At 36.9% G+C, this 144179-nt stretch overlaps 3 protein-coding genes and 4 long non-coding RNA genes across 8 annotated transcripts in view; 4 read left to right on the forward strand and 3 right to left on the reverse strand.

Moving 5' to 3' along the window:
* Positions 1-42076: 42076 nt before the first annotated feature.
* Positions 42077-44583, forward strand: LOC149707855 (uncharacterized). The gene is made up of 2 exons (XR_016380586.1): positions 42077-42962; positions 44275-44583. It is a non-coding gene; the product is annotated as an uncharacterized LOC149707855 (long non-coding RNA).
* Positions 44584-53822: 9239 nt separating this feature from the next.
* On the reverse strand, positions 53823-57242 carry LOC149707856 (uncharacterized). 2 transcript variants are annotated; one of them, XR_016380588.1, is made up of 4 exons: positions 57092-57242; positions 54372-57009; positions 54233-54283; positions 53823-54168 (listed from the first exon to the last, which is right to left on the reverse strand). It is a non-coding gene; the product is annotated as an uncharacterized LOC149707856 (long non-coding RNA). The 2 variants fall into 2 exon arrangements; XR_016380587.1 differs by having other exon boundaries at positions 54233-57009.
* Positions 57243-60405: 3163 nt separating this feature from the next.
* Positions 60406-87619, reverse strand: LOC149707857 (beta-ureidopropionase-like). The gene is made up of 12 exons (XM_089864123.1): positions 87463-87619; positions 87072-87331; positions 84829-84923; positions 84446-84607; positions 84273-84327; positions 84099-84213; positions 83955-84036; positions 83829-83871; positions 64133-64159; positions 62514-62554; positions 60684-60770; positions 60406-60592 (listed from the first exon to the last, which is right to left on the reverse strand). The coding sequence occupies exons 1-12, from the start codon at positions 87582-87584 to the stop codon at positions 60500-60502; spliced, it is 1182 nt and encodes a 393-aa protein (XP_089720249.1). The 5' UTR covers positions 87585-87619; the 3' UTR covers positions 60406-60499.
* Positions 80611-83806, reverse strand: LOC149707858 (uncharacterized). The gene is made up of 3 exons (XR_016380589.1): positions 82091-83806; positions 80844-81778; positions 80611-80745 (listed from the first exon to the last, which is right to left on the reverse strand). It is a non-coding gene; the product is annotated as an uncharacterized LOC149707858 (long non-coding RNA).
* Positions 87620-123425: 35806 nt separating the features above from the next.
* LOC149707859 (uncharacterized) lies at positions 123426-125899 on the forward strand. Its single transcript, XM_089862424.1, has 4 exons — positions 123426-123544; positions 124717-124938; positions 125513-125612; positions 125695-125899. The coding sequence occupies exons 1-4, from the start codon at positions 123458-123460 to the stop codon at positions 125844-125846; spliced, it is 561 nt and encodes a 186-aa protein (XP_089718550.1). The 5' UTR covers positions 123426-123457; the 3' UTR covers positions 125847-125899.
* An 11506-nt stretch (positions 125900-137405) lies between these two features.
* Positions 137406-139683, forward strand: LOC149707860 (uncharacterized). Its single transcript, XM_089862433.1, has 2 exons — positions 137406-137584; positions 139377-139683. The coding sequence occupies exons 1-2, from the start codon at positions 137429-137431 to the stop codon at positions 139665-139667; spliced, it is 447 nt and encodes a 148-aa protein (XP_089718559.1). The 5' UTR covers positions 137406-137428; the 3' UTR covers positions 139668-139683.
* A 3136-nt stretch (positions 139684-142819) lies between these two features.
* Positions 142820-144179, forward strand: part of LOC149707861 (uncharacterized) — a 1399-nt gene continuing 39 nt past the window's right edge. The window contains exons 1-3 of the long non-coding RNA XR_016379952.1: positions 142820-143205; positions 143266-143337; positions 143465-144179. The exon at positions 143465-144179 is cut by the window's right edge and continues 39 nt beyond it. This is a non-coding gene — a long non-coding RNA (uncharacterized LOC149707861). The remainder of the gene's footprint in view (positions 143206-143265; positions 143338-143464) is intronic.

A 144179-nucleotide genomic window follows, 5' to 3' on the forward strand; every position in this document is an offset into this window, starting at 1 on the left:
GTACAATTAAGTTAAATGCTTAAACTAACTATTAATATCCCCATCCATGTAAAAAAAGAACGAAAAATATCACCTCACCACAATCCTCTTTCATTCACCAAAATTTTTACAACACGACTACTACTACGAGAATGAAAACAGGTAGAGCCTCAGCGTAGATGTACATCATACGATGTGGCTAGAAATCAATAAGCGAGATTACTTTTCTGTCTTGTCAAAAACGTTTAAAACGAAAGTGTTAACCCATTTCTCATTTTGTACAATATTGTAAAAATCAGATGCCAAAAGGTTCATCATCCTTGTGAAACTTTGTCTAAAGTAAATTGCCTTGTAGGCCTAGATCAAAATATAGTAAAATGCTATTTTAATATTATGGGAACCAAATTTCGGGGCCCATGTGAAATTTTTGGGTAGGCTACAGCCTACCCAGCCTACCCCCTGGCGGCGCCACTGAATATTTTGGAAAAGGTGGCAGCTGATTAATAGGAAAATCTTTTGGAAAAGGTGGCAGCTAATTAATAGGAGAATGTTTTGGAAAAGGTGGTAGCTATTTAAAGGGAGTGTTTAGTCGTGAATTTTTAAGTTTTAACAATTTAACATTAAATCATGGCGTTGTGACAGTACTGAGACAAAAAAAATGCAGGAACTCAATGCAACCGAGGCCACTGATTGCACTGAGCGAAATTAGAGCTTGGCATTATCTATCCATTATCCACAAATTAGTGGATAACCGATTATTTATAAACAAAGTTGTGGATTATAATACGATTTAACATGTAAGTTCTGTGGATATTTTTCAAGTATAGATAAAGATAAAATAACGTGGATAATGGATAGATAATGCCGAGCTCTAAGCGAAATATTCGGCGGCTTAAATAGCTCCGATATCATTGGCTAGCTTCCACTACACGCGCTTCCGGGAAAAACCGGAAAGAAGAGTAAATACGATTTTCGTTCACGTGGCGGCCGCAGAGGGTCGTATGTAATTGGGAAGCCGGCGGCGCGGGAGAAAACACTGGAGTATAAAAATTAATTGCCCGAGTAACTTATAGGGAGCTAACATATTAACTCATGCCCAAATTAATTATTGAAAAAGCGTTATCAGCTTAAACAACTTTGTAATTAGTAATATGTGACTTTTCTAGTAATACTTTACATATTTAATTTATAGTTTAGAGTGGGATAGCTGCTTATAAAATCCCATTTTTTTTAATTCTTAGGCAGATTTTTTATGTAGCTATCTCCACCCTTATAAATTGACTTTTGACAGTTTTTACTGCGATTTATTTAAAAATGATAGAAAATATATAGAAAGAATGAGTTAATTTTTCGCAGCTTGGGGTAGATACCTTTTATCATTTCTCAGGGATTTATAGGTTAGAAAATTTCCTAGAACTTGTAAATTAAAGTACTGGGTAAGCCCACTAGCTTTCGTTGTGTGAACAAATAGTAGAAGCGTAAAGGTTCATTTTGATTAAAGACGGTAGAAAATCTTTTGAAAGGTCATTTCAATGGTGAACTCTGGTTTGAGAAGAAAATTGGCTAATGAAAAACTAAAGACAAACACAATAGTTGCTAACGCAACCTTCACGCATCTTTTGTTCGTATTTGTAAGCTTATTTAAACCTTAATTTATGCAATATTTCGAAAATTAATAACTTTGAAATATCCGAAACTACCTTAGTTTGCTATTACACACAGATAAACTTGCTCAAATTGAAACGGCAGTCGTTTTAAGAAATACCAACAAAGAAGTAATCGTAGAAGGAGCCAGTGTTTCCCAAATTCATATCTTATAGTTATGGTATTCAGGCTCCATATAGAGCAAAAGTCGAGCGTAGTGTCTGGTGTTTGCCCGCCTTGTTTTCTTAATGGAACATTGCTGGATATGTGGACAACAAAGACCTAAATTAAATAAAACTGTTTCGAACAAGACGGGTTAAATTTGAAGGTGGATTGGTAACTTTGAAGCTCGATCTAACGTCTTTGTGTGTTCAATCTTAACCCAATATCATTTTGCAGACATACTACGTCCCTTCGTTTTGAAAATGGTATATTAAATCTTTAATTTCTACTAAGATTAGTGTAGACTAACGCGTTTGTCTTTCATTACGTACTAAACGAATTTCTCAAATATTATCCCTAAATACCTAGCGTCACAAACTCTCCAATCCACGCTGAACACTTTCTTCCGCCACAAATTTGCTCCCTCTATCGGTGAGAGTCGCAATCAAACTGGGGGCATTAAAATTTTCTTAAAGCCTGTTGGACGTAAGAGGGTAGCGAGTTAAATTTTCTCCTCTATCAGTTTACTTTTAAAGACCCAATTTAGGCAACGTCTTCACTAGCAGTATAGTCTACCTTTCGATTTCTCGCTCTATTCTTTCGTCACCTCTCCGTATGCCGGCCGAGTTTAGGGTTTGTCGGCTGATTTGATGCCCAAATTCACCCTTTAGACCGTGATCAGGTCGTGATTTGGTAAAGTCTTTAAGTTGTCTAGCGTCGATAATATCTGAATCCAGTGACAACTATAACATTAAGTGACGTTTTGGGAGTCTGTTTAGCCATCGAAGTGTGTAGTGTGATTATTCCAAAATGGGAACAATTTAAAATAAATAGAGATAATCTATACACCGTTTAGTTTTAAAAAAATTGTGAAATTATGCAGGATTTACAAATTTTTTTACGTCTAAAATGAATTATCTTCAAAATGCTAGTGGCAGGTTTAGCCTTTAGTATCAAAACGGTACAATTTCGGTATGAGTGAATAAGGTCAAAAATCATTTTAGAGAAAAATCAAGCACACCATTCGATAGAGCGTAAAATTTAGATCTAAAATGGCCACCGCTTTTTTCAAATTTCCAAAAAAAAAAAAAAAAAAAAAAAAAAAAAGTCTTATCCCCCATAAGAAACCCCGGGTTCGTCAGTTTCATTTCGCGGCTTTTTTGAATACTAACCGGGTTCGTCAGTTTCGTTTCGCGGCTTTTTTGAATACTTAAAATGAATTTGTGTGCTGAAGAATTTGAGTATAAAAACGTCCTTTTTCAAAATGCTGAAACGTTTTTTAAATCAGTATCATTAAAAAAACTGGGGTGCATTTTTCCCTGCTATAAATGATGTGTTAAGAGAGCGATCTGAATTGGACGCCAAAACGTTTGCTTTAGAAATAGGCTTAGTGCCTAGTAAAAAAGCCGTGATTGATCGAAAAATGAGATGTACCTGTGGAGAATTGGATAGCTTTTTAGTCCCGTTTAATGATGAATCAAAATCCTTTGAGTTTTCAATTTATTGTCCTCGTTCTCAAACACGAAAAAATCAACGCAAAAAGTATTTGGCCGCTAAGCGAAAGGTTCCCGAAGCATTAATGACACCTTGCGTAAAAACATTTTCCCCAACAACAAACACGTGGTTTTGCAATGATAAATTATCAGCTCAAGACCAATTATTCCTTATGTTTTTATGGTGTTCCGGTATTTCAGTGTCTCAGGCTATCCACCACTCAGGCCATTTTTCTGAGACTGTCGTTAATTATTATTCAATGTGCAGAGAAGTAGCCGAAATTATCGTGTCAAACAGGGCTGATTTGATCAAAATTGGGGGAAAAGGACTTTACGTCGAAGTGGATGAAACCTACTTGACGAGGCGAAAATACAACAAGGGAAAGAAACTAGCCGGCGAATCAATTTGCATCTTTGGTATCTATTGTCGAGATACGAAAGAAGGGGTTTTCATGAAAGTCAAAGACAAGTCTCGTGCTGTCCTTTGGAAGCAAATGTCAAAATATATTGCCCCGGGTTCAATTATCGTTTCTGATGGCGCTCCGATGTATAAAAATTGCACTGAGCTGGGATTTTCCGAACATCTTCGAGTTATTCACGAAATTGAATATGTGAACAGATTGGACCCTAGAGCTCATACTAACAATGTCGAAAACCGCAATCGCCATGTAAAAGACGCTATTAAATCTTTCCGAAGTGATCGTTCATTGGCTTCTTACATGGCAACATATTGGTACAAGTGCCTCTTTTTTAAAAATCAGGACCAAAAATGGCTTTCACCTGGAGAAAATTTCAAGCGGTTTTTAGAAGATGTCAAATTGTGCTATCCGGGACCTTACAAAGAAGGACTATCTCTTATCGAAATTGGTGTTACTGAGGAAGAGTTGGATTCTTTAGAAGGGGATAACCAAGCGGCCTTTTTGATTAGGGGACCTAATGATGAAAACTTGGTAGTTGGGGATGATGAAGCGCTGGCTGAAATCGATAATGCCATTCTAGAAACTGAAATTCAAGTCTGAAGCCCAAACAGAAATAAGACGATGTTTTCTTTTTGTAAATAATAAACCAGAAGTAAAATGTTAAAATACCAAACAAATCGTTTTTGTGTCCAATACTTTATAAATAGATTTTAAGATGGTTAGATTTTAACATCATAGTTCGTTAAGGTTAGGTTTGGTTAGGTTGGAAAAGTTGGCAAATTATTGGGTGAGAACTAGGTACCTCCCAAATAATTTGCCTCCTTTTCCAAAATATTGATGCTTAACGTTAGGGCTCATTTTCACTTAAGAGGCCGAATAGGTTAGACAAAACGACGTGTGGCCACCTCTAAGTGGTGTTCCTCGGGTAACGCTAAGTGCCACATATTAAGCAAATTTTCTTTTAATTTTCCAAATAAGTGACCGCCTTTTCAAAATATGTTGTTTCATTTACTTCCGAAATAATGTTACGCCTTTTCCAAAATGTTGTGGTTTATCTTCATTTACTTTCCAAATAATGTTACACCTTTTCCAAGATATTGTTGCTCATCTTCATTTACTTCCCAAATAATGTTACACCTTTTTCAAGATATTGTTGCTAATCTTCACTTACTTCCCAAATAATGTCAAGAATTTTCCAAAATACTGTTTTTTAGCTTCATTTACTTCCCAAATAATGTTACGCCTTTTCCTAAATATCGTGGGTTATCTTAATTTACTTCCCAAATAATATTACGCCTTTTCCAAAATATTATTGTTCATCTTCATTTACTTCCCAAATAATATTACGCCTTTTCCAAAATATTATTGTTCATCTTCATTTACTTCCCAAATAATGTTACACCTTTTCCAAAATATTGTGGTTTATCTTCATTTGCTTCCCAAATAATATTACGCCTTTTCCAAAATATTGTGGTTTACCTGCATTTACTTCCCAAATAATGTTACGCCTTTTCCAAAATATTATTGTTTATCTTCATTTACTTCCGAAATAATCTACGCATTTTAGCACAATATCGTTGTTTATTTTTAAAATTGGAGCTTTTTTGAAATATTTTTCTCTCCTGGTATGAGAATTGTATGTTTCAGCGGGTGTTTAAAATTTCATAGCTATATTTCCGTCGCGAGTCCTTGTTATTATATTTACCCCCCCCCCCGAGTAGTTTTTCAAGATTGAGGGCAAAATGCGTTTAGGCGCGCAGCGGTCTTTATGGCTATTTTGAAATTTTCAAAAACATTTTTTTCGAACTCCCCGTGGTCTAATTAGTCAGAAACCAGTGTTGGTTGGGTTAGTTAGATAAAGAAAAATCCTACCCCTAGTTCTTACCCAATAACTTTTTTTTTTTTTTTTTTTTTTGGAAATTTGAAAAAAGCGGTGGCCATTTTAGATCTAAATTTTACGCTCTATCGAATGGTGTGCTTGATTTTTCTCTAAAATGATTTTTGACCTTATTCACTCATACCGAAATCCTACCATCAAAACCCTGGATTACATTTTAGTGCAATTACCTATGATTTTTAGGACTCTTAAAACAATTTTTATACTTCATGACGTAGTGCGCAAAAAAAAAGAATTTAACAGTTCAGGGATATTAGAGGGTTTACAATATCTTTCAGGGTAATCTAAAGTGCATGATGTTAGAAATTCCAACTCTCATTATAGTTATTGAATCATGGGATTTACTTCATTATATTATAGTTTCTACTATTTAAGCTTTGATGGAATAGAAATATTTTTAAATTGTTGTAGAGGTGAACTTTGAAATGCTGTGTTTTTTCTTCTATAACAAAAGAGACAATCGGCCTCTTACTGACTTTGTAATAAAATTATTGTTAAATTTGACGTCATGCATCGAAGAACCCCTCCCTCCCTACTAAGTATCATACTAAGGGAAACGCTGGGCCTTTTTGCTCTGTTGAATTCATTTACACTATTCATTTAATAAAATAATATTTCAATTGATTTAAAAGCGAAAATTTTTGAAAGTGTCTTTGAAGTGAAACTTTGTCCGTTCATGCTCTAAAGAATTTCGTGCCGCACAGAAAATCAAGTGCCTCAAGAAATTTCATAAATACAGACAAAATAAGGCCGTAAAACCAGATTCTAAAAACGGGTAGAAGAAAATCGAATGTCATGCTCTTGTATTCATTGACGACCATTCGCTCATAATTCTTCGCGTTTCTACTGAACCAGGCATCTCTTCGAACCCTAACTTCATCCAAGGCAATTTCTAAATATCTCGACGATCTTGAAAAATTAAGAAAGAAATATTAGCTAAAAAACTTATAAACTACCCTGTCTAATTCAATCTTACAGATAATTTATTTCCTCTCTGATTGAGAGCGGCAATTTCTTACTGAAATAGAAGTGAGTTGTCCCAAAATCGTACTTGCCGTTTCCTGTATAAACTACGCGGTCACTTGGAAATTTAGCCAAAAGTCCTGAGAATAAATTTCCTTCGTTCACAAAATACGCAATTTTTCCGCCATAAAACTTTTTTTCAATTTCACTCCAATGGGTAAAATAAATACCACCTTCGTCCATTCTTTGTTGGAGAAAATCATACTGATGACCGACATTATTCTGCAAAAGGTTGCATACTTAACACCTCTATAAAATAATATGGAGATCATTTAGAAAAATATCACCTGAATTTTCCAGAAAAATCCCGTTTCCGTACAAATTGCGGGCTGGACAGATGGTTGCCGCAGCAAATCTTTTATCGTGTCAATATAATCGGATTGCGATACCATCATTTCACTTTTCAAATTCCCAGAATACGATCGCATTAAAACGCTGCTTGATAGAATCCAAGAACCGAAGATGAATCTCGTTGGACTAGTTAATTGCAGATGAATGTTATCGGCTACGTGAGTGGACATAGATACGTTAAAAGGGTAGATACACAATTAAACGGGGTAGACGCGGATGGAACAGATAGCAGACAACCTATTTTTCTGGGTAGGTTAAAAAATATTAGTTATTAATGACCCAAAAAGTCACATGACTACGATTATTATTGTTGTTTTTTTGCTCCGTTTACTATGGCAGCCGATTGTTTAAAATTATAATTATTTCTATTCGTCTGGAATAAACAAAACTTGGTCTTAAATTGACACCAGAGTGGAATATAGACCAAACGGGGAATCGTATAGCTCCGCCCATTCACATACGCGGGAAGCACTATATGTTTTACAATTCAGAGAAAAATGATCCTTGAAACATTGTAGCTAATACAAAACTATTATTCTTTCATTGATGAAACAAGACATTACCTTGCAAAGACGCAAGTGCCTGTATTTTCTAATTACGGCATCATTGCTCGGTCTACCTATAAATTTAAATCATGTTTCCTAACGTCAGGATTATTAAAGGGAATCATATTTTACCACGAAAGTGGTATTACATTACACTTTCAAGTCTTAACTTTCAAAATATCAAGTTTTTAATATAATCGAACCAAAGTTTCTATTTTTAAAATCCATTGAAAAATCACGAAAACTCAGTTTTGATATATCAATAATTTTTTCTTGTCGAGCTTGTTCGCCTGCATATTGCCAAATAACCAGAAATCGGAGAACTAAAAGCTTGATATTTTTGAATTCACAGAAATTAATTCTATTTTTTGTTATATAAATCAGAGGTTTTTCAAACGAAGCTTATCATTCCCTTTAATTGCCTCATAATGTCCAACCCGTTCTATCAAGAACATTTATGCTCATTCCTTATGAATGCTAAGGTATGCGCGTAAAGATAGGTGGTCACATTTCATGGTCAACTTTGTGTTTTTTGAAAGGAGTAAAAGTATTATTTTAACAGCTGTAATTACTTGCACGCTTTAGTAAACCTTAAGCACCGTTTGCCATATTGAAGTTCAATTTCGTTTCCCAAGAAATCGTGACTGGAAATAAAATCACTCTTAGACTCAATCCGATTTTCACGGTTTACTACTTTTATCCATTTTTGATGTAATTCTGGTTTAGTTATAACAGAAGTTGATGACTTCTTATCCTGGGAAGTATTGGACACTAAGGCAGTATATAATATCCATCCCTGCAAGTCAAAATTGCCTATGCCAATCGTAAAAGAGGGTCGAAAGTTTCCTCCCCACTGTTGTATATGTTAGGTCTAAAGTCGGCTTAAAAAACTGTTAAGATAAGAAAATAGACATCCCGTTGATAACAGGATACGAGCTGACTTTAGACCTGGCAAACATGATTTAAATCAGAGGTTCTTTGATCGCGGGTATGAAAAGAATAGAATAAAGCTTGAGTTAAAATCTACATCGGTGTTTTCAATTTTAATACAAAACAACTACAACATGGTGTCAGAAGTGGGATCTGTGTGAGCGCATTAAAAGAAGACACAACATGACGACTGCATTTAAGAGCCCTGAGCCTTTCATACCGGGATCTAAACCAGCTGAAGCCTGGGCGGAATACAAAGAACGGTTCCAGCTCTACGCCGCTGCTGCAAAATTGACAAGTGAAGACAGAGTTCACCAAATTAACGTTTTCAAGCACGTGATAGGCACGGAAGGCCTCAGGATCTACAAAACCTTACCGTTCCCGGACCCAGAGGCGGATCGCACCCTAGATCAAATATACGCGGCATTTGACACGTTCTACAAGCCATATACAAGCACTACCATGTCTCGATACAACCTCATAACCTGCAAACAAGCTCCGCATCAGACGTTCGACTCCTTTCTCACGCAACTGCAGACAACAGCAATAGGATGCAATTTGGGCACACTGAAAGACTCTTTGATAGCCACACAGATAGCCGTCGGCACAAACAATCCAGAGGTACGGCGATTATTATTAAAAATCAACAACTTGACACTACCGGAAGCCATTGCAATTGCCCAATCAGAAGAGACGTCTACAGCACAGGCACAAGCCATGAATCCCACCAAATCCGCTTTCACCACAACCGACAATACCTGCTCGGCGATTGACGCCATAACAACGAACAACTACAGAGGGTCACGACGGGAGCAACACAACGCACGCCCATTTCAACGACAATACGTCTCAAACAACAGAGCACGTTCTCGAAGTACATACAGTCAAGCAGGGACTACACTTCGATCCAGAGCCCGATCGAGCTCCGTGATACCAACTCACCCTTCGTACACAAATCCAGCAACCACATGCAGTAGATGTGGCCACTCTCATCAGACAAGACCTTGCCCGGCACGAGGCACAACTTGTAGTGCCTGTGGAGGTCCTAATCATTGGGCCAAAGTATGTCGTTCCGTAAACACACTGGACACATACTTGCCGTATAACATGGAAAGTGAACAACTGAATGAGCCGCTGAACCCACCGCGATACAACCCAGACACAATGGAGGAATATGTCTAAGGTTTACATTTAGACTCACTCATACTATATTCGACCACACCAGACAAATGCACAACGGGGAAGGACGACAGCACATGGAAAGCTCATCTACGAATAAACGACCAAATACATACATTTAAGATCGATACAGGGTCTCAAGTAAATGTAATTCCGGAATATATATATCAGGAGATGGACAACCCGCCGGCACTAACAGCACCAATGCACACGATAAAAGCCTACTCAGGTCACTCGGTCTACACGAGAGGAATGATACGGATACCATGTTCCTCCTCCACGACAACGGCACTGTTAACTTTCTACGTAACGTCAAACTCCAGAATACCCATCATTGGGGGAGAGGCATCGTTACACCTGGGACTCATAACTCGCCTACCAAACAGTCTTTGCACGCAGCCAGCAGACACGCCGAGATATCCGCAAGAACCGCCTACACGCGAAGTCGCCACGGTATCAACACCCACAGAAAGACAACAGATGTCACCACAAGATCTCATTGCACGATATGCAGACGTATTCGACGACGTCGGAAAACTCCCAGGGCGCTATGAGATCAAATTGAAATCCAGCGCGGTTCCCACCATTGCCAACGCTCGCAAGATACCAATCCTACTGCGAAGCCAGGTACAGGCTGAATTGAAGAGGATGCAGGCCGCAGGAATAATAATACCCGTCACAGAGCCCACAGAGTGGGTCCACCCGATGGTCGTGGTTCGAAAACCAGAGGTCGCCTGGCCACAGACCACGCTGCATGACCCAAGGACAAAGGCCCAGCCTGGCGTGAGGATTTGTCTTGACCCACGAAATCTAAATCAGGCCATGAGGAGGGAACATTATCCAATGCCAACCGCACAGGAAATATTCGCAGATCTATCAGGTGCCCAGGTCTTTACTGTTCTGGACGTACAATCTGCTTTTTGGCAGATAGAACTCACCACGGCAAGCTCATATCTCTGCACATTTGCCACCCCGTTCGGCAAATACAGATTTACAAGACTCCCATTCGGCATAGCGACCGCGTCTGAGCACTGTCAGCGGATAATGAACGAAACCTTCGCAGGGATCAACAACAAGCACATCTCAACGGATGACTTCCTCATTTATGGAAAAAACATGCAGGAACATCAAATCACTCTCCACCAGATCCTCGAGCGCGCAAGACAAAAGGGTTTGAAGTTCAACTCCAAGAAAATGCAACTGGCAGTACAACGAATAACATATCTAGGCAATGTAATTACCCCCAGTGGAATTGGAACAGACCCAGCAAAAATTAGGGCAATCCGTGAGCTACCACCACCTCCCGACAAACCGGCTCTGCTTCGATTCCTCGGAATGATCAACTTCCTAGCAAAGTTTATACCAGCCTACGCTGAAAGATCAGCTCCATTACGAGCACTGATGAAACAAGATGTGGCATTCCAGTGGGACGCGACATTACAAACTGCGTATGATGACCTCAAGATAGCGATCTCAACGGCTCCAGTCTTGGCGTTTTATGATCCATCTGCACCGAATACCATATCAGTGGACGCCAGCCAGCGTGGCATAGGGGCGGTGTTGATACAGAATAACAAACCGGTGGAATATGCGTCCATGACATTTACGCCGACTCAAATGCGCTACGCGCAAATAGAAAAGGAACTGCTAGCAGTGTACTTCGCGTGCGAGCACTTTAGTTACTTTGTGGCTACCGGACCCATAACTGTGCAAATGATCACAAACCATTACTGGCAATAATCAAAAAGCCATTCAACTTACTATCACCACGGCTCCAAAGACTGACTCTTCGACTCGCCCGCTATGATCCAACACTGGTATATGTTCCAGGCAGCAAGTTATACATAGCGGACACCTTATCGCGCGCACCAAACAGAAACACAACAATGCCAACAGAATACTTGGAGGGTTCGACAGCCACAATATACTCCATGGTGACACTATCCACAGAGCGCATGACCAAAATGATAGAAGCTACAGCGACCGACAAAGACCTGCAGCAAGTTATGGAATACACGCGACACGGGTGGCCTAAACATCGCTCTGCCATAAAATTACCATCAGTTCAAGCATTCTGGCCATTACAAGAAGAAATCTGGGAGCAACAAGGCCTACTGTATAGGGGGGATCAACTCGTAATTCCCGCCACACAACGAATTAATACCATGGCTCAGATACACAGCATCCACCAAGGTATATCAGCATGTCTGTCCAAGGCTAGGCTCAACGTCTACTGGCCACAGATGTCAACCGACATAAAGAACTACATCAAAACCTGTACAATATGCAGACAGCGGGATGTTGCCAATACGAAAATGCCATTACAGCCGATAGAAGTTCCTTCGCTCCCATGGCAGACTTTGGGAATGGACTTATTCAAATGGAACGGGCAAAACTACATCTTGCTTATAGACTACTACTCCAAGTTTGTAGAGGCGCAGCAACTCCATACAACAAATGCGGAAGCTGTAATAAAATTTTTGAGTGCCCAATTCGCTCGCCATGGAATACCGCAACGTATAATCTCGGATAACGGTCCCCCGTTCACATCATATATGTATATAACCTTCCTACAGAACTGGGGAATAAAACATGTCACAGCAAGCCCATATCATCCTCAAAGTAACGGGCAAGCAGAAAGGATGGTCCAAACGCTCAAGATTTTCCTCACCAAGTCCCGAACAGAAGGAAAAGACCTTAGCCATGTGCTACTAGAATATCACGCAACACCGATATCAGATGGACTAACACCAGCAGAAATGCTAATGGGAAGGAGGCTTCGCACGCAATTGACGACCAACACGAAATCATTAAAACCAAACTACCCGACAAAACATATGACAGCGACACTACGGAGGAGACAACAACAGATGACAAACCAGGCGAACAACCGCCCGCACAAACCTCTAAGCAACCTCCAGAAAGGTGACAAGGTCTGGTATCAGACCGACACCCGGAAATGGGAAATGGCTGAAGTCATGCAACACGCAGATACACCAGACTCCTATTGGATACTAAATCAGAAAAATAAAACCCTCCGTCGAACGAGGATTCACTTAAGACCACGACACGTCCCTCTAGAGCAAGAACCACCAATTCCAAGCCGGTACTCCAACACAATAGCGCAATCTGATGTCCACACATCACAAAGAAGAAACAATAAACCCACTCGCATCACGACGTACGGCAGGCCACAAAACAAAACGCATGAGGAGGCACAGCAGGTACAAGAAGCTCAAGGGACGACCACTACCCTGGGAAATACTGATGATCCAACAAGGGGATCAATACCGACGACTCCCGCCACGAGACACCCGGACGATCCACCAAATATTACCATGGCGCCAACGAAACCAATAAGATCATCATATGGGCGCCTATTAGCCAAACCAGATCGATACGCAGCGCAATATTAAACAATAAAGAATAAATTATTAATAAATTATGTCTATAACTTAGAAATGCAATGTAAAAGAAAAAAAAAAAAAAAAAGTTGTTGTATATGTTAGGTCTAAAGTCGGCTTAAAAAACTGTTAAGATAAGAAAATAGACATCCCGTTGATAACAGGATACGAGCTGACTTTAGACCTGGCAAACATGATTTAAATCAGAGGTTCTTTGATCGCGGGTATGAAAAGAATAGAATAAAGCTTGAGTTAAAATCTACATCGGTGTTTTCAATTTTAATACAAAACAACTACAACACCCACTAGAAAAACTATCTAATCTACTGAAAAAAATCCCACGCCGAGAGGCTGTGGCACACAAACTGTGGGGCGTGTTCAAAACTTCTTCAGCGTCAATCGTTGAAAAGCCGTCTGGCTAGAACTCTATGAAAATCCATTACAATCAGTGGGCCTTGGACCCCACACTAGTTTGACCGGAATTTCTAGCAGTCAATTAAAACAGCTAGCTGTTCTTGTCACCGTTTCTGATTCGTTACCTCAAACCACAGGACACACCTTAAAGTTTCGTTTCTTGCCCGCTGCTGTCATGCAAATCAGCCTGCGAACTCAAAATGAGGGAAATGCCGTAGGTGGCGCGGTGATCGGACCTGATAAGAAGTTGGCTAACAGAGATGGTTCCGGATATGGTTAGAGTCCAAAACTTCAAAGGATAAGAAGTCATAAACTTCTGGTTATAAGAAACTTATTGTTCTGAAATTGTTAAGTTCATCAACTTTAAGGGAGAATTAAGCCTTACCTATGAAATTATATATCTTTGGCAGAAGTTGAATCATTACAATGACTGTGAACACCGTTTTTACCTCTCCGTGTGACTTAGTCCAGGAGAGGTTCTGTAACGGCCGTGTCTGTCTGTCGGGGTGTGTGTGTGGGGGTGGGTGTGTGTGTGTGTGTCTGTCCGTTGTTACACCCACGTGACCGCGTTCGCAGTTTGCGTATCGGAGCAAACGTGTCCGCCATTTCCGAACTGCTTTCACAGTCACGGAAATGGCTCCTCTACTTGAGTTCTCACACCACCACCTTCTGATCTTTGTCCATCCCACATGAACACCAGTCTGGTACTTTTCTGACTTCCAACACCATCATCTTCTGTTCTTTGTCAATCCCACATTGACACCAGTCTGCACTTACACTGGCTTCTAACACCACCATCCACTGGTCTTCCGTCTATTCCACATAGACACCAATCTGTATCATTGGCTTCTACTCCATTATCATCGTTTGGTTCTAGGATATACGCGGCGATCAGCTAGGGTTACGAGAAACGTCTAGCCTCCCTAAGGTGGGATCGCCACCAAAGGTTTTCGCAATTGCGCTTTTTCCTTACTATTATAATGGAATCGAATCGTATATATACCCCAAAATTTGAAGAAAGCGGGCAAGAGGGGTACCCTTCACTTTAAACGTCAATATTAGCAAAGTTTGAGATGATAATAGGTATAACTTTATTTTAAACGATTTAACTATTATTGATGTTAATTATTGAAGATTAAAATAATTAAAAATAATTATATTTATTTAAATATTAAAGATAAACCTCTCGTACAAAGAGAGATTATCACTGCCTCCTGTATCAACCAAGGCCCGTGCATGCGATATATTTCCTTCATTGCCTCCTATATCTACCAAGGCCCGTGCATGCGATATATTTCCTTCATTGCCTCCTATATCTATCAAGGCCCGTGAATTGTGATATATTTCATTCATTGCCTCCTATATATATAATTGGATAATTTTGTTTATATAATCTTCTCGACACGGAGAGGTAATATTTTGGTTTTCCCAACTTGTTAGCTATGTATTAGGCCTATACCTTATACTTATGAAAATTTAACTAAACACCTTAAAAATTTAAAAGACATATATTTATTACAAATGAACTACTTTCGCAGGTTGACAACCAAAATGTTGAGCCCAATTAAATCTTCCCGGTGTAGATTTTCCCACATGACAAATATCTTGTTATTACAAGTTTCACTCGACAGGTGGCGCTTTTAACCGTTAAACCCATAAAAAGCTGCTGTCTGCTAACAGTTCCCCAGCGAAGTGGATCTAGACCATTTATAGTTTTACTATATCTAAGGTCTGGGAAGACCGAGAATGGAGACTAAACCCTAGCGCAGTGGCGTCGCTTGGCCTTTTTTGAGGGGAATATAGCTCCCCCAAATTTCAAACTTAGCCCCCTAAAAATAATCCGTAAATGCTACCAAAAATTGTTTTTAGCTCTCTAAAATTCTGTTGCAATGTGTGAAAAATTATATTGATAGATTTGTTAAGTTTCATCTTTGTAGAGATGACTTTCAATATCAATTAGTACAATTTTGAGGAAAAAAAACGAAAAATTAATAAAAAAAAAAACAAAACAAATAGAGACCATTCAACAGATGGTTAGACGAAAAATGTTTCACATTCTTCGAAGGGAGTCCTAGTAGTGGTCACTAAAAGCAAACAAAAACTAAAACTAAATTTAAGATTAGTGTAATTCCTTCATCCACATTTTTCCCACAGTCAATAACTCTTTATCAATAGAAGTTTTTATATCTTCAAAATATGAATAATTTCACGTTGGCAAAAATTTTAGAACGGTTATTAAGGTCTACACATATTCCAATGAACCAATTATGCAAAATTTAGTTTTTAATTTCTTATAATATCTTTCAAATTGTTTGCCCAGATTTAGCAACCCCCCCCCCCCCCCAAATTTCAAACCCTACCGACGCTACTGCCCTAGCGCCAGTTAAACAATTTTACCATTACCACAACGTCAATTAATGAATTGCGTAGAAATCGAACTAATACGATGGCCACAAGAAAAAGAGAAATCGCTGTTGCAATCAAAACGAAGCCGTTTAAACCTAAGAGATTGTATTCCTCGGTCCCTGAGTTTTTGCGGCTGATTGAAGTAACGATGACGACGGAAGAAAACTTAACACTCGGGGACAAGTGAATCTCTTCAACTCTTCCATTTTCCGTTACTCCCATGGGATAAATAATGGCGTCCAAAAACTGAGAAAGGCTCGAATGTTTAAAAGTATGAAAATGAATTTGCCAACAAACAAATTGTAATAGAATAACAGAAAGTCAGGACTGAGGAAGTAGAGAATTAATACTACCGCGAGTACGCGGACCAGCCTTTTACATTTACTAGGTTTGCACTACGAAATCTATCGTAACCAAAATCTTTATTTTAACAAAGGCGAACTATTTTCGACGGTGTGTAGTAAATCTCTTTCTGGGCTTTTATCCACCCCAGAGCACCTCACTTTCCGATATTTGATTTTACTACAACATCAAGGGAAAGTTTTACTCCATTTCTAAGTGCTTCGTAGTTATTCCAATTTCCAACATCCATAACGCTAGCATTGTTTTTTCGAAGTATTTCTTCCACTGTCGTTTGGTTCACGCAAACGGGGCTAAATAATTATTAATCGACCCGTTTCAACAAAAACTGTAATAAACGCTAGCGAAATATTACATTTCAGTGTTCCTGAAAATAAAATTCTCTCTTACTTGGTTTTTTTCAAATTGCACACCACATACTGCCCGTAACTGAAAGTGAGTCCCGTGTATCGAAATAATCGAGAGGCATTACAGAGATTCGTAAATCCCTGTAACAATTAGCGCGATTAATAATCAAGAAAATTCTTTGTGAAATATTTAGTCGTTTCTTACGCTCGGTAATAGATAAGTGAAAGTTTTATTCATCATATTTTCAATGCAAATATTAAGAAGGACCGACTATTTGTTGTTAAAAGTTTCAAAATCGTGCTATAACCCAAGCTTTATCAACCCTCTTCGCATTTAATAAGACACTGGTATCTAGTTTCACATATTGAATAAGTTGCCATGTTAGCCACAAGGTTGTTTTTCTGTTTCCTAATAACAAGGTAGCGCGTCGAGTCACGCTATCAGTGAAGTTGTGAAACATAAAATCATAAACATATGGTAATAATATAAAGTAAGTGTCGAGAGGACATTTGCTGTGAAAACTCCTCCATTATAAAAGGTTAGAAAGGCCTTTCGTGGCGGTTAATGGGGTTACCTATCCCTTGGGGCTGTTTTGCCAAAAATCGAAACCAACGCCTCTTTTGGAAAGAAGAAGTTTGGTGGCGAAATTCATAAACGAAGATGGCGATGCAGTCTCTTTAATATTCTGGCACACACAATCCAATCCTACAAGAAACCCCATATTTATGCATTGTAGGGTTATGATAATGTATAATTAAGCCGACATGGATCTTTTTGGGAAATATGCATAAAAAATATACATTGTCGCTAGAATTCAATATAAACCGTACAGGGTTTTTCGGTTTCTATAGTAACATTGTTTTGACAATGCAGGTATTTCATATACCTATATTTTTCGTTCTACGGTTAAATATGGACCAAATTGCACATCCGATCGAAGTCGTAGTTGGTTTTCGTAAAACAAGCTACTTTTCCTAATATTACGTTCAGATGTTCGAAAAGCTGCAGTTAATGACATTGGACTTTTCCTAAAATGAATAAAAACATTGTTCTTACGGAAGTTATAACAATAGTTAGCGTGTTGGGAGTACACTCAAATGTATTTAATTTCAAATTTATTCTTATATTTGCCTTCCGACTTTATCGAAAATGATAATAATGGTATAAATATTGCTTTTAATTGCTCATTTATTTGTCAATGTTTTATCAAATTTATAGTTTAAACAAAAGTTCACATGAAAAACTAAAAACCTACCTAAATGAGTGACAAAAATATGAGGCCCAGCGGCCGTATTCTGCAGAAAGGTTAAGCTCCTCCTGCCCTAAGCTCGCTGGTTGGGCCGTCAACCAACCATTGTCCATGGCCTTCTAATTGGCTACGTCCACCTATGACGTTCACATTCCTAGGGTCAGTGATTGAAAGTTCAACTGGCAAAAATAAGCCTTACAATTCAGTTCAGTTTGCGTTTCAAGTTGAACTAAATTTCGGTGTAAGGTCAGTGTACAGTGTAAATTTCTCGTCAAAAGTCAGTGCTGCAACCTTTCACCCGAAACGTTTAACCTATTAACGCCACCTACGCCAGGACTTTTAGGGTTTGACCTAGAACATTTGAACATAAAGATGTAAATTAGTGCATGTTTTATTTTTGACCCATCAAAAATATACTAAAAGTCCCCTGCTGTAGAGCGGCCATCTCGGAAAATGGCTGGTGGGAATGCAGCTTCAATGTATTCCACATACTTCTTCAAAATTTATGAAACTTAGTACACATTATGATAGCAGCAACATGAAATTCATAGTAAAATTTTACAGCTCTGTGATTGATAGTTTGGTCGCCATATTGGAAAATGGCCGCCGTGAATGCTGGGTGCAATCTTTCACCATGTTGTTGGAAAATTATGAAAATCTATTTATATTATAACCCAAGCTCTGTGAAACTCATTGTAAAATATTAAAGCCATTCATGAGATAGTTTGGCCGCCATGTTGGAAAATGGCCGCTGGGAATGTCATTTAGATGCAGCATATTATTCAAAAATTATGAACATTGGTAATAATTATGTTGAAGACCGTCTAAACATCATTATTGAATATTGAAGACGTGCCACTGACAGTTTGGGCGCCATCTTGGAAAATGAATGCTGGAAATGCTAAATATATTTCAAATACATAAATCTTTTCGAAACTCCAATATTGAGTAGATTATTGTCATTAACGTAATAAACACAAAAAATGGCCATCCCAAGTCGAAATTATTGGCGCCATCTATAAAAATGGCCACTCAAAAATTATTACCCTAGATTATGAAAGAAAGTTATTCAAAGCTGTAATTCTCTACATATGGGAATACAATTTAATATGGGGTTTATACATTCTAGTGTTGTTAAATTTAAGACATAGGTCGAACATTTCGTTCATATTCATCGTCAGCCTGAAGATTTTTTCACAAAAATTATAATTCAGAGAACTTGATTAGGTGCTGCACCCAGCTGGTGGGGGGCCTTAATTGTGCCCCAGTTGTCGCTCATCATATTTCAAATTGAAACTGCGGAACAGCCGTCGAGGCACTTGCGATCGGCCAGCGGGTCCGACAAACGCCCCTTAAGCAGGTGACAGAAGCTGGACACCGTCAGCGGCGAGCCCAGCCAGAAGGAGGTGAAGGATTAAGGCAGCAGAATGCTCGAAGGTCCCTCCAAGCACAGTAGTGCCATACGGCCCAAACAATGTATCCACGACCCTCAAAGGGTTTGCGAATAGCAGGGAGAGCCAAATAAGGCAACACCTGCGCGGGGGCGAAGCGGCCGAGCAAAACCTTTAGGGAACGGGGCATGGAACGGTCTGAACAAATGGCGAACCCAAGGAACACCCGAACTGGCACCCCGATCTCAGCTTTCTCAGGCCACCTCAGCCACGACAAGCCCTTTTGCTCTGCTCCATAACAGCTAATACCGCGACAATGTCAACGCACTGCTAAGAAAACTAATTCGGATCGTCTCTATTCACAGTTCTTTACACAAGAGGTTAAGCACTTAAAGATAATGAGTACTAAAAGTTGTTCTTGGGTGGTGTGAATGGGTCTTAAGGTTCGGGATCACGAACCCATCCCCATTCTTCGGGGTTTAAATCTTTTCCTAGCCATTGTAGTAGTGGAATATCTTGGTTCTTTTGCTAGACTATCACACTCGAATTGGAACGTCTTCATTCTTAAATCTGAAACCAAAACCACGCCAAGAAGAGAATCTCAAATCGAGACATTTGAGAAAAAAGGTTCAGAGAACACTTCTTTCATTTACATGCTATAACTGGATGTGGGTATGATAAGGTGGGGTTTGAAGCAATGACAGATAATCAACATCATACATTTACGTTGAGAGTTTTTAATGACAATATTAAGTCAACAATAGCTAGGAAACAATTTAATCCCGAACAGTGGGGATGGGTTTGCGATGGCGAAAGTCGAAGACCCATTTACACCACTGTCCTTCCTGCATCAGATGAACTTATTATATAAAAAAGGACTTGGTTTGCCCAAGCCTAAAAAACAAAACGATAAGAGTTTTTTCCAGTTGACTGAATCGCGGATATTTTATTTTTTCTATATAATTTTAAAGACAAGCTGTATTTTACTACTCTTTAATTCAATCTCCTGATTTACTGGTAATGGATTTATTTCCTATAAATTAATTGAAATAAAATATTACTTATCTCAGATTTTTCAACAACAATTCCATTTTCGTAAAAATTTTATCATGAAAAATCTGAGATAAGTAATATTTTATTTCAATTAATTTATAGGAAATAAATCCATTACCAGTAAAATCAGGAGATTGAATTAAAGAGTAGTAAAATACAGATTGTCTTTAAAATTATATAGAAAAATAAAATATCCGCGCTTCAGTCAACTGGAAAAAACTCTTATCGTTTTGTTTTTTAGGCTTGGGCAAACCAAGTCCTTTTTTATATAATATCTGTTCCTTCAGTCTTTATTTGTATTAATCTATTATAAAATAATATTTGCCTGAAATGCGACATTTTTCACTTCTAGGACGAGGTTAAAAATGGTTCTACACTTCTACTAATTCTTATATGATACGGCTCACAATTCGTTTTAGAACCCGAGCTTTATAGTCAACTTCAAAACAAACCTGCCACGATTTTTAAACTATCAAAGCCGTATCTTTTACAGTCCACTTTACGATTGCAATTATCCATGACATTGCGTGCACTGCCCTTGTACGTTTACAGTGATTGGCACCGTGGACAGTTATTTTAATTAAAATACCTAGGCCACAGGTCCAGTTTTAAAAATATCCTTATTTCCAACACTGATCCATCTATCCTTCCAGCTTTTACAATCACCCATTGCATAGACTCACTCAATAGTCTGCCTAAGCATGGATTTATAATAGAAGCTTACGCTTCCTGGATATTTCACTCACCTTAAAACGCGCACAACATTTATTCCTCGTCTGAAATAGTACCAGCCTGGCACGCGCGTTTGTGACGTAGAATTTGAGGCAAATTGAGAGGGGGGTAGAAGTGTTTCACGTGATCGAGTTCTAATTTTGAATAGCGCGTGCGAAATTATTTTTAGAAAAGGGCGCGCGCGCGCCGAAAGAAAAATGTTTGCCTCAATTTCTACGTCATCAGCCCCCCCAGTCCCCACCCGCGCGAATTTTTGTGACATAAATGTGTTTAAAATCAAAATGCCTTACTAAAGGCTACAGGGAAATATCCATGAAGCGTAAGCTTCTATTATAAATCCATGGCCTAAGTAAGGCAACTTAAGCCTTAGTCGAAACTAACATCTAAAATATAAATTAAAAAGGTATCTTAAGTATAGAATTTCAACCGAGACACATAATTAAACGAAAATTAGACCCGCCAGAGAAGTTTTTAATAAATATAGTGTTATATTTATTGAAAAATATCAAGTTAAAGTTTCAAGGCGGTGAAATGGCAAATTTGCGTCGTCTACTGTAGAGTAACGAACAATTAGTGTCGTCTGCTGTAGAATAATCTTTTGAGGTACTTACATTTTTAATTAAATTAACATACTTAGACTTAATTAAATTTGATGAAACTTGAAAAAGGCACACCTTGAATAGTTACTTGTTAATTTAAAAGTATTCCGAAAGCTAACTTCCATGTAGTTTTTAAATGATTCGATGTACAGGAGCACCAAAAACCCCATGTTATTCCTATGGGAAAATCGGCGAAAATCTGTGAATTTTCATTTAACATTACGGGAGGGTGTGGGATCTTATCTAGAAGGGCCTACTGGCCCTCTAGAATAACACTTTCTACTTGTACCTGCAGTCTGCAGAACATCTTCTTGTGTAAAGAACTCTGAATGTAGACGATCGGGATTGGATTTCTCGGCAATGTTCGGTCATTGTCAAGGTATTAGTAAAAATAAAATATACGGGATGATGATAAATATGAACGAAATGTTCAAAACGTGTCTTAAATCTAACCCTTAACGACACTAGAAGTATAAACCCCATATTGAACGATATTCTCTTATCAACATCTGAGTTGCTTTGCTTTTCTGTGTTTCAGATTTTAGGATAGTAGTCTTTCAGCGACCATTTTTAAAAATGGGTTCGATAACTTTGACTTAGAAATAGTTATCTTTATGGTGTTTAATACGTTCATGAAAATTATCTACTCAATTAAGAAATATCGAAAAAATGTATATATCGGCAATATATTTGGCATTTCCCGCAGTTATTTTCCAAGTTGGCACCCAAAGTATCAGCATGACGTCTTCAATATTCAAGTTTGATGTTAAGACGGTGTACATCAATATATTTACCAATTTTCATAATCTTTGAAAAATAAGCTGTACCTAAATGACATTCACGGTGGCCATTTTCCAACATGGCGGCCAAACTATCACATGAATGGCTAATATTTTACAATGAGGTTCACACAGCTCTGATTATTATATCAATATATTTTCATAATTTTCCAACAACATGGTGAAAGATTGCACCCAGCATTCACTGCGGCCATTTTCCATTATGGCGACCAAATTATCAATCACAGAGCTGTAAAATTTTATTATGATATTTAGGTGGTTACAATCATAATATGTACCAATTTTCATATTTTTAGTAGGAGAATGTGGAATACATTGAAGCAGACATTCTCGGCGGCCATTTTCCAGATGGCGGTGAAAGCTCGCACTCTACAGCAGGGGACGTTTAGTATATTTTTTGTTGGGTCAAAACAACACAAGTACCAAATTTTCATCTTTATGTTCAAATATTCTAGGTCGAGCCCTTTTTTAGCCTATCTGTCCTGGCCTAACCTGTCACATGAACTGAATAATAATTTCGTGCCGTCTGCTCTTTACTAAATGACGTCAACGTCTTTGAGACAGCCGCTTGTTAAGGTAACATCGTTTAATGTTGATTAATTTAGATATTTCCATGTATATTATGAGCTTGACATATTGGTATAAAAACTAATTGTAATTGAATTAAGTATTAAACGTCAAATCTTTCCCTGTTTCCATGTTATTACTCACCTTGATAATATCGAACCACAACTACCTAAGCTTAATGAAGGCATAATTATTTCAGTATGTGAAGGGCACACAGATGTTTGTGTCAGTAGTTTTATTGGTATGGTGAAACAGTCATTTTCCTATTCCTGTGTAATTTATGTTCAACTTTACAAGTTGTAATTAAATGTGTATTAATATGTTCTAACATTGCTAAGATTTATTTGTAGTTACTGTATTGAATTATACGTAGTAAAGAAACATGGCTAAAAAAACTAAAAAAGGCGCCGCATTCCCTGTGCCCTTGTTGGTTATCAGTGACTTTGGTAACACACCGAAAGATAGGAGAAAAATGTGATAACCTATCACAAAGCAGGTAAGTGATGTCTACCGCCAACAGATAACTCATTCCCTAGGTGTCAATGAAAGACATTCCTCATTATTATTCTAATTGTTTTAGAAGAACATGAAGCTCTGCGTTTTGCAAATTTGTTAGTTCTCGTAATTTATTTACCATGTCATTAACATTATTATAAATAAACGTCTTGGTTTGGACCAAGCCCGAAAAAACAAACGATATGTGTGAGGTTTATCATTTGACTGAAGTTCAGATATTGCAATATTTTTAGTTATTTTCATCAGTTTAATACTTAATCAATATTAAATTCAATCAACTTATTTTACTGTCAATGGATACATTCCCTCTAAATTAATTAAAAAATTACATATCTACGCTTTTTCAATAACAATTACATTTTCCGAAAACATTTTATCATGAAATTAATTATTTTGAAGGGAGTATGTGTTGAGGGATCAATATTGAATATTTAAAATATTCTACTCACTTTTTAAAAAGAGCAAGCGAACTTTGACATAATTCGAAAGGAAAATGTAAATATTTAATAGTGGATGCCAAACAAGGGTGTTGCGCGAATTTATACATTTAATTTCGTTAAGCGAAACGCTACATTTCTATTGTCGCCTCTATGAAGAAAAGATTGCACTGCAATTTCCCTCTCCGTGCTTTGGAATTTCTTGGTCATAACTCAGTCTTCATTTGTTATATAGTACGAGACAAGTTGTTATATAGTACGAGGCAAGTTGTTATATACGTGGACTTATTTTTCCTAAAAATTGGGAGAAGTGAAGACAGTAATAGACAAAATAGCTACGGTAAGGAAAGAAATGTCATTTCCCTCGTGAGTTTGGAGGGGGAAAATAACGATAGAAGCCGGATTTAGGGGGACGAGAAGCAGCAGTATATATTGGTCAAATTTAATGGGTATTGTAGCAATGTAACTCATTTACACTCAAGTAAACAATTATCCGCAAAGACAAACTTGCGTTCTGCAGTTTATCTGTTTTTGTAAAAATACCAGACCACTAAAACTTAGTGTCGCGTTGTACAGTTTTTCTAATTATGTGCAAATGTTCGACCCCTAGAATATAGCGTTGGTATTATCAAAAACCTCGACGCACTCAAAGTTATTTACTCCTGAAGGGAAACTAAACTTTCTCAAAGTTATTTACTTCTGAAGGGAAACTAAACTTTCTCAAAATTATTTACTCCTGAAAGGAAACTAAACTCAAAAAAACTTTTTCCTGAAGAGAAATTAAACCTACTCAAGTTATTTCCCCATAAACGTATATGTTGTTCAGGACATGTACAAAATATATTTTTTAAAAAAGTAGCGAAATTAAAATCATAGTAAAAGCGAGGGGGGAAGGGTTGAAGGCCTACTAAATTCAGAGAAACTATGAAACAGCGTTCGCATTTTCCCAAACCAACTTCAACCCAATTCCCAGTTCTCCTATTCCAATTAACCCAATATTGCATACCCAAAAAGACTCAGGGTACGTTCAGTAACGAAAATCTCAAGGAAATCGCTGTTTTCTTGATGTTTACTTGATGGACTCGAGACGTCACAGTGATGTAAAAGGTAGTTGTACGGAAAAGTGACATTTTGAAGTTAGCGCTGTTTTCAAAAATGTAATTGGGGAACTTGGGGAAAAGTCTTACTGGCCCTCAAAACGTCACGAAGCGAAAATGCCGCTATTCAATCATTAAAACGACCTCGCAAAAAGTTTTTGTAAGAAAATTATGTCTATTTCAATGGTAGAAGTATTTTTGTATTCAAAACTAATACAATTTCTTTAGGAATAGCATTATTGGAATTTAATTTTTAAATCCCGAGCCAACTTTTCGTCTGTCAAATGTTCAACAGTCAAGCGCTACGTCACTCCATCAAAAAACCATATCGATTAGATGGTTTTTTTGATGGGCAAGCGCTGAGCATCATGACGTTAAAACCGGAAACACGAAAAAGCGTACAGTGGGGAAAATCTGGCATCGCTTACAAAGCGCTGTCATCAAAGAGGGTTACTGAACGTACCCTCAAATAGAGTAGAATTTGATGGTATTATTTATTTATTTTTTCATTCCATAAGGGATACACTTACTTGAAGTGTATAACCGCTCCAAGAAGAGACGTCCTAACCAAACCAAACCTAACATAACAGTAATGTTTTGGAAAAGGCGCATTATTATTAATACTGCTGAATTATAAATTCGCCTTCTAAATTCAGCACCTGCAAGGAAATTAAATTCGATTATTATCGATTATTCAGAATTATACTTATAATTCGATTTTAGTAAACTCACCTTCCTGATGGAGATTCGAACGAAGATTTTCTGCGTGACGATCCGACGGTTTACCACTAGACCACGGTGGGACGCAGACCACTTCGAAATCAAATAAACTAATATAATAGCTTGGAACTTTCGGTTGAAGGGAATTCGTTCCAATGGGATTCGATTGAATGGGAAAATATTCGCTTTTAATAGAAAACCGCCATTGGGCTAGATTTTAAAGTACTGGCTAGAAATTTTTGGACGAATGGGATTCGTTCCAATGGGATTTTGTTGAATGGGTAGACTGTCCCTCAATAAGTGGTTAAATATCTAAAAGATCCACCCAATAGTTTATTGTATAAAAAATAAAGTTGTTAAGGGTGGTTTTTTACCTCTCCGAGTGACGTATGTCACGGAGAGGTTCTAATTTCGACGTGTCTGTGTGTGTGTGTGTGTGGGGGGGGGTGTGTGGGTGTGTCTGTCTGTTGTTATACCCACGTGACCGCGTTCGCAGTTTGCAAATCGGAGCAAACGTGTTCTCAATTTCCGGAAATTTCGAAAATTGTATTACACTTACAGGCTATTACTCCATTGCCTGTCTAACATCACCAGTCTCTGGTCTTTGTCCATCCCACATGGACACCAGTCTGTACACACTGGCTTCTAATCACAATCGTCTGCTGCTCTTTGTCCATCCCACATGGACACCAGTCTGTACACACTGGCTTCTACTCCCCACCCTCTTGTGGTCTTTGTCCATCCCACAAGGACACCAGTCTGTACACACTGGCTTCTAATCACCACCGTCATCTGCTCTTTGTCCATCCCACATGGACACCAGTCTGTACACCTGGCTTCTAACACCACCATCTTCTGGTCTTTGTTTTTGTCCATCCCACATGGACACCAGTCTGTACACCTGGCTTCTACTCCATCATCATCGTTAAGGTTAAGACATACGCGGCGATCGGCCAGGGTTACGAGAAACGTCCGGCCTCCCTAAGGTGGGGCTTCCACCAAAGGTTCACGCAATTGCGCTGTTCTTATCCATAGCTGCGATTCGACACCCTTATATACTACCTATTTGAGTAAGGCGACGCAACCGGCGTATGCTTCATTTCAAACGCCAATATTAGTCAAGTCTCTCAAGAATGTTTAATTATTCTTTTTCAAAACGATGTAACGCTCAATAAGGCGAACAACTATCGAAGAAAATATTTAATATTAATTATATTTATTTTAATATTTAAGATAATCATGTCTCTAAACTCAAAATTAATACGGAAAGGGTAAAACAGTAGTCTATGTGTTTGTCTATATGTGTCCGTCCGTTGTTACACTAGTGCGCTGCGTTAGAAGTTCGTTTTTGTTTTGATGTGTAAAGAAATCCTTCAGAACCTTAATATTCCTGTTTTCAATAATATAAAATGAATATGTGGAAATATTTTTCGTAATTATGATGCATTTAGTACTTTTGTAGCTTTAAAGCTCTATTTCATTTTGATATTCCAAAGATTTTTTTTAATATTATTATTTAAAATGGATGTTTATATATTACTTAAGCTATACTACATCTGTTTATAGCATAATCCTTCCTAAAGTGAATACAAGCGCAACGCTACAATGTTGGTCAAATGAACTGTTATTTGTTAATAGGCCTAGTGAACCAAAAAGTAAACGCTTGGGTTTGGTTTTCGTTTCTGTAATGCAGAGACATTAACGGTTCAGAGTGAGCCGAAAGTTAAATACACTATTAAATAATTAGGCTTAGATTATATAATCATGGTGGAAATCTGGGCCGCGTTCAGCAGAGCCCAGCGCTGTTAGCAGTGTCCTACATAACGGGATTTTGTTTTTGAATTTTGACGTCACGGTGCTTAGCGCTGAGCTAGCGCGGTCTTCAAAGAAAATAGGCGGCCTTTTGGATAACGTGACGTAAAACGTGTAGTTCTCAGCTTGGCGAAAAAACCATGGATGAATCAATACAAATAGCTCTATGGGACTATAGCTATTTAATTGGCGTGAAACCAGTTGATCACGCGAGAATTTTAAGAGATATGTTAGTTTCTAATTTTAATTATAAAAGTTGTTATCTATCTCTATAAATATGTTATCATACAATTTTTGTTAAGCCTTGGTACCTTGCACGCTTTATTGCGCTAGCGTCATTTATAAAACGCCGATGACCGGAGAAAAGCTATGACGACAGAGCTCACCGGTAAACATTTCCAAAATCCGCTGTCTTTTTTGGTGAGCTCTGCTGAACGCAGCCCAGACCAGTGAAAGGTCTGATCGTAATCGGTTAATAGCTTCGTGTTTTCATGCTTTTCATGGTACGCATTTACTTTCAGTGTGTGTAGCCACAAATAAGCTTTGGTGTTATGTAACGTTAACAGTCATGTTGACAAACTAAGAAAATCGTTGAGGTGAAACGAGATGATAGTGTTTATATGGCAACCCTGTTGTGAATATGGCTTTGAACATAGAGGGCATACAGTTGAGGAGTAGAAAATTGGGCCTTTACAAACACGTAAAGGTAGTATCCCTCCAAAGTTTTATCTCTTCATTTCCCGTTTCTCCCCCATCGGATGATTTTAATGTGTACAAGTATATCATTATTGGATGTAAAATGTCGTCTGATTTACAGTATATTTGCTATGCTTTGTATACTGCTTTCATATTTCATAAATTTTAACTTAAGAAACATTTCCATATCTGGGTAAATAAGTTTGTAAGTAGTCGTCTTGACTCGGAGAGGTAATATTTTGGTTTTCCCAACTTGTATTTCCTTAAAATAAATCTGCCCTTTTGGTGAAAAAGTAAAATTTTTCCATTGAAATAATATGGAGTTTTTCTCAAATTTAGGCATTTTGTCGCCACCCTTTTGAAATGAAATATTCGTTTGTTACGTTTGGGAACAGTTTTATATCAAAATATAAACCTTTTTCTAGGAACAAATTTAAGGTTTTTGAGAAAAATTAAGTTTAAGTGCTAAATTCAATGGTTTTTTAATCATGCTTTGACTTACGTTGTTGCACCCAGAATGTCATTACTGCTATTCTAGCTATTTAGTATTTTGTCTATACTTGTGGCTACGTCATTTATGACGTAGGTTTGGAAACTAAAAAAATCAGATTGAGGAAATTGAGTTCGCCAACTTTTCTCAATAGAGGCGCGATTTTTCAACGCTTAGGTCACGTGCCATCTGTGATGTCAGCAGGTGATGTCAGAGAGCTTAAACATCTGACGACGGTTGGAGCATAGCCGACTTGTATGGTTGGAGCAACTGGTTGCCACTTGCCAGTGGCTGGAGATTTTTGTTTTAGTGGTCGACAATTATTTCAAGGTAAGAGTTTGTGATTCATTTCCAATTTTTAATTAATCTGCACAATATATTGAATACGTAGTAACAATTTTGAAACTTTAAAATATAGTAAACGTTGCTAAATAGTTGATTCCGCAGCTTAGGGCCTAAGCCTTTGCCTTATGTCTTTTGGAGTTTTTTAATTGCAATTTTTTTCCAAGTTTGATTGTTATTTTTTCTTTTTTTTGAATTTGTATTTTATTCACACCGTTGAATAATATAAAATAATCTGATGTGCCGTCCGTATTTTTCATAATGGTTATCTGTTCAGTTCCTAATTGTAAACAAATCGATGGAAAGGGGAAGAACCGTCTTCTTGAAAATGATTTACCCGTAACCTTTCACTCATTTCCTAAAGATGGAGAAGTGGGTTTCTCTACATTTTCACCAGAAAACTTTCAAGCGATGGGGTTGAGGAAACGTATTGTCATTTAAGGCGCTCTGGTGGATATAACGACCAAATGGATGTTCGGTCATGCTCTTTAAGCCTCGAACATCACCTGCGATTTGGAATTTTGAAAGCCACTGGGTACTCTAACTGCAGCTGTGCCTCTACGTCTAAAGCAGTTGTGGATCATGAAGGCGATACTACTCAAATTGCAACAAATGTCTCAGACAATAGTACAGATCTCAACTTGCCTAGTCATTTGAATATGATATTAAACAGAATGGAGAACTTAACCATTTCGGATAACTCACATGTTACTATTAGAAATTTATCAATTGCGATGATTGGAGGTTATCTAGTAAAAATTGCTGATGAAACAACTAATTGTTTAGATTGTATTGAAAAACTATTTCAACCTACTTCCAATGCACCACATTTAGTTCTAATTAGAGAACAAGATCGTGGTGGTTTGAATTCGCCTTCGCGATTATTACTAGCGTCGCTAGCGCTCCTAACAGATTTTGTACAAGGGTCTTTACATTTATTTCCACAAAACAAACCTCTTCAAAATTATATGCAAGCAATTTTACCACATTTTAGAAAGCCTTTCGAATGTCATTGCGGCAATACAGAATTATCAAAAAAACTACTTGAAAAATATTTGAGACCTCTTTTTACAAACTATGCTAACGATGCAACTGATAGAGTGCGAAGTTACAAGAAACTTAATAAAAAGCCTTTATCGCGAAAGGTACTTAAAGTTTAGAAAATATACCTGTTAAAGTACAAATCGAAATAACTTATGTAATTAATGTTTCAAATAAACTTTCTAAGTTCAATAACAACGCACTATTGCTTTTGCATAAATAGGAATATTACATATCAATTTAATTAGGTAAATACACAATTAATTCACCTTTAAATTATTTTTCGTTGAAATAGATAAAAATCTGTAAATTGCATACAAAATGAAATAACTATTTAGCCAATATTGGATATCTAGTCAAGATCAATTTCAATTGTGAGAACAAGACCACGAAAAGCTTTGAAAAATCGCGCCCGCTATTGAGGAAAAACGACAATCCTATACAAGCCAAAGTCCCCCCTAGTTTTAGAGGCGCGAACGGGCCTTTATACTCTAGGTGGCGGTGATAGAAGGAGAAACGAAATATTTTGGGCAATGGCCGCGCTTTGTCACCTTAAAGATTATTTTTGAACTATGCAGTGGCGTAGGAACGGGGGGGGGTACAAGGGTACATTGTACCCCCCTAAAATTCGACTAGGGCGCCTAAATAGGTCAGAAAGGGCGCCAAATTTATATTCAAAGGGCGCCAAAATGATACTGAAGTGAGAATATTTTAGAAAGTATCCCATTTTATCCTATAATTTCACTAATCTTCCTAAATTTTGGGGATTTTGGAATAATTATTTATAATCCCAGCTGAATGACGTTTGAAACGCAGAATTAGCGACATCTCATTTGGTTAGATAAAAAAATCGCGGAGCTCGCTTCGCTCGCTCAGGAGATTTTTGCCTTCCATTTTCGCATAATTAAATTTAAAGAATTTTTGTAGGTTTTATTTGAAATGATAGCAATTACTTAGAATTCTGAGCTGCACTTCATTTTAATTTTGCCTGAGATTTTTCATCTGAAATGTCAAAGACCTTTAAAATATCTTTAATTATAAAAATCGGTTTTCAGTGAAAAACCTCTCTTCCTACCTGACCCTTTTAAATAGTTTGATTTGGTAATTTTCAGTCACTTTAAGTCTTTTTTGTTTATGGTTTTTTAATTATTAGTCTTTTTGCCTTCTGCGTGAGCCCTTCAGTATTTAATTAGATCAAGGTGCGATGTAACGCACTTTAAGGAATCTTACATTCACACTGAAATAGAATCATCCACACTTCAGGTCTTATCACTTATGAGTCCTATCAGGGGGTTATTATGAACTCCTGGTCCTATAAAATCCTATAATTTTACAATGGGAATCATATTTTTCATACTAAAAATTCTCTTAAAGTGTTTGTGCCCTGACTACGGGCAACAATGACTTGAAAAAAACTAAATCAATTAGCAATTATCTAGATAAACATATACAGAGAGGATTGCTAAGATTGAATAAAATTTCATGTGCAGAAATGTTTCCACAACCAACACCTATCGGACACCGATTTTTGGAAAATCATAATAATTCACCATTTCATTGTGATTAAAGTACAATGTTTCAACCGTGTTCAATGTATTTTTCGACATTTTTCTTGTCTTTGGGGAGGGGGCGCCCAAATCCATGTTTAGACTGTACCCCCCTAAATTCGAAACGTTCCTACGCGCCTGGAACTATGAGAACGTTGTTGAGCTTTAAAAGATCTGATTTTAATATTTTTCGTAAGTAATTCTTTATTTTGATTCAATACAAAAAAAATTGAAGGGTACGATTTAGTCAATAATTTCTGAATTAAATTTCATTTATTGATTGCTAAGCCTCGGTCTTAGCAAGAGTAGTTTTCGGCTGTAGGTAGTACGGTAGCAGGCTTGGAAATAAGGTTTTTTTTCTGAACTAGTCCTCCGGACCAGTGACCCCAGATGTCTTAAATATGAAACTGGTCCCGGGACCAGTGACCCTTCCCCTATTTATTTTTCTATTGGTCCCAGGACTTGTGGTCGTTCTCTCTTCTAAAAAAATCTCTCTCGGCTTAGGGTTGTATACACAACTGGACTCATGGAGTGGAAATTTATGTTAAAATGAAAATAATTAAAGAGGTCCCCCATTTCAATTTTTGATAATAGTAGGAATTAATAAACTAGTCATTGGGACCAGTGACCCTCACGTTTTGAATAAAAAAAGTGGTCCAAGCTATTAATAAACTGGTTTTTGACCTGTAAACCTGTCTTTTTTCCTAGCCTGTGTAACGGTAGGTAGGAGATATTTACAGCTATATCCATTTTTTTGTTTAGACATTACGTCGTCCGCTCTGCCTATAGAGTAATTTCGGTTGAGAGGGGGAGTGAACTGTGTATCCCCTACGTTAGGGGCTACTTTGTACTAGAGAATACTATTTGCCCCCGGAAGGGAAGGGGAGGGGGGATATCACTAAGGTAAGAGATAGAGGGTTATGACGTTGCCGTATATGGGAAAGAAATTACTCTATGCTCTAGCTTAAGCCTGAAGGGAATTTTTTTCACTTTTCATATAAAAGAAGGGGCTAATTAGGTCTAATTTTATTTTTTTCGTAAGTATAACTTATTTATAATTTATTTCAAAAGAATTTAAAGTTAGGTTTTAGCCGATAATTTATAAATTCATTGATTTTAGTAAGTATCGGTCAAAAGTTCAAGACAGCTGTCAGTGTCAGCTGGTTGTTGTCTGGTTGTTGTAGTTAGAAGAGCAATTGGTCGTGTAGGGTTCGTTTTAGGTGTCTCACCCGGTGCCATCGGCCAACGATAACCGCTGATTAGTATTAATTTTTTGCTTAAATTAAATTAATTTTTGTTGTTTAAAGTAGATAGATGCAAACTCTACGCATAAGGGCTCGTTACCAGGTTTCTAAACTGGTGCCACCGGCAAATGATAACCACTACGTAGATCATTTTGTTCGTTTAAATTGCTTTTAAATTAATCGATAGATCACACGATCGATAAACCCTGCCAACAAACCAATTAAAAATTTTTATTCAGACTCTTCCAATCATTTTTGTTGGGTAACTATTAAACTTTTTCCTGTGAACTATCGGAAAATCACCACCTTTGGTTCCAGCGTTCGGAAGAAAAGGTCTACTGTAGGAGACGTGTAAAATCATTAGGTTTACACACAGAACCCTTTTAGTCTAGAGGATTGGGGTTTTGATTGTGCACTTTGTGACAAAAGAACGAAACTTTGCACAAAATATGTGTCTTTAGTAGTCGATTAGAGATTGGAGGCATTCTGTATCTGTCCTGTGACATTTGTGACAGGCGTAAAAGTACGACATAGTTTTGCAGAAGTGCACTCTGAACGCCCCCTCATTTCTCTCATACCGTCTCCTTTCTTGGGGGCGGGCGCCTCTACTCCAGATAGTATAAAGTCTCGAAGGGGTCGTTCACTATAATACCTTTCAACAAAAAAAGCTTAAATCTCTTTATAACATCAATACAAGGTGCTTCAATTCAGTATTTTTATAGGAAATAATTTTTAAATGTAAATATTGAAGTACTAACGATAATGTTTAATTTTAACTTTGGCAAAGTATAGAAATGAAAAAAATTTTAGTGTAAAAGTCATTGACAGGTACAATAGTTATTTCGATACATGTAAAAATTGTTATAAAACATACAGATATCAAAATTGACATTTAATACATAAAAACATATAAAACTTAAATGTACAGAATAATTAATTATGCCATAGCTCTATCGCAACCACCACATTTGCATAGCGCGGTGCAAGGTAGTTGTGCTTTAACACAAGAGCACTGTCCACGGCAACCTTTAGTACAACCACATTTTAATATTTCGCAACACAACTCAGCAGCAGGAGGAAATGTTATCCGTTTTATTTGCCAATTTTGCGAATCTTCTCTTTTGTACCACCCGTATTGGTTTGGATCTGGTAAATCAGGGACCCTTTTAAGGGCTTGGCCCCACACATGGCCCGATTGGTACGCTGCTCGCAATACATGTTGCATAAAAGCGTCTTTAGTTGGAGGAATATTTTCCAGTTCCCGATTTTTTTGAGTAAAAAGCAATTTTCTTGCATCATTTAAGTTTTCATCAGAACTACATCTGTCATACATTAAAATGACAAAACTTTCGAGGAATGGAATCACTTCGTGTAATTTTGAAGCAGATAGTCCTTTTGATAAAGCTTGAAACGCTGATGTCACGTCTGAAAACGCGGACCATACGGCCCAGGCCGTTCTTTTCCCTTTACCTCCAAAGGTAGACGTTGTATCACGCCCTGTGAGTGCGTGAAATGCGGGTAGTCCTTCACATTTCTCATTTCCGAGTTTTTCTGCTAGGCCCGTGGCATTCAAGTAACGGTAGGACTTCCCTGTTCCAATGGCGACTATCAACTGTTTGCAGTTTATTTTGGAAGCCAAACTAATTGCAAGAACAAGCACGTCAGTGTCTACAATTCTTATTAAAATCCTTCCAAAGCCCATTTTAGCTCCATGAGCCGCGTGAAGAAACAAGCGAGTGTCCGCTTCTTCCTGGGTACATGGAGATAGGTCATCTACATTGATTTCTGATGTGGTCAAGACCTTTTCGATACAGGTAATTAAAACAATTCCAGGAAAATTTGCACAAGAAATTTCCTGACTCAAAAAGACAAATAGTTCCTTTCTTGTTTTCGTCTATTCTCAAGAATTCAGGCCAATTTCGAGGTACTGCTTTTCTACCTTCAACTCGTACTCTAATTCCTTTTCCTCGTTTTCGCCTGGTGTTCGCATTTAAACTGTTTTCAATGTATGTGTCAAACACAACATCAACTCGACGAACGTTACCAGTGAGCTGTCTAGAAACGTATTTTCCGAACATCTCTGCGTAATCGAAGAACGAAGAAGCTGGAAGAGGCTTTATCATGTTAATGATGACTGCTCTATCAACTACCACCATGTCCACCTCTGGGGTCGAATTTATCTCTTCGTTGACCGTCATCATGTCTTCCAAGCAGTGAGCGAGGTCTGCTTTGTTTCCCATTCGCATGATTCCATTTTCGGACAAAGAGGGAGGAAATGGTTGGTTTTCGTGTTTAAAAAACTGGTCCAGATCACCAGTTCGATTTTGACATCCGATATAAAGTCGTGAAAATAGATTTCTGTCTCGTTTAATGGTGGTGACTGCTATTTTATGTTTCGATTTTTCCCTTTCTGGTGGTCTGCTGAACAAGGCAAATTTGTTTTTTTTTTTCAATACAAAGTCAATGTCTATATTTCGATGAACTAGACGTTCCTTAAAAAAAATCTCCAATTGGTTTCGACCGTTATTCTGTAAATTTTTCAAAGAAATTGAAATTCTTCTATCCACTATTTGCCTGCTATCCAGAATGAGCAGGTCTTCTGAAGGATCTGTAAAAGGGTTGCCCATGTCTTTCATGACGTTTATAAGCGATTTTACGTTTTGAACGAATTTGGCCTGCTTGCTCGGAGTGTCTTCATGATGTAAAGAACTGTTTGTTGTCTTGCTATTATTAAGAATACTGAAAAATTCGTTGACTATGCGAGCCATTTCAGGACCACCCACCATCCATCTTATTAGAGCTGATGGCTTTTCAGTAAGGCCAACTGCTCCTCCATCTCCTTTTACACAGGCATTGTTTTGTTCATGGCTCTCATCTAAAGACATTCTCGAAAACGGACGGTGTGACTTATTTATTGAGAATTTTCCTTTACAGAATTCTTTGTAAATTTCCGGATGTATTTCTTCAAGGGCAAGCATGTCGCGTACATGGACGGAAACGTATCGTGCGTAGTTAGTGTGATCCAAGGCAAAGAAAACCCATGCAATATTTCTTAAAGCTTCAACATAGAGAGGAAAATTTCCTTCATGAACGGCTCTATCCCAAATTAGCAGCTCCAATTCAATCTCAAAGATTAGCTGCCAGAACATGAATTGAGGACTTTCATTCGCTCTATTTTGGCACCATTTCTGAAATGTTTCAGTTGGACAGTCAGTGTTAGAATTTTCGTATTCAAATGCTTCCTTTCTTAACGCAAACAGTGCGCAAGCGGTCACTTGGTGCACTAGGGCTGTTTTCTTGACGTGGAAGGACTTTAAAAATGAATTTGCAGTTCCTGATGAGGCGACATTTGCTTGTTCTATGGCCGAGGTCCATCCAGTGCCTTCTAAAAGATCGCCCAAAGCCTTTTGTAACGTCATTTTTATGTGTAGGCCACCTAGCATTACCACAAATGAATTTTCACCGTGTGACTCGGGCCACTTCCATTGGATTTATTTTGCCATCTTATATAGTGGTTGATCGCAGGCAATAACCGCAACTTGTCCTGGGTTAAGAATAGAAGTTGCCTGTCTGACTACGTCCATCATAGCGATTGATTTTGATGCGTCTGGAAATAATGGTAACAAAGAAGACACAGCAAGTGGATATTTGGTCAGTTCATCTTCAAGATTAGATTTAGAGCTGTGGTACGCAGCCCAAGATACGTGAGGATCTCGGTCTTCGTCTAGAATACATTTTAATACACTTTCGCACCATTTTGATTCTAGTTCTAGCGCTTCAAGTACTAGAGAGCCATCAGATTTAGTTAAGTCTTCCAGCTTTTTTATTTCTGGAAGAGTCCAATTTTTTTAGAATCATTTACTGGAGGAACTTCCGTGTAACTTGTTGGAAGCGCGGCCATTTGTTTTCCAGTTCTTTGAAAATTCGACGTGTCTTGCTGAACTCCTAAATTGTCGTGCTCAGGGAGTTGAAACAATGATATCCCCGTTCCGTGAAATGACCCTTGAGCGATTGTTGCTGATGGGTTGTGATCAATATTGTCCACGGCGGAAGTTGTAAAGACACCAACCTTTAATGACGGCGGGCATACAGCCCCAAGGCTTTCAAAATGACGTATCGCCGCGTTTCCAAGATCAGCAGAGCATCCCAAGATTCTGTCATACGATACTGACAAACCAAGCCTGTTAAGAGTGTCTACAACTTCCTTAGATCGGGTTTTTGAGTGTATCATAGATCCAAGGAAAAGAGGAAGTGGCGTTTCTTGGTGCTCACTGTGCTTGTTACATGCGGAATAACTGCTGCGCCTTTTTACATATGTATTAAATGCTATTAGCTGTGCTATGGTCAAGCAAGCTTGTGACGAGTAGTTAGCTTGAGATTTGATATTTGAGCCTTGCAAAATCATGGTAACAAGTGTTTGAAGAGACTGTGGAACAGCTTTTTCTTGGCAATTTCTAGAAAATGATCCAGAGAAGGGCAAGCTGGTTCGATTAATCAATTGTCTCCTGACAATGTTTGCTGCTCGTGATAAGGTCACTGTATCGTCTTCTGCATCCATGGCTGTGAAAACTTTGATGGTTTTGCCTATGGTACCATTTTTGATCAGAAATATTTCTCTTCCATCTTTCTGGGGTTGAAGTTCTGGTATGTAGCTAAGTATTTTATTTTTTAGGCGAGTCGAATGTACACCAGAAGCATCTCCCCCTAATTGAGCTACTCTTGTGTCGAAAAGTTTTTTAAGTTCACTTAGTTGAAAGACAGGGTTTTCTTCATCCGTTAAGGTAGTTTGCATGTATGACAGTAGTTCAGCAAAGGAAGTTTGGCAGGACGTATCTGCGATTTCCTTTTTATTGGACGCTGTCCTACTGCTTCTATCTCGATTATACAGACTGGTGAGGCAGGTTTCGTGGTATTTGGCTTCTATAGCTATCATATCGCCCTCACTCAATTTAGCTAACAGTTTTTGGTCTTCTAAGTTCAATGCGCATAATTGGACTAGTTGGTCCACTCCAAAAGTTGTAACTTCGTGCAAAGGATTACCTTTCTTATCAGGGTGATCACAAAAGAAGCATTTTAAAGTTTCACGAGTTGTATTTGTTTGGTGAGACGTAGAACAGCTTCTGGTGAATTTTTTCTTTTTTTTTGCACAATCCTCGTCGCTTTCATCACTTGGTTTTCGTTTTAAATCTCTGTTTTTCCGTTCAGTTGACCGTTGAAGCGCGTTGTTGTTATAGTGCAATCTACAGGTTTTATGAAACTTGGCATTTTGAGCTTTCAGAGTTTGTTCAATACCACAACCATGGTCTATTAAATTAATATTTAGATTTGAAGGTACCTCTCCAATCTTGCTAAACTCGAGTAAATTTTCAGCAATAGATCGGTATCCGGCTGCTTGAAATCGGCTTTCAAATTTTGCAGGACACGTTAATTTTTCCGCTTTTATTTCTTGACAAATAAAACAAATATTCCAATTTATGGGTGGTGGCTCCTTCTCCATAACATACTAATTTAACTGTATTCATTTTAAAACATTTAAATAGGCCCTATATTGTAATCATTTTGAAAAAGACATGGGCCTAGCTATAAAACTTCACTAACGCGAAAAAACAAGTCTTTGCTCATTGATAGAATACTTGGGAAGAAAGTGGTGTTGAAAAATTCGAGCAAAAATATATTGAGCTTGCCAACCTATGTATCGTAAAAACCCATGAGTTGATTTCCAACGGCTTAGGGCGACAATGCGTCCACCGTCACACTTTAAAACCTAACTCCGGGTGGTACTAAACTTCGAAAAATATTTGTACGGAAAATTTTGAGACTCATTGAGCGGCTAGCTAGGCCTAACCCTTTTCTCTGGCGGTACTGGTGACTAATTTATTCATGCCCCTTTCTATAAAAAAATAGCCCTTTCCACACCAAAAATAAAATTAGGGTATACTAATCTCAACGAGCAAAATAAGTTAACTGAGGAGAGCGTGACCAACACTGAAAACGTTATTTCAAAATTTAATAAAAACAGAAATAATTTCTACCTAAATTACTATAGAACCCATTTAACAATACATTTAGGCATATTTTACCTCAAAAACTAGGGATTGTAAAATTACATCTAAATAACATATGACAATATTGCAACCAATATGTTAACAAAAAAACTCGTCGATTTTTAACTAAAGGACTTAAACAAAGAAAAATTTACTAATCATGGGCACCTAGCCTTAATAACAGTTTAAATAATGCGAGTGGTCCCAGGGAAAAAAGACGGACCCCCAAAATGAGACAGTTTTTATAAAATAATAATAGATATATAAAATAATTCTGAACTTACGAAATTAAACTTTTATTAAAGTGGTTCGTATTAACGTCTAGGGGAAATATTTTAAAAGAATAATAATAAAATGAAGCTAAATGCTTTTTATAAAATAAACTGTCATCATTGAAATAACATTACATTTCCATTTAAATACCTTAAAACTTATAGTATAAATAGTTAACGTTTCTTTGAGTATGTAAAACCCTTCCCAATAAATTTGCCAGTGCAAAAAAATGGTAAAATAGTATGATGAACGACCCCTTCGAGACTTTATACTATCTCGAGTAGAGGCGCCCGCCCCCAAGAAAGGAGACGGTATGAGAGAAATGAGGGGGCGTTCAGAGTGCACTTCTGCAAAACTATGTCGCATTTATACGCCTGTCACAAATGTAACAGGACAGATACAGAATGCCTCCAATCTTTAATCGACTACTTAAGACACATAGATACTTTGTGCAAAGTTTCGTCCTTTTGTCACCAAGTGTACGATTTTACTAAAAAGCAGCACGAATCCTCTAGACTATATACCTTTTACTTCCATTTAGTTTTCAAAAAACTTAGAGAATGAACGCAAGCAAACCTTATCTCACTTTAGATAAGCCCAACTCTCACAATAATTTCATTTTTGGCGAAAAGCTAACGAAAACGAAAGACATATAGTAGTGTGATCCCATGTTAACTTGCCCAAAAGCCATAATAAAGGTAGAGGCAGGGTAGAGTCATCGCATGTTAACTACATATAAACCGTAATACAGGCAGAGCCAGAGCGGAGCCTCAGCCAGTCAAGGCCGGCGCCCGCGGGATGGGGAAATATAACGAGCTATAACTTTCTTTCCATTTAGCTTTAAAAAAATTTAGATTATTAATGGTTATTTTAAAAATTAAATTCGCCACTTCCATTTTAATGAAGTCTGGTGGAGTATAAGACCCCAAAGATACAAATTCAGAAGTATCCGACCCCAAAGATGCAAATTCAGAAGTATCCGACCCGAAAGATACAAATTCAGAAGTATCCGACCCGAAAGATACAAATTTAGAAGTATCCAACCCCAAAGATACAAGTTCAGAAGTATCCGACCCCAAAGATACAAATTCAGAAGTATCCGACCCGAAAGATACAAATTTAGAAGTATCCGACCCGAAAGATACAAATTTAGAAGTATCTGACTCGAAAGATACAAATTTAGAAGTATCCGACCTGAAAGATACAAGTTCAGAAGTATCTGACCCCAAAGATACAAGTTCAGAAGTATCGGACCCCAAAGATACAAGTTCAGAAGTATCCGACCCCAAAGATACAAGTTCAGAAGTATCCGACCCCAAAGATACAAGTTCAGAAGTATCCGACCCCAAAGATACAAGTTCAGAAGTATCCGACCCCAAAGATACAAGTTCAGAAGTATCCGACCCCAAAGATACAAGTTCAGAAGTATCCGACCCCAAAGATACAAATTCAGAAGTATCCGACCCCAAAGACACAAATTCAGAAGTATCCGACCCGAAAGATACAAAGTTAGAAGTATCCAACCCCAAAGATACAAGTTCAGAAGTATCCGACCCCAAAAATACAAATTCAGAAGTATCCGACCCGAAAGATACAAATTTAGAAGTATCCGACCCGAAAGATACAAATTTAGAAGTATCCGACCCGAAAGATACAAATTTAGAAGTATCCGACTCGAAAGATACAAATTTAGAAGTATCCGACCTGAAAGATACAAGTTCAGAAGTATCCGACCCCAAAGATACAAGTTCAGAAGTATCCGACCCCAAAGATACAAGTTCAGAAGTATCCGACCCCAAAGATTCAAGTTCAGAAGTATCCGACCCCAAAGATACAAGTTCAGAAGTATCCGACCCCAAAGATACAAGTTCAGAAGTATCCGACCCCAAAGATACAAATTTAGAAGTATCCGACCCCAAAGATACAAGTTCAGAAGTATCCGACCCCAAAGATACAAGTTCAGAAGTATCCGACCCCAAAGATACAAATTTAGAAGTATCCGACCCCAAAGATACAAGTTCAGAAGTATCCGACCCCAAAGATACAAGTTCAGAAGTATCCGACCCCATAGATACAAATTTAGAAGTATCCGACCCCAAAGATACAAGTTCAGAAGTATCCGACCCCAAAGATACAAGTTCAGAAGTATCCGACCCCAAAGATACAAGTTCAGAAGTATCCGACCCCAAAGATACAAGTTCAGAAGTATCCGACCCCAAAGATACAAGTTCAGAAGTATCCGACCCCAAAGATAAATGTTCATTTAAGAATTAAATACGCCACTTTCATTTTAATTAATGAAGTCTGGTGGAGACTAATTAGCTGCCACATTTTCCAAAATATTCTCCTTTTAATTAGCTACCACCTTTTCTAAAATATTCTCCTATTAATTAACTGCCACCTTTTCCAAAAGATTTTCCTATTAATTAGCTCCCACCTTTTCCAAAATATTCATCTATTAATTAGCTGCCATCTTTTCCAAAATATTCTCCAATTAATTATCTGACATATTTTCCAAAATAATTCTATTATTGCTAATAAATAGTTCGTGGTAAAAGGCGGGCTTTTAATACTCATATTAATAATCTTTTAACCTCCAAACAAGGTTGGGTTGGGTTAGGTTAGGTTACGTTTGGTTAGGTTAGGTTAGGTTAGGCTAAGTGAGGTTCGCCGTAATTAAAACGTAGTTAAAATAAGTGCAGTAATACATTTTCAACTGACATTTATTTTAACAATAATAAGTTGTGAAATTAAAAATATATTTAGAGCAAAACCACACAGTATGTCTTCTTCCAGTTTAATAGAATTTCGGTTCAATGGGACTTCAATAAAATCGCACCTTTTGGCTACGTTCGGTCGAATGGGACACCACAAGAAAGCCGTTCTGTCGAATGGGAATTCGGTTCACTGGGACCAAAGCCTATGGCTCAGTGGTAGAATGTCATTATCCAAGCTCACGAGGGAAATGACATTTCTTTCCTTACCGTAGCTATTTTCATATACAGGGTGTTTCTGAAAGGTCCATCACAAATTAAGGGGCGTGTTTATGGGACCAAACTGAGCGGAAAGTACCAAAGAACATGGGGTGTACAACATTTTGTTACGGAGATATGGCCTTCCAAACATTCGCCCCTAAAACAAGGAAATATCCAAAAATGAGGAGTAACACTTAAGACCGACTAACCAGCTTGTTTAAAATTACTAGACAATTTCAATAGCCTTTAATCGAACAATTGATTTCTACCTTACTAATCAGAAGCGTATAAATGAGTAGAAGTATGCCTACGGTGGTAATGTAAAATTAATCCCAAGTGACATGATGTTTCAAGATCTTCCCAGCACCAAGTAAAATGGTTCTGATTGAAGGGACTTTTATTAGCACAGCGTAAACAACGTTATTTTCAGGAATTAGTCCAAATGTCCACGGGCGGCATTACAAAAACGAGGCAGTCTTTCGAATGATACTTGGACATGTTGGAAGATCCCTGGCTTGTTCCTGTTATCTCAAACCGTAAAAAGCTACGCAAATCTTCATCATCACGGACAACACTCTTGTACGTTAGGTATGACCTTGAGAAAACCTAAAAGGACATCTCGAATGTATTTGAAAAACCCATCTCCAATTAAGGGGCGTGTTGTTTGTTTCCAACAGAGTAAACTCGCCCAGAGAACAATTACAATGCAGAGCCACGTTTCGGCGTTAATGGCCCACAAAGGTGGTCCCAAACAAAAGAACAAACTTTAATTTGTTTCGTTCAGTAAGTGTTTCATGTGTCATAGATAAAACGCCATGATTAATGCACAAAGAAAATGTTATTGACAAGTTTTCGGACCGCGATGCTGAAATGTGGTGGTGCACCATCGTGCATGAACCACATTCTGTTTATTAAACCTAAGGGTACGTCTTCGAGTAGTTCTGGTAAATCGTCCCGTAAGAACTACAAGTAAGCCACACCGTTTAACCTGGGCTCTAGGAAATATGGGCCAATTAAATTGTCACCCACAATACTACACCACACGTTTAAGCTGAATTGTACTTTGTGAATTCTAACGCAAGTTGCGTGTGGTTTTTTCTTAATCAGCAAACCAATTGGCGGCTGCTTGTTTTTGGATCGTCCTCGAAAATAGTGAGAACTTCGCCTATTCTTAAAAAACAGAGCACTAAAACAGAGCACTATGTTTTTTAAGAAAGGAATAAAAGAGGTTTCACGTACATGTGTTTGTTTTATTAAACTCATAATTCAACGAAGTCTGTTACAATGCCTTTCTTCACAAATGCCGAATATGCGGATATGCACCTAATGTATGGACTAGCCGAGGGGAATGCCGCTGCAGCTGTACGCTTGTATCAGGAAAGATTTCCGCATAGGCGACTACCAAATCGACTGACGTTCGAGGCTGTGGACAGACGTTTGAGGCAAGATGGACGAATCCAACCGGCTGGACCTCAACCTAGAGCGAGAGCCATCCCAGAGGCCGTAGAAGACGAAGTTCTCACCATTTTCGAGGACGAGCCTGAATCAAGTACCCGCCAAGTTGGTCGCCGATTAGGCGTAAACCACACGCTCGTGTGGAAAATCCTCAGAAGCCACCGGTTTCATCCTTTCCATGTTCAAAAAGTTCAAGGTTTGAATCCAGCGGACTACCCACGACGCACGGCGTTTTGTCAGTGGTTTCTGGCTAAAGTAAACGATATCGATTTCCCACGGGATTTGTTGGTTACTGACGAAGCTAACTTTTCACGGGATGGTATTATTAACTTACATAATAAACATCAATGGTCCCAGCTAAACCCCCACGCAACTTGCGTTAGAAGTCACCAAGTACAATTCAGTTTAAACGTGTGGTGTGGTATTGTGGGTGACAATTTAATTGGGCCATATTTCCTAGAGCCCAGGTTAAACGGTGTGGCTTACTTGCAGTTCTTACGGGACGATTTACCGGAACTACTCGAAGACGTACCCTTAGGTTTGGTAAACAGAATGTGGTTCATGCACGATGGTGCACCACCACATTTCAGCATCGCGGTCCGAAATTATCTTAACGCGACCTTCCCTTTGCGGTGGTTAGGTCGAGGTGGACCTGTGGAGTGGCCTGCTCGATCACCCGATCTGAACCCTTGTGATTTCTTTCTTTGGGGCCACCTGAAAGACTTAGTTTATCAGACTGAAGTGCCCGATGTTGAAGAGCTACGTCGACGAATAATTCACGGCTGTCAAACAATTCGCGAAACTCCAGGCATTTTTCAACGTGTAAGGGAATCATTTGTAAGACGTGCTAATGTGTGCCTTAACGCGGGTGGTGAACACTTTGAACAATTTTTGTAACTAGTTGCAATTAAATGTTAAAACTTGTCAATAAATTCATTTTCTTCGTGCATTAATCATGGCGTTTTATCTATGACACATGAAACACTTACTGAACGAAACAAATTAAAGTTTGTTCTTGTTTTTGGGACCACCTTTGTGGGCCATTAACGCCGAAACGTGGCTCTGCATTGTAATTGTTCTCTGGGCGAGTTTACTCTGTTGGAAACAAACAACACGCCCCTTAATTGGAGATGGGTTTTTCAAATACATTCGAGATGTCCTTTTAGGTTTTCTCAAGGTCATACCTAACGTACAAGAGTGTTGTCCGTGATGATGAAGATTTGCGTAGCTTTTTACGGTTTGAGATAACAGGAACAAGCCAGGGATCTTCCAACATGTCCAAGTATCATTCGAAAGACTGCCTCGTTTTTGTAATGCCGCCCGTGGACATTTGGACTAATTCCTGAAAATAACGTTGTTTACGCTGTGCTAATAAAAGTCCCTTCAATCAGAACCATTTTACTTGGTGCTGGGAAGATCTTGAAACATCATGTCACTTGGGATTAATTTTACATTACCACCGTAGGCATACTTCTACTCATTTATACGCTTCTGATTAGTAAAGGTAGAAATCAATTGTTCGATTAAAGGCTATTGAAATTGTCTAGTAATTTTAAACAAGCTGGTTAGTCGGTCTTAAGTGTTACTCCTCATTTTTGGATATTTCCTTGTTTTAGGGGCGAATGTTTGGAAGGCCATATCTCCGTAACAAAATGTTGTACACCCCATGTTCTTTGGTACTTTCCGCTCAGTTTGGTCCCATAAACACGCCCCTTAATTTGTGATGGACTTTTCAGAAACACCCTGTATATAGTGATGCCATTACTGTCTTCACCTCTCCCAATTTTTCGAAAAAATAAATCTAAGTCCACGTATATAACATCTTGCCTCGTACTATGTAACAACTTGCCTCGTACTATGTAACAACTTGCCTCGTACTATGTAACAACTTGCCTCGTACTATGTAACAACTTGCCTCGTACTATGTAACAACTTACCTCGTACTATGTAACAACTTACCTCGTACTATGTAACAACTTGCCTCGTTCTATGTAACAACTTGCCTCGTACTATGTAACAACTTGCCTCGTACTATGTAACAACTTGCCTAGTACTATGTAACAACTTGCCTCGTACTATGTAACAACTTGCCTCGTACTATGTCACAAACAGGCAAGTACTGTACATAATTTTGGCCGAAACGGCGTTCCACATAAGTGGACAAAGTGAATTGGCTGAGTTTTCATGGAAAAAATCATAAATCTTAGTTTTTTCTTCCAATATTACATTTAAATGTTTTTGACATACTTCCAAACTCCACGAAAGTAAAAAACTTTAATTGTTTGGTTTAAGCTCTGGAGCGGCTAATAGGCCTTTAGCAGATTCGATATATAAGCGTTCAGTGGGTTGGAAATCAGGTTTACTTGGGAGGTAATGGAAATAGCGCGGACACGGTTTAGGTAGCGCCTACGTATAAGACAAGATGGCCGATGTCTTTATTCCTCCAAAATTCGTCGGCCAGAAACTCGGTTTACAGGAATTCGGCACACTCCCGACGTTTTCGTTTAAAGCCTGGTTTTCACTGGCCCAAAACGCAGGAAAAACCGCGTTCCGCGCCGTTTTTTTAGAGGTATTTTGCCGCAAAGTTTCGCGTTTTCTGTGCGGCAAGCACGGATTTGGTTTTCTTTTTTCCGCAAATTTTTACGGAAAGGAAAGCGGTGGCCAATAGGAATCGACGAATGCGTGACGTCATAGGCTTGGTTTTGGTCAGCTCGCGAGGCTTTTTTTCGACGCCATTTTTTTATTTTCAAGTCGCTTCTGTTGTCGAGTTAAATGTCTAAAAATTTATAGTTAACGATTTGCTAAAGAAATTTGGCTTAATCGTTATTTATATGATAAAATTGAACGTTTTTACAAAGACAATTAAGTCTAAGAAAATAGATAGGTTGCTATTGGTGCATTTTCAACATAACAGATAAGCCTTGGTCTCCACGAACTCGCACTCTTTCATATTACAAGTGAAAACGTTTTGCCTCCGCTTTTTAAGGAATTATCCGCAAAATTTTGCGGATTTTTCTTTTCTGTTCCGTGAAAATTTCGGCAGTGAAAACTAGGCTTTAGTATTTCGTATTCTACAATTTCGAACTTTGGTATATTTGTTTTTTTTTGCGATTGGGCATTGTTTCGTTCCGAGACTTCGCCCGGTTTCCTTTGGGTGACACTTTGATCTAATTTCTGGTTACTCGGTCGAAGCAAACAAAATCCAATCCATAAATACCAATTACGAGATCATTAAGTGCGCCATTAACAAGTAATGCAATATAAATAATAGCTGAATATTATTAATGGAACAAATAAAAAGCTATTGTTTCACAAAATTAAAGATACGGCATAGAGTAAGGTAGTGCCCATTTCTATCGAACCCTATTGTGTTTCTAATGGAACCATTAGCGTCATTGCAAATCGTTAGAAATTACTACTGCAAAATGTTGTTCGTAAATAAATCTGACTCCTCGATTGAACGCTACTATTGTTAACAGACTCAGGAAGAAGAGGTCTCGTATTAAGGATATTTATATTTTGAAATATTTGTTTAATTTCACTATTAAAATGAGCTCGAAGAACGGACTTCCTGGTGAACTCACTATGACTCAAATATGTTCATGAAAGTCGTGATTAAATTAATGAGTATTACTTATGTTTGGATAAGCTGTTTTTCTTCTTCAAACCTCGATATTTAGTCTGGTCAGGTTTCTTCATTTGAAACTCAGTAGTATTAGGCCAGTTTAGCTTTGGTTTGGTTTTTTGAACCTCGGTATTATTAGTATAGTAAAAATTATGTGAGGTAAGTCAAGGTTAGGTAACGGTACGATGAATACTTAATAGTAAAAGGGGATGTACCTTGTATCAGCAGTTCCCAGAAGAGCAGTTAGCAACAGCGATTCCAAAAAGGCGGCGTTGTTAAAAACTGAAATTTTCGGGATTAGCAGTTTTTAACTCGAGTGTTGAGCAATTCTAAACCCTATACTTTAAAAATATTAACAAGGACAATTAGATCATGGTACGCTAAGTTAACCTAACCTTACCTGACCTGATACTATTGGGGTTCAAATAACGCCATTAAGGGAACCTCGGTTATGAGAACCGCTATTATGGGATCCACTTATAGGGTAAGCACTTAAAGGTAGGGTTAAGAATTGTTCAATATTATAGTTAAACATTGCTATTTCCGAAAACAGAACCTGTTTTTCTGAGACATCAGTTTTGAACTACGCTACTTTTTACCTCTCCGAGTGACGTATGTCACGGAGAGGTATTACACTGGACGTGTGTGTGTGTCTGTCTGTCACGCCCCACGTGACCGCGTTCGCAGTTTGCGTATCGGAGCAAACGTGTTCCCAATTTCCGGACTGCATTGACAGTTCACGGAAATTTGGAAAATTGTGTTCGTCTCCTCTGGCTATTCTACTTGAGTTCCAACACCTCCAGCTTTGGTTTTCGTCCACTCCACATGGACACTAGTCTGTACTTGCTAGTTTCCAAGCACCACCATCTTCTGTTCTTCGTCAATTCCACATAGACACCAGCTTCTATGCACCACCATCTTCAGGTCTTTGTCCATTTCACATGGACGCCAGTCAGTCCATTCTGGCTTCTTTTCCTTCGTCATCGTTTGGTTTCAAGATATACGCGGCGATCGGCTAGGGTTACGAGAAAATTATAGCCTCCCAATGGCAGGGCTTCCACCATCGGTTCACGCGAATGCGTTTTTATCTATTACTGGTTTCAAGATATACGCGGCGATCGGCTAGGGTTACGAGAAACGTCTAGCCTCCCAATGGCAGGGCTTCCACCATCGGTTCACGCGAATGCGTTTTTATCTATTATTATAATGGAAACGAATCGTATATATACCCCAAAATTTGAAGAAAGCGGGCAAGAGGGGTACCCTCCACTTTAAACGTCAATATTAGCAAAGTTTCGAAAGATAATAGGAACAACTTTATTTTAAACGATTTAACTATCTTTAAAGTTCTTTACTGGCGATTAAAATAATTAAAAATAATTATATTTATTTAAATATTAAAGATAAACCCAAGTACCGAAGTCGTTAAATCATTGCCTCCTATATCTATCAAGGCCCGTGCATTGCGTTATATTTCCTACATTGCCTCATATCTATTTAGGCCCGTGCATTGCGTTATATTTCCTACATTGCCTCCTGTATCTATCAAGGCCCAGGCATTGTGATAAATTTCCTTCATTGCCTCCTATATCCAACAAGGCCCGTGCGTTGTGATATATTTCCTTCATTGCCTCCTATATCTATCGAGGCCCGTGCATTGCGATATATTTTTGAGAACAACAACCAAAATGGGAAGCTCCTCTCAGAACCATAATAATTTGTTTTCTCTGTTATATGAAATGAAAATATGGATAATATTTTCGGCAATTCGATTTGAATGGCTCTTTCTGATGTATCATTCTCTCAGCACTGTTCATAATGGACAGGAACGTAGAGATTCGAGACACTAGGAATTACGATAGTGTTTCAAATCCTCTGTAATGAGGGCTTAAAGGCTTGGAGTGAGTCGAAAGATAAATACACATCCTATTTTTTAGTTGTACCATGCGTACCACAATGTTGCCAGGCGTTTATTGAAGGATGCTTGGGTACTGGTACAGACTGTTACGTCTACCTAGTTTCCTAGCATCCAACAATAAATAGGATTCATAAAAGCCAGTGTTACGCGCATGTCATGGGTCAAATCGTTAAATATATCGACGCAGTTAAATAGCTGATGGCATTATTTTATCCACTTTCTCATTGCGTTTCGAGAGGAAGTTCAACTTTGGCACGGACGACAGATGGCGCTCTTAACCTTCTACCCCCAAAAATCGCTGTTGTCTGCTCGTTTTCCCCTTCCGCGTTTTTTCGTTATAAACTTATGATTTAACGAACTGTTAAGATAAAATTTCATATTTCCTAAGACAGATAAGCTTCTACTCCTTTCATCTTACTCCCAGTTAGATTTAACCTTGTTAAAACCTAATCAGATGAATTTGAGTTACAATGTCGTAAAATCCTGTGCATTCAGTTACCTAGGAGTGATAGAGACATTTTTAACGATGCCTAGATATGATTAACTTAAGCGAAAATGTTTTACGTTTGAATAAAAATACCGCTTCCAGTAGTGGGTTTATAGTACTCCTTGTTTGTGTAAGATTAGTGAAGCTGTAGAGCGTAATCATGGTAAAGGCTTAAAAATATATATTTTCAATAAAAACACCGCTTCCACTAGTGGATTTATACTCCTTGTGTTTGTGTAAGATTAGTGTAGGTGTATAGAGTAATCATTATAAACGCTTAAAAATATATTTTCAAAAATGAAGAATATAGAACGTTTAATTTGTATCAAAAAATATTTTGGTGCTAAGATTGCTTTAGAAAAATCCAAACGGCTAGGTATTGGTAAAAAAGACATGCGTAAGCTATTTGTAGATGAGATAATGTTTTACATGTTTTAAATGAGGCTAAAACTTCCACTATTGTGTCTAAAAAAGTGTTGGCAATGTATATTTTTTAAATATGACGGAATTGCGGTTGATATGATAGCGCCCTATTTGCGAAAAAAACCTTTTTTTAAACCGTTGAATCACTCTTTGATAGAATTTCAAGAGAAGAAGTTAAGCGTTAAATTTGCTCGATTAATTTTGTTCGGAAAATAATATATTTAAGCGCTACGTATTACTGAAGGAGATTGATTTTGGCAATTTTTGTGAGTATTTAACTGTTTAATAATTATTTTGGTTAAGTGGGAGCCTAGCTTATGCGTGATTGGGTTGTGGCTTCCATGTTTTGGGGACATTTGCTTTTTGTGTGGCGAGGTATGATTCAGCTTTGATATGGACAAATGTTACAAATCATACTGGTAGACTAAGAATACGGTTGAGGTATAGCGAGAGAGTAGAGTTTCCACAGCAATTGAGAGATATTGAAAAGGCTTGAACAATTGACTATTTTAAAATTGAATTCCTGCACTTGCAAAGAACTAAAAAAAGCGATAGATGCATATATTTAGGTTGCTTAAGGGGTAGTGATAGTGATCTCCACTCGGAGAGGTAATATTTTGGCTTTCCCAACTTGTATTTTTTTGAAACCGCATTTGCTAATTTAGGAGCTCCTTTTACAAGGCACACCATAAATGGACCTCTCAGATGTTAATGAAAGTTCCTTATGTGGAGTTTGAGCATAAATGTTACATTTTGCCATCAAACGAGAAGGGTTTATTTTTGCAGAATCGCAAGAAATAAAGGGATCAAACATTAACGAAACCAACTTGGTTGATGGTGCAACAAATGAGTGATGAATAACGTTTTGTTATTTTAGGGAGTTCTACGTCTCTTTTGAGTAATAATACTAAAAAATAACGCATGGTGAATATCATTTAAAATGACGATTTTTTAGAATGATTTTGCGTGAGATGTTCAAAATCTAACTTGTAATATATTTTGATATCGGTAACAATTCTAGTTGGTGATATTCTATACTAACAGGCTCGTGACGAGCGAGCCGAGTTCGAGCGCTTTGGTCCCATTGAACCGAATTCCCATTCGACAGAAGGGGGTTTTTTTTGGGGTCCCATTCGACCGAACGTAGCCAAAGGTGCGATTTTATTATAGTCCCATTGGATCGAAATTCTATTGAACTGGAAGAAGACATACTGTGTGGTTTTGCATTAAATATATTTTTAATTTCACAACTTATTATTGTTAAAATAAATGTGAGTTGAAAATGTATTACTGCACTTATTTTAACTACGTTTTAATTACGGCGAACCTCACCTACCCTAGCCTAACCTAACCTAACCTAACCTAACCAAACGTAACCTAACCAAACGTAACCTAACCTAACCTAACCTAACCTAACCCAACCCAACCCAATTTTGTTTGGAGGTAAAAAGATTATTTATATGAGTATTAAAAGCCCGCCTCTTACCACGAACAATTTATTAGCAATAATAGAAATATTTTGGAAAAGATGTCAGATAATTAATAGGAAAATCTTTTGGAAAAGGTGGCAGCTAATTAATAGGAGAATATTTTAGAAAAGGTGGTAGCTAATTAAATGGAGAATATTTTGGAAAATGTGGCAGCTAATTAGTAGGAGAATGTTTTGGAAAAGGTTGCAGCTAATTAATAGGAGAATATTTTGGAAAAGGTGGCAGTTAATTAATAGGAGACTGTTTTGGAAAAGGTGGTAGCTAATTAAAAGGAGAATATTTTGGAAAAGGTGGTAGCTAGTTAAAAGGAGAATATTTTGGAAAAGGTGGTAGCTAGTTAAAAGGAGAATATTTTGGAAAAGGTGGTAGCTAGTTAAAAGGAGAATATTTTGGAAAATGTGGTAGCTAATTAGTAAGAGAATGTTTTGGAAAAGGTTGCAGCTAATTAATAGGAGAATATTTTGAAAAAGGTGGCAGCTAATTAATAGGAAAATCTTTTGGAAAAGGTGGCAGCTAATTAATAGGAGAATGTTTTGGAAAAGGTGGTAGCTATTTAAAGGGAGAATATTTTGGAAAAGGTGGTAGCTAATTAAAAGGAGCATATTTTGGAAAAGGTGTCAAAGAATTATTGGAACCAAACCTAACCTAACCTAACCTAACCTAACCTAACCTAACCTAAGCTAACCTAACCTAACCTAACCTAACCTAACCTAACCTAACCTAACTTAACCTAACCCACCCGAAACCAAAATATTAAAATTTTAATTTAAAATTTAAAGACATTGATGGAACTACCATTAAGACTGTACTTCATTTTAAGCACAATTTGTATATTAATTCTATATATCTCTTGCCTTGAAAGGTATGAAAGTGAGCGTTTTAATTAGTATCACGAAACATTTACTTTTAATATTATTAACATACCTTTCGGAGATTCGAACCAACAACCAATCGCTTCGCAGTCCAACATCGTATCCACTACACCACCGAATCGCTGACGGCTACAGTGTTTCAAGTTATATTCATGTATTTTTTAGGGGCATATTCGGACGATTGGGATTTCGGTCCATCGGGAATATAGCCATTGGGCTGGAAATCTAAAATCATTGCGGGATATTCGGTCGAATGGGATTTCGGTCCATTGGGAATTCGGTTGAAAGGAACGATACCGTTCGAGCCGAGCCGAGCTGAGGCACCACTTTCCCGGCTCGATTAATTAACGAGCGAGCTTTTTTATTATGGTCGAGCCGAGCCGAGCCGATTGAAATAGTGCTATCCTTTTTAGTCTTTATTCCCTCCATGAATAGCATTCCGTTGTATTTTTACATGAAATAAAGCGTGGGAAAATTGGCTTTCTCTCGTCACTAACCTTGAGCATATTTTACCCAGCGGGTTTTACTGAACCACTACATTCCTAAACATGGGATGGCAATTCTAGTCGTTTTCAAGTTTTACGTTGGTAGTAGCAATTTTTGTTAAACATGTAAATGTTGGCCAGCTCGACTCGTGAACAGTCCTAATTTTTCGATCTCGAGTAATAATATGGTACAATGTTTACTTAGTGTCCCGAAGCTTTAAAGAATATTGTAATAGACCATATAAATAATGATTGCTTCTCTTCCATTTCCAAATTCCAGAGATTATTTACATCTTGTTGTTTTCGAGACATCTTTGATATATTTACATATATATATATATATATATATATATATATATATATATATTCTGGTTCGTCATGGAATCTAGAACTTTAATGAAAGTCTTAGTGTTAATGGTAAGTACTATGTACTAGATTAATCAACTTACCTCGATTCAATAGAGTTAAAAGAGAATCTAGGCATTATTTATCCATTATCCATGTCAGTTTATGTTTATCCGTACTCGAAAAAAGCCTTATTCCATGAAATACTTGCCGAAGAACCAAAGCACGGGGCCGCCATATTGGGAGTTTTGCTTAGCGCGAAGAGGCAACGCTAGATGGAGCTCCCGTTTGCAACACACGGGAGGCTAGTCGACTCACACGGCCGCTTGCGGTGCTTCTAAGCGCGAGGGATATAGCCTAGTATGGCGGTCTGGTCCAAATGCTGTTTATTTTTCTTATAGCATTACACGAATGGTGTATTATTTATAAATACTGGACTTCGTATGGATGTGTGAATATATATTGAAACAACCAAGTCCTAGCCCAGAATGGAATGGTTACATGCAATTAAGTTCAAAGTGTGAAAACAATTACTCTACAAGCAAAGTAATCATACTGCCATTTATTAACTTAAATCCGTCGAACTTGACAACAATTTACACTTCCCTTTTATTTGCCGTTGACCAGTGTCATCGATATAACCAGAAATCGTGTGTAGTTGATCAGCCACTTTACATTAAGGCGATAGAGATGGTTTTGGGGTTGCCCGAGAAATTATCATCGGTAATAGTTCGACTTGGGGGGTTCCACACCCTTATGTCATTTATGGGTGTTGTGGGCTATATAATGGCTGGTAGTGGTATTTCTGTGGGAAACCGTTTACGCCAAAGCGTCAGTGCCTCATATGCTTAGTGGACATGCATATTCCCGAGCCCTTCGAGCTTATTTCCTAACGCAAAAGGCAATCGGTCAGATTATTCTTGAATCCATGCCGATTATGAAAGAAGACTTACAGAATAAAGTTAAAGAAATCCACAGTGATATAATGCAAAATGCCTCAAGCACTGACGATATTCGAGGAACAAACGAAGTAATGAGTTTACTATCAGAATTTGAGACACAAAAGAAAGAGTACAAAACTTTTGGTCGTACAGGAAAAATGTGGATACAATATTTTGACCAGGTTGAAATAATGCGACTCTTTATCCGAGCAGAACGGACAGGAAACTGGGGTCTACATTTATATTGTCTTAAACAAATGTTACCACATTTACACGTAGCTGCTCACCTTGCTTACGCGAAATCTGCTTAGTTGTGTGTACAAATGATGTCTCAATTATCTACAATAGTGAATGAAGAAGAGTACATTAAATTTGGACAATTGGGTTTTTTTACCGTTAGACGATCCGACAAAATGTGGCCTGTTATTTGGTCGGACATGCCAATTGAGCAAGTTCTAATGCGATCAATGAAAACGTCTGGTGGACTAACAAGGGGTCGTGGTTTGAGTGAAAGCACCCTCGCTCGATGGATCTTAACTATTCCAGTGTGTCTGCAGCTCAGTGAAGCTTTGGAAGACTATTGTGGCGTTTACTCAACAACGTCAGAACAACATGTAGAGGTTCGAGAATCACGGCAAATACGCGACGCAACAGACGCAAGGAAGTTTTTTGGATGGCTAAGAGATCACACACCATTCAAGTACGAGAAGTGTTTGGTGTCCCTGGCTTCCGGTGCTGTAGCTGACGAGACTATAAATTGCGATTCCGCTGTAGAAAATGGAAAAATTTCAATGGATAGAATGGTAGGGAAGTCGTTTCTGGAAGCTAAACTTAAGAGAAATGACAAAGTAAAACCGCTAGCGGCAATGAAAAACGTGTTAAACTTGGACGGAGAAGATGTGGTTGTGAATCCACAACAGTTGTTTAGAAGAATAGCCTGTGCGTTACAAAGAGGAGCCGACTTAAAATACTACATGTCATATGAACTTTCCCCGGTCGCACCGTCTATGTTTGATGAATTCTCATTTTGGAAGACAAACAAAGCAACCCTGTCTCATATTCTTGAGGAGGTTAGTCCTTTAATAACTGAGGAGATTATTTATGATCATGTGGTAGTGGATGGTGGATTTCTGCTTCATCGTGTAGTGTGGCCTCGCCCTTCCACATATGGGGCTATCTTAAACATGTACGTACAATATGTTAAAAACCACTACGGAGAAAATGCAACTGTAGTTTTTGACGGCTATTCAGATGAATTAACAACGAAAGGAGAGGAACATAGGAGAAGGCAAGCAAAATCAATATCCGGAGCGGATATCAAAATCGAAGAAAATAACCTCGCAACGACTTCTCAAGACACATTCCTTAAAAATCCTAAAAACAAAGAATCCTTGATACACCATCTTATGACTAAATTACAATCGTCTGGTCTAAAAAAGCCATGCAATCAAAAAGTGACGCTGACGTACTTATCGCAAAGACAGCACTCAACTTAGGAAAATACGGAAATTACAAAAATATAGACCTTTTCACCGGTAGAGCGGGGGTGTAAAGGGGGGAAAAATTTCGAGAGGTGAGCATGCGTAGAAAGAATGTTTGGGGGCAGTGCAGTACTTTTAACCATTCCTTATGCCTTATTTGCTACGCATTCGAGTTTATTTTTATAAAACAGTGTTGTATTACTTGTTGTAAAAGTATTAATTGAACTTCCGAGGTGAAATTTTATCGAATTCAATTGATAGACGTAAAATTTGGGCATTTAATGAAATTCTACTCACTAAATTGGGCGCCATGGCTTACGGGCATTTATACACAGCGCTTTCGGCACGGCATCGGCGGACATCGCCGATGAAGCGATGATCCCCTACCGTCGCCAAGGCTAGTGAGTTATAGCGGCCTACTAATATCAATGCACCGTTTCCATTAGAACTTAAACACTTTATTTCTTAACATGGTTTTAATTGTACTATCTCGGTTTTAAATACTAGGCATTTTATTTTAATAATAAATTTCAAATGGTCACCCATACGTCCATCGTAGTTTAGTTTACACGTTTAACTCCATAGAAGCGCTATAACTCATGCCCCCAAACATTGCAACTTCTCATGCGCGGCCCTTAAAGTGAATAAGCTAATTGCTGTACTTACAGAAGACACAGACGTACTTGTTATTTTGATAGTTCTCGCTGATACCGAAAATTAAAATTCTTTATTTTTGGTAAAACAACAACAAGGAAACTCTCCAACGAAAACCTTTGATATCAAGGAAATAAAAAAAGGACTTGGAGCACAAGCGCAAGTTTTACTCTTTCTCCATGCTGCTACGGGTTGCGATACTACATCTGCCCTTTTATCGCCAAGGAAAAAAAGGCTTACAAAATACTAAAACAAAACGAAGATCTACGTCAAAAAGTTTTCAAGTTTAATCAGCCTGGAGTCAGTCACCCAGAAATAACCGCTATAGGAGACGCCGAGACGGTTTCTTACTGTCCTTATACGGTGGAACTAGAAGTAGTACACTAAATTTCAATTTCAATTTCAATTTTAAAGTTTATCCGGTTATGCTAGGTAGCTTTTAGAATTATGGCCGCCATTTTCCAAAATGGCGGTCACTGTTGTCTTCTTTAAAGGTATGATAGACAACAGTTCGTAGAAGAACGCTCGCATCTATTTATACCTCGAAATTTTAACAAAATCTTCAAATATTTTCCGCGTAACTTTTGTATTTCACGAAACTTTTCTATTTACCCTGTTTTAATGCATGGTTGCCAGCTTCCGGTTTGATAACCGCTGAAAAATGCATAGAACATAAATCGTGCGCAGTGTTCTAAGCTACACTATAATATTTTTTCAGACTCAATCCGTTAATTACATCCAAAGTTAAGTAGTTTTAGTCATTTTGGCGGCCATTTTCCAAGATGGCGGATTTTCCCCACGGTTGCGAGATTGGGAGACCTCACCACGTAAAAGAGCGCATCCGATTCTATAAGTATGGAAATTTTCGTAACCGTTCTAATTTGTTCCGGGTTCACCCCTTTTTAGAGCTAGAATGCCTGAACTACAAAGTAAAAACACGAAGGAAGTACGAACCAAGGAGTAGAAGCTGTAAGCCTATAAAGAAATATGAAATTCTATCGCTTAAGCCTATGCTTTTAATTTCAACTGTTCTTTGAGTAGCTCTAAGTTTACGTAAAACCAACCTTTTCTACAATAATTGAGAATCAGAGGAGATACTTTCAATTTTCATTTATCCTAAATCGACGTCTCTACTTTTTATTAACTTTATAAGATATCAATCTTATCACTACATCTGGATTGAAGTTATAGAAACCGGTCACCAGCAAAGGTTTCTATCCTTCAAATAAATCTGCATTTATATGCAGGGTTGGCAAAAATTATGTTTTTTTTTTAAAAAAAACAAAAGTTGTGTTTTTTATTGTTTAAAACACGATTTTTTGTTTTAAACTGTTTTTTAAACAAGTAGAAAAAAACAGTAAAAAAACACAAAAAAACTAGTTTTAAACATGTTTAAATCACTCTTCCAGATCTAAAAGTCTATATCGCGGCTCTCCATTTAAGCCACTACTCCCGCTAGCGCAAGGCGCTTATTTTCACAGCCTACTTGATTAAAAAAAGGTCTTGGTTTGGACCAAGACAGAAAAAACAAACGATAAAAGTGACGTTTATCAATTGACTGAAGTCCCGATATTGCAATTTTTCTTTATTTATATTAATTTAATCCTTAATCAATATTTAATTCAATCAACTGATTTAACAGTTAGTCGATTTATTCCCTCCAAATTGATTGAAAAAACTACAAATTTACGCATTTTCAAGAACAAATTAGATTTTCCGAAATTATTTTATGATATTAATTATTTTGAGCGTTCAATATTGAATAAATTCAGAATTTCAAGGTGTAAGAAATTGTCCGTGTGGAATTGGAACCAGGGACCACTTGAACCCAAAGCAAGTATTATACACCTAGACCAACGGACCACGAAACGTATTGAGAAGTAAAACACGAAAATAAAAATACTCCTAAATTTATAATATGAAGCTCTAAGACGCGACCTTCCGGGATTTAACCTGGTACCACTCGAAACCAGCGTGAGTATCATACCCCTAGACCAACGTACAACGAACATGTACTGCAAAGTCAAACAGGAAAATCAAGAGCTCCTAAAATTTAGAAATTGAAGGTGTAAGAAATGGTCCTTGTCAGGGTTGGCAAAAACTTAGTTAAAAAAATTTGTGTTTTTATTGTTTATAACACGATTTAAAGTTAGATTTTCGGAAAACATTTTATCGTGAAATTAATTATTTAAAAGGGAGTACGTGTTGAGGGTACAATATTTTATATTTGAAAAATTCTACTGACTGTTTAAAAAAGAGCAAACGATCTTTTCAAAAGGAAAATATAATTTTTTTAATAGCGGATACAAAATGAGTGTGATGCGTAAATTTGTACATTTAACCCCTAATGCCAAAATGCCTGATTTCTTTTGTGGCCACTATTCAGGCATTTCCGCTTCCGTACTTCCGAGTTTCTTGGTCAGAACTAAGCATGGGCGAATACTCGAGTAACACGAATAACTCAATCGAATATCGAGACGAATAACCGTCTCGATATTCGATAAGCCCTATTTCGGGTATTCGAACGAATAACGAATAGTGAATTTTACTATTCGGGCCTACTATTCGTTAAATATTCGACTAACTATTCGTTAAATATTCGATTAACTATTCGTTAAATATTCGATTAACTATTCAAGAAAACAAAAATATTAACCCTAAAAATGTTTTAAAAAAGTAATGGCAGTTACACTTTTTAAAGGGATGTACAATCCGTTATGTATGGGCGGAGCCTATATCAAACTTATCTTCCATCAAATATAGCTCTACTGAGCATGCGTGAAGTTCGTAGCATTATCAGTGCATTATCTACCGTAGAAACAGACGTTCAAGCAGACGACAGCCAAATCACTACTCCAGGAAATAGTAACACTACTACTAAAAAATATAGTTCTTGAGTCTTATAGACACGCCCATACATAACGGATTGTACATCCCTTTAATGTATAAGTTTCTATGGGAAAATAGGCCTGAAGTGCTACTACTCTATAGCGCATCTAAATTCTAAATATAATTTAAATTGATTTTAATTAATCCTTCTATTTCTGACTATTCGATAACTATTCGATAAGGGCAATTTTAAGTTAAGCCTAATTATTCGATATTCGGTTCCCAAACAACTATTCGTCTCGGTATTCGATAAGAAAATTTTTCACTATTCGATATTCGTCTCGACAGTCAAAAACTGGTATTCGCCCATGCTTAGTCAGAACTCATCATAGATTTGAAACTTCACCACCCCTTACTTATTTGTAGGCGCTCATGTTTTCCGTTTTCGGATTAGGCGTATTAATTTTAGCACTGTCAAAGGCCTGGCTTTATAGATTACGCGTAATCTCTTTAGAACAGATTTCTCAACAGTGTAGAGAAACCACATAGGAAAAATGTTATTGCTTTGCTTTAAGTAGATGACAAAATAAGTTATCCTTAATCATATTTTTGAATATCAGTCTTCAATACAGATTGGTAATGGATAAAACATCTGGTAGGGTCTCCAAACAATTAAACACACATTTGAAACAGTCGAATAATTGGAAGGTTTTGACTGGAGCTTATTATTTCTATTATTTAATCTTTTCGCTCATTTTCAAATAAAAAAATAGTTAAAAATATTCGAAATTTTTCTCCATAAAAAAAACATGTTTTAAACTTTTTGTTTAAAACGTTTTAAACAAATTAAAGTTTTTTTTCATGGCTGTTTAAAACAAGTTTTAAATCAAAGTTTAAAACAATTTGTTTAAAACTTGCCAACCCTGTTTATATGTAATGCAAATTAATCAGATGTGTGTTTCTGAACTTTTTACTTCGGCAAAGCTATTGTCGTCTATTAAGTATCAGAATAAAATTGTCCCTCTATGTCAAACATCTGCATCTGCATCTAGAGTATTGAGTAATTTCTTTCCTATATATGGCAAGGTCATAACCCTCTATCATTTACTTTCCAGGGAAAAATAGTATTCTCTCTACAAAGCTGCCCCCAACGTTGGGGAGACACAGTTCACTCCCCCTCACTACCGAACTTTCTCTAATCATTTAATGTAACGCAAAGGATTCAGTTTTAATAGTGTGTTTATGAACTTTATATTTCGGGGAAGCATTTATTATCTTTAATGCCATTCAATTTCACATTAAAACATTACCACTTCTACAGAACTGTATTTTTGATAATTTGTCTCTTGTAATTCGTACTCTTGGCTTTCGATAGAGCTTCAGCATAAAGACTTATACGCTGAGTCATCTAAAATTGTTAGAGGAAAATGGTTACAAACTATTTACCACAAACTGTCTTTTTTAAATACACGAGTGTTTATGTAAAGAAATAGACATACTCTGAATCCCCATTTGTCTCTCATTTGACGACAAAGGTTCAAATCCACCTCAGCCACTAAAAGTCCATCTCGTATACGACTTAGTCCCTGTTTTAAATTAGAAAGATTTGTGCTAACTTAGCGATGTTCAATTAAGATTTATGTCATAAGCCAATGGAATTGCTTTAGTACGTGAGGGATTGTTTTATTGTGAAAAAGCAGTTATAAACAGAGTTGAAAACATTTAACACAATACAGCAGCAGGAGTTCATAAGAACCCCCCTTCGGGGGAAGTACGAAAATGGCCATAGAGCTAATGGTAAAAATCGCGAAGGGGTGTTATTATGAACTCCTGATAGCAGACAATAGCACGTGTCAGAAGTTTCATATATATGGAGTAACGAAAGGTAAAAGTTAACTCAAATTCATAATTCAGACTAGTTGCCGCCATGAACACTAGGTCTGAACGTTTTGACCTAGAATTTTATTCGCTTGTGCTCCTGGCCACATGTTCGACCACACACACCCCCTTTCAAAAAGTTGGTAAACCAAAATAAACCTCTCCGAGTCGAGACCAGATTAACAGGGTTTTCTTAAACAATTAAATACATATAATTGATATTAATTATTTTAATCGTCATTAATCTACCTTCATTTTAGTTAAATAGTTTTGAGAAGCTTTATTCCTAAAATAATTTTAATCATATTGTTGACGTTCGAACTCAAGCGTATACCTATTCAAAAAATTTTGGGTATATAAGGCGATTGATTCACATTAAATGATAAGAAAACCCGCAATTGCGTGAAGCCTTGCCATTGGGGGGGGGGCTAGGCGTTTCTCGTAACCCTAGCCCATCGCCGCGTATTTCTTAACCCTAACGGTGATAATGGAGTAGAAGCCTATATTGCTTTCCGCGGACACATTGTCTCCGATTTGCCAAGTGCGAACGCGGTGACAGACACACCCAGACACGTCCAGTGTAATAACTAATACCTCTCAATGACGTCATTGGAGAGGGAAAAAGTGGGGCAGTGGCGTCGCTAGGCCATTTATGGGGAGAACTATAGAATCCCCAAATTCCAATCTTAGCCCCCCCCCCAAAAAAAAATAATCCGTAAACCCTACCAAAAAACTGCTGTTAGCAACCTTAAATTCAGTAGCAATATATAAAATAATTTCAATATCAAACAGCAAATTTTTCAAGAAAAAACAGATGGAGACAAGTAAAATGTTTCATGTTCTTTTGAAGGGAGTCCCATTAGTGTGGACTTAAATTAACCAAAACTAAAAATAAACCTAATCCTTCGTAATCGCTTCCGTAGGCTTTATCTTTAAAATACGAATAATTTCACGTTGACACAAATTTGCGGATAAATTTAAAGGTCTACACATTTTCCAATGAACCCATTATGCAATTTTTTATATTGTTCTTATAATAACTTTCGAATAGTTTGCCAAGATTTAGCCCCCCCCCCCTCCCTACCAAGTTTCAAACCCTAGCGACGCTACTGAAGTAGGAAGAAATGTAGAAACGTACGAGGAGTAGTCCAGCATAGCCCTCTCTCAAACATCAGAAAAGTTTTGAAAGGAATTGGATTCTTGTTCATTTTGTCACTTTAAATGTAAGTTGTAGCAATAGACACCGCTGCATTCATATTCCCATTGATGTCACGTAAAAATTTTCGTATTAGCAGCTGTGGTTCGGGGAATATAATAAGCAGTTAACTCTTTGGGCCAAGCAACAAACACGACAGAATTGGAGAATACACTCTAATGAATTCAAAGCTTAAGTGATATGCAAACTTAATTGCTAGGCAGGGACTTTTGTAATTAATATTAAATCACTGTACTGGTGTTCGGCTTCCGTCTGGTGATGCAACGTAGGTAGAACCTATCAATAGAAAAAATATTGAAACCATATAATTGTATGTGGATTTCGGTGATTTCTAGACTGAAGTGCAACGGACTTTTGATATGTGATAATTTGCTAATAACTGGCAGCACATTCCATAAAAAGTCAATATACAAGGTGGTCCAAAAATGGCGCAAGGACAGAAATACAGTTACTTTTATGGTAAAAATGCTCAATGACCCTTAGCCGTCAGAGCCACCATTAACAATTAAGTTATGATTCAAGTGGAAAATGATGAAGTGGAAAATCATGTGATTTTATACCAGTCTGTATAGTGAAACATTCAGGAAATTAAAATTAGGCTCAAATTTTATGGTTAATTCTAGGAGATAAGACTTCATACTGCTCTTAATGTATAAGGAGGGTTTTTTGTTTGGATTTTGTAATAAGGACCTCTGACTGCAATCGCATAACGCTCTGCCCTCCTGTTAACAAAATTCTAGTTTGACGCTCTACATCTTGCGCCACGATTATCACATCGCTCGCAAATTTTATCAAATCAGGTGATAAATTTCATTTGGCAAGGAGCGTACCACGAGAATTTTGTTAACAAGAAGGCAGGGCGTTACGCGATTGGTCAGAGGTCCTTATTTCATATTATCCGTTAAACCTCAACCTCATTTTAATTTTAAAATTACTCGGAAATATTTCCTGGGTGTTTCACTACCCAGACTGATCTTATATTATGTAGAAGAATCGATAAAAATAACTTGAGTTTCCACTTCATCCTCCCTTAACTTTATTTTAGAATCTGAAAGGAAATGCCAATTTAATTAAGCTATCATACCTAAAGGCCTGTCCAGACTGACACATTTTGCGAGTTCGCATCTTCACTATGCTTCTTTGCAAGATCGCGCTACTGTCCACATTGGGTTTTCGCTACTTTGCGTCCTCACCTCGCGAAGGTACAAATTTCTTGTGACAAGGCCAAGAATTTCGCGCCTTCGCGAGAAAAGCACCAATCACAGACGAGAGGAAGGTTGGGGCGATTAGTTTCGTTTTTCTCGTTGGACAACGTCGATGGAGAAGGGCAGATGGCGAAATGATTGCTCAAAATTTATTGGCTCTCAGAATGGGAAAAGCAAAATTTTTGCGTGTATCAGAATAGAAGTGCAAATGTTTTTCGTGATCTGTTACGAAGACGCGAATAGACGAAGGCGCGAACACGCGAACGCGAGTTCAATGTGGACAAAGCTTTAAACACTCGAAACACAACTTGTAAACGGAGGCCCTTAGGAAAAATGTAATGGGACATTTTTGACACAGACTAAGCCATATAACCCATTGTACTTCGGTTCTAGAAACGTTTTTAGAACACATTTTTATAGAAAAAGAAGCTAAACACTTGTAATTTGTGTCTTTTTCTCTTCCATTCCCTGAAAGTTACATGAAGTAAATAACTTTTTACATATGGGCCGAAAATTAGAAATAAGGCTTCTTCACGTAAGCATTATAATTATAGACCTAAAACCATTCCTTTGTACCTAGTCTTATTTTGAGGGAGAAGGAAAGCTCTGTTCGCTGCACTTTAGTAACTGTGCTTTTTAATTTACTCACCATAAAAGTGTCCAAACTCTTTGTGACCTGTAATATTTAAAATACAAACTTTAATCTCCAGTTTAAAAATAAAATGCCACAAGACGACCAAAAAATGCACTTTGATTTGTTTCTCATAAAATGATTCGTAACCCAAAATAAGTTGCAGAAAAATTTAGTTTAGGTATATTTAAATACGAAAAATAAAATCACCAAAATTCTGGCATTTATTCCACAACATCAACATTATAATACCGTCAAATCCATCATAGACTAGTAAAAAATTAAATATTTTCGTTGGTAACATATTTCAGCTCTTCAAAATGGATAAGACTCTCAGTTATTGGCGAAACTTTGATGTCCGCGTTTTTTAACACAGCCTGTGTTAAAAAAACTATGGCCATTGTCATACTTTCCGTCTCATTCACATTTGATAATGGGGATGCGTACGCGATCATGATTCCCCCCTATTCAACATGCTCAGTAATATAGCTTTAAATAATGTTTTAGGGTAATAATTTTCCGGTGGCCATTTTTATCATAACGTATACTGTACAGTTTAGTCTTGCAAACAGCTATTATTCGGTGTTTATTATGTTCATAATTATATAGTGATTTTAAAAAGGTTTGTAAAATAATTTAGAGTTCTACGTTAGCATTTAATAAGGATAGTGCCGAAACTATAAGCAGTACGCGTTCAACATTTTAGTATGAGGCTCACACAATGCCATAATAATGTTTAAAATTTCAGAATTTTCGACGAATATTATGCATATACATTGCATTACAGGCGGCCATTTTACAAGTTGGTTGTCAAGCTATCAATATTTTGGTGTAATGTTCCCACAATCCTATTTATAATAAACCCCAATTTTTATAATGGGGCCCTGGGGGAGTAATATACGATGTGGATCAACGGATGAGGTATAATTTCAATTTTTGCTAGTCATTCACTACTCGGTTTAACCTTGCAACCAAAGACCAGTTTGAATGTTTAACCAAACATTTCCATAACTTGTTCGTCCAACGAATTTTCTAGTACAAAGTCGTAAGTTTGCCAGTCCCTTATAACGGTTGAATTATGCATAAAATCTCATTCACTCATTTATTAAATGTCTTTTCGTGTATACAGTATCCAATCTCCTCACATAAAGCACAAACGTGGCACACACTAACAGATCATGAACGTAAAAGAGTATTCACTTTCTTAGCTAAAAAGCTATTGCAACTCTAGCCAGGAAAACATTTCAAGGGCAACCCTAATTAAGTCTTCAATTTCATAAACAGTGCCATTTCCGCCTGAAAATCAATCTCTCATTTTAGCAACTGTGCCAGCTTTCGCCATCATACTCGCCAACCCAAAACACCGGAGTTCAAAGAAAAATATTCCGGTATATTATATCTCACCAAAAACATCTCTGTAAAAATATGCCAAGTTGTTTGGCCGTAAAAAGAAGTGAGATCTAAAATACGGCCAAGTTATTATCTCCAGGTGAACCAACATTTTATTCGACTTAAAACTTCTCAAGAATGTTTTTCTGACTTGGCCATTTGCATATCAAGGATTCGTTTAATTCCAGATATGGATCGAAATTAAAATATTAAATCTAATTGGTTAAATATTCTTGATAAGCTTTTGTGGTTAAACTTGTAATTTCCGTTATTAACCTTCACGGGTGCAAAGAAGAAGGATGCAAGTTTGGAATGCTAATGGCCAAGTCAGAAAAACATTCTTGAGAAGTTTTAAGTCGAATAAAATGTTGGTTCACCTGGAGATAATAACTTGGCCGTATTTTAGATCTCACTTCTTTTTACGGCCAAACAACTTGGCATATTTTTACAGAGATGTTTTTGGTGAGATTTCACTCCTTTTTGTACGTGCATGTTCTTGTAGATTTATAGAAGTAGGATTATGAAGTGAAATAAACATTTGTACTTTTAGATTATTATTTGTTCTTTCCAAGAGTTTTACTTGGCTTTGCCTTTTTCAACTTTTTTGCATTCAACTTTCTTTTTTTTTTCTCAGGCTGTGATAATTGTTAACCGTATTTCTATTCGAAGAACACAATATTGTGGCAAGTAACACTTTTAATCAACAGAATAGATTTAAGAAAAACTAAATGAATCAAAACACGCTTAGAACCATTTCAGACGAAATGAAAAGGAAATGAGTAAAAAATTTAATTACTAAAACATTATGTAAAAAACATAAGTTTTGCAATAATACGAAAGAATCATATTAGTAAAAAATATTAATATTTAAAGACGAAAAAATTGAATTATAATGTCCTATTACGAGGGGATATAAATTATAAAACCCCCATTTCAGGGGCTAACAGGGGAAAATTCCCGCTTTTGGGACTTTTTCCTTTCTTTGTATGCTAAGTCCTACTTGTATGCCAAATTTTATCATTCCCGCAACACCGGAAGTGCCCTAGAGGTTTAGATGATGACTCTAATTTTAAACCCCCATTTCAGGGGCTAAAAGGGGGAAACTCCCGCTTTTGGGACTTTTCCCTTTGCTTGTATGCTTAGTGGTACAAGTATGCCAAATTTCATCATTCTAGCACCACCGGAAATGCCCTAGAGGTTTTGATGATGTGTCAGTCAGTCAGTAAGTCAGTCAGTCAGTCTCATAATGTGTCATTTTCACATAGGATTATCACAGAAACCAAATGAGTTAGAAAGCTGGAAGTTGGAGGACTTCCTAGGATTAACACTGTGCCCTTGAGGTGCAAATATGAGTGGTGTACTATTCCCCAGTACCGAGTTAAGAGGGGGTTAAAATGAGGCTGAAATGTTTCGGGTAAAGGATTGCTGGTAGTGCACGACAACTTGGAGGGTGCACTGCCGTGCACCCAGATACACTTTCAAATAAATAGGCTTTGACATAGCTCTCCATCGAAACCGTAACAATGGAAATAGAATAAGCCTAAAGGTCTAAACTCGAGGATTGCCACAACTGAATTATTTAACAGTGCACACATTATTTCTTTCCCAATACTACCAAGTGCTCGAAGCGTATATTTCTGAGTTCGGACAAACTGTTTTTCGTATACTCGAAATCAAGAAAACTCCTGTAGGGTGGTGGCTTGTAATTCCGAACGCTTCTAATTCCGAACAGTTTTTTTAAATTGATTTTTCTTTTACTTGCGAGGCTTTAGACCGTGAAAAATAGGCTTAAATTATGCCTTGATTCATTGTCTATCCGAAAAACATCATTTCAAATCCATATCTAAAAGTCAGGGAACGATGTGACACGAAATAAAAATGTACCTAATTTGCGAATTTAATTTAATGTCAATTAAAGGGAATGCCGACCCTGATGCCTCCGAAAATAAGGTTTCATTTTCTTCAGATAAATCAGAGGCAAATAAACTCAATTTCAGCCAAAACGTCAAGTTTTCCCCCACAAAATAAGCATTCGTAACGAAATTTTGGCTCAAAATTAAATTAATAAAAGAATATTTATAAAAACCTTTGCGAGCAGCTAATTCCGACCACTCGAAACAACACTCCATTAATCATAAATTATCGACAGTAAAATTAAATTTAACGCTATTAAACGACATGGTTTAACAGATTAGTTATCCTCGATAATACGGCGATACGTTTTCCCGGGCTTTTCAAGCAGACAACTTTAGTTTAACCCGGCTAGCGTAAAGTCCCTGTTTCCTTCCCTCCCCGCCGCGGCGCCGTCACTCGTACTCGTACACTATTCCGCGATAAAAAAAAATAACGGTTCAATCTCGCGCCAAGTTTGAAAATTTGCGTTCGCGCGTTTCAAACTTTTGCATAAACGGGTCGCTAAAGGTTTATACCTACTTGAATATGGAATATGACGATCAAGGTAATGTAAATCGCTGTTGCATTTATTAATAATCTTTTTTATCCTATTAACCTACGAGAGATTTAAAACTTGAAAGCGAAATTTATTATAGAATTAACGTCCCAAAACTTAAGCCTTGGTTAGGGAATTTTATCCCGATTCACCTAATGAAAAAAATATTTCAGTTTTAGATAATCCCAATTTAGCATACAAATGAGATAGGCGCTGAAGTTTATTTCACCATAGTTATACCACATTACAGGTGGTGGTGTTAAAAAACCACGTAAAATATCCGGCTTAATTATGAATGGGGAAAAATCTATTTTGTGCCATAAAAATAATTAAAATACAACCAGAAACAAGGGAAAAATATATGACGCGACAACTAAAGATTATTTATTATAAATGATAAAACTAATAGTTATGTTACCGGTTACTGTCCAGTTACAGCTTACAATATTTTTCCAGTATTACTCGAACTTAAAGCATAGCGTTGGTTCCAGTGGACAACTTGACTTTCCTTACGAACTCCAGTTTTGGCTTGGGAAAGCTAGAGGCATTTGTGGGCGGAATTTGTACGTGCATGTATAAATCCCGCCCACTAGCCTTTGCCAAGCCAAACCCGGAGTTTAGAAGGAAAGTCCCCTTGTAAGGGATCCACTGGAGCCGCGCTAGTGTTAGGCTCGTGCACTCAGGAAATAAATTGATTTCATGAAACATTTTATCAGTTAAACTAGCAGACTATTTTACATTGGAATCGGGGCTAGGGGTCGGGAAGTGCCCCAAAACTAAAATAAGAGCTACACAGAAGTACTTTGCCTTCAAAAAACCCTAAAATAACTCGTGTTTTTAAAAAATCCGGTTTAATCCAATAAAAACCACTGGTCTGGATTTTATTCAAATTATCCGGATTTTTGCCAACCCTGTAAGCAGGTTCGGTAATTAGAAGCGGGGGTTCGGAAATTAGAAGCGGGGGGTCGGAAATTAGAAGCGGGGGTTCGGAAATTAGAAGCGGGGGGTCGGCAATTAGAAACGGGGGGTCAGAAATTGGAAGCGGGGGGTCGGAATTGAAACCCCCTACGTCGGAATTACAAGACATCAGTTCGGAATTGGACGCCACTACTAGAAATGGGGAAATAGATATTTCTCCACAAGTTACCGGTAATTTTGGCTCAAAATAGGCTCAAAAGTAGCGCAAATGTTCAAGCTATTTGGTACAATATCAAATATTTCTCATAACATTATACGTGTGTCATGTTTCAATCGATTTTAAAAAAGTGTTCGGAATTACAAGCTACCACCCTATACTTTCTTTCACAGTGGGAGCTGAAAGCTGCTTGCGAATCTTGTTAACACACTTCTTGATACGCTTCTTTTTGGCGTAGCAGGGCCCACACACACACACACACAAAATAATAATAATAATAATAATAATAATAATAATAATAATAATAATAATGAAATGAAATGAAATGAAAATTTGGTTTATTGTGTATAATAAAAGCTACTACAGCTCACGAGATAACACACACTTATTCACAGAAAATATCAACCGGTATTCATAGTACATACATAACAACAAATATATCTTAAAAAGAACCGTTAAATACACTATATACAATTCAGAGGGTATTGTCATAATTACACTATATACAATTCAGAGGGTATTGTCATACTGATATCATATACAAATCAGAGAGTATTGTCATAATTATTGACCATTAACACTGTTTGCCAATTATAAACAAGAATAAGCCAAAACTGAGGAAGAATGTTAGTTGGGTTACTTTTTTACTTTATATCTTTCAATTTTGCAGAGAAAATGTCAAATTTGTCCTGGAGGTCATTGCAGGTTTTCTGCATACGTAGTATAGGGTTTAATTTTGTTCTTGAAGGGTAAAAAGTGGTAGTCCGTCTTAGGGTAGTGGGCACAAAAAAGGCAAGTTGGGATAGTAAGGTTGGTGATGCGAAAACACCATTAAGTAACCTATGGACAAATTTCACATCTTCAAGGTTCCAGATGTACTCCAAAGAATTTAAACCTAAATGTTCTAATAGGGAAGCATAAACATATTCTTGGTCTGTTAGGAAATACGTATGGCAGAATTCAATAAACTTTCTTTGCACACCCTCCATTTTATCACGAAGATAGTGACTACAACCGCTCCACGTTAAGCATCCGTATAAAACTCGAGATCGAACTAAACTAAGATATAATAATCTGAAATGTTTTAGTGAGTGAAGTGAACGAGATAGTTTTAAAATAACCGCTAAAGTACGACGAGTACGACTGACTGTGAAATGGATATGTTCTCTGAAAAGAAGTGTCCTATCAAATATAACTCCTAGGTCCTTTACAACTGCTGTCTGTGGGATGTTTAAATTGTTAATTTTATACTTAGAGAGTACTTCGCGGCAAACCCTTCTCGTATAGCTTACATACACCGATTTTGTGGGGTTGATAGGTATGTTGTTGGTATCACACCATACAGAGATAATGTCTAACTCGCCCTGTAACCGCAAGCTGTCAGCAAGGGAATCTATAGATCTACATATTTTAATGTCATCCGCAAACTGAAACAACCTAGCCTGCGTAATAGCGAACTGCAAGTCATACGCGTAGATGTTAAATAGGAGCGGTCCTAGTGATGAACCCTGCGGTACTCCACAAGTTACCGTATAATGAGAAGTAGTAACTTTTCCATTGCATTTAATAATGTTTTCGCGATTCGAAAGATAGTCACCTATCCACCCTAATACCATACCGTCCACACCAAGGTATCTTAGTTTTGAAAGTAGTAGATTATGTGAGACCCGGTCGAAAGCCTTGGCCAAGTCAAGGTAAAGATCGTCTACCTGGCCACGGCTTTCTACAACAGGGGCAACATAATCCATAAAAGCCGCATGATTGGTAGCAACACTTCTACCCCTTTGAAAGCCATGTTGACAATCGTAAGGAAATGCCTGAAACCATGTTTGTAATAATAATAATAATAATAATAATAATAATAATAATAATAATAATAATAATAATATAAGCTTTGTCTATGAAATGATTTCAACACTAAGCCTGTGGCTCGTTTACAAGGGGTGGAGGCTATCCCCTACGCAACAGCTAACATACAGGAGAAACAGGGCTAGACCGCGGAGGAAAACCCCTTTTAACAAGCGGGGGGAAAACTTGCAAACTCTACGCAGTAGGATTTTTTCCCAGATTTTCACCCGGTGCCACAGTCCGGGATCGAACCCAAGATCCTCTAGCTGCGAGGCGAAAGCACAAACCGCTAAGCCACCCCACCTCGTGTAGCTTCATAGGAATTATAAAACCCGGATGTCTTGCTTCTACTTCCGGTTGTAAAATTTGCGGAAATGAAGTGGCTAAAGGTTTTAAATATATACTGATTTTTTAGCGATTAAAAAAAAAAGGATCACTAGACAATTCGGGCTTCACGAAGAGACTATCTTGGCATGAATATGGGTCGCATTATTTTGCATTCTTCGGCATAAATGACGTTACACCTTTCATTTGTTACCAGAATATTTACATTTACTTCCCAAATAAGCTATTCGTTTCATTCAAAGTAGAAGTTCCATCAACTAAATGTCAGGTGTTGTTGATGTATTGGTATCGGTGTTAAATAGGTTAAAACTTCCGGTTAAACTCGTTTATTTGTGAAAAGGGATATCGCCCTAAAACGTTAAGTATTAAAGTCAAGCCTTTCTAGTCGTTAGGCCTAACTGCAGAGGCTTATATTTTTGAAACGAAACAATTAAACTGTACTCTTAAAACTGAAATTCTTCAATATGGTAAGTGAAAGGTATCGATTTCAAAATGTATTTTTAATAGTTTAATTTTCCGAAAGTATGTCTTCCACCAAAAATAAATTGTTAAAGGTTTATTAATGGGTGTGGCGTTTTATCAGCAAATATTTATAGTTATTAAAAGGACCTCAACCCTTTAAATTTCTTGTTAAAGTTCCATTTCAATTAAAGTTTTCATCTCTTTCAAACGTAACAAAAACAGTTAAAAAACATATTATCTTGGATAACAACTGAGGCTTTCACAAAATGTTTTTTAGTTTATTCAAATTACATTCTGAAATATAGGATGTTGTATCTATCTACAAATAAAACTCGTTTTTGTGTTATTTCTCTTAATATTATTATTTATTTTAATATATTATTTTCATTTACAAATCTACTAATTTAGGAAATATAATTAAAGTTAACTTTTTTCCCTTGAAATAGAGTCGAAAATTAATACTAAATATATGTTATGTTTAACGGTGAAATACATTAATTTACAATTAAATGTACATTATTTTACTTCAAATTCTTATTCTTTGTGTTTGATTTTACTCTACAAAAGTGGTGAATGACTAACAAGTATAAGCAAAAGCGGATTATGCTTCACACATAAAGTACGTAAGTCCCACTTTTCCATAGCTTTGGCCATTGATTTCATGACATTCCCGAAGTAAAGACTAAGCAGATGAACAAAAAAAACTTTCAACCAATCATAAGCGCTTTTCTGAAGACAACCTCTTTAATGCCAGAACAATCGTCGACGGCTACAGTACTATTTTTTAGCATCAAACCTCGACTCGATCTCGCCGTCAACCTAACGGGGAAGCTCGTGAGGCTAATTTGCGGTATCTTTCGGTAGTCGTTATAAAATATTCAACATTTTGAAGCTCAAGTTTCGAAGTTTTTCGGGACATTACTTCAACTAAATATTTTAAGAATTTCTTTAAATTTCAACAGAAAAATAGCTCTGTGAATAAATTTAGACTCGAAAACTACGCTTAGCCTTGGCTAGGTATCAACGGCTGAGGCCGAGCGGCGCATCTCGAGCCGCCGGCGGCCGGGCTTGCCGTAACGGCGAGAACAGAAAAAATACCTCGTTAAAAAACATATGCACGGCGTCTTAAATAGTCCAAGCAAAAGCTACCCAGATTTATAAGATTTTCGTGCCTTACTCTTAAATTATCTTTGGTATTGTCAGAAGTGAGATGAGACCAGAAGTACTGAGCTAACCAAATTCTTCACTCGGCGAAAGTGAATATTCTTGATAACACAAGAACGGTTGGCCCTCTAGTAGCGGTTTCTGAATTTTCCCTCCAAAACGTGAGACGCTCGCGGTGGTAGACGGCCGAACTAGATTCAAGGAGCCGCGTTCGTGTTCGGCCGCTTTAGGTTGAGGGGAAGGGGATAGGAAATGTTTTTGGAACTCGACCAATTTTTTTTCTCAGTAGTGTAGGCGCGTGGGAAGCGGCATAAAATCCTCAAATTTGTTCACTAGTGCCAGGATCTACTATCAATGCTAGAGCCCTTCACTCACTCACTTATGGTATTGTTAATAGTTTTACCTAAAGAATATTTTAGACACCCTATGCAGTCTTTATAGTAGTTCCTTAATTTAGGTACCTGGTAAATCGGTTCTTTAGGCGGAAGGATCAGAAGGAGCCGCGTTACCGAATTATTTTTCTCCGCGTAAGGGGAGGTTCTTTCCTACGACACTGCCTTCTCTAATACTAGGCCTTGCGATAGGAATAAAAGGGGAGTGGCAGTTAGGATTTCACAAATGGCGCTAGATGTCGCTTTTCTGAGGTTTTAAACTGGCGGCAAATTCAAAACTATGGGAAATTGTTAGCAACGACGAAGTGTAATCTGCTAAGTTCGGCTCGAAAAAGAAAGCAAAAAACCGGTCAATAAACCGGTTCATGATGCTGAACGGTTTCCGAGTTAACGACTTCCTTGGGATTACTTCTATACGACTGTTTTCCGGACGACGTTGAATTAAAGGCAAACGTCGAAAAATTACCAACGATTTGTTTCAGGATTGTCACCAAAGGAAAATTTCCAAAATTGATCTTGAGAAACCTTCGAATTAATATGAAAGTAATACAAAGCATGAAGCTCCAAAAATTCAGATACGAAATTGTAACTGAAAAACACATCGAGGAATTGAACAAGGATGGAATATCCCAGGTTTCGGAGGTGTTGGTGCCTTCGGATTACCGAACGAAGAAGGGAACCCTTTTCAAAGCCCGCAACTTGCAGTATTGCTTGGAAGACGGCGTCAACACCTTAAACGACCATGACTGGATCGTCCACTTGGACGAAGACACGATTCTCACAGACAACGCTATCAAAGGCGTAGCAAATTTCATCGAGCAAAACGAACACTGCTTCGGCCATGGCCTTGTTGATTGCCGAGCTCATGGGTTTCTAGCTGAAGTTTTGGAAAATACAATAATTTACGAATACGGAGACCTCAGATTTTTCTCTCATTTAAATAAGCGTCCGTACTCGCCTTTTTTCAGAAACGTGTTCCTAGTGGCTAGAGTTGACGCGGAAAAACGAGTTTCATTCGACGTAGAAGCTGGACCGTCACTAATAGAAGACTTGGCATTTGGCATGTTAATGCGTCGTGAAAAGTACACGTATGGATTTGTCGAGGGTAACGTCATTGAGCAAGGACCTTCTGCGTTGTTTGATTTTGTAGACAATCGTATTAGATGTTATAAAGGAGTGTTATATCTTATGCTAAGAAGCTCGTACTTTTCAGTATCCGAAAATATTATGTACTTTTTATTTTCTATTAGTATTTTTGGGTTTCTCCTTGGTTTTCCAGCTTTGATTTGTGACGTTCTTTTTCCCATTAACGTTCCCCAACCAATTTTAATAATTAAAGGCTATATAATAGGGGTGGCAATGTATCAGCATGCATTTATAGTTATCAAAAACACACATCGCTCTATTATAGAGTATATTTTGTATATTATTGGATCCGTAATACTTGGACCACCACTCTCAGCCTTATGTTATAGTTACATTATATTTACAGCTTTGGTATCTTTTAATGACATCTCTTTTTATAATACACCGAAAATTATTAAATACGCGTAATGCCTTTTATATTCAACGGGTTTCTAGAAGCGCTAGCATGAGGAGTGAAAACGACAGTGATGGGCATTTTTGATATTTTTCTTCCCTCTCCCACTCACACCTTTTTTTAAATATTGACCAAAGTGCCGCTCTCCTCTCCCATCTCATAAGATGGTGAAATATTTTTAAACCTCTCCTCTCCTTATTTTATCAAATTAAAATACAATTCCATCTCATCTCACGTGAACAAAATGGCTCTTTTCTATAGAAACCTCTCCTCTATGGCTCACCTCTTTTATTTTATAAAATGAAACCAAATATCAAGCGCACTACTGTTCGTCAGTATTATTGAAAGCTCATTTTTGAGTCCTCTCCTTTCAGTTATATACATTTTCTCTCATTTCATGGCAGCCCTCAAATCAGAGCCTTAGTTTGGCTCTCCTCTCCTCCTCTCCTTTCAGTTTTTTTTTTCTAGTAGGTATATCTCTCGGTGAGTTTATCCCGGGTTTTGTATATCATCTCATTTTAAGCACCTGCAATGTCATCTGGTATTTTTCACTCGTCTCATTTAACACTCATGAAGTCTTAGTTTTGAACTCAAAACTATTTCTTCAATCTCACATCATTTTATTTTTAGCGCTCATCTCATTTTTAAATTAGCACTTATCTCATTGTAAAAGGGTGTTTTATTATATTACATGGCTCGAGCAAGCTTCAATGAAGTGTACTTTTTGTTTTTATATATGAGAATTTGGGGTTCGTTTATGCACCAATGCTATAAAATAAGGCGCAAAGTACTTGTTCTCAGTGAGTATCTAATAGAGTTTAATCAAAGCTAATCAGATAAAAAATAATGAAAGGCAAAATTAAAAGAGGTGAAGTCAAACATTATTAATAAAAAATGTCATTTTTGACAAAGACGGGAAAGTGTAAAAGATAAGTGTAGAAAATTAATTGCCTGGAGTAACAGATATTCAAATTTTCCATTTTGAAAACATGATTATAAACATCAATTATTTGATAAAATTCTTATCTTAATTTTTTTCACCAAATTTACTTCAGTAAATATAATTTAACATGAAAGATATGCATAATTTTAAAAAAGAAGCACGCTTGCATTTTATTTTCTCTCAAACATTTACAATTAGGTTGAAAATTCGGCCTCTCAAACATTTAAAATTAGGTTGAAAATTCGGCCCAATAAGGGGAATAAAATGGGCAGAAAAACGTTTTCGTTAATTGTAAAGTTTTCGAAGTTTTAAAACTTTACGTGTTGTGTAGCTCTCAAGATATCACGATCAATCTACAGATTTTTTCGACACTAATAGTGAAATCACAATGAAAATGCCTATGTTATTTTCCGCTTAATAATATTTCCAATTTTAAAATATAAAATTTAAACTGATATATATACCATATCAATATTTCCAATTTTATAATATAAAACTTTAAAAAAGCTACATTTTTTCAGATATCTGAGTATTTGAATCTTCCATAAGCAAAGTATAAAGTAGAACATTGTATCCCTTTAAAATTCTTGAAGGTGACTTATTTTCTAGAACTACTAGAAAAATACTGTGTTTAAATTTTTTGGGCAAATGAAATTTAGGGGAAAAAAAGTAGGATAAGAACTTTTTCAGATAATTGAAGATTTATAATCATTTCCTCAAAAAGAAAAATTTGAATATCTGTACTTCAGGCAATTAATTTTCTATACTTATCTTTTACACTTTCCCTTTTTTGTCTACAAAGGCAGTTTTTATTAATATCTTCTAATTCAGTCTTAATATTATTTAAAATTGTTTAGAATCATTGGAAAGAAAACGTATTAGGGCGTTGCGCGTCCATCGGTAATCTAGCTTCATTACCAGTAGTCTTTAATCTACCGCTCTCTTAGAATACTAAAGCTTATCTTATTAACGCGTGTTTTAAATGCTTCGAACCCCTATAAATAACATAAGTTGCTTCAAAGATAATCTCAAAATTTATCAAAAGTACAAACTCAAAACACGTTATCCCGTAATTTCCGTTTAGCTGAAAAAAAAAACTGACAGCCACAACATAATTAAATAAACCTTTATTATGGTTGAGATAGTAGGGTTTCGCCTTTGAAAGTAACTCATTTAAATTTCAGGCGGTGCAAAGTTTCTCTTTTCTATTTTTCAGTTGTAGTATTTTTTACCTACTGCCCAAAATATGTCTCCCATCAACCACTACTTTCATCCAGTATCTCACCATGCACTTCTATCATCAAGTATAACGACATCTCGTCAACCACTCCTTTCATCGAGTATAAGAACTTCTCATCAACCACTCATTTCATATCACATTAAAAAACCTATTTCATATCAACCACTCATTCCATGGAAAACCAAAAACTTACATCATACACTCACTTCAAGAAAAAAAATGCCCAAACACAGCCTCTCACCTATCACTCCACTCATGGACTACCGAAAAATCATATCTCACATCCAACTACTTTCCTCATGATCCAAAAAATTGCTCTCAATACTAGGTTATCTATCCGAGTTTGGAAAATAAAATATCTCACCACAAAAGTTACTCGTGGAGGTTGAAAAACCACCTCTCATCTCAAACTCACCTCCAATTTCAAATTTTACTACCTCTCCTCTCCTGCTCATATCACAAGCTCAAAAAAGCCCTCTCCTTTACTCAGAAATTACTCAAAATTATGAGTAGGAGATGAGAGCGCCCATCACTGGAAAACGATTTAATGAAACTTTAGTATAAAGAGCTTCCTTTCGGAGTAACGAACTATCATTAGTTGCTCGCAAAAAAATCATTAAAGGGTGCTTGAAAAAGTAATTTTTTATCAATGTTTCTTTGTAATTATAAGAATTGCACCTCCGACCAACTTATTGTTAACAAAATTTACATTGTCTCATCAAACACATTTTTAATCAAACCTCGCGCTAAATTCGACATGGAGGGTGCCATTTTCGAACTTGACAATATAATCAGTAACGGAAAACTAAAGCCCAAAAACTAGGTTTCCGACGTTATCGATTATTTTCTTCAGGGTAGAAAATTCCGAAACGAAACACTTTAACCTAAATGTTTATTAAATCATTTTCATTCCTTGTGAAACACATAGCGTGCCATATAATATATGCTAATTTTCCAGAAATACCTTCATTGATATCTTTAAACCCCTTGCACAACCAAATGTTTATCGATTATTCCTTCACATTATAAAGTATTAAGATGAGGTTTAATCATCATAACTTGTAACTAATTTCTGAATTATCCACTTTGTTTGGAACTAATGTATATGCCATATCCTATTAAATAATTCCTTCACTGTTTGTTTCACACTTTCGACTAAATGCTGGTTAATGCGGGCACGGTTTGCAAAATTGTATTATACAGGGTGTTTCTGAAAAGTCCATCACAAATTAAGGAGCGTGTTTATGGGACCAAACTGAGCGGAAAGTACCAAAGAACATGGGGTGTACAACATTTTGTTACGGAGATATGGCCTTCCAAACATTCGCCCCTAAAACAAGGAAATATCCAAAAATGAGGAGTAACACTTAAGACCGACTAACCAGCTTGTTTAAAATTACTAGACAATTTCAATAGCCTTTAATCGAACAATTGATTTCTACCTTTACTAATCAGAAGCGTATAAATGAGTAGAAGTATGCCTACGGTGGTAATGTAAAATTAATCCCAAGTGACATGATGTTTCAAGATCTTCCCAGCACCAAGTAAAATGAATCTGATTGAAGGGACTTTTATTAGCACAGCGTAAACAACGTTATTTTCAGGAATTAGTCCAAATGTCCACGGGCGGCATTACAAAAACGAGGCAGTCTTTCGAATGATACTTGGACATGTTGGAAGATCCCTGGCTTGTTCCTGTTATCTCAAACCGTAAAAAGCTACGCAAATCTTCATCATCACGGACAACACTCTTGTACGTTAGGTATGACCTTGAGAAAACCTAAAAGGACATCTCGAATGTATTTAAAAAACCCATCTCCAATTAAGGGGCGTGTTGTTTGTTTCCAACAGAGTAAACTCGCCCAGAGAACAATTACAATGCAGAGCCACGTTTCGGCGTTAATGGCCCACAAAGGTGGTCCCAAACAAAAGAACAAACTTTAATTTGTTTCGTTCAGTAAGTATTTCATGTGTCATAGATAAAACGCCATGATTAATGCACAAAGAAAATGTTATTGACAAGTTTTCGGACCGCGATGCTGAAATGTGGTGGTGCACCATCGTGCATGAACCACATTCTGTTTATTAAACCTAAGGGTACGTCTTCGAGTAGTTCTGGTAAATCGTCCCGTAAGAACTACAAGTAAGCCACACCGTTTAACCTGGGCTCTAGGAAATATGGCCCAATTAAATTGTCACCCACAATACTACACCACACGTTTAAGCTGAATTGTACTTTGTGAATTCTAACGCAAGTTGCGTGTGGTTTTTTCTTAATCAGCAAACCAATTGGCGGCTGCTTGTTTTTGGATCGTCCTCGAAAATAGTGAGAACTTCGCCTATTCTTAAAAAACAGAGCACTAAAACAGAGCACTATGTTTTTTAAGAAAGGAATAAAAGAGGTTTCACGTACATGTGTTTGTTTTATTAAACTCATAATTCAACGAAGTCTGTTACAATGCCTTTCTTCACAAATGCCGAATATGCGGATATGCACCTAATGTATGGACTAGCCGAGGGGAATGCCGCTGCAGCTGTACGCTTGTATCAGGAAAGATTTCCGCATAGGCGACTACCAAATCGACTGACGTTCGAGGCTGTGGACAGACGTTTGAGGCAAGATGGACGAATCCAACCGGCTGGACCTCAACCTAGAGCGAGAGCCATCCCAGAGGCCGTAGAAGACGAAGTTCTCACCATTTTCGAGGACGAGCCTGAATCAAGTACCCGCCAAGTTGGTCGCCGATTAGGCGTAAACCACACGCTCGTGTGGAAAATCCTCAGAAGCCACCGGTTTCATCCTTTCCATGTTCAAAAAGTTCAAGGTTTGAATCCAGCGGACTACCCACGACGCACGGCGTTTTGTCAGTGGTTTCTGGCTAAAGTAAACGATATCGATTTCCCACGGGATTTGTTGGTTACTGACGAAGCTAACTTTTCACGGGATGGTATTATTAACTTACATAATAAACATCAATGGTCCCAGCTAAACCCCCACGCAACTTGCGTTAGAAGTCACCAAGTACAATTCAGTTTAAACGTGTGGTGTGGTATTGTGGGTAACAATTTAATTGGGCCAAATTTCCTAGAGCCCAGGTTAAACGGTGTGGCTTACTTGCAGTTCTTACGGGACGATTTACCGGAACTACTCGAAGACGTACCCTTAGGTTTGGTAAACAGAATGTGGTTCATGCACGATGGTGCACCACCACATTTCAGCATCGCGGTCCGAAATTATCTTAACGCGACCTTCCCTTTGCGGTGGTTAGGTCGAGGTGGACCTGTGGAGTGGCCTGCTCGATCACCCGATCTGAACCCTTGTGATTTCTTTCTTTGGGGCCACCTGAAAGACTTAGTTTATCAGACTGAAGTGCCCGATGTTGAAGAGCTACGTCGACGAATAATTCACGGCTGTCAAACAATTCGCGAAACTCCAGGCATTTTTCAACGTTTAAGGGAATCATTTGTAAGACGTGCTAATGTGTGCCTTAACGCGGGTGGTGAACACTTTGAACAATTTTTGTAACTAGTTGCAATTAAATGTTAAAACTTGTCAATAAATTCATTTTCTTCGTGCATTAATCATGGCGTTTTATCTATGACACATGAAACACTTACTGAACGAAACAAATTAAAGTTTGTTCTTGTTTTTGGGACCACCTTTGTGGGCCATTAACGCCGAAACGTGGCTCTGCATTGTAATTGTTCTCTGGGCGAGTTTACTCTGTTGGAAACAAACAACACGCCCCTTAATTGGAGATGGGTTTTTCAAATACATTCGAGATGTCCTTTTAGGTTTTCTCAAGGTCATACCTAACGTACAAGAGTGTTGTCCGTGATGATGAAGATTTGCGTAGCTTTTTACGGTTTGAGATAACAGGAACAAGCCAGGGATCTTCCAACATGTCCAAGTATCATTCGAAAGACTGCCTCGTTTTTGTAATGCCGCCCGTGGACATTTGGACTAATTCCTGAAAATAACGTTGTTTACGCTGTGCTAATAAAAGTCCCTTCAATCAGAACCATTTTACTTGGTGCTGGGAAGATCTTGAAACATCATGTCACTTGGGATTAATTTTACATTACCACCGTAGGCATACTTCTACTCATTTATACGCTTCTGATTAGTAAAGGTAGAAATCAATTGTTCGATTAAAGGCTATTGAAATTGTCTAGTAATTTTAAACAAGCTGGTTAGTCGGTCTTAAGTGTTACTCCTCATTTTTGGATATTTCCTTGTTTTAGGGGCGAATGTTTGGAAGGCCATATCTCCGTAACAAAATGTTGTACACCCCATGTTCTTTGGTACTTTCCGCTCAGTTTGGTCCCATAAACACGCCCCTTAATTTGTGATGGACTTTTCAGAAACACCCTGTATAAATCGCAAAATTGGAAACACGAATAAAGTGAAATATCAGCAACTTTTAGCCGAGTTGGATTTCTTCTTAACCACAGTCATTATATACGATATTTTCTTCATACGACGTATGAGATTTCAACAATCCAATACCCATAATTAAATGTACTTTATAAACATTAGGTGGAGTTGGTAACAACACCCTTGAGCTGGTTCCGGCTGTTACAGGCGTGTCGTTCGAGACCTACCTCGAAGGAACATCCGAGTGAGAGCCAGGGCTGGAGCTGACGGACACCGTAGGGGTACCTCTATCGTGGACAGTGCCAAGCGTATCCAAACACTTTGACTCTGGCCATTTGAGTGGGCAAGGAACTACGTAATGGCCCAGTAAGCCTCTTCGCTGTAAAGAATTGGGGCTAAAACTCTGCCTTCTATATCGTTTAGAGGCTTTTAGACGCCTTCGAGGAAAAAAGGGTTGGCAACTCTCTGTATCGGGCAGATCACCTGCTTTCCCTTGGCACCCTCATGATTCCCCCAAGCCTACAGCCCAGGGGATGGAAGCTACAGTTTCACCCCATGCCTTTATAATTGTAGACGCTATACGGGACTTAGGAGATAATCGCCCCTATTCGGAGAGTTGTTCTGTAAATGCCGAAAAGTGCGACCACCAACAGAGAATGTAAAGCACTAGCTAAAGGCACAAGTGGCTCACCGACAGGTTATGTAAGCGCCCACAGGAATCCATTTCGTAAATACTGTATAGGAGAGCAATGTCTTCTAATATGACCTTGAATTGGACCTCAGAATATGATCGGTTTTCCGGGTATAGAAATGGCTAATCTTAAGATATAAACTCCAGGGCAAGCTGTAAGAACCGAAGCTTAGTCGTTAGCTTGGAACCTCTGAAGTCTGAACAATCACCACATCGAGTCAGAGATGCAATCAAGCTTTTTGCCTCTTTCCTGTATCAATCAAAACGCAAACGAAGTTCTTTATCAATAATGAGAAATAGTTGCATATTCAGGTAAATGCGTGGGCAGTGATAGTCCTCTCCACTCGGAGAGGTAAACTTTTTTTTCCCAGCTTTGTTTTTTTTTGAATAGGTGCAAAACTTGTATATTGTAGGTATACCTTCGAAGCGAGAAAGCTTCGCCCAAACCTTCTTCCACACCTCCCCAGGGCCATTTGTAGTGACAAGAAGGAACAGTGTATGTGGGAACCCTTTGATTGATCAATACTACTTTGAATGGAGGGGAAATATTTTTCCGAAAACAGAAAATGTAGGGAATATAACCATTACATCTGGGTATTTCGAGGGTTATGGACATTTAATGATAGTGCTTATTCATTATCGCTCTCTGCCTTCACTAATGGAACAGCATTCGAAGAGTATCTCGGTGGTAATACTGAAATATATTGAAGTCCTTGGCATAGATTGCCTCTTTACTACTATGGGTGTTCTTTTATACCTGATTTTCTACACGGGAATATCAGCATTTGCTAGTCTTCATCTACCTTAATACCAAAGCTGTACTAATTAGCTGACTACTATTTGAATTAGAATTAGCAATTAGATAAATATTTATGAACTAATTAATTATCCAATTAGCAATTAGACATAGAAACTAATTAAATTCAATTAAAAATTAGCCATTTATTTATCAAACTAATTAATTAGAATTACTAATTTCTAATTAATTACTTGTCTAATTAAGGAAAAAAAGAAACCATAAGTAAACATAAAAGTTTAAAAGTGCCCATGGATTTAGTACTTTGGTAATGCAAAGTTTAATGTTTTAATGCCATTGAAAAACGGGTACGGAAGCCGTGAATTATTAACGAAAAATGAGACAAGCCTCGAGCCTTCCGTCATGTTAAAATTTGTCTCATTTCTTCATTTTCCTATAATGGACTCTGAGTAGTAAATCCATGGGCACTGCTATACATTCGAGTAGGAAAAACAGTCGTAATTTCAAAACGGGACAGTTACGATTTACGAAATTTTCTACTAGTACTAGTATTCTCTCATGTTTTGAAGAGCTGAAATATTTAGGGTAGCACCTAAGACCATTAATGGTAGCACTAAGGTTTCCTCATCGATATAATAAGGCCGTTTTCAAATTCAAATAGATGAATCGAGAGTTAATTCCTCGATTTTTAGTTTTTACTAAATTAAAAATCCAATTGGCTAATTAGTTAATCCTAAATCGAATTAAACTTTAATAAGATAATTACCTTTCCTATTCACACTAATTGATTAGAATTACTTCTCAAATAGCACTAGGTAATTAAAGTTCAATTACCATTTTCAATTAGTAAATGTTGCTAATTAATTAGAAATTTAATTAGCTAACAAATAAATTAGCACAGCTCTGCTTAATACTAAGTTTTAGTGCGACCAAATTATCTAATCTGATTTCTTATTTTTAGTTCATAAACAAAATATTTACCGGGTTTGCCATCTCCAGAAGTAAATTCATTTGGAAAGGTTTCCTAGAAGAGAAATGAGAATGTTCTTAGGATATAAAAAATAATTTGAAACAAAGCTTTAATAAGCAACATTTACTTATTCTTACTTTTCCAACTCTATTAATTGCACACGTGAAATAGCTATTGGCAATAGCCGCATTCCTCGCTTCTATGTGCCACATTGGTTCACTGATACAATAATTTCAATATTTATAATCGAAATTTTATTTCATTGCACTGTCGTATTATACCTAAGGCCATCCACCGTGGCTGAGGGATTAAAAACTATCTCGGCTCCGTTAATTCCGTACATCATCCAGTTTTGAGGATGATGTCTACCGTAACAAATGTTAACTGCAATTTTACCTTAAAAACGAAATAAAATTTTAAAATCTAACCAGTTGTATGGTTTTAAATTAGCCTACCGAAGCGTGTTTCAAACACGGGGTGCCCCAACTCGCTTTCTTCATAGTACGTGGACTAAAAATTATAGGATTTGATTAGTACTACTTGATGTATTTCTTCATTCCCAGTCGAAAGGGAATGGGTCGGGTGTTTTAGCTTGGCACAAAGCCAGGCGAAGTACAAGTATCCTTACTTCATTGAAGTCTCCTACTCTTGGGATGTGATTTTTCCGGGATTTACCCAATACTTCACCATCATCTGAAATAACAACAGCAGTATTCCATAGAACGTCACCATGCTCTTCATCTCGTTCTAAGATTGGCGATACAACCACCATTTGGTAAAGTTTCGCTAGCTGGGAATTGACGATTTAAGTTAGTTTTTTGTAAGGACCCTAAAAATGGCAGTTTCCTCAAAAAGAAATAATAATAATAATAATAAATTAATAAATAAATTAATTTATAAATAAAATAAAAAGTACTGGTTGACTAGATTTTTCCTTTAATTTTTAATTTGAAATTTATAGAAACAGTTTTTAAAAGATTAGACAATCTTAAAAATTTCTCGTTTACTCACACTTTTGCAAAAAACAGTTGTAGGTCCTGTTTCGGCATTTTCTGCGAATTCGCACCATGGAAACTTTTCTCTTGTGCAAAATGCAAAAGGCATAGCTGTCATATGGTTTTACATTAGTGAAATATTTTGGAGCTATGCAAATGGATGTTGACACAAGCAAAAATAAATGGTGTGGAAATATATGGAAAGGATGAAATAGTTTTCAGTTGGAGGGAACAGTTGTTTTAGGTAGGAATTTACAACTAACGTCATGAGTGAATCATATACTAGCTCAAGTTACTCAGCCACACTGGCCTAATGTATCCAGCGGTTTCTTCCCGCCAAAAAAGTGTTACCTATATGCGACCCCCAGTGAGAGAAAATAACACTACTCTCGGCGCTTACGTATTTCCGGTAAAAAACCGAAAAAAGGGGCTCAACCAATGAAACTTTGAACTGAAAGGTAGTTAGTATAAGCAGACGACGTTTTAGAAATGTTGTGATTGCTTGCGGACGGTTCACAGTCGTATTTTATCTTTGAAATTATTTGAATGGGTAATTGGCGCAAGTTTTATTTTGTCGCATTAAAATGGCAGAATTATGGATATTTTTGACAAAGCCTAAATGAAAGAATCTCATTTAAATTCAGAGCGTTGCCTACGGATTAAGAATTTTTATTTGGTAGGCAACGTTCAGTGGCAGGAACTATTTATGGCGAGAGAACCAAACTTTATCAAAAAATAAGAAAAACAACAACTTAATAGTTATCTCGTAAACCTTACTCAACCTTTTGATAATGCGTCTAAAGAGCTAATAGATAAACTTAAAGAAAGACTCAACCCATTTTTAACGAAGCCTGTTGTGAAACCCAAATTATTATTAAATAAGCAAAAGAATGAATGTGACGCAAAGAAACCAAAACCTCCAAAACCGTTAATACCATTTGGAACTATCGTCACTTTAAGTTCTCGATACATTAATTTCAAAGCCCTAAGAGAGGGCGCCGTCTACTATCACTTTCACCCACCTACCCTCCTCTCGACTATTCGGAAGAAAATGCTGGATACATTAGGCCAGTGTGACTGAGTAACTTATAGGGAGGTAGTATATGATTCACTCATGCTAACGTTTAATGTGAGAGAGGATAGGAGAAGTAAGGTGTGAGAGACCATTCCTGTAATTTTTGTTGAAAAACCAACGCGAAAGGCGTAGGGGTCTCTTCCGATTTACCAAGAGACAACACCAGATGGAGTCAGAGTTCAGTACACGCGGGAAGCTAGCCAACTCGCACTGCCTACGGTGCTTCTTGACGTACCCCTACCATGGAAGAAGAAGGGTATATGGAAGGGTCCTATAATGTTAAAGAGAAAAAATCGTAACTTCCCCCTTTTCATTCCCTCCTTCCCGAGTTTATCACTAACGTTGAAAGCTTCCGCGCAGTCGCATCAGTAGTACTGGCGGTAGAGAGCGGATCTAAGAATCCCTCTCTCTGTGGCTTGCGCGCCAATATTGCGCAGAGCAGTAATCGCGTTACAGCTAGTGCCGAGAGGAGAGGAGAGTTTTCCCACGTGACCCTACATTTCGCGTAGCCGTCTGCCTATTCACCTCGCCGTTCCATTACCCTTCTTCTTCCATGCCCCAACGTCGTGTAAATTTCTCTTCACACATGTCAATAATGAAATAGTCTATAAGTTCCAGGATGACCACATTTCCTTTAGTTTAAATTTTTCCCTACATTTTTCACGTTTTATGATAAGATCCTATAATTTCAATAATATTTCTATATTTCCTATTTTTGTTATATTTGGAGTTTTTCTATGCCAGTTTTAGGCCTAATGCAGTTGGCACCAAAAACACGGATATATAACTGTAGTTATTAGTATTTTAGAAGTTGTGATTTGCGCTCCATTGGGTTATTGATTTTAGTTTTAGTTTAGATTCTGATGGTTTTGAAAATTAAATTAAATGGAACATCTTTTGTAAAGCTTGTCTTATTACTTTAATATATTATAGCCCATGTTTTTCTAAGTTTTCAATAGCAATCCTACTATTATTTTGTCCAAATCAAAAGTAAATTTACTTTTTCCAATAATATATTAAAGGATTTTCAATGGTCACCTTGGATGACATAATATTGTAAAAAATGGTTAAGAATATTATAAGAATTGAAGGCCCGCGGCTTGGTTTAGTATTAATATGGTCACTACTCTCAAAAAATATGAGAGCAATGGTGAACAGGTTAGCTATTTAATTTAAGATCTTACTCCATGCTTCTTGGAAGCATATGACGTTAACTCCACACATCGCAGCCGCTTCCACGATCTGGCCCACACGTCGATGAATGGCATCACGTTGGTCACTAATTTTAGCCGTTGTAGGTAATACAATTTGATTTTGAATAAGTCCAACCTTGATTATTCTTGGAGACCTGAGTTGCTCCTTCTCGGCATCGAAAATGTAACTTTTCACTTCAAAATCGTTTTTCGTCGCATGCGTTTCAGCCTTTAATGGCACTTCTTTTTCCCTAAATTAAACGAACTTGTAGTTTTTATTAAGTTTGATAGCCCTCAAATTCTCAATGAAAAAGAGGTATTAAAACGGATATTTAACAGATAACCAATGCGCTAGGTAAAATTTTAATTTCTACAAACGTACGAGGAGCCCTTTCCATAGATGACAGACCAAACAGTCTCCAAATCCTTTCCCTTCAGATTTCTTTTCAATATTTTTTCTATTCCATCAAATTGCTCGGTATTTTCTTGACTAAACTGCGACATAGCAACAGAGGATTTTTATTCTTCACAGAGTCTTAACTCAAGACGTACTAAGACTATTTTCAAGCTAACGTTTGTACTCTTATCATATCCGCTTCATTAAAACATACCCTGTACTAATATATCTTCTATTATCTTATCGCCTTGAATAAAACTTATCGTGTTTCTTAAAGAAAAGCTAATTTATTGGAGTTCTCATTTTAACAGATGTATCAGTCTATTACTGCTGAATGCAAAAAGGCTTTTAAATTAAATCTCTAAAAAACAGTACAAGTGCTTCAATCAAAATAATAAAATTTACTTACAGAAATGATGCCTCTGACCATACGTGAAAGCAGTAGCGTCGCTAGGGTTTGAAATTTGCTGGCGCTATTCTGGGCAAACTAGTTATTATAAGAAACTTAATAAAAATATTGCATGATGGGTTCATTTGAAAATCTGTAGACCTTTAAACTATAAGACAGTTTGTGTCAACGTGAAATTATTCGTATTTTATAAAGATATACAACCTTTTATTGATAACAAGTTGGGAAAACCAAAATATTACCTCTCCGAGTCAAGACGACTACTTACAAACTTATTTACCCAGATATGGAAATGTTTCTTTTTTTTATGAACAAATACTGAAGTTTAAATTTATGAAATATTAAAGCAGTATACAAAGCATAGCAAATATACTGTAAATCAGGCGACATTCTACATCCAATAAGGGTATACTTGTACACATTAAAGTCATCCGATGGGGGAAAAACGGAAAATGAAGAGATAAAACTTTGGAGGGATTTTACCTTTACGTGTTTGTAAAGGCCCAATTTTCTACTCCTCAACTGTATGCCCTCTATGTTCAAAGCCATATTCACAACAGGGTTGTCATGTAAACACTATCCTCTCGTTTCACCTCAACGATTTTCTTAGTTTGTCAACATGACTGTTAACGTTACATAACACCAAAGCTTATTTGTGGCTACACACACTGAAAGTAAATGCGCACCATAAAAAGCATGAAACCACGAAGCTGTAACCCGATTACGATCAGACCTTTCACTGGTCTGGGCTGCGTTCAGCAGAGCTCACCAAAAAAGACAGTGGATTTTGGAAATGTTTACCAGTGAGCTCTTCCGTCATAGCTTTTCTCCGGTCATCGGCGTTTTAAAAATGACGCTAGCGCAATAAAGCGTGCAAGGTACCAAGGCTTAATAAAAATTGTATGATAACATATTTATAGAGATAGATAACAACAACGTTTATAATTAAAATTAGATCAACTGATTTCACGCCAATTAAATAGCCATAGTCCCATCAGAATCATCAAGAGCTATTTGTATTAGTTCCTCCATGGTTTTTTCGCCAAGCTGAGAACTACGCGTTTTACGTCACGTTATCCAAAAACCCGACTATTTTCTTTGAATACCGCGCTGGCTCAGCGCTGAGCACCGTGACGTCAAATTTCAAAAGCAAAATCCCGTCATGTATGACACTGCTAACAGCGCTGGGCTCTGCTGAACGCGGCCCATATTTCCACCATGATTATAAAATCTAAGCCTAGTTATTTAAAAGTGTATTTAACTTTCGGCTCACTCTGAACCGTTATTGTATCTGCATTACAGAAACGAAAACCAAACCCAAGCGTTTACTTTTTGGTTCACTAGGCCTATTGACAAATAAAAGTTCATTTGATCAACATAGTAGTGTTCTTCTTGAAATCACTTTAGAAAGGATTACGCTATAAACAGATGTAGTATAGCTTAAGTAATATATAAACATCCATTTCAAATAATAATATAAAAAATATTCTTGGGATATCAAAATGAAACAGAGCTTTATAGCTACAAAACCACTAAAGGCATCGAAATTACGAAAAATATTTCCATATATTAATTTTGCATTATGAGAAAACCAAATATTAAGGTTTTGTAGGATTTCTTTCCATAAAACACAAAGCGATCTGCTAACGCGATGCACTAGTGTAACAACGGACGGACACACACAGATTAAAGCATAGACTGCTTTTTAACTCTTTCTGTTTTAATTTTGAGTCGAGAAACAAGATTATCTTAAATATTAAAATAAATATAATTAATATTAAATATTTTCTTCGTTAGTTGTTCGCCTTATTGATCGTTACATCGCGTTGATAAAGAACAATTAAACATTCTTGAGAGCCTTGACTAATATTGGCGTTTGAAATGAAGCATACGCCGGTTGCTTCGCCTTACTCAAATAGGTAGTATATAAGGGTTTCGAATCGAAGCTATGGATAAGAACAGCGCAATTGCGTGAACCTTTGGTGGAAGCCCCACCTTAGGGAGGCCGGACGTTTCTCGTAACCCTGGCCGATCGCCGCGTATGTCTTAACCTTAAGGATGATGTTGGAGTAGAAGACGGGTGTACAGACTGGTGTCCATGTGGGATGGACAAAAACAAAGACCAGAAGATGATGGTGTTAGAAGCCAGTGTGTACAGACTGGTGTCCATATGGGATGGACAATGACCAGAAGATGGTGGTGTTAGAAGCCAGTGTGTACACACTGGTGTCCATGTGGGATGGACAATGACCAGAAGATGGTGGTGGTAGAAGACAGTAAGTACAGACTGGTGTCTATGTGGGATAGACTAAAATAACGCCCAGAAGATGATGGTGTTAGAAGCCAGTGAATACAGATTGGCGTTCATGTGGAATGGACAATTCACTAGTCAGATGAAGTAATAGTGGCCAATTGAATTGTGGATAGCCTCAAGTTTTGAATTTTCCGGGAACTGTGAATGCGGTCCGGAAATAGCGAACACATTTGCTTCGATTCGGAAACTGCGAACGCGGTCCCCTGGGGTGTAAGTCAATAACAACAGACAGACACACACACACACACACACACACACAGACACGTCGAAATTAGAGCCTCTCCGTGACATACGTCACTCGGAGAGGTAAAAACTACGGAACCGATTATGAAGGATTTTCACTCGTCTTAAGCGGAGCCTCCGAGATATCTAGGCCCATGCATGTCGATTTTTACGTGGGGAAATATCCAGTTTCATAGAGGAAATATTTTTACCCTTTGTGTGTACGAGGTGGCGCTTTAATGACCGTTGCGACCGGGGTCTTCCATAAATTATCGATGACATTTTAGGGGCCAATTATAAAACTTTTATGAAAGAGAAAGGTTTCACCTTTAAATTAACGTAATTTTTAGGGGCTATTCACTTTTTATTGAATCTATTGGTTAGATTGTATGGACAAAAAAGTAATTATGAGATTTTAACATCGTTGTTTTTTTAGTAAAACAAAACTTTTTGAAGTTGCTAATTCACAGTTTTCATATACCATTAGAGGATTTTTTAACCCTTCAAAACCTTTATTTTTTTAACCTGAAAATTTTTATCCTTTACTTATTTGGAATGATTGTTTAATAAAGGTCTTCGGAAATTTTGAAAAACATTTTTTAACTATCCGCGACCTCGGCTTCACCGCTTTACGTCTATACCTTGCCCAAATATTGTAGCAGTCGACGGGGTCATGAGGCTGAACTTGTTTATTTTACGGTGTTGAAAGCGCCACCAAGCGGGAAAACACGGCGAACTAAATTAGTCAAAAAAATATTCTCGCTTCTCTACATGCATGGGCCTAGATATCTAGGAGGCTCCGTCTTAAGTTTATTTTTAGTTTTGGTTAGCTTTTAGTCCACACTATTGGGACTCCCTTCGAAAGAACATGAAACATTTTACTTGTCTTCATCTGTTCTTTTCTTCAAAATTGTACTGTTTGATATTGAAATTCATCTCTGCTGAGATGAAACTTAACGAATCTATCATTATAATTTTTTATATATTGCTAACAGCAATTTTTTGGTAGGGTTTACGGATTATTTTTTTGGGGGGGGCGGGCTATAGCCCCCCCAAAAAACGCCTAGCGACGCCACTGCGTGAAAGGCTGTAATTTTTCGGAAGAGAAATTTGTGTTGCATTATTAAAAGTTGCACTGAATTTCTTTTGTAGTGTCTTGATACTGTCAAGTTACAGATAAGTACTTTTACTAGTTCTGTGACAAAAACATACTAAGATAATTAATAGAAGTTTTCACCACTCCGAGTGACGACGTCACGGAGAGGTATTACACTGGACGTCTCTGTATGTGCGTATGTGTGTGTATGTCTCCGTTTTGCAGTTGGCAAGTCGGAGCAAACTTATTCGCAGAAAGCAATTTTGCACTTCTACTCCCATCGTTAGGATTAAGAAGTACTCGGCGATCGGCTAGGGTTATGAGAAACGTCTAGCCTCCCGATGGCAGGGCTTCCACCTAAAGGTTGTCGCACACTAGAGCAAAAAAACGTGACGCTGTTACTAGCATCAAAAACAAATTTTGGGGGAGGAAATATTTCGGCATCGGCGTCGGGAAGATTTCGCGTCGGTTCTGGCGATCTTATAGAGTACTCGCGCACTAGGTAAAAGCGCTGGTACTGAATGCATGTGAACGTGAATGCGCGCGCATCCGTTTATTTACATCCCTAAACTTTTCGTGTATCGATCGTGTTTCAGATTTCTTTTTCTTTTAATATTTTTGTAGCATATTTTTATTAATTAATCAGTGTTCATACATTATATGATAGTTTTTAATTTATGATAGTGGAAATTGGTTGAACTACCACTTATTCAGGTAAAAAATAAACGTTATTTATATAATTTTAGTTTATCACGTAATGTTATTTTTTAGGCCTTTCCCTCATTTTCTAAAATTATAGACATGATATTATGCTCTGCCATTTTTCACGAAAGAAAGCTAGGAAATATAAACAACTCGTTCAAAATTTCAAAAGAAAGTGAGAAAAAATCATTAAAGCGGCGTTTCATTTTTTCAAACGTGGTGCAATAGAAAAAATTCCGTAGGAGCCGGCTCCAATTGGTTGAAAAAGTGAGGTATGCCTTGACGTCAGAGCGGTTGCCAAGAGGAGCGACAAAAAGTTGGGGCTAGCTGAACTCGGGACAGAACAGGTTTTTGGTCCTAGCGCCAGATCGGCGACGCGAGCATAATTTTTTACTTCTATGTGTGCGATACGAGTTGCCTATAGCAGCAACGGATTTACTAGCGGCAACCGTTGCCGATACGAGAAACAGCCTAGTGTGCAACAACCTTAAGGTTCACACAATTGCGGATTTTCTTATCATTTATTGCGAATCAATCGCTTTATTTACTAGTACGGTTTCAATTGTCCAAAAATATGTTCCCGCTTGCATTGTTTGTAAAAAGCAATTTTTGACTTGGAACATAAAATGGACTTTGCTCAGCAAGAAATTAATTGTTGAAAAGTTTCTTGGGCCGTATTATGGGAGCGAGAGGGGGATAAATTTTACCCTCCCCAAAGTGTGGTTTTTATTTTAAATAACTATTTAAGATAACAAGATGACCCAGTCATATTACTTTTTTATCGCCCTCTAGTGACAAGAATTGGTATTACTATATTCATTATAAGATGACCCCAGCTAATTTAGAATTTCGGGGTTTTTTTTCATTGTTTATAAAATAGCATTCCTAATATGAATAAAATCAATCTAGTAATAAACTACAGTAACTTACTCATTAGGTTCATTTTAAACTTAACCTACAGAACTTTATCTTAATTACATTACAGAATAATATTTAACTGACGGCCCCACTAACTAACTGAATAACCTGGCATCAACGCATTAAATCCGTTGGTTAATACGTAATCACACGTAGTAGAAATCGCACGGAAAAATAAAGCAATCTCCCAAAGAAAATTAAAAACATAATTTATATTGGAGAATTATAAATAACATACGGGGCTTCCGGCACATGTGTCGTTACCGTGCGTGTTTAATGGGAAAAATCAGAAGTTTATAATACTTCTCTTCGAGAGAAGTTTAACACAAAGCCGTGTAATAGTATTAATATTCTTCCCAACCTCAAGAGTATTCTGAGCTAGGGTACTAAACCGAATCACACGCGAAAAATAGTTCCCTAATCATTACTCTACAAGCGCATAACTATTTGCCAAGGCGCGCTTGTGAATTTTTATCCCACTAAAGACGAGGCATGCAGGTTTTTTGCTGAGGATTAAGTACCAAACTGTTATAGAATTCACTCCACGGTGGAACGCCCATCAGAAGTTTGATAAGCAAGAGAGCAAACGAAAACGGTGAGCCTGGGAAGAATCACGTCACTTAACTAATGAATTAAGAGGATACAGAGTGCCATCCTTCTTGTATTATCACCTTTTGGTAAAATCCAATATTTTTCTCGTGGAGCTTCGTACACAACATTGTATAAAAGGCAACATTTAATGTGTACGGATTATAACCAATTTCCAGAGAACTCAACTTTAGACTCTACGCTCTCTCTACAACTATGGTAACAAATATTTGACTTTCTATGTTAATATTAGTGCATTTATTCATTGTATGAAGTTTGTACTTTATATATTAGTTTTAAATGCCTTTACAACATCACGAATTAGTTTGTGCTAATCGGTTACTTTTAAGTATATTGGACACTATGGATTATTTATTTAAATTGTAACAGAAGCTTCCTACCTCTCTATTTAATTCTAAACTCATGGGATAAACCGAGGTCGTAACGTACCCGACCATTTCGATTATCACACCCATACCAAATTTAAGCAGCTTTTTCTGAACGCCGTTGAGATGAACATTAATTTTTTTTATCATATAATTTCTATTTGATTTTTTTTGGTTAAGTTTGGTAAAAAATTGAGACTGGGTATGAGGGCAAACACAAAAGTAGCACATTCTCAAATATAAAAAGAAATTATGCATTCTTTAAACATCTTTACACTGACAGAGGATCCGGATGGGGCGGTGGAATAAAGCATAATGGGAACAAGGGGTAATAACGAACTGGATTAAATATAACTGGAATGGTGTATAATGCTTAAACTGATGACTTATGTACATTTTCCATTTAATGAGGAATAACACCATTTATCCTTTCTTAATTTAATTTTAAACTTTCTTTCGTAACTAAATAGAAAATGTCTCGAGGAATCCTTATTTATTTCTTATTGGCTTGTTGCTTCGTCGTTTCGATGGCTAGTAAGGCACTTTACAGATATTAAAATCTAAAAATCTAACCAGTTAGCGGTTTGAATTTGTCAATTATATAATGTAATTACGATAACTTTCATTTTCTTTTGTTTAAAAAATGCGCTACATATAGTCGGTAAGATTTTTTATTGCTTATTTCGATTATTGGTTAATGGTTTGCGTAAAATTTGAAACCATATTTGCCTTTAATTTTAAACATTCTGCAATGCATAGACGGTAGATGTTTTTGTTGCCGAATTCATTTATTTATTTAATAATTGTTTGCATATAATGATTTTGCATTATTTATATTTAAAGTGTATGAATGAAAGTAATAATTTCATATTTATATATTTATATTTTTAAAAATTGTGTTATACATAGCCGGTAAGATTTCTTTGCTTACTTTGATTAGCTATTAATTAATATTAAATTCTTTCTTAATTAATTATATATCTATTGTTTGAATACACATTTTCCTCTGATTGCATTTTGCTAGAACCCTTCTGTAAGATTTTTCTTATTTCGATTATTAAGTTTTAAATTATATGAATGAACATAATTTCTTGTTTATCTTTAAACATTTCGCTATATATAGCCCGTAAGATTTCTTTATTTATTTACTAATTGTATGCCTATTTAGTTTGAGAATATATTTTAATCTCGTTTTTATTTTTGAACACTTTCCTATGCATAGTCAGTAAGTTTTTTTTAACATTTATTTTTTTATTATTTGTATGCATTTCCTATATTTGAGGATATATATTAGATTTATTTATTTTTTTAAACATTGTGCTATGCATAGTCAGTAAGATTTTTTGCCTCTTTTATTTATTTATTAATTGTTTGTCTATACATAGTTTTCAGACAAGAGGATTGATACCATTTACACCGGGAGGCCAGGCTAAGTTGGCTCCAGCAATGCACTACAAAGTATCCTTGGCTTGCCTCCTGGTGTAAATGATATCAATACTTCTAGGCTGAAAACTATGTATAGTTTCATAAAATATTTTCCTCCTAATTTTTTTAACATTGTGATATGCATAGTAAGTTTTTTGTTTAAGTCATTTATTTATTAATTTTATGCCTCTAGTTCGATAACACATTTTCCTTTTAAAAAAAATTCCAATGCATAGACAGTAAGATTCCTTTGCTTATATCGATCATTTATCCAGGGCCGTTGAGAAGGCTTCCCGTTCAAAAATTTACGGCTGCATTTTGCTGTTATTTAGATTTTTTAGAATCTGCAATATATTGCAAATAAACTGGAATATTCTGGAAAAATACTGGAATAAACCTGAAAAAGGTTCAATTTCAGACAAAATTAAGATGCATTCCAGAGAGCAATGCAGAACATTTTAGACGTTTTGTAGAAAAAATATCTTCCGTTGGAAAACTCAGTACAGCAGTATACAAAATTTAGCTACTCTAGAGTCATAAAATAGCTACCTTACAGCTAGAAAACAGAAGGGAAATAGTAACTACCGTAAGAAATCAGGATGTTTGTAGGCTCATTACAGGTACTGTACCTTCCAGATATATTGTATGCATATTACAGTCAGAAATTGCTAAGTTTGTAGGATAATGGCAGGCGGGTTTCGGATACTTTTTAGGATAATTGCAGGCGCGTTTCATATACTTTGTAGGAAAATTGCAGGCGCGTTTCAGATACTTTTTTGGAGCATTGCAAGCGCGTTTCAGATACTTTGTAGGATAATAGCAGGTGCATTTCCGATTCTTTGTCGGATAATTGCAGGTGTGTTTCAGATACTTTGCAGGATCATTGTAGGTGCTTTTCATATTCTTTGTAGGATAATTTCAGATGCGTTTCAGATACTTTGTAGGATAATTGCAGGCGCGTTTCAGATACATTGCAGGGTCATTGCAGCTGCGTTTCAGATACTTTGTAGGATAATTGCAGCCACGTTTCAAATACTTTGCAGGATCATTGCAGCCGCGTTTCAGATACTTTTAAGGACCATTACAGGCGCGTTTCAGATACTTTAATTTGTACAATAATTGCAGGTGCTTTTCAGATACTTTTTAGGATAATTGCAGGCGCGTTTCAGATACTTTGTAGGATAATTGCAGGCGCGTTTCAGATACTTTGTAGGATAATTACAGGCGCGTTTCAGATACTTTGTAGGATAATTGCAGGTGATTTTCAGATAATTTTTAGGATAATTGCAGGCGCATTTCAGATACTTTTCAGGAGTGTTTCATATACTTTGTAGGAAAATTGCAGGTGTGTTTCTGGTACTTTTCAAGATCATTGCAGGCGCGTTTCAGATACTTTTTAGGATAATTGCAGGCGCTTTTCATATACTTTGTAGGCAAATTACAGGTGTGTTTCTGGTACTTTTCAGGATCATTGCAGGCGCGTTTCAGATACTTTTTAGGATAATTGCAGGCGTGTTTCAGGTACTTTTCAGGATCATTGCAGGCGCGTTTCAGGTACTTTTTAGGATAATTGCAGGCGCTTTTCATATACTTTGTAGGCAAATTGCAGTCGCGTTTTAGATACTTTTCAGGATCATTATTGGCACCTTTCAGATGCTTTGTAGGATCATTGCAGGTGTTTTTCAGATAATTTTTAGGATCATTGCAGCCGAATTTCGGATACTTTGTAGGATAATTACAGGCGCGTTTCAGATACTTTGTAGGATAATTGCAGGTACTTTTCATATACTTTGTAGGAAAATTGCAGGCGCTTTTCATATACTTTTCAGGATCATTGCAGGCGCGTTTCAGATACTTTTTAGGATCATTGCAGGCGTATTTCGGATACTTTGTAGGATAATTGCAGGTGCGTTTCAGATACTTCGCAGGATCATTGCAGGTGCATTTCAGATACTCTGTAGAATAATTGCAGGCGCGTTTCAGATTCTTTGCAGGATCATTGCAGGCTCTTTTCATATACTTTGTAGGAAAATTGCAGGCGCGTTTCAGATACTTTTTTGGAGCATTGCAAGCGCGTTTCAGATACTTTGTAGGATAATAGCAGGTGCATTTCCGATTCTTTGTCGGATAATTGCAGGTGTGTTTCAGATACTTTGCAGGATCATTGTAGGTGCTTTTCATATTCTTTGTAGGATAATTTCAGATGCGTTTCAGATACTTTGTAGGATAATTGCAGGCGCGTTTCAGATACATTGCAGGGTCATTGCAGCTGCGTTTCAGATACTTTGTAGGATAATTGCAGCCACGTTTCAAATACTTTGCAGGATCATTGCAGCCGCGTTTCAGATACTTTTAAGGACCATTACAGGCGCGTTTCAGATACTTTAATTTGTACAATAATTGCAGGTGCTTTTCAGATACTTTTTAGGATAATTGCAGGCGCGTTTCAGATACTTTGTAGGATAATTGCAGGCGCGTTTCAGATACTTTGTAGGATAATTACAGGCGCGTTTCAGATACTTTGTAGGATAATTGCAGGTGATTTTCAGATAATTTTTAGGATAATTGCAGGCGCATTTCAGATACTTTTCAGGAGTGTTTCATATACTTTGTAGGAAAATTGCAGGTGTGTTTCTGGTACTTTTCAAGATCATTGCAGGCGCGTTTCAGATACTTTTTAGGATAATTGCAGGCGCTTTTCATATACTTTGTAGGCAAATTACAGGTGTGTTTCTGGTACTTTTCAGGATCATTGCAGGCGCGTTTCAGATACTTTTTAGGATAATTGCAGGCGTGTTTCAGGTACTTTTCAGGATCATTGCAGGCGCGTTTCAGGTACTTTTTAGGATAATTGCAGGCGCTTTTCATATACTTTGTAGGCAAATTGCAGTCGCGTTTTAGATACTTTTCAGGATCATTATTGGCACCTTTCAGATGCTTTGTAGGATCATTGCAGGTGTTTTTCAGATAATTTTTAGGATCATTGCAGCCGAATTTCGGATACTTTGTAGGATAATTACAGGCGCGTTTCAGATACTTTGTAGGATAATTGCAGGTACTTTTCAGATATTTTTAGGATAATTGCAGGAGCATTTCATATACTTTGTATGATAATTGCAGGCGCTTTTCATATACTTTGTAGGAAAATTGCAGGCGCTTTTCATATACTTTTCAGGATCATTGCAGGCGCGTTTCAGATACTTTTTAGGATCATTGCAGGCGTATTTCGGATACTTTGTAGGATAATTGCAGGTGCGTTTCAGATACTTCGCAGGATCATTGCAGGTGCATTTCAGATACTCTGTAGAATAATTGCAGGCGCGTTTCAGATTCTTTGCAGGATCATTGCAGGCTCTTTTCATATACTTTGTAGGATAATTGCAGGTGCGTTTCAGATACTTTGTAGGATCATTGCAGCCGCGTTTCAGATTTTTTGCAGGATCATTGCAGGCTCTTTTCATATACTTTGTAGGATCATTGCAGCCGCGTTTCAGATACTTCGCAGGATCATTGCAGGTGCATTTCAGATACTCTGTAGAATAATTGCAGGCGCGTTTCAGATTCTTTACAGGATCATTGCAGGCTCTTTTCATATACTTTGTAGGATAATTGCAGGTGCGTTTCAGATACTTTGTAGGATCATTGCAGCCGCGTTTCAGATACTTCGCAGGATCATTGCAGGAGCATTTCAGATACTCTGTAGGATAATTGCAGGTGCGTTTCAGATACTTTGCAGGGTCATTGCAGCCGCGTTTCAGATTCTTTGTAGGATCATTGCAGGTGCGATTTAGATACTTTGTGGAATAATATCAGATGCGTTTCAGATACTTTGCAGGATCATTGCAGGTGCATTTCAGATACTTCGCAGGATCATTGCAGGTGCATTTCAGATACTTTGTAGGATAATTGCAGGTGCATTTCAGATTCTTTGCAGGATCATTGCAGGCGCGTTTCAGATGCTTTACAGGGTCATTGCGGGTTTTCCTATCAATTATTGTGAATCAGTCGCCTTATATACCCTAAATTTCCAAAAAAATTTAAAGAGGCTTACGCTTGAGTTCAAACGTCAACAATAGCTATGTTTAAAATAATTTTAGGAATAAAGTTCCTTAAAACGATTTAACTAGAATTAAGGTAAATTAATGACGATTAAATGTATAAATATCAATTATATTTTTTTAATATTTAAAATAGCCTCTAAATTACTTGGAGAGGTTTATTTTGGATTCCCAACTTGTACTCATCCCTTACAAAAATATTAAGCTGTAATTTATCTGAATACACGCTTTCCTGACTTGCTAAATTAACATCTGAGATGGTCCAACTGTTTAGGTACATGTACAAGTTCTTACCACATCTAGCTAAAAAGGTCTTTTCGTCTATCTAACATCCACAACATACACACTCACAGAACATAATCGAAAAAGTCTTTAAAACTTGCAGCTAAAAACCGATTACAACTGAAGGGAAGGGTCCCGACAGGCTTGTTTTACGTCTATTCGCAACCAGGAAAACTGCTGTAGACTTATATGATAGCGCTAAAGTACTTTGGTTCGCAATTTCCTTCACATTTCGAGCGCCATGGTGATAGTAGATCGTGTCTTAATCGGTGAAGTTGGACTGCAAAACCGAGTGTATTCAATTCTCGAGTCATTCTCGAACTAGCTCTCAGTAAGTCTCTAGCATTACGAAGTATAGGCAGTGTCATACTTATTGAAACATATCTGATAAACTTTTGATAACTGTATATACAATACCGGCCCTTTTATGACCAAAAATGTTTCAATTTTCTATCTTTTATGGTGGTTTAAATATATTTAGGATCGAGACGTGACAGTATTAGATCAAAAGATCTTATTGAGATGAATGAGTAAAGCTTTTTTAAGATGCCTTTTTAGGCCTAACCAATTGTTTATTCAAAGTTTAGGAAAATAAAAGCAGTAATATTAATGCCTAACAGAAGTAGATAAAAATTTATGGAGCGCTCGAAGTTGACTTCCCGTACAAAAATTTTAAGCTGTAATTCATCTGCATACGCGCTTTTTTATCGCTACCACGCTGTAACCATTAAGGCTACATTTCTGCAGCTCAAAAAACGGGAAAATTTCACAGCAATTCTAGAACTGCAAATTGACTGCCGTTTCTACATTTTCTGTTTGTTAAATGTTAACTGTCTAGACTGGCAGAAATATGCAGCGCAATTCTGCAAACGCTATGCAAAGGTAGAAATACCAGCTGTTAGTTTAAAACTGTAATTTGACCGTTTTTATAGATATGTTACAGGTCTGCAAAAGTGATGGAAAAGTAGAAAACCAGCTGCTAATTTAGAACTGTAATTTGACCGTTTTAATAGACATGTTACAGGTCTGCAAAAGTGATAGAAAAGTAGAAATACAGCTGCTAATTTAAAACTGCAATTTGACCACATTTATAGACATGTTACAGGTCTGCAAAAGTGATGGAAAAGTAGAAATGCAACTGCTAATTTAGAACTGTAATATGACCATTTTTATAGACATGTTACAGGTCGGCAAAAGTGATAGAAAAGTAGAAATCCAGCTGCTAATTTAAAACTGCAATTCTACCACATTTATAGACATGTTACAGATCTGCAAAAGTGATGGAAAAGTAGAAATGCAGCTGCCAATTTAGAACTGTAATTTGACCATTTTATAGACATGTTACAGGTCTGCAAAAGTGATAGAAAAGTAGAAATCCAGATGCTAATTTAAAACTGCAATTTGACCACATTTATAGGCATGTTACAGGTCTGAAAGAGTGATTGAAAAGTAGAAATCTAGCTGCTAATTTAAAACTGCAATTTGACCACATTTATAGGCATGTTACAGGTCTGAAAGAGTGATTGAAAAGTAGAAATCTAGCTGCTAATTTAAAACTGCAATTTGACTACATTTAAAGACATGTTACAGGTCTGCAAAAGTGATGGAACAGTAGAAATACAGCTGCCAATTTAAAACTTTAATTTGACCTAAATTAACCATTTTTATAGACATGTTACAGGTCTGCAAACGTGATGGAAAAGTAGAAATTCAGCTACCAACTTAAAACTGTAATTTAACCACATTTAGAGAGATATATTTCAGGTATTCAAAAGTAGGAAATTCTACTTTTGAATACCTGCAATATGTCTACAAATGTGGAATAGTTACAGTTTTAAATAGGCAGCTGGATTTCTACTTTTCCATCACTTTTTCAGACTTGTAACATGTCTATACAATGTAGTCAAATTACTGTTTTAAACTAGCATCTGGTATTTCTACTTTTCTATCACTTTTGCACACCTGTAACATGTCTATAAAAATGGCCAAATTACAGTTTTAAATTGGCAGCTGGATTTCTGCTTTTCCATCACTTTTGTAGACCTGTTACATGTCTATAAATTGGGTCAAATTACAGTTTTAATTGGCAGCTGGATTTCTGCTTTTCCATCACTTTCGTAGACCTGTTTCATGTCTATAAATGTGGTCAAATTGCAGTTTTAAATTGGCAGCTGAATATCTACTTTTCCATAAGTTTTGCAGACCTGTAACATGTCTATAAATGAGGTAAAATTACAGTTTTAAATTGGCATCTGGATTTCTACTTTTCCATCACATTTGCAGGCCTGTAACATGTCTATAAATGTGGTCAAGTTGCAGTTTTAAACTAGCAGCTGGTATTTCTACTTTTTCATCACTTTTGCAAACCTGTAACGTGTCAATAAATATAGTCAAATTGCAGTTTTAAATTGGCAGCTGGATTTCTACTTTTCCATCACTTTTGCAGATCTGTAACATGTCTATAACTGTGGTCAAATTACAGTTTTAAACTAGCAGCTGTTATTTCTACTTTTGCATCGCGTTTGCAGAATCGCGCTGCATATTTCTGCCAGTACAGACAATTAACAGATAATAAACAGAAAATGTAGAAACGGCAGACAATTTGCAGTTCTGGAATTGTTGTTAAATTTTCGCGTTTTTCGAGCTGCAGAAAATGTAGCCTTAATGTATACCTATTACAGCGTGATAGCAATAAAAAAGCGCGTATGCAGATGAATTACAGCCTAAAATTTTTGTACGGGCTGTGAGCCCCTGGAAAATTAACTAAATCGCGGGGCCCCCTGAAGGCAACACTACACGCAATGGAATACTTCCTCTGGTCCAAATCCAGTTTGTTAATCGCTTGAACCAATTTTTTGATCTAAAAAATGTGGGTTGCTGGACCAGTTAATTAATTGCAAATCTACAGGAAAACTATAGAGGGCAAATCCAAGAAGGAATTTATTATATTGGACACTAGGGGGCCACTGGTCCCAAGAACAAGTTTAAAAATATATATTGTTATTACCCAGACTGGTCCCGGGCCCCTTTTTCTTTATCTTGACGGCCCTGCATTTATTTATTTATAATATATTTGACTCTTTTTTTGTTCTTAAACATTGTGATAACTATAGTCGGTAAGTTTGGTTTGCTTACTTCTATTACTTTGTTTAATAAGAAAATATATTTTTCTTTTTCTTTAACACTTTACGATGCGTAGAACGTAAGATTTCGTTGCTTATTTGCTTATTTCTATTACTTATTTATTATCTAGAAAACCCATTATCCTTTTATTTTTAAAAACTTTACGCATGCATAGGACGTAAGATTTTTTTCCGTCTATTATTTTTTATTAATTGTATGCCTATAGTTCGAGAAATTTACTTTTATTTTTATTTTAAAACATTTATTTATATGTATAACATTGTGCTATCTTTAGTTGGTAAGATTTCATTACCTATTTATTAATTGTTTCTGAAATTTATAAGTTATGCTCCATAAGTACGACACTACATATACTTTGTAATGCAAGAGACTTACTGAGAATTGACTTTTCTCGGTTTTGCAGTCCCTGTTCCTATTTAATCTGCATTAAGCCTTTAACACCGCCTCGCTAGGCGTCGCTTTGCCAGAATCACCTGAGAGAACAAGCTCTCAGAAACCAGTGACAAACTTATGGAATATATCTTACGAGCTTATAACTGTATGCCTCTAGTTTGACAATATATTTTGATCTTATTTTTTTAAACATTGTGTAATGGAAAGAAAGTAAGATATATATTTTACTTTTGAAACACTCTGTGTGTGCATAGAACGTAAGATTGCTTATTTCGATAATTTATTGTTTGCCTATTATTTGAGAATATTCTCTTCATATTTAAATTTTTTAAACACTTTCCTATGCATAGGACGTAAGTTTTTTTTGTTGCTAATTTCGATTATTTATTTATTTCTTACAATTTGAGAAAATTTTCTTTTTATTCATAAACATTCTGATATGGATAGTCAGTAAGTTTTCTTTACTTATTTAATATATTTGCAAATAGTTTGATAACATATTTTACTTTTAAGCATTTGCTGTACGTAGTGGGTAAGATGCCTTTTCTTGTTTCAATCATTTATTTATTATTTGTATGACTATTTTGAGAATGTATATTTTGCTCTTATTTTTATTTTTAAACATTGTGCAATGCATAGCGCGTAAGATTTCTTTGCTTATTTCTATTATTTATTTATAAATTGTATGCTTATTATTGGAGAATATTTTTGTCATATTTTATTTTAAAAAACTATCCTGTGCATAGGACGTAAGATTTTATTTTCTTACATCGATTACTTTAATTTATTAATTGTTTGCTTATTATTTGAAAAAATACTTTTTTCTTATTTTTATTTTTAAACATTGTGATATGGATAGTCGGTAAGATTTCTTTGCTTATTTATTTAATAATTGCAAGCCTATAATTTGAGAATACATATTCCTATTATTTTTATTTTGAAACAATGTGACTTGCATAGCCCGTAAGATTTATTTGCCTATTTTATATATTATTTATTTAATCGAATGCCTATACACTAAGAATATATTTTCCTTTGTTTTATTTTTGAACATTCTGCAATGCATAGAAAGTAGGTTTTTTGCTCATTTCGATCCTTTTTATTTCTTAATTATATCTATTGTTTTAAAACATTACGATATGCATAGTCTGTAAACTTTTTTAATTTATTTCTATTAGTTAATTTTTAATTATAAATATATTTTAATCAAATTTGATTTCCAAACATTTTGATATTCATAGTTGGTAAGATTTCTTTGCTTATTTAAATTATTTTCTTTGGTTATGCTAATTGATTGAGTGTATTCTTTATTTTTCAAACAAACATTGGGCTATGACGTAGCTGGTAAGTATAAAAATTACTTTTTTAATATTTTTAAAAGTGAAATTTGAAAAGGAACGTTATTTCTAAGTTTCCAAAATTTAAACTGAAATAAGAGTCATTTCAAGAATATCGATGGTGATATCATTGATATATTTAAATGCTCACGTATTATGTTCTAATATAGCAACTGGAATATAGTTGGAAAGGGATTGCTTTATCAGGACAAGAATGGCACTTTTGCACGATTTCAAACTAGAAGCAATTGAAAAAATAATTGAATAATCACACAATGTTATTTCTAATAGATTAAAAATGTTACTATTTTAAAAATGTTACTATTTTATTGAATTAAAATTATATATTAATTCGCGTGAACATGATGTACAAACAGTTTATGAACTACTTTTTCCCTACCTATTTAAACTACCAGAAGTGAGATGAGACTAGAAGTGAAGGGCTCTAGCATTGATAGTAGATCCTGGCACTAGTGAAGAAATTTGAGGATTTTATGCCGCTTCCCACGCGCCTACACTTCTGAGATAAAAATTGGTCGAGTTCCAAAAACATTTCCTACCCCCTTCCCCTCAACCTAAAGCGGCGGAACACGGACCCGGCTCCTTGAATCTAGTTCGGCCGTCTACCACCACGAGCGTCTAACGTTTTGGAGGGAAAATTTTGAAACCGCTACCAGAGGGCCAACCGTTGGTGTGTTATCAAGAATATTCACTTTCGCCGAGTGAAGAAATGGTTAGCTCAGTACTTCTGGTCTCATCTCACTTCTGAAACTACTAGTCAGTATCAGCTTCGAAATGAGTTATTTGAGGTAAAATGAACGTAATTTTTACGTCCCCGCTAGCTGAGAAATAAAAATTATTAATTATTATTATTAGCAGTAGGCACAAGTAGGCAAGTGATTTTACGATCTGAGGCCTACAAATTAAAAAAAATATATATATGTACTCTGGGGTCTCCAAATGTTTGTGACCGAAAATGATTTGAAAATTATATTCCATTTAATTTCAATTTCCAAAAGTTCTAATGACCCTTAAAAAACTTCATTATTTGAACCACCTATACCCAAAATCAATATTACCTGAGTACACTACCAAAGGTAGCGAACTCTTTTGTTTCTGTCTTTGGTAGCGTACTCTGGTAACATTGATATAGAGTATATGACAAAAGACTGGCCCAGGATGGGGAAGTCCGTCGTGCAACGGAAGTACCAGAGAAAACAAGACGGTCAAAAGCCGAGCAGCTTGTGTCCGTGGTTTCGAGTAGGTTATACGCAATCAGTCGCCTTTTTGTAATCTATTCGTTAATACTTAATAACAAGTTGGGAAAACCAAAATATTACCTCTCCGAGTCAAGAGGAGGACTACTTACAAACGTATTTACCCAGATATGGAAATGTTTCTTTTCTTTTATGAACAAATACTGAAGTTAAAATCTATGAAACACTAAAGCAGTATACAAAGTATAGCGAATAACCTCTAAATCAGACGACATTTTACATCCAATAAGGATATACTTGTACACACTAAAATCATCTGATGGGGAAAAAACGGGAAATGAAGAGATAAAACTTTGGAGGGATATTACCTTTACGTGTTTGTAAAGGCCCAATTTTCGGATCCTCAACTGTATACCCCGTATACCCGGCTCAGCGCTGAGCAGCGTGACGTCAAAATTCAAAAACCAAATCCCATTCTGTAGGACACTGCTGACAGCGCTGAGCTCTGCTAAACGCAGCCCGGATTTCCATCATTATGCTTTATTCAATTATAAAATCTAAGCCTGATTATTTAAAAGTGTATTTAACTGGCGGCTCTGCATTACAGAAACGAAAAACAAACACAAGCGTTTACTTTATGGTTCACTAGGCCTATTGACAAATAAAAGTTCAATTGAGCGACACCGACAGAGTAACGTTCTCCTTATAAACACTAAAGATAGGATTATGCTATAAACAGATGTAGTATAGCTTAAGTAATATATAAACATCCATTTCAAATAATAATATAAAAAATATTCTTGGGATATCAAAATGAAACAGAGCTTTATAGCTACAAAACTACTAAAAGCATCGAGATTACGAAAAATATTTCCATATATTAAATTTACATTATGAGAAAACCAAATATTAAGGTTCCATGTGGGATGGACAAAGAGCAGATGTCGGTGGTGAATAGAAGCCAGTGTGTACAGACTGGTGTCCATGTGGGATGGACAAAGAGCAGATGTCGGTGGTGAATAGAAGCCAGTGTGTACAGACTGGTGTCCATGTGGGATGGACAAAGAGCAGATATCGGTGGTGATTAGGAGCCAGTGTGTACAGACTGGTGTCCATGTGGGATGGACAAAGAGCAGATGTCGGTGGTGATTAGAGGCCAGTGTGTACAGACTGGTGTCCATGTGGGATGGACAAAGAGCAGATGTCGGTGGTGATTAGACGCCAGTGTGTACAGACTGGTGTCCATGTGGGATGGACAAAGAGTAGATTTCGGTAGTGATTTGAAGCCAATGTGTACAGACTGGTGTCCATGTGGGATGGACAAAGAGCAGATATCGGTGGTGATTAGAAGCCAGTGTGTACAGACAGGTGTCCATGTGGGATGGACAAAGAGCAGATGTCGGTAGTGATTAGAAGCCAGTGTTTACAGACTGGTGTCCATGTGGGATGGACAAAGAGCAGATGTCGGTAGTGATTAGAAGCCAGTGTGTACAGACTGGTGTCCATGTGGGATGGACAAAGACCACAAGAGGGTGGTGATTAGAAGCCAGTGTGTACAGACAGGCAATGGAGTAATAGCCTGTAAGTGTAATACAATTTTCGAAATTTCCGGAAATTGAGAGCACGTTTGCTGCGATTTTCAAACTGCGAACGCGGTCACGTGGGTGTAAAAACAGACAGACAGACACGTCGAAATTAGAACCTCACTCGGAGAGGTAAAAATATCGAAAATAAACCGTCTAAAATGAAAGAATGAAATGAACACTTGAATGTCGTCATATCAAGCGCTTGTGACAAAATTAACATTTTTTGAAAAAAAAATGTCAGAAAACTTAGGCCTTGGTCTATCTTTGAACCCAGACATGAGCTTGACAACTTTTGTCACCAATAAATAGGCTTCTTCAAGAGAGAAAAAGGCGACCGCCGACCTAAGGTAAGCCTGTAAGATAATAGTAATAATCTAGGTTTATTTCGTGTCCATAACACCCAGTGGGCTATATCTCAATGGGTCACGATTTCAATGCATAGAGATAATAAAAGCTTTTATTACTGGGATATTCTTATCAGCTGCACAGCTGGTTTACATAAGAGTCCTATTAGTTAGGTTAGATTCAGTGGTGAAGTAATTTACACTTTAAATGTTGTTTAGCTTTGGAGATAGCGAGTTGTCGATAAACCGACTTTTGAGACAAAAGCCATGTTCACACTTGACACTTGAAACCGCTTTCAGTAGCTTTTGAAAGGTCAGAATGTAAACTTTGGCTATAAATCATAGAAATCTTTCACGATAAAATGCAATTATTATTTTGGAAAAAAAAATATTCGATCTTCCCAATAAGGTTGAAAACGGTTTCAAAGTTTCAATTGTGAACATGGCTTAGTTAGTGATTAGTGTCTTGTGAAATAGATTGAGAGCCATGGACGTAAGAGTACAGAAGACAATGTACGTAGATTTGTGTCGAATTGTACGAAGCAGACTGCGATTGAGAACATTATTTTTTTACAATTATTAATTTTTATTTAATCATTTTGAAATGGAAATACATTTTGATAAATAATAATAATTGATAATCCAGTAATCACGCGTGCCATTGCGTCTCAGGAATTCTGATACTCATTGCAAGCATGGTTAGACACACACTCACAGTAGTTCCACGCTCTCGGGGACACCTCTTGAAAACTGAGTTGTATGGGTTCTGCGCATAATATACGCTGGCGTTCTGAATCAGGACAAACATATCCATTACAATTAGCGTCTCCTCCGCATTTGCAAGAACATAGCAGATTCGGAACAGGGTATACATTAGTCGAAGGAACCAATTTATATCGCATGAGTTTTCGTAAATGGAAAATCCACTGGCACGTCATTTCGGTCTTCTTCGGGCATTTAAGCGATTCACACTCCTTAGTTACATTGCAATCTAAAGCATTACTCAATTAAGAGCAGTTGGTTTCATTGAAAAGGAAAGTTAATCGACATCGAGCAATTGATAAAATTCGTAATGATTAGGCGAAAGCATACGACCAAGTGCACCTGAAGTACCAAAAATATATTTTAGCTATTTTGTAATTCCATGAAAACTTCAGCATCCTTTCTCGTATATTTTCGCGTGTTATACAAAATGAAGTTTTAAGCCTTTAAAATTCCAAATGCCAAAGCGAAATTTTCGACTGTTAAATTTATTTTAAATATAAATCTTGATTGGAATGGAATTTATACATAAATTTTGATTGGAATGGAATTTAAATATAAATTGTGATTGGAATGGAATTTAAATGTAAATTTTGATTGGAATTTATATATAAATTTGATTTTAATAAAAATATACGCATTTAAATACAATTTGAAGGGCGTTGATTGAAAAATCTAGAATTTTCGAACACTCACGCACAGGCAAAAAGTGGTTTTAAAGCTTGATTGAAAACGAGGATTTAGATTTGTCCGTTGAAATAATTCAAGATTTACCTCCGATATTACAGGGCAAAATATCTTTGGTTTAGTCAAAACTAACACGGCTGTGTTAATTAATTCAAAACTCTGTTTTGGTGTGCATCATATGCAGTTTCTTGAAAAGTTGGTTTATAGTGAGTTCTTCTTGTTAGCATCCCCGATGAAGAAAATATGAGTTTGACTGGCATGTCGTAGAAATCATCCAATAATATTCAACTACTTTCTTTCAGTAAGAGCAACTGGAATAACTCTTCATTTCTACTCTGGCTGTTAACTAAGATTACAGCTAAAAATAATTTTACCCACTTTTAGTGTGTTTATTGAAATTTTATAAACTTAATCACTAACTACTTACGCAGTTTCAGCTTCATAATGTGATCTTCAATTCTTTTAAATACAGTTTATTTTGTTTCTCGTAGCCAAATACTTTCAATATCTTAACCGCCGTACTCTCAGAATACAAAAAACTAAACGTATCATCCTCATTCTCATCTACCTCTTCTTCTCTTTTCTTTTATAACATGTCAGTTTGACTGATTTTATCTTCTGAAGTTCTGAGTGCTAATTTGATGAGGAGTTTTATTTTTATCAATACGTAAAGCCTCCAAGAAAAAGTCGCACTGAGAATGAACATGTTTAACGTAAATGCTAGGGTCATCATGGGCTTCGAGTGATTCTGTAGCTACTAAACTTCAGCATTCAAACAACTGGGCTTGTCACCCGTACAAAGATTTAGGGCTGCTAATAAGTTGCAAAATTGCTGTTTTTAGAATTGTTGGCTGGACCTTGTCTGACCAATAGACTACACTTGACTGAAGGCTCATCCAGAAAATTAATAATAAACATAGATCTGCAATTTTACTGATAAAATTGATAAAGAGCTGCATTCAAGCTGCTAGTTCAGCTGAACTGATTTAATTTTAGCTCCAAAAGAAGCCATATAGCTGCAGATATTAAAATGCTGTAAATTGAATGTTTATTTGGCCATTTTTAAGTCAAACTGATGAAATTTCAACATGACTGGAAACCAACTCTAATGGTAGCCAAAGTGATATGCCACAATATAGCTGCACGCAAGCGCAGTTGGATGGAGTTTGCAAATCTCATTGACTGGAATATAACTACAAAAACATCTGTATGCAGCCCTTAAAATAAGGTGCTGTATCTTAAAAACAGACTTTATGAAGCTTATTATCAGTGCTAAATTTTTGGACGTGAAATGGGGGTAAATATGGTCGTGAAATGGGGGTAAATATGGTCGTGAAATGGGGGTAAATATGGTCGTGAAATGGGGTAAATATTGACTTGAAAAGGGGGTAAATATGGACATGAAATGGGGGTAAATATGGACGTGATATGGGGGTAAATATGGACGTTATAAGGGGGTAAAAATGGACTTGAAATGGGGGTAAATATGGACATGAAATGGGGTTAAATATGGACATGAAATGGGGGTAAATATGGACTTGAAATGGGGGTAAATATGGACTTGAAATGGGGGTAAATATGGACTTGAAATGGGGGTAAATATGGTCGTGAAATGGGGGTAAATATGGACTTGAAATGGGGGTAAATATGGACTTGGAATGGGGGTAAATATGGACTTGGAATGGGGTAAATATGGACTTGAAATGGGGGTAAATATGGACTTGAAATGGGGGTAAATATGGACTTGAAATGGGGTTAAATATGGACATGAAATGGGGGTAAATATGGACTTGAAATGCGGGTAAATATGGACTTGGAATGGGGTAAATATGGACTTGAAATGGGGGTAAATATGGACATGAGATGGGGTTAAATATGGTCGTGAAATGGGGGTAAATATTGACTTGAAAAGGGGGTAAATATGGACTTGAAAAGGGGGTAAATATGGACTTGAAATGGGGGTAAATATGATCGTGATATGGGGTAAATATGGACGTTATAAGGGGGTAAAAATGGACTTGAAATGGGGGTAAATATGGACATGAAATGGGGTTAAATATGGACTTGAAATGGGGGTAAATATGGACTTGGAATGGGATAAATATGGACTTGAAATGGGGGTAAATATGGACTTGAAATGGGGGTAAATATGGACTTGAAATTGGGGTAAATATGGACTTCGCTGTAGTTTTTACCTCTCCGAGTGACGATGACGTCACGGAGAGGTATTGCACTGGACGTATCTGTCTGTGTGTCTGTCTGTCACACCCCACGTGACCGCGTTCGCAGTTTGCGTATCGGAGCAAACGTGTTCCCAATTTTCGGACTGCATTGACAGTTCACGGAAATTTGGAAAATTGTGTTCGTCTCCTCTGGCTATTCTACTTGAGTTCCAACACCTCCAGCTTTGGTTTTCGTCCACTCCACATGGACACTAGTCTGTACTTGCTAGTTTCCAAGCACCACCATCTTTTGGTCTTCGTCCATCCCACATTGACACCAATCTGTACATACTGGCTTCTAATCTCAACCATCTTCTGGTCTTTTGTCCACCCCACATAGACACCAGTCTGTACATACTGGCTTCTAATCACCACCATCTTATGTTCTTTGTCAATCCCACATTGACACCAGTCTGCACTTACACTGGCTTCTAACACCACCATCCACTGGTCTTCCGTCTATTCCACATAGACACCAATCTGTATCATTGGCTTCTACTCCATTATTATCGTTTGGTTTTAGGATATACGCGGCGATCAGCTAGGGTTACGAGAAACGTCTAGCCTCCCAATGGCAGGGCTTCCACCATCGGTTCACGCGAATGCGCTTTTTCCTTGCTATTATAATGGAAACGAATCGTATATATACCCCAAAATTTGAAGAAAGCGGGCAAGAGGGGTACCCTTCACTTTAAACGTCAATATTAGCAAAGTTTCGAAAGATAATAGGAACAACTTTATTTTAAACGATTTAACTATTTTTAAAGTTATTTACTGGCGATTAAAATAATAATTATCATTTATATTTAATTAATTATTTAAGATAAGCTTATTTCTATGTAATGACACAAGTGAGAGTTTATATAGAACGAGTAATGAAGATTGCATCTGAATCGAAACACTACACGCATATCAAAGTTAATATAAAGCGAGTAGGATGAAAAGATCTCTTACAAAACGATAACATTTTCTTTTTGCAGAATAGTAAATGGAAATACTTCAATATTTTTCGGCATTACGATTCTTTTAGTAGTTGTGTAGCTATAAAGCTCTGTTTCATCTCAATATTCCAAGAACATCTTTTGATATTAACATTTAAAATTTGGTGTTTACTTTTTAATTCATCTTTACTACACTTATATATAGTGTAAACGTAACTTTTAGCTTCATTAAATAATTAGGATGTTAATACATCATCTCTCCATACGTGTTGAAACGACTGGGTCTATGAGATAAGATAACCTAGATTTTAACTAGAATTGACCTTGTGTCATGTCCTCTTATAGGAGGTCTTAACGGTTCAGAGTGAGCCGAAAGTTAAATACACATTTAAGTGATAGATATTAGGTCCTCATTAAGGAAATTATTAAACGCTTTAAACTTTACAAATGATCATGGCAATATCTCGCCGATAAGAACCATGTATTTCCGGTTTGTCTCATTGGCTGGCGGACCGGTGTTTGGAAAGTAAATTCGTCTCGGCTCGGAGAGGTTTATTTTGGTTTCCCAACTTGTTAAGTTAGCGGTGGTGAAAAATCACGAAAAACCCAATGTTAATCTCCATAGGAAATTTAGCAAAAGCATGTGAATTTTACTTTAACGTTACAAAACGGTATCAAGTCATATCTACAAGGGCCTATCGGCCCTGTAGAATTTCCTCTCACCCAGTCATCGTTTAAAGTAAAAAGTAACGTAACAAAAAATACAAATAAAAAGATGAGCTTCCTCTCCTCCGTCAGCAGTCAAAAGATGTCTTTTTGGTCCCCGGCCCCTCCTTTTATAGACACAGGGTCTTGAGTCGGGTCTAAGGGTTCCTACCCCCTTTGACTTTTGGTCAAGGGGTTAAGTCTCTGTCGGGATTCCGACGAGCTCAGTTGCGCGGTGCAATAGGACTTTCTTATACCCCCTGATAGTTTTGCAAGCGTGTGCTCGTTCCATCGATACCCCAAACGCGCCAATTTTAACGCTAAGGGGCACGGCGGCCTACCAGGGGTAACGGTTTTTCGCGCTTGCGAAATGGCCGTTACAACTCCCCCACCCTTAGGTATGACATTTAAACTGGAGTTAATACCAAACTCGTTCCATGAGGGAAGGACCCGACCCCTCATATATCAAAAGCGGTAAACGCAAGAACTTGTTACTGTATCCTGCTTCAACCAACAACTCGCCCTTAATTTTGACGTTCTGACCCGGAAAGGAAGCGAGTGTGTGTTTACTCTCTTGTAGGCTTTCCAGATAAGTTGCTATGACTTTGTGTGTTCAGGAACTAAGGTGAAAGCAGAACCTGTGTCCATTTCAAAAGTAATTGGTTGTTGGTTAATGAGACAAGGTAGTAAAATCGGCGGTGACGAAGCGACGTTGGTGGTAGATAAAGCTTCGTGTTGTACATCGTTCTGCGGCTTGATTGCGGAACGAATGTGAAAAAGATCATATTCAGGTGGCTGTTCGTCTGGAATATCGTCCGTCGTGGCTTCGTCATCATGAATATAGTGGGCCGTGTCGCCGGAGCCACGTCTGGTATAGTTTGAACTTAGTGTGACAGATCCATGTCTCGCACGACCACGATTAGGGCTTGGACGTGCGTTACGCGACTGATTTTGCGTACGAAGCTGAGTTTGGTTGCGTGATTTTCTGCTAAATGTCCTTTGGTGCCACATTGAAAACATTCTGCATCTCTATATGGGCACTCCCATTCGCGATGTTTGGCACTGGAACAGCGAATACATGGGTATTGCGAGGCACTTGTTTTGACTCCGCGATTGTAATGTGCGGATGTGTCTGGCAATTGTGAATTGGACGTTGTGTTATTCGCCCTCGGTTGTTGTCTTTTGAAATGTGATAATTTCTGTGATGTTCTGTTGTGATTTGATATCGAGAGCCTCCTTCTCTACGGTTTCGAGTGATTGGGCTATAGTTATGGCTTTCTTGATGTCGAGAGCTGTTTCTGCGAGGAGACGTTTTTGAACTGCTTCGTTATTGATACCACATACAAGTCTATCGCGCAACATCGTATCTAATATGTTACCAAAATTCTACCATTTGTCTTAAGGCAGCAACATACATGGCAACTGATTCACCTGTTTTTCTATCTCGTTTGTAAAATTTACTCCGTTCTACGATTTCCGACGGTATCGGTTCGAAATGTTTGGTTAGAATGTCAGTGAGTTCGTCATATGTCTTAGTATCTGGTTTTACAGGAGCAATAAGACTTCGAAGTAAGGCGTACCTTTTCACACATATCACTGTTAAAAGCACAGCACGCTTTTTCGTTAAAACTGCGGTGTTGTCAGCACCAGCAGCTGTACTCACAATATTGTCATTAGCCAAGAAAAATTGGTCTAAACGTTCTTTTTAAATTTTCCAAGGTTCAGCACCGTCATCGAAAGGTGAAAATTTATTGTAAATAGCAGCCGTTGTTTCGGTAGGGAAAAGCAATATGGCGGCGAGACAAGGCGTTGGCTAACTTGGCTTCGTTAGGCCCGGCACGGTTTGAAGTCTGGGTAGGGCGCGAATGTTCTCTCGCGACGGCGAAACTGTTATATGTTACGCGTACTTGGTACTCGCGATGGCGAAACTGTTATGATGTTAACGCGTACTTGGTACTCGCGATGGCGAAACTGTTATGTTGTTAACGCGTACTTGGTACTCGCGATGGCGAAACTGTTATGTTGTTAACGCGTACTTGGTACCTAGCACCACCATAAAAAAATAGGAACACGCATTCTGTCGCCAATTGTTAGGTGTATGAGTTATAAATCAAGCCGTGTCTTAAACATGACATTTAATACTGTTTTGGTATTACAAAATAGTTAACAAGAATTTAGATTGGTACAAGGTGAAGTCTGAGCGCGAACTGAGGAGAGGTTATTGCTGGTTTCGAGATCTATTTCCATTAGCGGTAGGGGAGCCATCCAGGGCCGAATTAACAATATTTTAGGCCCTAGGCAAGGCCTTAGTTCCGGGCCCCCAGCCCCCAACAGACCACAGTTTAAGAGAATCTAAGAGACATACTATCTTTTATATCTTTAATTGACTTAAAACTTAACTGCATATTTAAATTTCTTTTTGAACTCAATAGTTAAATTTCTTTCTTTCTAATTCAAAGAAATTTATCAATTATCTCTTCATAGTCTATGAAGTCGTTAAGTAAATCCTATTCAATATATATCAAAGATAAAGAACTTAATTTTTCATGGGCTAATGTGGTTATTAAGTAGTTTTTCACTCTTTTTAAAGCTGAAAAGGATCTTTCGCCACTTGCATTGCAAACACAAGTAAATTCTCAAATTAATTTCAAAGTTTCGAAAAGTAGAAATGATATTATTGGTACGAATGAGGGAATGAAATAATTCTGGGTTTTTGCTTTCTTCATTATTCACGAAATCCTTGAAATGTAGCAGTTCGTTTTCAAGCTCTTCAAAGTTTAAATCATTGCAATACGTTTCTGCCAATTCTTGGAAAGCTCCAGAGAAAGATTCATTGGGGGCATTAATGTTAAAAATAGGTTTGATCTTTTCATCAGTGTCCTTGTTAACTTCAGATTGTTTTTTTTTAGTATTTGTCATTAGATTGTCACATAAAACGTAAAACACTCAGTGTGTTATCATCGTTTTTAGCCACATCGTATGATGTACATCTACGATGAGGCTCTTAGTCTGGCCTGCCCTTTTGTACTCGTACTCGTACTCGTACTAGTAATAGTACCAGTAGACGTGAAAGAGTAGCGCGTTTGGGAGTATAGAATTTTCGTTCGTCATTTAAGGGAGAGTGAATGGGACAGATTTGTGATGTGATTTTTACGTTCGTGTATTTTAAGAGGATGGGGATTATAATAGTAACTTTAAGCATTGCATTTAATTGCACCAGTAAGGTTAAGCATTTTGAATTGTGTTTTACGATTGCTCGACATATTTAATGCGAGATAGAGGATTATGGTGTTTCCTTAATCAAAATGGAAGGTTTAATACTCCCTTTAAAATCCCTGTCATCCGTCGACAGTAAAGGTTTCACGCTTTCAATCCCGCTCCCCTATTTCAAAATTCAAAGAAATCGAAGGGAATTTTTAAAAACCAAAAGAAAGTATATTCCGACGTTATATTTAGAAATGGTTTAAGGAGATGTTTATTATTAGAAGTTACGTGTATTTCACCACAATTCGAGAAGAATTTTAAAAGGAAGTACTAGCTTATGGCCCTAAATATTACAATTATAACGTAATATTTATTGAAGTAAGGATTCAGGGTTATTATTTTTGTTAGGGCATCACCCTCATTTTCTCGACTCCTTTAATTGGGCATTTATGGATATTTCGTTTAACCACTGTTAAAGGATGTATAAGCCTTTACCTGCCTTTCTTCATTTGTTGTTTATGGGGGTGGGGTTAGGTGTTAGACGTCTTACTAGAGGGGTTAAGATGCAAGACAAACACCTACCTCTTTTCACTTATGATTCAACCTCGCTAACGCTAGACAAGATGTTAGAATGCAGTTAGTTGTAGAGAGTTAAGGCCTTTTAACGGGAGCGAGGGGCTTATAAAATTTCTGAATCAAAAGTGACCGCGTTTGATGGTTTGTGTCAATTAAGAGTCAAAATAGTTTCTAATCCAATTTTTAATATTCAACACAATATTCAATCTTATTCATAAATTTTCACAAACTTTTATAGGGGTTAAAATAAAGTAATTAAACAAAAAATCTAACTTATATCTAAGGGAGGTTTATACTTTAAAACCTCTATGGAATGTCTCCTTTAAGTTTCAAATTTAGGATTTAGGGGTGTTTGGGTTAAAATCGTGCAGTTATGCACTAAAACAAAAACAAATTTATGTGTGAAGAACGTTGAAGGTAGCAAATTCACTACCCATCCTCGCATACTTTATTGAGAAACGTCGTCTGCTTATATTTTAACTCCACCCACAAATTCTGTATATCTCTATTTTTGTGGTTAAATATACAAAGAAAGAAAAACTAGATGCTTAAAAAAGAAACATCAATTATTAATATTCTTAACTTTAAAACTTAATTCCACTAAATCGGGAGTTATATAGCATTGTTATCCACTTTGCTTTTTTACCACTGGCGCAATTTCGGAAAAAAATATTTAACCACGAAAATAGAGATACGAATGACATTTTCGATCTTTAGAAGTCGCTATATACAGAATTTGTGGGTGGAGTCAAAATATAAGCAGACGAAGTTTCTCAATAAAGTATGCGAGGATGGTACCAGAGGCTAAAGCTATGATCCCACGTTCTTAGCACATAAATCCGTTTTTGACTAAAATAATAATGTTAAAAAATAGAAAGTTAAGATTTAAAAAAAAAATGAATCAATCCGTCAACCATAATCTAAGTTCTTTAACCATAGTTTCAAGTCAGTTTATCAAGTTGCTCCTCTTCCATATTCTTCTTAAGGGTTAAGGGTTCTTTTTTCTTCTTTCTCGAGTTAAGAGATAATTATGAATTTTTTTCTTTTCTCGCGATTTAAGGGTTAATTATTATTTTTCTTTTAATATTTCGCGCACTCGCGCACTCGCGTTCCTTCTCTTCTTTTTAGGGGTTAAAAAAATATCTCCGAGTTTTCTCTGAAAAATTAAGGATTCAAATTGATTAAAAATAAAGTTTTCAAAATGAATAAAATAAAATCTCCGATTCTGTTCCGAAAAATTAGGGATTCAAATTGATGAAAAATAAAGGTATCAAAATTAATAAAATAAAAGTTTCGATATAAAATTTACTCCGTACGTCTTTGGACTTCTTAAGGGTGAGCCGACAGGGTTTCGTTTAGACAGTTCAGGTATCGACTGAGGGTGGGACAGGAGGGACTTCGTATATATAACTTCTAGTTTTCGCGAAGATCTCTGGGACAATGACGTTTTTTGATTGACTTCGGTTTGGCGAATAGTGGACCATATTTATGACGTAGCCGGGCGGATTCATGTTATCAGCGGATAGACAAAACTTTTAAATCTGGGACCAAATTGGGATTGGTCAGTTTAAGGGTTAAAAAAATGTTCTAGAAGTTTCTCGGGCCCCTCAGATATCCGGGCCCTATTCAATTGCCTAACTTGCCTAGTGGTTAATCCGGCCCTGGAGCCATCTGTTATCGAATATGTGATAGAAAGGAAGGCGCGAAATTTAAATATTAGTACTGTGTTATTTCTGATATGGCCCTAACACTGATAAACCTTCATATCGATTTAAACCGTGCATTGGGCTATTTAGTCGTAAACACATTTTGGGGGGAATGTATCCTGTGGTTGGGGGAATTTGTCCCGAGGTTGGGCTATTTTGTCACTGACATCCATTCGGGGGATACTGTCCGGGGGATTTTGTCCCTTATGGTTGGGGATTATGTCCTACATTCAAAATTAACTACTTTCCAACGGAAAATAAGGGAATTAAATCATTTAATTTGGGCTGTGTGTAACCCTTTATGAAATTTCTGAGCTAACTATCAAACAGGCTTCCTAAAAGTATTTCAAATTGACAATCTTGGATCGTGTTTGTGAATTTCTAGGGTAGCCCCGAGTACAAGCTTTTTAGCTAAATATCAAACGAAAGACTGGCCTAGATTGTCAGTTTCAAACGGTTTTTCGTCTTTGTGAAGTTCCAAAGCTCTTCGGTTCTATATTGGGTTTATGAAAACTATGAGGAAAATATCAGAAATAAGTCAATCTTTTTAAAAACAGTGTAAAATTTACATTTTGGTCCTATTTACGGATTTTTAAGTGGAGCGCGTTATGATAAACGTCTGTAATTTTTTTATTATGTTAATTACTCTGCTATTTAATTTCTAGCCTCTACTTATGTAAACAAGCGTGTTCACTTTTAATTATAAACAGAATACAATTTTTTAAAGATTAAGGTTTATGCTTTAATTTATCATCATAAATAAATGTCTGATTAGGCTCAAATTTCACTCTCCTATTTATATGCTTCTGCTAAGTGCAGATTAAAATTGTTTCTGCTTGAACATAGGCGCTATATTTTACAATGGCTGCCCGAGTAGGATCATAATATATTGATAGGCAAAGCAGAGTCAATTTGCTTGTCAAATGAATTCGACTGACTGATGACAGACAGAATCTCCAGAATCGGCCTTGAACCACTACGCTGAATGTTTTTTGACTTCATTATTTATTATTTTGCGTCACCACCAGCTCTAGAATGTTTATAGATTGCAATATACACGAATAAACACATCGGAGATAACTTGATTGAACGTCTTCCTCTTGAAATAGCTTGCATATTTTATGATTATCAATATGACGGATTGAAAAAATCGTACGGATGGATTTCTTTGACTTGATTGAAACGCGTGAAGTAGAAAAGCAACAGGATTTAATTTTTTAACGAGCAACATCAAACCGTTCTGTTTCGGAAAACAGAACTGAAATAATCCCATATGAATTACACGTGTTTCGGAAAACTCACAATTACTTTATAAATCCTCTACACATTTCCCCCGCATAAAAACAACGCTGTCTGAATATAGAGATTTCACAACCTGTATACCTGGCACAGGAACGGCTCGCAGAATTGTCGCGTCATCTCTCAGTATGTTTCTATTGCATTTAAAGTATACTAGAGATGTGAAATTTCTGTAATTTTTAAAAATGGTTATTTGACGGGTAAATTGCCGATTATAATTTTGGAATAACAAAAATTACCGTAATGTATGGCGTTTTATATTTTTACAATAAAATTTACGTAATTTACCGTCAAGTTACCATTTTAAAATTACGGTAAGATATAAATCGTCAATTTACGCGGTATTTCGTAAATTACCGGTAATTTACCGTCCGTAAATTACCGGTAATTTACGAAATACCGCGTAAATTACCGACTCACATATCTATCTGTTACATATGAAAATTTTCTAATTACAGAGTGAAATGAATAAGAAGGCAATCTTGTCGGGTATCGCGGCATTCCTTTTCAGTTTAACATTGGGGAACGTACACGCCATGGGGAATCTAATACCGTATTTGGCGTCTTATCTTCGACACTATGTCAACCCAGAATTAAAATTAAATAACATGATTTGGATGCTAACCATTTCCGAGGCTTCTTTGAATTTATTTACTTTTGCCGGGGGATTTTTAATTGATAAATTTTGCTTAAGGGCGGTAGTTTTTTCTGGAACTCTTATATATAGGTAAATTACATAACCGTCCAGTTTACCAATAATTTAAATGGTTATGTTTTAATTGCAGTGGTTTCCAATGTCTTTCATACTTTACTATCCAAAAAAGTTACATTTTATGGTTAGTAACTTATTCGTTTTGCGCCTGGATTGGAGGAGGGTTTCTCTATGTTTCAGTAATTGTTGCCTGTTCCAAAGTAATCATTTCTCACAGTCCTAGCCAATGAATTAAATAAAAAAATGTTCATACTTACAAAAGAAACTGATTCGAAGCGATTCAAAACACTTCCAAATTCAAGAGTTGAATTTGGAACTAGCCTAGTTACAAACACAGTTTCTCGAGAAGTTGCTTCGCGAATCAACCTAAAGAGACCTTGGGACTAGTCAAGGTTTAACTGTATAATATGAGCATTGGCATGTGTTTAAATTAACTCCAGTAATGTTGAGAGAAATAAGTTCAAATACTATGCCAGACAACACTAACGAAAGCCAGAAAAAAGTGTAAAATGAGTCAGTTAGAATCGCTTCGAACTGGTAAGTATAGAGGTACTCAAAACTAGTAGTGACAACTGTTTCGTAGTGGTTTCCCAACAATTATGGTATGGCTTACGGATTAGTCGGTACAGGGCTTGGCCTTGGAGGCGTAATATGGCTACAAACTCAAATGGCCTTGCTCAACCCAGAAAATTTAGAACTAAACAGCACTTCGTCAAGTTATAGGTAATATCTTAAAAATTTTAAAGAAAAGTCCCATTCAAGAATTTTTCCTTGCGTTTTTCAAAAGAGTATTTAAAATAACGAATATTTCAAATTGGTATAATGAATTTATCAATTATTTTAAAAAACGATACGACCAAATACGATTTATAACTGAACTCTACGAGCCAGAACGAATAAGGGCTTCAAATTTCTATTGGACGAGTCACAGCTATAGTCTGTCAAACGAAAGAAGAGCCCTGAGAAATTTGTCCAATTTGGTGTCGCCACCATCGACCCCATAGTACTTTATCAACTTGTTTTGTTTTGTCAATAGTCGTCTGTAATATAGTCTGCTATAAACAGATAGGCTTAATCGCAATAGAACCAATACATTTTGCAATATATGACAAGTACTTTAATTTATGTCATTAAAATATGTTGCAATGCTAGTTCAACAAAGATAAAACTGGTGTCTTGTCGTTAATTTTGTTTTACATTCTTTAATACTCGATGATCGTAAAAAACCATGAAACATAAACATATTTAATATATATTGTAAAATGTATTGGTTCTATTGCGATTTAGCCTATCTGTTTATAGCAGACTATATTACAGACGACTATTGACAAAACAAAACAAGTTGATAAAGTCCTATGGGGTCGATGGTGGCCACACCAATTTGGACAAATTTCTCAGGGCTCTTCTTTCGTTTGACTGACTATAGTACTGAAAAATTCGTCCAATTCCGTTATGGCCTTAAAAATGACTAATTCGTAGGGAAGGAAATTATAAGAAAACTTAACTTCTCAACTTCTCATAAATATTGTTCATTTATAGAGGGTTTGAATTTGAATTATTCATTATCTTTGGTCAAACTCTTTCGAATTAATAAGAAGTACTACTCTGCAATTTTCTTTTCATGGAATAATAATAAGGGAACTTCTTAGGTATTTTACGGATGAAACTCTGTTGAATCGGGTTCCCTATATGCTATATGGGATTCCGCTTATTTTTCTAGTTTTAAATCTGTGTGGAATGCTGCTATTATTTGACAAGGAATCTTCAGAGGTAATAAGAGTCACTATACATTTTTATTCGCTCAAATGCAATAAAAATTCATATTATTATTATAAACCCAATTTTTTACTAATATTTGTAGGTGACCTCGAACAAAGCAATTGAAGGCAAGAAAGTGTCATTTTCATCGTACTTTAGGCGTATAGAGCTATATCTACTATGGATTATAAGTTTGCTCCTGACACTGCCAACTATGTACATTATGGCCTATTTGAAAGTAAGCTCTCCATACGACTCCAAGGTATGAACTTGCAATGGTACGACTTGAGGGATCTCCTTGTTGGACTCCCACAGGCGAACTTCTCTTATTGAGTGTTTATAAAACTTGTACTGCCCAAGGAGAGGCTCAATTATTCTCTGAAACGCAAAATACCCATAATCTCGAAAAATAGGGAAATATTAGAAAATGCCCGAAATTGAGGTAGGCATTGGAAATATTTCGGAAAAATTAAAAGATATTGGAAATGTGGTCATCTTGTTAACTATATAGATATAAAAACTAAAGTAAACTTCATTAACAATTCCCTGCCTTTGGCTATAGACCACATGTAAAGTGAGAAGCAAACTACCCTCCTCTTAAGCCCCTACAGGAACAAACCAATCAGGGAAGAGCTTCTTGATGTCAAAGGTTTATAGAAAGTAGTACATGATGCTGGCGATCCAGACGTTAATTTTTGATACTAGGGCTAGCATCTGTTACTTTATGAGCCTATTCACGGCTTGTTTTCTGTGCCATGCTAAGGCAGGTAATCATACGCTGAGGGGGTCGACACTGTTTTGGGTTAAAGGATACATTTTTTCAACGTAGAGTACTTTTTATATTTATATCTATACATAATTTCGTTAATATGAATCGACTATTTGCACTGTTTCTGAAACTGAACTCTCTACCATTTTTATAAGTAATATTTTACATTTTATATTTTCAAGTCGTTCGGTCTACACGTTGTGAATGATGATCATAAAATGACGTATCTTCTGTCTTTTTTCGAAATTGGATTGGTGTTGGGAAAAATTATTACGGGCGTAATTGCTGATAGAGTGTCTTACAAGGTAATGAAAGGACAGTCGTTTGATTTAAACCTAAATTTTATTCGATTTTGCCTTATGCGATCAATTGTGGTTAGATTAAACACGGACATTGAAGGTTTGCGAAAAATTAAGGCAGTTTTTCCTAAAAACTTTGAGAGTTTCGGGAGCACGTTTTTTGTTCGGGAGGGGTGGCGTAGCAAGAAGATCTCAGGTTTGATCGCGGCCGGTGATAAAGGGTGAAAAACAGGGGAACAAACCCTTCTGCAAGTTCTTTTCACTATTATTAAAGGAACACACCAATGCATTGTAAAATAACACATATAAATAAGGCTCATTCTTAGTGTGGACATCCCTCCGCAGATAAAGCTTAACTATTATTACTTTTATAAATAAAGGGTGGTGTTTCTATAAGTTCTGTAAAAAACACACTGTGTATGAGGTCTTTCCATTTGAGATGGTTTTGTTTGATTTCAGACTTTTCAGTGAACTTTATTTTGAACAATTTATCTTTATGTTTGGTGAAAGTATGCTTTTATAGCCTTGTGTTAAACAAGATTCCTACAGACAGTGAGATTATTTGTTGGCCATTAATGACTAAAAATTTCGTCGTGACAAACACGGACACAGTTTTGAAATTTCACGACAAGCAGTAAGGTATAACTATAGCAACGCAGCGTTTGGGATACAGCTATTAAATGCCGTACCTCAATAGAATCTCACTGGACGGCTTGTTTACTAAAACCCGCTAAAATTTTGCCATTAAGTGTTCTCGAAATTCGAAACGGTTTAGAGCTTTATTTATACTAAATTAAAAATGGATTAACTTGGTGCAAATAATATATAAAGTTTATAAATTAGAATTAAAATGAGATCTGCTACTTCATGGATGTAGCAGATCTCATTTTAATTCTAATTTATAAATAAAGTCGTTTACCATGGATCAAAATTTTAATATTTATGATAATATATAAAGTAATTTTCATAAAAACTGATTAAGCAAACTGGAGTCCCTTGCAGGGTTACTCAATGGGGAAAGACCAAAGCGGGAGATTTTCAAGAATATAAAGATTAGGTGTAGGTGATTAAACATTAACGGCAAAAAATTAAGTTTTGATTATAGGTAAAAGTCTTAAAAATAAGTTATTTTTCGATTTGAGCATGAGGTTTTATTATTCATTTCCCCCTACTTACAGGTAGCTCTTGTTGTGATTTGTTTGAGTTTGGGACCTTTCATTCAGTTGCTAACATTCTGCGCTTACCTTCCGTCGATACCGTTCCTAGTGACATATTCAATCTGCGGTTTCGTAACCTTTTGCGCCGCCAGTGGCACGTTAACAATCGTTCCAATTTGTGCTGTTAAAATCTTTGGTAAAACTCATTCGGGAACTGTCTCGGGTCTTCTATTAACGTCTCAGGTGATGAAAATATTTTAAATTCAATATTCGTGATCAGCACCTTCAAATTGGTCAGAAAATAGTAGAAAATGTTTCTCCCAAAATTCACTTTTGCAAAACATTTGATAAAAGCAAAAGTTTATAAGATATGTTCCATAAGTATGACACTTCCTAAACTTCGTAATGCTAGAGACTTACTGAGAGCTAGCTCGAGAACGACGCGAGAATTGACTACAATCGGTTTTGCAGCCCATCTTCCTATTTAGTCTGCAGGGGCGAGCCAACATGAGCCAACATTTTCCACTGGAGCGGAGTCAAAATGGCTGCCTAATGTTAAAGTACTGCTGTACTAAGCCTTTGACAGCGCCTCACCAGGCGTTGCTTTAGGAGAATCTATGGCGTTTCACCTTCGTCACTTCATGACAAGCTCTCAATAACCAGTGACAAATTTTTGGAACATATTTTATGAACTTATGATGAATTGTATTTTTACTCAGTGAAATTTTCACAAAAAAACTGAAAGCACACGAGTTAGAAGACCGTACCATATGTGAAAACTTCTTTTGAATGTTAATAATATAGCTTTAATATTTAGGTTGCTGGCAGCCTTCTCTCAAGCACCATAAGCGACCCTTTGCAAAATATCTTGGGCTGGGATTGGATGTTCTTCGTCCAGTTAGTCTTCTCAATTACAGGTTAGTTGACACGTCTACCAAGACGTTGCTCGCTTTAAGTTCGTTACTTTACTCATCCACCTTTGCTTCCAATCTTCTCCAGCATTAATCGTTGTCATATTCCTTCCCGCTGATTCTAAGACAAGATCCGCAAAGTCGGAATTAGAAAGCGAAATTCCAAATATTAATCGGAACGTTTCCTTGAAAACATATTCGAAGAATTGTTACGGCGCAAATGGCGATACATTACAATAATTTGTTATGAATTTAATAATATTATTATTATTAAACACGATTTTGGTTTGAAAGGCGTGTAGTCTAGTGATTGCTTGTTTAACACAGGATATAACATTTAGGACCACCTAACCCATCGACAGGCAAATTCATTTTAATCCTGCTTTAACAAATGGCAATGCGTAGCACGCGCCCTCGAGCGTCTATCTACCGCAATTTATCGCCAAATGTCCCGTAAAGGAAAATTCGTCTGTAATGGCTCGGGAACTTCGGGATATTTTTAGCCAAGGCTTAATGTTAAACAGACTTTATAAACAATACCAGAGTGATATTTACAAGAACTAACTTCATAGATCATTTATGAATCTTTAATGAGAAAGAGGCTAAAATAAATAAAAAATTAAATTTAACTCACTTTTATAATTTAGTCAGATTTTCTCCCCATATCGGTGACTGGAGACCTCTACTCCTCAAAAAGCTTTAATATAGCGTGAATTTTACTAGGGTTGGTGAAAAAATTCCAACATCCGCCGCCACAGCGCTAGTGTCAGTCGTTGCTCTAAGCAAACCCAGCTCCCTATTCAGTTGCCTGTCCATGGGTTAGGTGGTCTGAGATATCATTAATATTTTCACTACCATATTTTGAAGGTTGAAGGCAACACCAAATATGGAAATGGTTCAAAATATAGCTCTCTAAAATTTAAAAGAGCAAAATTAAAGTGGAAAGATGTGTCATATGTATAATCGGACTAAAGTTGTGTCGTCACTTTGAAACTTTGGTAGAATTATATTTCACCATGAGTTAATAATATGTTAGCTCCCTATAAGTTACTCAGGCTCCATAGGCGTAATGTATCCAGCGATTTCTTCTCATTTCGCCCGCGCGGGAAGAAAATCCGAATGTTGCGCTCTCTCTTGTCGGAAAAAAATCTACTTTTTCACCAAGGGAGTGTTTTAGTCTTTAATGTTCATGTTTTGACAATTTAACATAAAATCAAGGCGTTTGTGTCAGTACTGAGACAAAAAGTGCAGGAACTCAATGCAATTTGCCGATATTGATAAAGAATGCTAAAGGTAAGAGTTGTTAATGTGACTTGAATCCAGAAAATTATACAACAGCTAAATCCATTCTACTGATCTCTGAACTGTTTTCTTAACCGAGGCTACTGAGCGAAATATTCGGCTGCTTAAATAGCTCCGATATCATTGGCTATCTTCCACTACACGCGCTTCCGGGGAAAAACTGGAAAGAAGAGTAAATAAGATTTTCGTTCGCGTGGCGGCCGCAGAGCGTCGCATATAATTGGGAAGCCGGCGGCGCGGGAGAAAACGCTGGAGTATAAAAATGTATTGCCTGAGTAACTTATAGGGAGCTAACATATTATTAACTCATGATTTCACTCTCTTCCACATCATTAGGAAAAGCCTCCCTTCAAGCTTACGACATTTTTAAGTATAACAGTAGTAATAAAAGTAACCTCCTTCCCGTAGGGAGCTTTGTTATATTACTTCTGAGTATAGTGATTTTTAATTTTGCGCTCAAAATTGATAGATTAATACGGGATCTTTCGTGTTTAGTGTTTACGCGTGCGACGGTGCGAAACAGGCAAGAGGGCTGGCGCTCGCTTCGGGATTTTATCTCTCTCCTACAACTCGCTTGTGTGACGTCACATTAGATCACCGCAACCATGGGACCCGATTCTCTAAGCTTAGAAATAAAAATTTCGATTCCGAATCGATGACGATTTCGAACTAACTGGTAATGATCGAATCCGTAAATACTAGAGATGGCCGATACCAGGCTTAACCCGATACCGATCGATACAGGTACAAACATGAACCGATACCGATCGATACCGATATTTACTCACTATTATCCAAAACCCGATACTTCAACCGATACCGATATGGTATCGGTTCATCCCTAGAGTAGTAGGCGCGTACTAAGAAAGATTTTCGCTATGGAACGGGTCATAGAAAAACTACGCTAACTCAGTTCGTGGGGCTAATAGAAGATGTGTCAAAACAACACAAAAAATATAGCCAATCACGTAAAGGAAATCGTGCATCAGCAAAAAGAAGTTATCCTGAATGGAAAAGAAGGGAATAAAATAGAAATGATGAAACTTATTGCTATACATAGTTTACAGGATTTAGGAGGATTCATACCATTTACACAGGGAGGCCAGGCTTCAGGTGTTACGCAAGAAGGCCTGAGTACCCACTGGGTGAGTATTAAGCCAATCCTCCTTGTGCAAATGGTATGAATCTTCCTAGTCTGTAAACTATGAATAATGTAAAATAGTGCATTGTTAAAATCCATAATGGAAGAGCTAATTAAAAAGCAAACTTAATTTCCAAACTGCTTTTAATAATTTTTCGAGACGATATAAACGTCGAAAATTTCCTTCCAAAAGTTAAAAAGGCTTTGGATTTATCTCTAATTTATGTTGTCTTTCGTGTAGTATCACGATACGCGTTCCTGATTGGAGGAAAATGATAACGAAGAGGTTTTCGTCCGCTACTACCCTGTCGAAATAGATTTCGATATCCATCTCGGATTTCGATTTCGAATCGACAGACATTTATCGAAAACGACCTTACAGAATACCTTTTTGTCAATTTTCGAAATCTTGTACCGAAATCGAAACGTTTTCGATTGAAATTTCCATTTCGAAGCTTAGAGAATCGGGTCCCTGCTTGGCGAACGCTGGCATAGAAAACAGGGCGCGCGCTTTAAAATTTTGTTACTATAACCAAGAATTAATTTACTATAAGAATGCCTAAGTCACTAGATTTTACGCTTCTACTCTTACGCTGGTGTTAGTGGACTAGTTAGCCCCAACCCTTTCATGTCCGTCATTGCTCTGCGCTTTCCTATTGGATCCCGTGGGGATAGGTCATACAGACGCGATTGACGTATTACTAATAGAGAAAAAAAAAACGTCGAGCAAAGCAATCAGAAAACGGAGGCTTCCAGCGGTGCTGAAACGGTTATGGAATAGTTTTTAATTGCCATTAACAAGTTAGTTAAAGGTTTTGAATCTAACTTGATGGATTTTGAATATGTGTCTCTGCGTGAAAATAGTTCGTTCTATAATTGTTTCTAAATCGAATCAAGTGTACTATACTTATGATTTCGCGAGTTCCAAAAACCAAACCAAGGCGTAACGAAAAGGTAAAAGAGATAGATGGTGGAAAACATAGAGTAAGATGAAATATTAAGTCCCGCCTTGGTTTCCAGCCTCCCACCACCCATGAGGGGGGATTGTCGACTATCACGCGCGCACCGAACGCCTTTTTAGGCCTTCTTATAATAAATTCCTTCATGACCAGATTCATCAAATGCATATATTAAAAAACAAGAAGTGAGGTTGTAAGTCAAGGAATAAAATACTTAATCGTTTAATATGGTAAAACTCGTGAATCACAAGTAGCGCATTACATTTACCAGATTTGCATCACCAAGAACCAAAAATATTTTAGCTCCCCTAAGCCTCAAAAGTAGAACTAAATTCACCGCCTAGAATTAAAAGATAATGTAATTTTAAAAAGAGCGCTGAATGGTTGAAATTATTGTGAAACCTTAGTTTCTAATAATAGTTTCTAATAGTGCAATGGAAAACAATTTATTAACATAAAAAAATAGGCAATTGGAGTTCAAATGTGTATGGAAAGATGATCTTGAAACGTGGCTGTAATAACGCCTCAAGCTTTTAAAGCGTTACAATAATATTTATTACACTCGGGCGTTATATTCGGGTTATTTTTCCGGTTGAATATAACACATTTTTTTAAATAACACCTCGAAAAGTAACAAAAATGTCCTATAACAGGCAACTCCGAGTCTCTTGCTGCTAGAAACGAATATATTTTCAAAAAAGTGCCTCACTCCGTTGTTCAACTTCTATTGTTAAATAATACGTCTTGATAAAGTTCAATACGAAACTTAAGCTTAAGCAATATAGTGTCCGAGTGTTGAATGTTAGAAACAATCCTTTAATCCAAATATTATACTATGGTCATTTAAAAAGGCGTTTTAGACAATTAAAGGAAACAAACAATATTGCATTATTTCTTGAAAACGTAACTTGCAGAGGGATCGCTATTTTTTAAAAGCAGCACATTTTTTTTGAAGTTTTCAAATAAGTTGTCGATAAAAAGGTCACTCAAGCCATGTTAAGACTTACAGAGAAACTATTTCAAAGCGATTCAATAGGCTTTCAAACACAACTAAATGGAGAAATTAATTGCAAATACGGTTTCTTGAAGTTGCTTGGCGAACCAACGTGAAGCGGGTTTGGAGGCTAGTTTTAATTATTAAGGGTATGAAAAGAGTAAGATGGCTTTAAACACCGACATTTAAAGAGACAAAATTACCAAATTTACGCTTTACTTCGACGCTAGATGGCGGTAGCAAAAACTACTAAGACGCAATGGCAGCCCCCGTGGAATTTGCCTGGTAATCGACGTATAAACGACGAATAGGATCTGGACACCAACAGGAAACAGGCTTACTAACGTGTATGACTGGAAAGGAATCGCAATGGACAGCAAATGTTGAAAACGTTTTGCTGGTCCCTGACCTAGAAGGTAGTCTTCTGTCAGTCCGTGAGCTCACCAAAAAGGGGCTCAAGGTAAACTTCATAAACGAAGAGTGCACGATAAGTGAAGCAACCGGTGACATCGTGGCCTATGTAGCACTTGAAGGTGATCTATACAAATTGGCTCAGCCTAAGAAGGTACTGATGATTCACAAAGCAGTAAGTTCGAAAGAATGTATCCATGTTTGGCATCGTCGAATGGGACATAGGGATCCAGATGCAGTGGAGTTACTAGTCAAGAAAAATCTAGGAATGGGAATAACTTTGTCAAAATGTGACAAAACACAGAGCACATTCAAAACTTCGTAAGACTTTGTGAAACAAAATACAAGAAAAAGCCTCGCACTTTTCGCTCTGACAGAGGTGGCGAATATGTCAACAAAGAACTGAAAGCCTACCAGAAGCAAAAAGGTATAGAAAGGCAATTAACAGCGCCATATACACCGCAACAAAATGGTGTAGCTGAGAGGAAGAATAGGTCACTGACTGAGATGGCTCGGTGTATGTTGACGGAAAAAGAGTTGCCAAACCGTTACTGGGGAGAAGCGGTCACAACCGCTTGCTACCTGCAAAACAGACTTCCCAGTAGAGTGCTGGATAAGACGCCTTTTGAGTTATGGTTTCGAGAGAAACCGGATCTCCACCACATTCGCATTTTTGGAACCACTGCTTTCGCCCATATCCCAGACGAAAAACGAAGAAAACTAGATTGAAAGGCTGTGAAACTAGTTTTCATGGGATACGAGGAAGGATCTAAAGCGTACAGGCTTGTGGATTTTTGAAACCAAGAGAGATGCGACTGGCACTATCATCAAGCACAAAGCAAGACTCGTTGCTCAAGGGTTTTCCCAAGTATTCGGAACGGATTACGATGAAGTTTTTGCACCCGTTGGGAAACACGCAACATTGAGGGGGAAGCTCTCACATGAGCGGATTCCAAACTAGCGGTTCCCTAAATAGCGGTCCTCATAACAGCGGTTCCCTAAATAGCAGTTTTCCCAAAATGACAGTTTACCCGTTACAGCAGTTACCGATACAGTTGTTCTCGTAAACGCGTGGTACCGTTACAGCAGTTCTCAAAAGAGCAGAAAAACGGGGATACTAAAAACTATAGTTATTTATTATGGTGTAGGCTGGGTTATATGAACTCAAATAGAACTATAGGTTAGATACGGATAATTTGGTTTGGTTAAAGTTGATTATTTGAACTGAATAGTATTAGGTGAGGTCAGGTTGGGTTGGGTTGGGATTTTAAGGGTTTTTTTCGTTTGGTTTGAGTTAGGTTAGTTATATTTTGGAAATTGTGCAACAATGTTACTCCTTTTCCAAAATATTGTTGTTTATCTTCATTGACTTTCCAATTAATAATATGTCTTTTCCAAAAAATTAGGTCACATTACTAATGTTACGCCTTTTCCAAAATATTTTTGTTTTTCTTCATTGACTTCCCAAATAATAATATGCCTTTTCCAAAAAAATGTCACATTACCAATGTTACGCCTTTTCCAAAAAAAATATGTCACATTACCAATGTTACGCCTTTTCCAAAATATTGTGTTTATCTTCATTGACTTCCCAAATAATAATATGCCTTTTTAAAAAATTAGGTCACATTACTGATTAAATGATCACTGAATAAACTAACATAAAAAATTAGGTCACATTACTGATTAAATGATCACTGAATAAACTAACATAAAAAATTAGGTCACATTACTGATTAAATGATCACTGAATAAACTAACATAAAAAATTAGGTCACATTACTGATTAAATGATCACTGAATAAACTAACATAAAAAATTAGGTCACATTACTGATTAAATGATCACTGAATAAACTAACATAAAAAATTAGGTCACATTACTGATTAAATGACCACTGAATAAACTAACATAAAAAATTAGGTCACATTACTGATTAAATGATCACTGAATAAACTAACATAAAAAATTAGGTCACATTACTGATTAAATGATCACTGAATAAACTAACATAAAAAATTAGGTCACATTACTGATTAAATGATCACTGAATAAACTAACATAAAAAATTAGGTCACATTATTGATTAAATGATCACTGAATAAACTAACATAAAAAACCAACGAACATAACTGTATTGTTAAGAAATGCTCAAAACTCAAGAGAAACACTGCTATTTCCCAAAATAGCAGCCGATATTTCTAAAACAGCAGCTGCTATTTCTTGAAGAGCAGTTTTGATTAACGCCGCTGTTTTTTGGAATCGCGGTTGCTATTTCGAGAACTGCTCTTCCGATAAATGCTGATACGAGTTACACCCCCGAGAGGTACGGGCCCCGTTAAAATGGACCAAATTGCCCCCCTCTCTCGACGGCACAGAAGATGTTGAAGCTTTTCCGTGGCCTATTGCGAGAGAAACAAAACTTAAACCTCCGTTCATATTTTACTTTCATGCTTAGTGAGAAAAGGGGAAAACAAGGACTGAGAGCACATTAAGAGAAGGCTAAAGTTTTAAAACTACTACTCTTCATCACTTTTTGAATTTTACTGTTTAGTTGAAGATAAATTAATTTTTAAGTTTTATATTTATATTTTTACAACCATTATCCACTAGAATTAACCAAGATCGAGGCCCGGCCGGATCCCCGAGAGGTAAGGGCCCGGGAAAAAGGACCGAACTTTCCCCCTCTCTCGACGGCCGTGTGCATTATAACGACATACTCCCCTCTCATTTTAGGGATCGGCTTGGGGGCCCTTTTCAAAACGGTGGCAGATGGCTGTGCAGCTTGCCAGTCCGCCCCTGTTAAAACCCATGATATACTTTCCAGATTTAAAGATTTTAGTGTGTTTTCGTAAATATAAAAATGCCTATTTTTGAAATAGGATGAATAATACCAAATGAATTTTCTTTGGACGGATTCCAGTTTGTCAATGTTAGTTTTGCAAGTCCCTCCAAAACTGAGGGAGCCATAAAGGATTAGTGGGCGAACTAAGGTTTTGTAAAGCTTCAGAAAACATTTGGGTGATCGAATTTGGAGAGCTATGTTTAATATTCCACCTAAAGTTCTTCGTGCTCGGGTTGAACTATACCCTACGTGATCAACAAATAACAACTTATGATCAAAGACCACAACCAGGTCACAAATAGTCAGTTCCCTATCTAAAACTTTATCGTTTAACTTGTAGTCATATACTAGGGGATTTATTTTGCGGGTATAAGTTATAATTTTCGTTTTGGTTTCATTTATAGGGATGTTATTAGCATCACACCATTTTTGCAGGTTTACTAAATCTTGTTGTAGCGCCTCACAATCAGAAATCTTAACTACCGATTTCGCGCACTTATGATCGTCCGCGAATTGATAAAGTTGAGAACTCGTTATATAACTTGAAATATCTGCGATGTATATATTAAAGAATAATGGGCCCAGTGAAGATCCCTGGGGTACTCCACACAAGACTTCATAAGATATATTGGACAAAAAATTGTTACACTTAATAAAATTTCTTCTTCCATGAAGATAGCTTACAACCCTTTTTAATACGGGACCGGACAAGCCGAATGCCGCTAATTTCTTTATCAATATTTGATGCGATACCCTGTCAAATGCCTTAGATAGATCTAAATATGCCACATCAACTTGTCCGCGACTTTTAAATAAAGGCTCTACATAATTTAGAAATGTTAAATGATTGGTATCAACAGAACGGCCTGTTACAAAACCATACTGGGTTTCTGGAAGGTTGGGAGTAAACCATTTGTATAAATATCCGTACATTATAAAGTCGAAAACTAGGGCCATGGCGCATAAAATAGAGACTGGGCGGTAATTAGTCGCGTCTCCCTTAAAACCTTTTTTAAAAATGGGTGAGACTAAAGAAACTTTCCAACTCTCAGGGAAGAGTCCCTGGCCTACCGAAAGGTTGAATATATGTGCAAGGGGTGCGCTTAAAACCTCTTTGCAACCTTTTATAATAAAATTAGGTATATCGTCATAACCTTTCGTGGTTTTTGGTTTTAGTTTATCTATTGCTTTTAGAACGTCTGCCTCTGATATTATAATATTTGATAGGTTTATCGCTTTTTTACTTGTTTCAATCGAGTAATTTAAGTTCGATTTGTCTTCCGCTAGCTTTGAGAAACATTTTGCAAATTCTTTTGTAATTTCATTTTCATTGGTAATTATGTTTCCATCTTTTTCTAAATGGATTACTTCCTTATGGGGATTAGTCTTTGTTCTTACGTAAGACCAAAATGTCTTTGGGTCATTGTAAACTGAATCACTGATTTTTTTCCCGTAATTAGTTCTGTCTCTGGCTAATAGTTTTTTAACTTGAACACGGTAATGTTTATAATTATTTGAATCCATGGGGGAGAGTTTCCTTTTGTTCTTTTGATGGTAATATCTCTTGCGTCGTAATGCAATTCGTAACTCGTAGGAGAACCAAGTAGGATATTTGTTTGCTTTGTTTCTTTTGGTGACTTGTCTAAGTGGAATGCTGGAATTCATGGACTCAATTATATATGAGTTCAGTAAGTTCACAGCTCTTTCGATATCCCTGGTTTCAAAAAATCTACACCAATTACTATCTCTAATTGAAGTATAGAGTTTATAATAGTCCCCTTTAGTATAGTCTCGGAGGTTATAATTTCTACCTTCTGAAATCGAGTTGGGGATAGAACAAAGAAATGATATCAATAATGGGGGATGGTATGGGTCGATTGGTACTAGTGGATAGTTCAATGAAGGTTTAACTTGACAGTGGCCACTATTATTAAAGCAAAGGTCGAGAACTTTCCCTTGGTGATTATTATAGTTGTTTAGTTGTAATAAGTTACATGAAGTAGCCATGTCTACAATTTTATCCGCCTTAGGTCTGATGTCATATCTACAGAAGGAAGATGTACCTTGATTCCAATCAACTCCGGGTAAATTGAAGTCACCCATGTAAATTATATGGCCATTGTATGTGAGTAGTTTGTGTGAAATATGCGAGCTCAATTCCTCATAGGCGTGAGATGAAATGTCTGGGGCCAAATAAATATTACCCAATAATAGTTTTTGGTTTTGGGTACATTGTATCTCGACCCAGACTGATTCAAAGTTCAATTCCAGGTCTGGTCGCCTTAAAAATTTTAAGTTTTTAGAAAGTGCGGTTAGAGCTCCTCCACCACGTGTAGACTTAGTTCTGTCAGATCGAAGAACAGTATAATAGTCGGGAAAAAGGTCTGTAGAGTAGTGTGACGAGTCAAGCCACGTTTCTGTCAAACAAATTATATCATGGTCCTGTAGAATGCAGTTCGAGAAGAATTCTGATTTTTTAGTTCTAAGACCTCGAACATTTTGATAGTAAATATTGTATGGAGTGTTATGCTTATTAGACTTCATCATCGATTGCGTTGATATCTACTGATTTATTCATTTCTACCGGGTTCACGTGGTCATGAATCTGATCGAGGTGCAATGGACCTTTGAAGGTCGACATAAAGCAACCCGCAGGAAAATTTATCGGATCGTTAAGTAATTCAAATTCGGTGTCGTCAGCGGTCACGTAAAAAGATGCATAAGTTGGGTGTTTAGATTTTATTCTGGTACAAACTACCGTCTTGAATTCGGTGCCGTCCAGAATACAATCTTTGAGGTCATTATTGCTGGTACAAGGAGGAAGGCGTGATATAAATATCGCTTTCTTGGGAATCACTTTAGCTCGAGGTGGCAAGGCTTTTAATTTATTCGACACCTTTCCCCCAATTTTAATGTTTTTTACCGTTCTTATAGATTTATTCTCCGCTTTCGTTGCGTTAGAACTTGTATTTGTTTTATCAGTTAGTTTTTGAAGTTTGTTTGCATTTGTTGATAAGCCCGAGATTACGTGACCACCCATGTTCATCGTATTACCTAGTGGTTGTCGGTAATCACCATTAAACAAAGTAGGAAGGGAGGCTAATCCCTGCTGTGAGCCGATTGTCCCAATTCCGCTCGACCTTGGTAAAAACGTTATTTCCCGTCTTAACAACTTATTGTCGTTTTTTAAATGATCGATTTCATTTTGAAGATTGGAGATTTTGTCTACCAATAATTCAAGAGTGGAGTAAATACCATCAAGAATATTTTGCTTGCTTCTGGTTAGGCTTTCCATTTGATGAAATTCATTAATAATAGCCAACAGATCATCTGGGGTCAAATTTGCACTCTTTGAGGTCAAACTATTCGTAGAGTTAATAGTTTTGCAGGGGTCACAAATAAACCTACAATTATTTCCGTTAGACTTGTCCCAGTATGTGGCCGCCAACTCACTAGTAATTTTTAAACATTTGCTGTGATAAAGATCATGGCAGTTGCGACATTCGACATGAGATTGTCTAGCGGTAATTACCTCCTGGCATTTAAGACAAGAACCGCGCGAAGCCATTATTTTTGTCAGTACTCACATGCGGCAGAGGAATTGACGTAACCCGATTCACGGCGATACACTTGAAAACCGAGTTCAACTAGACCTAGGCCTAAAGTAAAAACGCGGAGCGAAAATATTTGCGACTTTCCACGCCGAATTCTAACACAAACACATCTATATATATCTCCTTAATGTTGATAATTCCCTTATGACCTGATTAATCGTAAAAATTACCCAATTTGAGTAGAACCCCTCCACAAAATAATACTAAAACACAAACAACTAATACTCCACAAAAAGATAATGGAACAAGAATATTTAAGATTAGCATAGAAATTTACTTTTTTACAAAATGTATATTTTTTGCGAAAAGCGGATTTTTAAAAACTAAATTTATTTAGATTCTTACTGCACCAAAATATGTTCATAATTTGTCGCAGAATTAGCAAGTAAAGCCAAAAAACAGTGGATCCTTGCTATAATTGTTTGCTTGCATAGTCGTTCTAAAGCCGACAAGTCTCTAGTTTGGTGCGACTGACGAGACTTGTCTTTTACAGGGCTGGCCAAAAAAGCTTCGTCATCGGGTTTCAGCTCATCTTCTGAACATCTGGTTTGCCACCATGATCATTTTGAACAGCGTAGTCACATCATACATCACTGCGGAAGTCCTCATCGGACAGAAAGTCGTCTTGAATCATCTGGAGGACATTTTGAATGTGAAAAACCTCAAATTCGCTACCCATTCAGGTTCCGATGCTATGCAAGACTTCTTCGGAGTGAGTAAAAGTACATTAAGTGAGAATATCTTGTTCAAATGAAGGAAAAGCAATTTTTCTATAAAGCTAACTCGAAACCAAAGGTTTAGAAGTTCCAATAAATATTTTCCCTTAAGAAAATGTATGATCAAATATTGATCAAATGAAGTTAATCTTAAATTGGGCCGGTCAAATATTGACAGAAATTTGATTACAGAAAATCCAATCAAAATTTGTTCAAAGTCTGAAACATTTCAGAGCAACGTTATCTCAGCCCTTACAAATTTTATTTCACCTTTATCAAGTCCTGATTTCCATTTGATCAATTTTACTAATTTTTTTCATTATTTTCCTCAAATTTTGATCCAGATTCTGACATAGCTTTGATAAAATTTTGAAGCCGTTAATGACATAGCTCTCATCAAACTTTAATCCCGGTTCTGTCGCAACTTTAAACTAATTACAATTCCGGTATAATCAAATGGATTAACTCATTAGTAATTCCTTTGGTCTTATTTGAAACCTGGTTTTATCAAATTTTAATCCCGGTTCTATCATAGGTCTGATCAAATTCTAATTCCGCTTCCATCATAAATTTGAAAAAATTCAAATTATAGCTTCACCAAATTTTAATCGAAATTCTCATGTTTCTGTCAAATTTTGATTTTGGTTTTGTGAAGGTTTGATTGCATATGAAACACTGAATCTATTTACTCACTGTTTACACAGTGTTTGGATGAAATTTGACCAAATTTTAATCACTGCTTACACCGTGTTTTGATCAAATTGTAATCAGTTTATACCGTGTTTTTACCACAATCAGTTTATAACTTTCTTTGACAAAATTTTAATCCGTTTACACCGTGTTTTGATCAAATTTTAATCACTGTTTACACCGTCTTTCGGTCAAATTTTAATCAATTTATACTGTGTTTTGATCAATAACAACAACGAGGTTCATTATGTTATTAAATCATTTTCTGTGACACCGTTTCATAAAGGCTCAAAATATTATAATTGTAGAACATTTCAGCTGAAATCGCGTGTACGATAGGGTTTCTTCTCTTTGCTTATCTGGGTCACTGCCTTCTCTAATATTAGAGAAAGCAGTGTCTCGGTGTGAAGAGGCAATTATAAACAATTACTAAATGGGGCTGAATTATTTTGATAGAAATCAAACTGAATTTGAAAATGTTCTTATTAATTCTGCAAAATCAAGTAAAATAATATAATTACGTTATAATGTATAATAATAAGATTAGCATCAAAAAATTATCAATTAGTAATTCTTCATTTAAAATTATCAATCTTTTAAAATTCGGAACCTCTGAGAAATAAATTAGTATTTAGTCATTGTCAAATTTTGTTTGAGGTATTGTGATATTATCAAACACGGATAAAGTTTCATTTGGTAGGGAGAGATATTATCAAATAGGGATCATATTTAATTTGATTGGGAGAGATTTTATCAAACATGGATCAAATTTAATTTGATATGGAGAGATTTTATTAAAAACAGATCAAATTTGATTTGATAGGGAGAGATACTATCAAACATTGATCAAATTGTGTTTGATAGGGCGGGATATAATCAAATATAGATCAAAATTTTATTTGATAAGGTGGATCAAAATTAGATCCAACAAGCCTTACCAAATTTTTATTTGATCAATTATTATATCTTTTGGGATTTTTTTCATCAAATTCCCAATATTTGATCAAGGTATTTTCGTAAGGCCTAGGGCTGATTAAAGAAAGGGTTAATGATTGTATGATTGTTGTAATAAAGTTATTTACGAATATTTTATTGCAGGATATACCGGGAGAACTAGGAAAGAGAATCCGGAAACGACAACACACCGGTAAAGAACGAAACAGCGTCCTCTTGCCGCGCGTGGCCAAAGGAGAGCTCGTTTACATCGAATGGCATGAAGAACTGAAGGATCTTGACAACTATTGCAGATGGAGAATGAGAAAGAAAACTTGGGACGGTACTCCCATCTTTTACCAAACGCCGTTCATTCTGAAAATTGACCCCATTGTCCTGCTTATGAAAAAGAACCACACTATCGACAAGGAAATTAGGAAACCATTGAGGCCATGAACAGAATGTAAGGAAAAAGAACGGTTATTATCATTATTTTTACTATTGGCAATAAATATGAACGCTTCTTTATCATATAATAACCGCAAAAAAATCTACTTTATTCGGTATTCCGAGTGTCTTAAACTTTATGGCCCAAGTTCGAATTAAATCTATGTTTGAATGAAGGTTTCTTTGTTTGTCTTTTATGCGTACCAATACCATTCAACCAATAGCGATGAAACTTCGTTGAATTGTTAAGAGCAGTAACGCGAAAGTTTTAGAAGTTAATTGGTTGTGCTACTCTAAGTGGAATCATCAAACCATTAGCCAATTGTTAAGAGCAGTAACGCGAAAGTTTTAGAAGTTAATTGGTTGTGCTACTCTAAGTGGAATCATCAAACCATTAGCCATAGAAAGTTTCTAAAAAGAACATTATGGAGTTATGGGAAAATTTCCACTTCTTTATGACAGCAGGGACTTATAGCAACCGCTAGTCATTTTTATAAAATCAAGCACAGGAGAGTTTACTTTGTCAAACTTATTTCGAAGGGCTAATCTAGTCAAACCCTTAACATATCTTTAATCAGTTTCTATAATATGTTAAAATTTCTTAAATTAGTTTATGTAATATGTTCACTTTCTTGAATTTAGTTTTATAATATGTTAACCTTGTAGCGGGCGTTGGGGTTGATAGGCCCCGGGACGGTTGGCTATGCCGTCGTCGACCGGATACAAACAGATTTAAAAATGAAAAGCCGTGGGGGTAAAATATTCCAAAAGAACTTTATTTCATGGTCCAGCGTGGAGAGAGGTGTCTCTCTTTTTATATACAAAAAAGGAAACTTATCTTCCTATAATTCACGTTTCCTTTTATACCCTTTCGCTTGGTCTAAGATGAGAGGGACCTCGGCGGTGTTTTACCGTGTTAAAACCCGGGGAAATAGGCCCAGTAACACTAGTGTTCCGGGTTCGAGTCGGTTCGAGGTAGATTCGTCGGTTTATGGTCTAGTCGGTAGTTACGACTAAAATCCGACTCTTATCCAACTTCAGTTGCCAACTCCGCTTTGCAGTCGGTCGTGAGAACAATAAAATAGAGTTGGCTGATAGTTGTATTTTAAGTCGGTTAATGTAATGAAGGATTAGGTCGGCTGCTTGACTCCTTACCAACTAACACGCGTTTCTATCAAATAAAAGATAACAATATGGGTCTAGAGGTCGACATATCCGACGGCCTACCGATCACACTGAAAATTTCAGATTTAGTTGTAATGAAGCTTCTTCCGCGTTTCAGTCGGTTCGAGGTAGATTCTTCGCTTTATGGCCTAGTCAGCACTTACGACTAAAGTCCGCCTCTTATCCAACTTCAGATACCAGCTCCGCTTTGAAGTTGGCCGTGAGAACAAACAAATAGAGTTGGCTGATAGTTACATTTTATGTCGGTTGGTGTAAGAAAGGATTAGGTCGGCTGCTCAACTCCTTACCAACTAACATGTGTTTTTATCAAAATAACAACAAGGGACAAGAGGTCGGCATATCCGACTACCTACCGATCATACTAAAGAATAGTTATAATGAAGCTTCTTCCGCGTTTGAGTCGGTTCGAGGTAGATTCGTCGGTTTATGGTCTTGTCGGCACTTACAACTGAAGTCTGACTCTTATCCAACTTCAGTTACTAGCTCCGCTTTGAAGTCGGCGGTGAGAACAAACAAATAGAGTTGGCTGATAGTTACATTTTAAGTCTGTTGGTGTAAGGAAGGATTAGGTCGGCTGCTCAACTCCTTACCAACTAACATGGGTTTTTATCAATTTAACAACATGGGTAGAGAGGTCGGCATATCCGACTACCTACCGATCAATACTAAACATTTCAAATTTCGATATAATGAAGCTTCCGCGTTTGAGTCGGTTCGAGGTAGATTCGTCGGTTTATGGTCTAGTTTGCACTTACAACGGAAATCAGACTCTTATCCAACTTCAGTTGCTAACTCCGCTTTGAAGTCGGCCTTGAGAACAATAGAATAGAGTAGTCTGATAGTTACATTTTAAGTCGGTTAATGTAATGAAGGATTATGTTGGCTGCTCGACTCCTTACCAACTAAAATGCGTTTTTATCAAAGTGCACTAGTGTATTAACTTTTTAAGATTATCTTAAACATTAAAATAAATATAATTAATCTTATATATTTTCTTCGATAATTATTAACCTTATTGCGCGTTACATCGTTTAAAAAATAACTATTGAACATTCTTGAGAGACTAGACTAATATTGACGTTTGAAATGAAGAATACGCCCATTGTTGTCTTACTCAAATCGGTACATAAGGTTTCGAATCTTAGTAATGGATAAGAACAGCACAATTGCGTGAACCTTTGGTGGAAACTGCACCATTGGGAGGCTGGAAGTTTCTTGTAACCCTAGCCGATCGCTAACCTTAACGATGATGAAGGAGTAGAAGCCAGTAAGTACACACTGGTGTCCATGTGGTATGGACAAAAGACCAGATGAAAGTGGTGTTTAGAAGACAGTAACTACAACCCTTATAGCCGACCATAAATAAGCTTTAAATCCGACCATAAACAAGCCTAAAGCCGACCATAAACAATCCATAAAGCCGACCATAAACAAGTCGTAAAGCTGACCATAAACAAGTCGTAAAGCCGACCATAAAGACGTCGTTAAGCCGACCATAAACAAGTCGTAAAGTCGACCATAAACAAGTCGTAAAGCCGACCATAAAAGAGCCATAAAGCCGACCACAAACAAGCCATAAAGCCGGCCACAAACAAGCCATGAAGCCGACCACAAACAAGCCATAAAGCCGACCACAAACAAGCCATAAAGCCGACCACAAACATGCCATAAATCCGACAAATAACAGTCGATAAAGCCGACCGTAATTTGATTAATAATCCGACCATAACCAGATAACAAAGCCGACTTCTTGTTTGATAAGGTAAGAGCTAGACACGCTTACTTTTTAGAGTTGGTTAAAGTGCTGGCAAAATTTCTATGACCGGGGGCCGTATTCTGCAGAAAAAGTATGCTCCTCCCCCAGACTTAAGATCGCTGATTGGTCGGTCAGGATCGAACTTAGGGCTTTTCATTGGCGGTGGCGGTTTTGGGGCAAAACTCACTTAAGACTTGTGAGAGGTTGAAATTTTCGAGCAGACGACATTGGCACGTGTCAAAATATACACCAAATTCAAAGTAGTAATTTTAGAACTCGGCAAACCGTTCAGCATCATGAATCGGTTAATTGACCGGTTTTTTTTGCTTTCTTTTTCCACCGGAACTTAGCAGACTACACTTCGTCGTTGCTAATGGCGGTAATGGCAGGTAATGGACTATATTGTTCTTGGTGTTGTTGACTTTAGAAAGAAAGACAACTAAATTATTGTTTTAAATACTGTTAGTTTACAAAATATAAGGGTTTGCGTTGTTATAATTTAAAAAATATGCCTTTGTTTTGTGGGAAAATTAAGTCGAACTCTACCCGAAGTCGAAAAGAATTTACACCGAGGCTTATGACGAAGAAGGTCCTCTGTAGACTGTAGTAAGTAGTAAAGAAAGATTTTATTGTTTCTGTTATTGACTTATTGTTTGGTTCTGTAAGATAAGTTTCAAGCAACAGAGGCACGCTAGTAAATGATTGGAACATGAAATGAGGCACCATCCCATAGCGAAGGTATTTCGTCATTCATTGGCAATGACCAAGATAATTGTGTTTTGATACAAATATGATTGCCTAATCCTTATGGGTCATGAAAGCCTGATTCGTTATACTTATAATATATATTCCATGACTGTCACAGCCATCTTCCCTGGCACTTGGCACCATGAACTGTACCTATTTTTTAATCAAAGCACCAACAGCGAAAGAAATACTTCTACCTTTTATTAAGCAACTATTGCACTAATGTTCAACTGGTAAATAATGTTGCACACATGTCTAACAAATAGAAATATTCATATGCTTTTCTTTTATTATAGATTTGTGGTAATGACGTGTTTGACATGAACCCGAATGGGAACTATTTTTGACCTCTATAGTGGGAATTTCTCTTTATTTTCTACTGTTACTAACAGGATTATTTTAGCAAATTAAAGATAGCAATACAGGGACAATGTACTTTAATAACTTCATTCACTGTCAAAACACCACACAACCGAGGAAAGATAACTGGATAAAACATCGGGGATCACAGATAGATGAGGAAGATTGTTGGTTGGAAGAGATCAAGAAGATATTGAGCATCTTGAAAGGCGATATACGAAAGAAGACTGCTTCGACAATGGAGAGCGGTAAAACTGGAGGCCGAACCAGTTACGTCCATGAACTCGTAAAATGTACCTTTATTCCCAGTTTTGAACTTGACATTTGTCAGTATGCCGTAAATTGTTAGCTATCTTATACTCGAATTCGGATATTCTCCAGCAATGTATGTAAATATGTAGTTGGTAAATGTCCAACTTTTATGGAACTGTTGGAGAAATAATAATGAAACACAAGAATATGTTGACCCCCTA

This window comes from Phalangium opilio, unplaced genomic scaffold, assembly GCF_054372755.1.
Source record: "Phalangium opilio isolate 3A_F unplaced genomic scaffold, DU_Popi_V2 ptg000013l_1, whole genome shotgun sequence".
NCBI lineage: Eukaryota > Metazoa > Arthropoda > Arachnida > Opiliones > Phalangiidae > Phalangium > Phalangium opilio.

Excerpts from the sequence above, each read along its gene's own strand:
- LOC149707857 (XM_089864123.1), bottom strand. The coding sequence starts at position 87,584 with ATGTCGCAGTTTAGTCAAGAAAATACCGAGCAATTTGATGGAATAGAA. Across the intron at positions 84,037-84,098 it reads GCCACGGTGGATGGCCTTAG|TGAACCAATGTGGCACATAG; the intron begins GTATAATACGAC and ends TTATTGTATCAG. Across the intron at positions 60,771-62,513 it reads CAGACGGAAGCCGAACACCA|GGACTAAGTCGTATACGAGA; the intron begins GTACAGTGATTT and ends AATTTAAAACAG.
- LOC149707859 (XM_089862424.1), top strand. The coding sequence starts at position 123,458 with ATGACGTATCTTCTGTCTTTTTTCGAAATTGGATTGGTGTTGGGAAAA. Across the intron at positions 123,545-124,716 it reads CTGATAGAGTGTCTTACAAG|GTAGCTCTTGTTGTGATTTG; the intron begins GTAATGAAAGGA and ends CCCTACTTACAG. Across the intron at positions 124,939-125,512 it reads GTCTTCTATTAACGTCTCAG|GTTGCTGGCAGCCTTCTCTC; the intron begins GTGATGAAAATA and ends TTTAATATTTAG.
- LOC149707860 (XM_089862433.1), top strand. The coding sequence starts at position 137,429 with ATGATCATTTTGAACAGCGTAGTCACATCATACATCACTGCGGAAGTC. Across the intron at positions 137,585-139,376 it reads CTATGCAAGACTTCTTCGGA|GATATACCGGGAGAACTAGG; the intron begins GTGAGTAAAAGT and ends ATTTTATTGCAG.